This window comes from Pan paniscus, chromosome 1 (genome assembly GCF_029289425.2).
Source record: "Pan paniscus chromosome 1, NHGRI_mPanPan1-v2.0_pri, whole genome shotgun sequence".
NCBI lineage: Eukaryota > Metazoa > Chordata > Mammalia > Primates > Hominidae > Pan > Pan paniscus.
Window position 1 is genome coordinate 203,021,772 of NC_073249.2, and position 139,694 is coordinate 203,161,465.

Genomic DNA, 139,694 nt, shown 5'->3' on the forward strand with positions numbered 1-139,694 from the left:
TTGTTGCTCAGCCAGGCAATGGCAGAGACCACACAAAAACTCCGCTTCCCAGTGTTCCTTCCACTTGAACTTTCAGTAACTTCCTTTCTTTCTTCCTTCGTTCATTCATTCCTTCACTCATTCATGCCTTCCACCTCCAATTACATGCTTTGGGCTGCAATGGAGGACCAGGCGTTTGGGGACAGCCTCACCCTTCTTCCCCATGTGGGGCTTTCTCAAGGCCAGAGGTCTAGGATTCAGGATTGTGGAAGCATCTGCTAGATCTCTTCCAGCTCACCCCTGGGTCTCCAATTCCAGCCCAGATAGGAGTCTGATGTAGGCTGCAGGCGGGCCCCACTCCCCAGCTCCTTCTGGTCTTCTTTTCCTCTTTCTTGGCACCTGGGGCTCTCTGTCCCATTCCTCACCGCCAATGTCTTGCTCTTGGGAGAGATGCAAGGGCTGGAGGCTGTTACTGTTCCATTTCCCAAAGGGATGAGTGATCAAATTAAAGGCCCTTCCCAGCAATGGCTTTGCGCTGAAGGAGCCAGGACTAGGTCCAGACCAGGGTTCACAAGTTAGCATTTTGAGCTGGATAATTCCTTGCTGTAGGGCTGTCCTGTGCATTGTAGAATGGTTAGCAGCATTCCTGGCCTCTCCCTAGCAGATGTCAGTAGAATTCCTCCACCAGGTTGTGACAACCAAAAATGTCTCCAGATATTGCCAAGTGTCCCCTCTGGGTGGTGTTGCCAGATAAGACAGAGAATGCCTGGTTACATTCTTTTTTTTCTTTTTCTTTTTTCTTTTTTTTTTTTTTTTTGAGACAGAGTCTCACTCTGGAGCCCAAGCTGGAGTGCAGTAAGGCGATCTCGGCTCCCTGCAACCTCCGCCTCTGTGGCTCAAGCATTTCTCATGCCTCAGCCTCCTGAGTAGCTGGAACTACAGCTACGCACCACCACACCCAGCTAATTTTTTGTATTTTAGTAGAAATGAGGTTTCACCATGTTGCCCAGGGTGGTCTTGAACTCTTGATCTCAGGCAGTCCATCTGCCTCTGCCTCCCAAAGTGCTGGGATAACAGGCGTGAGCCACCACGCTAGGCTGAGCATTCTAATAGCAGATAAGCAACAAGTAATTTTTAGTGCCTGAATGTCTCAACTATTGTTGCATTACCTCACATACTTATTTTTGTGGTGAGAACACTGAAAATCTACTCTCCATCATTTTCAATAATATAATTCATTGGGCCAGGTGGGGTGGCTCATGCCTGTAACATTTTTTACTTGAAGAATCTTGCAACTCTACCTCAGGGGCAAAATCTTTCTTCATTGGCCCAGATCAGGGTCTGGGGTGTGGGGAGCAGTTAGTGAGAGGATCTGATGAGATAATCATAGGCCATGAGTTTACAAGGGCAAAAACTTTGCCATAATCATCTCTGTATCCTTAGAATATAATGGCGTCTCATTAAATATTTTATCTGAGAGTGGGTGTGAGGACACTTGGAACTATATCAGATACCATACCTGAGTACATCCAGCCCAGGACTGGACATTAGGGACATACTCCCTAATAAATATAAACTGAAGATAATGTTTAGTTTGACTCACATAGCATTTTTTAAAGGTGTGACTTTGGGCTTTACATTCTAAAATTGGCAACTGGCTGAGCATGGTGGCTCATGCCTGTAATCCCAACACTTTTGGAGACTGAGGTGGGAGGATCGCTTGAGCCCAGGAGTTCAAAACCAGGCTAGGCAACATAGTGAGACCCCCATCTATACAAAAAAATTAAAAAAAAAAATAGCCAGGTGTGGTGGCACATGCCTGTTCTGCCAGCTAGTTGGAAGGCTGAGATGGGAGGATCACTGGAACCCAGGAATTTGAGGCTGCAGTGAACTATGATCGTGCCACTGTACTCCAGCCTGGGCAACAGAGCGAGACCCTGCCTCAAAAAATTAAAATAAAATAAAATAAAATAAACAGGAAGTGGCTGGACGTGGTGACTCACCCTGTAATCCTAGGGAGATTACACTTTGGGAGGACAAGGTGGGTGGATCACTTGAGGTCAGGAGTTCAAGACCAGCATGGTCAACATGGCAAAACCCTGTCTCTACTAAAACTACAAATTAGCTGGAGGTGGTTGTGTGCACCTGTAGTCCCAGCTACTCAGGAGGCTGAGGCAGGAGAGTTGCTTGAACCCAGGAGGCGGAGGTTGCAGTGAGCCGAGATCGCACCATTGCACTCCAGCCTGGGCAACAGAGCGAGACTTGGTCTCAAAACAAAAACAAACAAACAAAAAACAAAACACACACACACACACACACACACACACAGGAAGCTATCACGTAAGTCAAGATTTCTGGTATCTCTTGAAAAATACAGCACAACTTCCAAATGCTTGGAATATCTGACAATTTGCCTATACTCCCAAGCAGAAAAGCTTGGCTGGAACTAAGAGGTGCCTGCCCCTCTCTACTGGCCCAGATCAGGGTCTGGGGTGTGGGGCAGATACCTCTCAGCTGGGCCAGTAGAGAGGGTCAGGTACCTCTCAGCTCCAGCCAAGCTTTTCCACTTGGGTCCTGTGTTCCCCCTATTACCCACAGTCCCTACCACTCCCTATTGCCCCACACCAGGATCCATCACCCATTATGTTAATCTGCCTGTAGGCATTTGCATTTCAAAGCTCTGGCCTAGTGCTGAAGAGGCATTGGAATGGCATGTCCTTTTAGGTGATCTACTGTAATGTTGGTGCATTATCCCCATTTTACAGATAAACTTGCTTTTGGGGAAGTTAAGTGAATCAACATTTTAACGAGGCTGTATTAGAACCCAAGTCCCTTGACTCCAGGGTCTAGGCCCATGCCCCACCCTGGCCAGAGTTCGTTGTGAGAGATAACTCAACCGCAGGGGCAAGAGCATTGTGGCACCAGGGACCTGGAGGGGAAGTGGTAACAGGCACGGAAGGCCAGACCTCCTCACACTCACTCATCTGTGAGAAAGTACAAAAGCAAGAGAAAGCTGGCTTGGGGTGGCACTCAACAGGTGCTCTGAGTGGCACCCACGGCCAGGTCCTGGGAGAGGACAGAAAACAACTGGGACTCCTCAGCCCCCGGCAGCTCCTGGTGCCCAGCCACCCACAACACAACCGTGAGTAGCTTTTTTTGTTGTTTATTTTAGGCTTCTTCCTCATTCCCCAACACCTGTATTCTTTTTTGTTTGTTTGTTTGTTTTTGAGACGGAGTTTTGCTCTGTTGACCAGGCTAAAGTACAGTGGCACAATCTTGGCTCAGTGCAACCTCCGCCTCACAGGTTCAAGCGATTCTCCTGCCTCAGCCTCCCGTGTAGTTGGGATTACAGGTGCGCACTACTGCGTCTGGCTAATTTTTGTATTTTTAGTAGAGGCAGGATTTCACCATGTTGGCCAGGCTGGTCTCGAACTCCCGACTTCAGGTGATCTGCCCACCTTGGCCTCCCAAAGTGCTGGGATTACAGGCATGAGCCACTGCACCTGGCCAAAACCTGTATTCTTACCTTATCCCTTCCCTCCAGGGACACAAGAAGCCAGGTGGGCCTGTCTGGGGCAGGGGATAGATGTCATTTCAGGACACCTGGGGTTGTGGAGGACCAGTCGCAGGAATGTTCAGGGCTGGCATCCCCCTCCTAGGACCAAGAATCAGGACTTTGGCTTTCATTTCATTACAGAGACAAGAATCACACACACAGAGATGGCCTTACTGTGTGCCAGGCGCTGCCCTAAGAGCCTTTAGTGGTTGGATTTATTTAATCCTCACAACAGCCGTATGCAGTAGGCGCTATCACTGTTGTCCACTTGATAGGTGGGGGCTAGGTGACCCACCTGAAATCATGCGGGCATTGAATGAGAGCATTGGCTTGAGCCTAGGCACTCCAGCTTCGCGGCCCACCCTTCAGCCACCAGGCTATCCTGCCTTACGAGGTGTGGACTGCAACAATAGATGGGGGCCAGGAAATGACAGGGGCTGGCAGAGGCCTTTGAGATGACCAGGTGAGTCCTGCGCTCTCATTTTATAGATGGGGAGACCACAAGGTAGTGTTAGGGGCACACTGGACTCAGGAGGCCAGGGGTCTGCTTTGGTGTAAGTTCCACTCAGCGGAGGGAAGAGCAGTATTTTCCAGTGTGCCCTGGGGTCAGCGTCCAGGTCTGAATCCCAGCTCTGCCACTGGTAGCTCGATGGCCTCAGGCAAATCACTCCATTTCTTTCCTGCTCAGCTTCCTCTTCTGAGAAATATGGGCCTGAGAAGGTCACTCACAGGCTTGTTGCGAGGGTCGACTGTCTGATGCGGGCACAGGGCGGGCAGCAGCACAGGGCTCGGGAATGGCTGTGGTGGAGAGTTTGATCTTCACCCCATCTGCTCTTGCTGTGGATTTGAGATGAGGATAAAATGAGGCCTGGCTGCTTTTCCCTGGAATGAGTGGCAAGTAGACACGTTGGCAGCATGAAAACCAGGATGGAGGCTGGGGGGAAGTTCAGGGAGACCTCAGGAGGTGGAGTCCCAATAATCCTGGCCCCAGCTCTGTAACCACCTTGTGGCTTACCAGAGTGACCCCCTAACCTGCGCTGGGCAGGTGAAGCATATCCTTTACCCTTTGGCCGGCTAAGGCCAGGATAAGGCAGTGAAGACGGGAAAATGGCAGCCTGGCTCAGCCAAGCAGAGCCCTCCAGCGCCAGCCCCCTCTCTTCCCACCTCATTTTACAGTACCAGTCACTCTTACTGCACACCCTCAGGTGTGCATAAAATGATCTTTTCTTTATTCAGTTGAAGTCACATTCAATAGGACCCTGAGCCTCATCCTACTGGGCTAGGAGGAAATTTAATCTCCAAGTGCACTGAGCTTCCCTCACTCCCATCCCCACCCATGCACATTGACCCAGAGGACACACAGAACATAAGCGTGAGGGAGGCTCCTGGGTCCTCCTACGATGGATGCCCATTGCCCAAATGGACTTGATTGTCTGAAGTCCAGCCTTGCCCACTTCTCTGGCATGCCTGGAGTCCAGATTCTTTGTAAGACCTGAAACCACTGTGTCTCATTTTGACATCCAGGATATATCACCCAGTGACTTCCCCCAGAGGTCCTGCCATCTTCCCAGAAAGCAAATTCTAGGTGCCCATGACCTCTGGTCCCCTCCCAGCCAAGGACAATCTCTCCTCTCCCCTTGGCTGTGGATGGCAGATGGACACTCTTCTCTCCCCACCCCCCACCCACGTGACCTAACCTTCTCACTGCGCTCAGGTTCTCAGGAAAGGACAGGAAGAAGGGTTGTCTTCAAATAGCTTCTGCTTCCTACTCTCACCCCTGAAAAAAGTCCCCGAGCCACGAGACACAAAGGGCACTCTGAAAAGAGACAGGCAGCCCTATCTTACAGATGAGAAAAACCAAGACTCAGCAGCAGTGTTGACTTGCTCAGTGTCACACAGCCAAGGAATAGCGGAGCCAGTGTGAGCAGAGAGTCCTGCACTGTGGGTTCAGAGCTTGTGCTATCAATCACATGGAATCACATGGAAACCCAAGTCTCCCTCATCAATTACTCAGGCAACCTGGGGCAAGTTACATCACCTTTCTGAACCTCAGTTTCTTCAACTCTAAAAATGACGCTATCATAGCATTCCCAACCTGCCTCAAAGGGGCTCTTGTTTTTTGTTTTTTGTTTTTTTGTTTTGTTTTCTTTTCTTTCTTTTCTTTTTTTTTTTTTTTTTGAGACAGCGTTTTGCTCTTGTTGCCCAGGCTGGAGTATAATGGCGTAATCTCAGCTCATTGCAACCTCTGCCTCCTGGGTTCAAGCGATTCTCCTGCCTCGGCCTCCCAAGTAGCTGGGATTACAGGCATGCACCACCACGCCCGGCTAATTTTGTATTTTTAGTAGGGATGGGGTTTCTGCATGTTGGCCAGGCTGGTCTCGAGCTCCCGATCTCAGGTGATCCGCTCTTGTTTTTTTCTTAAGCGAAGATTGATGAAGCATTTACTACACATTTGAGCTCTGTGACGGTTCCTCATTAAGTCCTCACCACAGCCTAGGAGGGGGCTGCTATCACTAACCACATTTGCAAGGTGAGAAACTGAAGCTCACACAAGCTTAAGACTTGTCCAAGGGGCCGGGCATGGTGGCTCATACCTGTAAGCTTGGCACTTTGGGAGGCCCAGGCAGGAGGATAGCTTGAGCTCAGCACTTCAAGACCAGTCTAGGAAACATAGTGAGACCCTATCTCTACAAAAAAAAAAAAAAAATTAAAAATTAGCCAGGCATGGTGGCACATGCCTGTGGTCCCAGCTACTCAGGAGGCTGAGGTGGAAGGATTGTTTAAGCCTGGGGGATTGAGGCTGCAGTGAGCTATTATTGCCTGGGTAACTGAGCAAGATACTGTTTCAAAAAAAAAAAAAGAAGGAGAGAGACTTGTCCACAGTCCCATAACTGGTGGTAATGGCAAAGCTGAGACTCAAGTCCAGGTCAATCTGGATCCAGAACCAAGCCATATTGTGGTGGGAATCAAAATAGGTGAACGGGAGTGGAAATGCCTCTAGGTATGGAGATGCAGGGCAGGCTCGGGGACTCATCATCAGGGTTGTCTTTACTGTGTCGCTCGCCAGGCTGCGTTTCAGATGCCATCACATGGACAACCCGAGAACCTGCGCTGGGGAGGAAATTGGAGGGATATCATATGAATATGGCCGGCTTCTCTCCTCCCACCCCAACTGAGCAGTCCAATCCAGTCTTGTGAGGTGTCCACTCTGTGCCAAGACCCTGAGGCTCTAGCCCTTGGCCCAGGTGACTTCCTGTTTCCATGATGATCTCTGACAGACCTTCCCTGACTGTGCTTAGGCATTATCTTATGTAATCCTCACCTCGGTCCTGTAAAGGCAATTCTCTTTCTCTCCCCAAGCTATAAATGAGGACACTGAAGTCTCGGGAGAGGGCAGAGTGGGAACCCACGCACAGCCAAGGCTCTCGGTCCCCAGCTATGCTGCAGGGACCACCAGAAGAGTAAGATCAGGTCTCAGCCTTCTTCCAGCAGAACCCAGAACAGTGGAAAACTGTTCTCTTTTCCCTCCATCTCCTGGGGAGAGAAAGGATGTACTCAGTCCTCACGCCATGCAGCAAAGACCTCAAATGCCAAGGAGAGAAAATGACAGACAAGGCCAGATTAATGGGGAAGGAACTGCATAGTGGAGTTAGGGCCAAGCAGGGAGGGAAGGATTCCCCAGCAGGCGAGGGAGTGAAGGCTGCTGGGGCCCCATCCAGTCGGGGAGGATGTGGGTGAGCCCATGAGCAGAGGGGACTTCGTGGTTCGGTGTCCAGTGAGCTTCACGGCTTCTCCTCCCCTCCCCCACCTGCTCCCACTGCCCAGAGAGGAGGTCTCTGATCTCCTGCTCATACAGTGAGTCAAAGGCAGCTTTTCCCACTCCCTCACCCCCACCACCCCACCTGTCTCTCAGAGGCTCCCTTGCCTCCCTAGAGGTTGAGGCAACCCCTAAGTTCCTCTTTGAGAGCCACAGCTGCGTTCACAGTGTTGCCTCAGCCCAAATTCATTGAGTTCGTCCTCTGTGTCTCTCCCTGGGTCTGTTTGGGTCCTGGAAAATCTGATGGAGCTGGAAGCTGGGGAATAGAGCCCACTGAGAGCAAGGAAGGAGCCAGAGGGTGCTTCACTGAACTTCTGTAGCCCTCCCTCCCTTCCAATGGGCCCATTTGACAGATGAAGCCACTAAGGCTGAGACACAACAGGCAGAGACAGGAGTCAAACCCAAGTCTGTCTTCCCACTACTTTCTACCAGCTTTTCCCACTAGGGAGGGAGATGTTCCAGAAGGTTCACATCATTAGAAGGTCTTGATGCCTGTTTCCATTTTTTAAAAATTAGTGAATAATTATTGTAATATTTAAAACATTTTTTCTCAATGTGAGATCTTCCTAGGATAAGTGGAAGAATCAAATCTGGCAGGTATAGCCAGGCATCGCTTGAGCCCAGGAATTCAAGGCTGCAGTGAGCCGAGATTGTGCTACTGCACTCTAGCCTGGGTGACAGAGCAAGATCCCTATCTCAAAAATAAAATAAATATTTAAAAAGCGATAGTTGGCCAGGCACGGTGGCTCATGCCTGTAATCCCAGCACTTTGGGAGGCCCAGGTGGGCAGATCATGAGGTCAGGATATCAAGACCATGCTGGCCAACATGGTGAAACCCCGTCTCTACTAAAAATACAAAAATTAGCTGGGCATAGTGGCATGTGCCTGTAATCCCAGCTACTCAGGAGGCTGAGGCAGGAGAATTGCTTGAACCAGAGAGCCGGAGGTTGCAGTGAGCCAAGATCACGCCACTGCAGCCTGGTAACAGAGGGACACTCCATCTCAAAAAAAAAAAAAAAAAAAAAAGCAGTAGTTAGTGGTGATAGAACAAACTAGCTCATGACTCACAACCAGGCAATTAATCATTCAGCTACAGCTTTGGCTGATATATGGCTTTACATCGTTTTTGCTCTTAATCTGATATCATTTAATTTATACCCTTACTGAGCCAATGATTAAAGACAGTATAAGAAACTGATATCAAAAATACAAGGAAGCTGGGTACAGTAGCTCACGCCTGTAATCTCAGAACTTTGGGAGGCTGAGGTGGGTGGATCACTTGAGGCCAGGAGTTTGAGACCAGCCTGGCCAACATGGTGAAACCCCATCTCTACTTAAAAAATACAAAAATTAGCCAGGTGTGGTGGCACACGCCTGTAATCCCAGCTACTTGGGAGTCTGAGGCTGGAGAACTGCTTGAACCCGGGCGGCAGAGGTTGCAGTGAGCCGAGATCACACCACTGCACTTCAGCCCGGGCAACAAAGCAAGACTCCACCTCAAAAAAAAGAAAAGAAAATACAAGGAAATGATGGTGTTAACTCCTCTGCAGATTTGCTTCAAGATTCTTCTTTTTTCTCTTTTTTTTTTTTTTTTTTTTTTTGAGACAAGGTCTCCCTCTGTCACCAGGCTGGAGCATAGTGGCGCGATCTCGGCTCACTGCAACCTCCACGTCCCAACCTCCACCTCCCAGGTTCAAGCGATTATCCTGCCTCAGCCTCCCATGTAGCTGGGATTACAGGTGCATGCCACACGCCCAGCTAATTTTTTTGTATTTTTAGTAGAGATAGGGTTTCACCATGTTGGCCAGGCTGGTCCCGAATTCCTGACCTCAGGTGATCCGCCCACCTTGCTCTCCTAAAGTGCTGGGATTACAGGAGTGTGCCACCATGCCCGGCCTGCTTCAAGATTCATAAATTACATTTATCTGATCAACTTTCTTATATGGCATATTAGAGAAATCCTACTACTTCACAACATTTCAAAGGTTGGTAAGAAGAGAGAAAGATGTATTCTGTCTTTTCCTGTACTGGGTATAAAAGAGATCTACACCTGCAAGGCATATACAGAGAGGCATGCAAATAGGGGCCTGAGACATATTTTTTCTTTTTTTTTTTTTGACACAGAGTCTCACTTTGTCACCCAGGCTGGAGTGCAGTGGTGCAATCATGGCTCACTGCAGCCTTGACCTCCTAGATTCAAGCCATCCTCTCATCTCAGTCTCTCAAGTAGCTGAGACTACAGGCACATGCCACCACTCCCAGCTAAATGAGACCTATTTTATCTTATCATATAGCAAACATAAAATTACTTTTAAGAAGTATGAATTGGCCAGGTGTGGTGGCTCACACCTGTAATCCCAGCACTTTGGGAAGTGCTAAAGCTCAAGGTGGATCACTTGAGCTCAGGAGTTCAAGACCAACGTGGGCAACATGGCAAAACTCCATCTCTAAAAAAAAAAAAAAAAGAAAGAAAGATAGGAAAACAAAAAAAAAGTTAGAGAAAAATTTTAAACAATACACTTATTGTAAATAGTACATTTTATTTAAAATCACTTCCTTTTTCATGGGCCATAGAAAATTATGAAATGGCTCGAGTAGTTTCCACTGGGGTTTGTAAAATTAAGTTTTCTATGTCCCATACATACTGTTTAATCCTCACAACAGTCCTTAGTGGAGGTATTTTCATTATTCCCATTTTACAGACAAGGACAGTGAGGCTCAAGGAGACGACGTAATTTGCACGAGAGACCACAGCTTTAATAAGGGGCAGGAGGCGGGTACAGTGGTGTGGGCCTGGAGTCCCACTGCTAGAGAGTCTGAGTGGGGGAGACAGCTTAAGCCTAGTTCTCCAAAAAACATCAGAGTGGGAGCAGAATCAGAACTCACAACTATGACTCAGGCTGCCTCTGTCTACCTATTTCCTCCTTATTCTCAGTTGGTTCCGAGGGTAAGTTCAGGACCAACTGAGAATCTGTGTTCAGAACCAACTGAGAATCTCTTTTACACAGAACAGGAACAGGAACTAGAAATCCAGGCCACCTTGCAAGTTTGGCTCCCGAGGCCTGAGATTGGCTTGATAGAGTGTCCCGTGATCCCGCTAGATCCCAAATCCCAGGCCAGAGATTGCAACATGTGTTCTTTGTTATGGTCCCAGGGACCAAAAGCCAACAGATGCACAAATGCACCTTAATTAATTCTATTATAGAGAGGTAGAAGGAACTTACAGGAGGATCAGCTCCCCAGATGTCTGGCCTATCCCTGGCTGTTCCTCGTCTCTCCGTGGCCTGAGTCCTCATGCCAGGTTTAATTCATCCATCAGCCTCTGCCCAGCTTGTCCCTTTGTCCCCTCCAGCCCCTTTGCCACCACTCACAGATCTTATCAGCCCCATGAGTCAAGCCTCTCTGCTGATGCTGGTTTCCCCAACTACAGAACAGGAGTGATACTAGTCCCCCATCATGGATTTGTTGTGTAGAATATATAAATTAATATATAAATATATATAATATATAAAGTGCAAAGATGGCTGGGTGCGGTGGCTCATGCCTGTAATCCCAGAACTTTGGGAGGCCAAGGCAGGTGGATCACCTGAGGTCAGGAGTTTGAGACAAGCCTGGCCAACATGGTGAAACCCCATCTCTACTAAAAATACAAAAGCTAGCTGGCGTGGTGTCGGGTACCTGTAATCCCAGCTACTTGGGAAGCTGAGGCAAGAGAATCGATTGAACCCGGGAGGCGGAGGTTGCAGTGAGCCGAGATGCACTACACTCCAGCCTGGGCAACAGGGCCAGACTCATCTCAAAAAAAAAAAAAGAAAGAAAAGAAAAGAAAAGTTAAATGCAGAGAATAGTGCCTGACACACGGTATACAGTAGGTGCAATTTCAGTATTAGTTGCTACTATTGTCATAATCACCAGAGTGTTTCAAGAGCTGAGCCTCCATGGCTCTCCACATCGCTTCACAAACTCCCCTGTTCTGGGAACCAGCCTGAATTGCAACCTCAACCCCCGACTGATGCAACCCTATAAGCAAACCAGAATCATGGCTGGGGCAGGGGCTCTACCCTTTGGGATCTGGCCAAACCAGGAAGAGGTAGAGTGGCCTGGAGGCAAACCACAGGTGATTCAGAATGTTCACCACGTGGTTAACCCTGTCTTACTCCTGCTTTAGAGAGAAGCCACCATGAAAAGTCCTCATCATCAGGGGACAGACCTCTCTGTTCCCTGGTTATAATGCCTTACTTTGTATGAAAGTTTCCTTTCCTACAGAGAGCACTTCATGGACAGAATGGGTGACTGGCCACTTCCAGGTGTGATTTTAACAATGCTCCTCCCACCCCTAGACAAATGCATACTTCCCGATGGCTGACAGATTTCACAGTAACAGGCTACCCTCAGGGTGAAAGAGATCCACACATGCTTATCAGTCATTTACGCTGTAATATCACAGAGCATCAAATAATTTTCTGTAGTAGACTTTCTTTGAAAGAGGGAGATAGGCCTTTTAGTTCTTGTTATAAAAATGAAGATTAGCCAGGTGCAGTGGCTCACACTTGTAATCCCAGCACTTGGAAGCAGCACCAGGTAGATCATCTGAGGTCAGGAGTTCGAGACCAGCCTGGCCAACATGGTGAAGCCTTGTCTCTAATAAAAATACAAAAAAATTGGCTGGGCATGGTGGCAGGCGCCCGTAATCCCAAGCTACTCGGGAGGCTGAGCCGGAAGAATCACTTGAACCCGGGAAGCAGAGGTTGTAGTGAGCCGAGATCGCACCACTGCCCTCCAGCCTGGGTGACAGAGCGAGACTCCAAAAAAAAAAAAAAAACAACCAAACGAACAAAAAAACCAGAGGTTCTGAGTGACATCACCTGGATCACAGAGGAGCTCCCTAGTGGGGCAAAGCTAAGATTCCTGTCTTCAGGCAGTGTGAACTCTGGAATCTAGTAAAGCAGAAAATCGGGAGCCCAAATGCAATTTTTTAACATTTCAAAGGGCCCCCCAGAAAGATTAGAGAGAAGTCCCCGGGAGAAAGCCGCAGGAGCCAGCTGAGCAACTAGGAGGCAGGCTCCTGTGACAGTTGCAGACCTGGGCACAGGTTTGGGTTCACATCGGGCTCTGCCCTTTTGTGCAACCTCAGACAAGTCACTGCATCTTTGCGCCTCCGTCTCCTTGTCTGCAAAACAGAGATGATGATAATAGGACCACCCTTCCTGACTTACTGTGAGGATTAATTGCATTTTACGCAACTAGCTATTGTTAAAGTGAAGCTCCCCACAATCCCATTTTCACCCTTGCATTTATGGCCTGGCAGGTTAGGTTCTGCAAGGCTGTTTCACAGATACTATGAGGAGCACTTTTGATATGTTAACCTAGGCATGCCCTTCTTACTGACGCACGTTAAAAAGAAATGCCTTTTTTTTTTTTTTTTGACAAAGCCTGGGGTCTCACTCTGTCACCCAGGCCGGAGTGCAGTGGCACATCACGGCTAGCTGTAGCTTCAACCACCTGGGCTCAAGTGGTCCTCCCACCTCAGCCTCCCAAGTGCCTGGGACCACAGGCATGAACCACTACCCCTGGCTAATTTTTTTTATTTGTAGAGGCGGGGTCTTCCTATGTTGCCCAGGCTTGTCTTGAACTCCTGGGCCCAAGGGCTCCTCCCACCTCAGCCTCCCAAATTGCTGGGATTACAGGTGTGAATCACTGCACCCGGCCTCACTTTGAAAATTAGAAAGCAGGTTACCCTCCTTGAGGATGCTGGCATGTGTCAGAGAGAATACCTCCAACCAATCCATTAAAAAGCAGTTATTGCTGCGGCCAGGCCTGGCCCGGCTGCGCTAGGCTAGGCTCTGGCAGGATCGCAGGGGCGGGGGTGGTAGGGGCACGGGTGGCAGCCCCGCGGGTCGCAGCGCCGCCGCCGCCGCCGCCCATGAATGGTGCTGCCCCTGGCCTGCCATCACCGCCGCGTCGCTCAGCGCCCGACCTCCCTGCTTTTGCTTGCAGAGCCGCTCCCGAGGCCCCGGCGCGGCGCGAGGGCGCAGGGCGGGGGTCCACAGGCTCCGAGGCTGCCCCCGACGCCCCGCCCTCGAGGATGGCGGCGGAGCTCTACGTCCCCGCCAGCGCCGCGGCCGCGGTCCTAGCCCACAGCAACGCCGGCGCCGCCGTGGGCAGGAAGGCCGGGCAGCGCAGCCTGCACCGCGCCCCCGCGCCCGCGCCCGCGCAGCCCACACTTGGCAACAACCACCCGGAGAGCCCCAAATGGCGCGGTCCCCCACGCCGCGCGAGAGGAACGCGCTCATGTTCAACAACGAGCTCGTGGCCGACGTGCACTTTGTCGTGGGACCCCCGGGGGCGACCAGGACGGTGCCCGCCCACAAGTACGTCCTGGCTGTCTGCAGCTCCGTCTTCTGTGCCATGTTCTACCGGGACCTGGCGGAAGTCAAATCTGAAATTCACATTCCAGACGTGGAGCCCGCAGCCTTTCCGATCCTATTAAAGTACGTGTACAGTGATGAGATCCATCTGGAAGCGGATACGGTGCTGGCCACTCTGTAGGCTGCTAAGAAGTACATCGTCCCAGCATTGGCAAAAGCCTGCGTCAACTTTCTGGGGACAAGTCTGAAAGCCAAGGACGCCTGCGTCCTGCTGTCCCAGAGCCGGCTGTTTGAGGAGCCCGACCTGACCCAGCGCTGCTGGGAGGTCATCGACGCACAGGCCGAGATGGCCCTGCGGTCCGAAGGCTTCTGTGAGATGGACCGGCAGACGTTGGAGATCATTGTCACTCGGGAGGCCCTCAACACCAGGAGGCGGTGGTCTTCAAGGCCGTCCTGAACTGGGCCAAGGCAGAGTGCAAGAGGCAGGGGCTGCCAGTCACCCCACGAAACAAGAGGCATGTTTTGGGGCGAGCCCTGTATCTGATCCGAATTCCAACCATGACCCTAGAGGAGTTTGCCAACGGCGCTGCCCAGTCAGACATCCAGACATCCTGACTCTGGAGGAGACCCACACCATCTTCCTGTGGTACACGGCCACCAACAAGCCCCGCCTGGACTTTCCCCTGATCAAGAGGAAGGGCCTCGCCCCGCAGAGGTGCCACCGATTCCAGTCTTCTGCCTACCACAGCAACCAATGCCAGTACCGCGGGCGCTGCGACAGCATCCAGTTTGCAGTGGACAGAAGGGTATTTATTGCGGGGCTGCGCCTGTGTGGGTCCAGCTCTGGGAAGGCTGAGTACAGCGTGAAGATTGAGCTCAAGAGGCTTGGGGTAGTTCTGGCTCAGAATCTGACCAAATTCATGTTGGACAGATCCAGTAACACCTTCCCGGTCTGGTTTGAACACCCGGTCCAGGTTGAACAAGACACCTTCTACATGGCCAGTGCTGTCCTGGACGGCAGCAACCTCAGCTACTTTGGGCAGGAGGGGATGACGGAAGTGCAGTGCAGAAAGGTGGCCTTCCAGTTCCAGTGCTCCTCGGACAGCACCAACGGGACTGGGGTCCAGGGTGGGCAGATCCCTGAGCTCATCTTCTATGCTTGAGGTGCCCGGGGAGGCTGCAGCAGGTCGGCGAGTGGATGGAGGGGAAATCAGAACACTAACTGCTTCTTGACACCATGAAAGGCCACACTTAACCTTGTCTCTCTTTGGCATGTAGTCAACTGAAGCTTGATTCTGTGAAGTAGGCACCTTTTCCACACAGCCAGAGCTGGGGGATTGGAGTCTGAGGCATCTCTGGTACACTGGGGTGCACGTCTCAGGTGGAGGAAGATTTAGGGCACAAGACAGGCCCCAGATCCCCTCCCAATGGCACCCATGCCACCTGCTTTGAGGGGTTGCATGTTCCTGCCACCCTCTTGGATACTAAGTGGTTCCAAGCTCAACTGTAGACCTTCCCTTCAAATCTAAAATCGGCAAAAAGTCACTTAAAATAAGGGACTTCTGTAATAAAGTTGCCTACAATTTAAAAAAGAAAGAGTTACTGAGCAGTGACCATGGGTGAGGCAGGTGCACTTAAGATACGGGAGTGAACAAAACAAATAATAAGCTTTAACTCCCTTGGAGCGACCATTCTAGTGTCCTATTACTCAAATCAGTCTCCCCCAGCATTCGAGGATCAGAGATTTTAAGGACAATTTGGTTGGTTGCTGGAAACATGGCTCGGTAAAATGGTCCAAGGTGGGAAGGATAAAAATGAGATCAGGGAGGCCAGGCGCGGTGGCACATGCCTGTAATCTCAGCACTTTGGGAGGCCAAGGCGGGCAGTTCACCTGAGGTTGGGAGTTCAAGACCAGCTTGATCAACATGGAGAAACCCCATTTCTACTAAAAATACAAACTTGGCCAGGCGTGGTGGCACATGCCTGTAATCCCAGCTACTTGGGTGGCTGAGGCAAGAGAATTGCTTGAACCTAGGAGGTGGAGGTTTCAGTGAGCCGAGATTGCACCATTGCACCCTAGCCTGGGCAACAAGAGTGAAACTCTGTCTCAAAAAAAAAAAAAAAAAAAAAAGATCAGGGAAGAGATGGTTGCCCAGAAGTATAAGAGAGACCCCATGCCCTGCCGTCTATAAGCCTCTAGGGGTTCACTTTGCCTGCCACCTAGACCTAGCCGATTCATCAAGACAGGAGAATTGCAATAGAGAAAGAGTAATTTATGCAGAGCTGGCTGTGCGGGAGACCGGAATTTTATTATTACTCAAATCAGTCTCCCCCAGCATTGAAGGATCAGAGTTTTTAAGGACAATTTGTTTGGTTGCGGGGAGCCAGTGAGCCAGGAGTGCTGATTGGCCAGGGATGAAATCACAGGGAGTCGAAGCTGTCCTCTTGCGCTGAGTCAGTTCCTGGGTGGGGGCCATAAGATCACATGAGCCAGTTTATGGATTTGGGTGGTGCCAGCTGATCCATCAAGTGCAGGGTCTGCAAAATATCTCAAGCACTGATCGCAGGAGCAGTTTAGGGAGGGTCAGAATCTTGTAGCCTCCAGCTGCATGACTCCTAAACCTTCCTTCCTTTCTTTCTTTCCTTTCTTTCTTTCTCTTTCTTTCTTTCTCTTTCTTTCTTTCTTTCTTTCTTTCTTTCTTTCTTTCTTTCTTTCTTTCTTTCTCTCTCTCTCTTTCCTTCCTTCCTTCCCCCTTTCTTTCTTTTTTTTCTTTTCTTTCTTTCTTTCTTTCTGACGGAGACCCCTCTGTCGCCCAGGCTGGAGTGCAGTGACGCAATCTCAGCTCACTGCACCCTCCACCTCCCAGGTTCAAGTGATTCTTCTGCCTACCCCTCTCGAGTAGCTGGTATTACAGCATGCACCACCACACCTGGCTAACTTTTGTATTTTTAGTGGAGGCGGAGTTTCAGCATGTTGGCCAGGCTGGTCTTACCTCCTGACCTCAAGTGATCCACCCGCCTCAGCCTCCCAAAGTGCTGGGATTACAGGCGTGAACTACCACACCAGACCCTAAACCATGATTTCTAATCTTGTGCCTAATATTAGTCCTACAAAGGCAATCTAGTCCCCAGCCAAGAAGGTGTACTTTGGGAAAGGGCTGTTATCGTCTTAAACTAAGTTTCTCCCAAAGTTAGTTCAGCCTATGCCCAGGAATGAACAAGGACAGCTTGGAGGTTAGAAGCAAGATGGAGTCAGTTAAGTTAGATCTCTTTCACAGTCTCAGTCATAATTTTGCAAAGGTGGTTTCACATCTAGGCTGCCCAACTTCTGTGGTCAGAGTCCGGCACCAGATATATGAGTCTGAATTCTGACTCTGCCATTTACAAACTTTGTGACCTCGGCAAATCCAGTCTAGCTGAGCCTCTGGTTCCTCATAGATAAGATCGTGAAAATGAGACAATCTATCTCCAAGGGCAGTTTGGAGGATAAAGGAGACAGCGCATTTCTTTGTGGTAACATTTAAAATCTACTCTTTTAGCAATTTTGATACGTGTATCATAATATCACATTGTATTCCATAAATATATACAATTATTATTTGTCCATCAAAAATAGAATGAAAACATTTAAAAATAATATATAGTACGGGCCAGGTGTGGTGGCTCACGCCTGTTATCCCAGCACTTTGGTAGGTAGAGGCGGTTGGATCACCTGAGGTCAGGACTTGGAGACCAGCCTGGCCAACATGGCGAAACCCCGTCTCTACTAAAAATACAAAAATTAGCTGGGCATGGTGGTGCACATCTGTAATCCCAGCTACTCAGGAGGCTGAGGCAGGAAAATCACTTGAACCCGGGAGGCGGAGCTTGCAGTGAGCCAAGATCGTGCCACTGCACTCCAGCCTGGGCAGCAGAGTGAGACTTTGTCTCAAAAAAAAAAAAAAAAAAAATTTGGCCAGGCCCGGTGGCTCAAGCCTGTAATCCCAGCACTTTGGGAGGCCGAGGCAGGCGGATCACAAGGTCAGGAGATCGAGACCATCCTGGCTAACTCGGTGAAACCCCGTCTCTACTAAAAATGCAAAAAATTAGCCAGGCGTGGTGGTGGGCACCTGTAGTCCCAGCTGCTTGGGAGGCTGAGGCAGGAGAATGGCGTGAACCTGGGAGGCGGAGCTTGCAGTGAGCTGAGATCATACCACTGCACTCCAGCCTGGGCGAAAGAGCAAGACTCCATCTCAAAAAAAGAAAAAAAAAGGCCGGGCCGGGTGGCTCACGCCTGTAATCCCTGCACTTTGGGAGGCTGAGGCGGGCAGATCACAAGGTCAGGAGATCAAGACCATCCTGGCTAACATGGTGAAACCCTGTCTCTACTAAAAATACAAAAAAATATATATATATATAGCTAGGTGTGGTGGCGGGTGCCTGTAGTCCCAGCTACTTGGGAGGCTGAGGCAGGAGAATGGCGTGAACTCGGGAGGCAGAGCTTGCAATGAGCCAAGATCGCACCACTGCACTCCAGCCTGGGTGACAGAGTGAGACTCCATCTCAAAAACAAACAAACACACAAAAATAAAAAAAGATATAATATGGATTTGAACAACAACAGAAAAGGACACAGTGCTTGTAAAAGGCCTTTCACAGTGCCTGCCACAAAGGAAGCACTCAGGAGAGAGTGGCAAATTTATTTTCTTCACATAGTTAAACCACAACAACATATTGCAACAGTTTGCATGCTGAAGCAGAGATAAGAATCCAGCTGCCTTCTCATAAACCAGACAATTAAAGAGATTTGCCACAAAAAGTTATTTTCATTTAAAAATATGTTACTTCAGGGCGGGCGTGGTGGCTCATGCCTGTAATCCCAGCACTTTGGGAGGCTAAGGCGGGTGGATCACAAGGTCAGGAGTTCAAGACCAGCCTGGCCAACATAGTGAAACCCTGTCTCTACTAAAAACACAAAAATTAGCCAGGTGTGGTGGTCCCAGCTACTCAGGAGGCTGAGGTGGAAGAATTGCTTGAAACTGGGAGGCAGAGTTTGCCTTGAACCGAGATCGCACCACTGCACTCCAGCTTGGGTGACAGAGTGAGACTCGGTCTCAAAAAAAAAAAAAAATTCTATTAACATGCAATAGGATTATTAATTTTTTTTAAGTTCTCAGTTTTAGTCTCTAATACAGCAAGTACTAATAGGTGTAACCTACATCAACAAAAGCTCTTTATTGCCAAGGTAACTTTTAAGACGGTAAAGGGTCGCTGAGACCACGAAGTTTGAGAACTTCTGCCCCAGGCTTTCGTGATCTGCCTTTCTCACGCCAGCTCTTTTGCAATCTGACAACACCCGTTTTCTGCCCCATGTGATTAATTGCATAACTGCCATGTTTGAAGGACCTTTTGAGAGCTCATCAAAAAACCACTCCTGGCAGGGTGCAGTGGCTCACACCTGTAATTCCAGCACTTTGGGAGGCTGAGGCGGGTGGATCACCTGAGGTCAGGAGTTCAAAACCAGCCTGGCCAAAATAGTGAAACCCCATCTCTACTAAAAATAGAAAAATGGTGGCAGGCACCTGTCATCCCAGCTATTTGGGAGGCTGAGGCAGGAAAATTGCTTGAAGCTGGAAGGAGGCAGCTGCAGTGAGCTGAGATCTCGCCACTGTATTCCAGCCTCCAGCCTAGGTGACAGAGCAAGACTCTGGAAGAAAAAAAAAAAAAAACACTCCTGGTGCAGATGGACCTACTGAGAAGGAGGCTATTGTGCCTGAGGTTACACAGCCATCAGTTCCACCTGGGACTGGAACCAGCATCCTTCCTATCTCCTTAATCCAGGGCTCTCGTCATGACGGCAAGCTAGCAGGTGCTCCCTGGCACAATCTCAGCTTCCTGTTCTTTCATCTCTAAAAGTCTTGAGTGGAGACAGGGTCTTCCCCCTCTGCTTTCCTGTCCCACCCTTCCCTCCTGCCTCTCATCTCCCTCTTTGACACTCCTCCTACCAGCCCAAGGGCACAATAGAGATGACATCGTCACTCTCATTGGTTACCAACTAGCAAAGAACTTGAGAAAGTGAGGAGAAAGCTCTAATGTGTTCACATATATAGCATCTATATAAGCTGCCATTCGTGGAGGGCTTAGTGTGTGGCAGGCACTGTATTAGGCCTGAGCTAACTCAATTAGTCTTCATGCCTCCCACCACTGATGAGACAAGTACTACTTGTTACTTCTGTTTTATGGATGAGGAAACTGAATGAAAGAGATGAATGAAGTGAGTGTCTTTACTTGAGAACAAAAAGCTAATAGTACTTGGCAGAGCCAAGATTGGAACTCAGTGCTATCTGACTCCAAAGCCCAACAGCCTGATGGGTAAATCCTTGTCGGTGAGAAGGTCCAGACTCCACCAGTAAGGTGGGGAAAGGACTAAAGTCTAGGGCCTGGCAGGGTGTGGTGGCTCATGCCTGTAATCTGAGCATGAACTTTGGGAGACCAAGGCGGGAGGATCACTTAAGGCCAGGAGTTTGAGACAAGCCTGGGTGATATAGTGAGACCCCATCTCTACAAAAAGTAAATAATAATAACAATAACTCAAGGCCAGCTAATGGTAGCAATGAAGGCATTACTGAGAAAAAATGGTCAGAAAAATAAAAGTCAAAAAGAGAGAGAAAATAGATGGGATTTGCCCCTGGAAATAAAGACAAAAGATTGTGCGTGGTATCAGGGCCCCTCACCCTATGCAGAGTCATGCATTCAATCCTGCCTCTTTACCAATCTGACCTTGTCATGACACAAGGACTCAAGTCCTGGCCGGGCACGGTGGCTCACGCTGTAATCCCAGCACTTTGGGAGGCCGAGGAGGGCGGATCAAGAGGTCAAGAGATCAAGACCATCCTGGCCAACATGAAACCCCATCTCCACTAAAAATACAAAAAATTAGTTGAGTGTGGTGGCGCGCACCTGTACTCCCAGCTACTCGGGAGGCTGAGGCAGGAGAATCTCTTGAACCCGGGATTTGGAGGTTGCAGTGAGCTGAGATCACGCCACTGCACTCCAGCCTGGTGATAGAGCGAGACTCTGTCTCAAAAAAAGAGAGAGAAAAAAAAGGACTCAGGTCCTGGCTTTGTCCGCCACTTGCTATGGGTTTTTGGGCAAAGGACTTGCCCCCTCTGAATCTATTTGCTCATGGAATAGTTGAGCAAAACCTGCCTCACATAATAGCCATGAGCCTTCCCAGGCTGTGTAAATTGTCAAGTATGTTATGAATGTAAGCATTATTAGTCCATTCTCTAAAAGAGAAGTTGCTGAATTATAAAATAATTGAAAGAGGAAGAAGATATTTGGAAAGACTCAACAAAACTGTCCTGTTGGCAGATTTCTTTTCTTTTTTTTTCTGAGTTTTGCTCTGTCACCCAGGCTGGAGCACAGTGGCGTGACCTTGGATCACTGCAACCTCCACCTCCTGTGTTCAAGCGATTCTCCTGCCTCAGCCTCCAAGTAGCTGGGATTATAGGCACATGCCACCATGCCTGGTTAACTTTTTTATATTTTTAGTAGAGATAGGGTTTTGCCATGTTGGCCAGGCTGGTCTCAAACTCCTGACCTCAGGTGATCCGCCCGCCTCAGCCTCCCAAAGTGCTAGGATTAGAGGTGTGAGCCACCATGCCCGGCAGTGTTGCAGATTTCTAATTAGTCAGTTAATTTACCAAGTATTTGTTTGGAGATGGGAGGGGAGAATGCAAAGCAACTGGATGGGATCCTAGTTTTCAAATAAATGGACAACAGAGTGGATTCCCAATGTCCCCAACAAGTTTCTTTTTCTTTTTTTTTTTTTTGAGACAAAATTTCACTCTGTTGCCCAGGGTGGAGTACAGTGGCAGGATCATGGCTCACTGCAGCCTCTGTTTCCCAGGTTCAAGTGATTCTCCTGCCTGGCTGATTTTTTTTTTTTTTTTTTTTTTTATAATACAGATGGGGTTTCACGGTGTTGGCCAGGCTGGTCTCGAACTCCTGACCTCAAGTGCTCCACCATCTTGGCCTCCCAAAGTGCTGGGATTACAGGTGTGAGCCACTGTGCCTGGCCAACTTTCTTTCCCTCCCTTCCTTCCTTCCTTCCTAGCTTCCTTCCTTCCTTTTATTAAAAAAAAATTTTTTTTTTGAGACAGAGTTTCACTTTTGTTGCCCAGGCTGCAGTGCAATGGCATGATCTCAGCTCAGTGCAACCTCCACCTCCCAAGTTCAAGTGATTCTCCTGCCTCAGCCACCCGAGTAGTTAGGATTACAGGCGAGCCACAACGCCCAGTTACTTTTGCATTTTTTACTGTAGAGATGAAGTTTCACCATGTTGGTCAGGCTGGTCTTGAACTCCTGACCTCTGGTGATCCACCCACCTCGACCTCCCAAAGTACTGGGATTACAGGCGTGAGCCACTGTGCCCAGTCTCTCTTTTTTTTTTTTTTTTAATTTGAGACAGGGTCTGCTCTGTCACTCAGGCTAGAGTGCAGTGGTGTGATCACGGCTCGCTGCAGCTTCACTCTCCTGGGCTCCAGCAATCCACCACCTCAGCTTCCTGAGTGGCTGGGACTACAGGCACACAACACCATGCCCAGCTAATTTTTGTATTTTTTGTAGAGATGGAGTTTCATGTTACCCGGGCTGGTCTCTAAGTCCTGGGCTCAAGTGATCTGCCCACCTCAGCCTCCCAAAGTGCTGGGACTACAGGTATGAGCCACGGTACCCAGCCCCCAGAAAGTTTCTTAACATTCCTGAGCCCCAATTTCTTCATCTATAAAATACGGAAAATAATAAGATTCTTGAAGGGTTGTTTTGAGATTTAAATGAGATAATGTGTAGAAAGTGCTAGCACAGTGCCAAGCACTCATCGTTATCCCCCAATCTTCTTTACAAATGGCAATACTGGGACAAGAGAGAGTAGGTGGCTTCTGGATAGATCCAGCTGGTGCCAGAGCCAGGGCTCAAACCCTGATCACCTGAGATTCCGAACTCAGGACCGTTTTCTTTCCACCACATCCAACACTCTTGATAGTTCAATCAGGCAACAAATCTCCTGCTTAATTAGTTTTAAATAATTATTTAATCTGCACATACAGAACATAGGGATTAGTTTCCCCATTCACAGAGGAAGAAACTGAAGCTCAGAGAGTTTGAGTAACTTTCCCCAAGGTCACACAGCCTATCAGTGGCCGACCTGAGATTTGAACTCAGTGATGTTTCCTTCTAAAGCCTTGGCACTTAACCTTGACTAAAGTGGAAAGAGGCCTCAGACATCATTTAGCTCTGCTCTGCCCAGGAGAGAGGCTGGAGATGATGACACAGAAGGAAGGTCCAGGAAAGGTCTGGGGAGAATGAGTGAATCTAGACAGCCTGGGTGGGGGTGATGAATGGTGAGTGGACAGCAGGCTGGGGATGGAATCCTTCAGCCCCACAGGGAAGACTGAGTTTCTCTGATAACCCGTAGACATTTGAGAAAGGAACTATAGATAGAAGACCTTAATAACAATCCTTTGCTCTTAACCTATACATTACACATTCTTTCCTTTTATTTTTTTTGAGACAGAGTCTCGCTCTGTCGCCCAGGCTGAAGTGCAGTGGTGCGATCTCTGCTCGCTGCAACCTCCACCTCACAGGCTCAAGTGATTCTCCTGCCTCAGCCTCCCAAGTAGCTGGGATTACAGGCACCCGCCTCTACTCCTGGCTAATTTTTGTAGTTTTAGTAGAGACAGGGTTTCACCATGTTGGCCAGGCTGGTTTCTAACTCCTGACCTCAAATGATCCGCCTGCCTCGGCCTCCCAAAGTGCTGGGATTACAGCATGAGCCACCGCCCCCAGCCTACACATTCTTTCCTTAAAAAGACTAGAGGTGGCTACGTTATCAATTGGGGCAGTTAAAATAAAAGCAAAGCATTAGAAACCACTAAAAGGAGCAATAAATAAATCAAGAACCGACCTTGAATGGCCCTGTGACTGCACTTCCACACTGCATTGAGCTCTGGGCTTGCTGGCAGCCAAGGGAAAAAAAAGCACAGAAGTGGATCTGAAGAAGGCTGCTTTTCTCCTAATAGACATTCATTGATTCTATAAATCCATTTTAAATATTTAGATGCTTACTTTGTGCCAGGCTTCATGCCAGTTGAGGTGCTGGAAACCCCAGGAGGAATTTATTAAAGGAATTGACTCAGGAAACAACTCCTTTGCCAGCCCTTTTCATCTCTCCTCTAGGAAAGCTTCCATATTTTGCCTTATATCAATAAACCTCCCCTGGGACTTATATCACTAGAGAGATTTTAAGTTCCTTCCCTGCCCAGTGCTGTCCCACCTCCCCTGCCAAACCCATTTTAGGAGTGACTGTCCTGGTGGCCTGTTCACAAGGTCAAGAGCCTGGGCAGGCACCATCCTTCTAGTTCACACTCTGCTTCAGGGCTGCTGCTTGTGGTTCCAACCTCTTTCTGCAAGTCTGGTTCTCCGGGCCAGGAACACTAGGGTGAGAAATACGGTCAGGCTCAGGAGGCACAAGGACTTGGAGTGGTGAGAAGTGTCTGTCATGGGCTTGGGATTGAGGAGTGGGAGCTTGAGGCCATCAAATTGCCTTGCCTGGCTGGGCTGAGTTCCATCTCCCCAAGACTGTTTTGCTCAGCTCTGGCTGCTATCAAAAGACCTCCACCAAGAGTCTACTGTGGGGATACCATTGTGCTAGGAGACACTTTTTTGAGCAAGTGAGATACAAAGATGACTCCACTCCCAGACCCAGATATTACTCACAAGACAAGGAGCTCACAATCCAGGAAGCAAGATGTGGAATGGACACATATAATACAAGGTAGACAGTGGTCTGTGCAGTAAGACTCAATAAAGGGAGACCAGAGAATGCTTCTTGGAGGAGGTGGGTTTTGCTATCAAAGTAGTTATAAAAAGAGGTAAGATTTGGGCTTTTTTTTTTTTTTTTTTTTTGAGATGGAGTTTTGCTCTTGTTGCCCAGGCTGGAGTGCAATGGCACGATCTCGGCTCACTGCAACCTCTGCCTCCCAGATTCAAGCAATTCTCCTGCCTCAGCCTCCCAAGTAGCTGGGATTACAGGCGCCCACCACCACACTTGGCCAATTTTTGTATTTTTAGTAGAGGTGGGGTTTCACCATGTTGGCCAGGCTGGTCTCGAACTCCTGACCTCAGGTGATCTGCCTGCCTTAGCCTCCCAAAGTGCTGGGATTATAGGTGTGAGCCACTGTGCCTGGCCTGATTTGGATTTTCAGTATAATTCATAGGCGCACACACACACACAAGATTTGGTCAAAAAACCCCACAGTCTACAGTCCCAAATCCCAGAAAACTTTATTACAACTGCAATCAAGGGCTACAAAGAACAGAGGGAGGTCAGCCAGGAGCAGTGGCTCACGCCTGTAATCTCAACACTTTGGGAGGCTGAGGTGGGCAGATCACTTGAAGTCAGGAGTTCGAGAACAGGCTGGCCAACATGGTGAAACCATGTGTCCACTAAAAATACAAAAAATTATCCAGGTGTGGTGGCTCACGCCTATAATCCCAGCTACTTGGGTGGCTGAGGCACAAGAATTGCTTGAACCTGGGAAGTTGAGGTTGCAGTGAGCTGAGATCACACCACTGCGCTCCAGCCTGGGCAACAGAACAACAATCTGTATTCAAAAAAAAAAAAAAAAAAGAAGACCAGAGGGGGACTAAGAGAAGAAATGTGGAAGGAAAGCCCCATGGCTGAACACAGCAGCAGGGGCCCAGCCAGCTGGGCAGCAGGTCAAGAGGGTCACTTTGATCTATTTCTTTTTTTTTTTTTGAGACAGAGTCTCACTCTTGTTGCCCAGGCTGGAGTGCAGTGGCGCGATCTCGGCTCACTGCAAACTTCGCCTCCTGGATTCAAGCAATTCTCTTGCCTCAGCCTCCCGAGTAGCTGGGATTACAAGAGTGCACCACCACGCCCGGCTAATTTTGTATTTTTAGTAGAGATGGGGTTTCACCATGTTGGCCAGTCTGGTCTCAAACTCCGGACCTCAGGTGATCTGCCTGCCTCGGCCTCCCAAAGTGCTGGGATTATAAGCGTGAGCCACCTCACCCAGCGGGTCTGTTTCTGATGGGTCATTCTTGCAGGTTGAACAAGTTTTCCAAAATATGGTGGTTTGTCCTCAGTGGTAGCAAAGTGTCAGCTGAGAGTAAGTAGGGATTGTTCTATCTGCCTTGGCTCTCAGGCGAAGGTCAGGCATGGCTGGAGGACAGAATCCTTTTCTTCTTCTTTTCTTTTCTTTCTTTTTTTTTTTTTTTTTTTTTTTTTGAGACAAGGTCTCGCTCTGTAGCCCAGGCTAGAGCACAGTGGAACAATCACTACTTACTGCAGCCGTGACTTCCTGGGCTCAAGTGATTCTCACGCCTCAGTCTCCCCAGTAGCTGGGACTACATACATGCACTACTGTGCCCAGCTAATTTTTGTATTTTTTGTAGAGATGGGGTTTTACCATGTTGGCCAGGCTACTCCTGGGCTCAAGTGATCCACCTGTCTCTGCCTCCTAAAGTGCTGGGATTACAGGCAGAGACCCCATGCCTGGCACAGAATCCTGTAAGAATCCTATAAACTAACTCTGTTAAGCATCTCCTGCCTTTGATTAGATACCTACTGTAAACCAGGTACAGTGCCATGAATTTGGTAAACTTGGATCATTAATCTGTATAATCATGTGATATGGATAGTATTTCTCCCAGTTTACAAGTGAATGAAACAGAGGCTCAGAGAGGTGCAGTAAGGTGCCCAAGGTCACACATCCTGAAAGTTGCAGAGCTGAATTTTAATCCAGGAAGGTCTGGTTCCCAAACCTGTGACACTGTGATCCAACATGCTAAGTTTCCTGGAGGAGACCTTGGGAATCACCTCCATCAATCCAACTGCTTTGAACATGAGAAAAGAAAGGCCCGGATGGTCAGGCAAGGTGGCTCATGTCTATAATCCCAACATTTTGGGAGGCTGAGGTGGAAGGACTGCTTGAGGCCAGGAGTTTGAGACCAGCCTGAGCAATATAGCAAGACACTATCTATATTTTTTTAATAGAAATCAAAGAAAGAAAAGAAAGGCCTTAGATAGGAAAAGGGACCTGCCTGAAGTCACTCAGTAGCAGGACAAGGACTAGAACCTAGGCTTCCCTACTCCCAGTTGGGGATAAAAACGGTGAGGCTTGTGGCATCAAATCTCAGCTTCCCACTGTAGGTGTGGTAGCCACAGGCAGGGTATCATTCTCCTCCTTACCTCCAGCTCTGAGAGATTTAAACCAGCAGCAACGTGGGGCCAGCCGCTACTGTGGCTTCTTTCACTTCACGCTTTCACTTCAGGTTAGAAAAACCCCCAGGCACACCTTTTCTGAGCAGTTTCTCAGGTCCCAAGGTTCCCTTCCCAGATGCTCAGTATGAACCAGGCTCTAGGCTGCAGCCCCTAACACCAACCCCACCATGGACGCTCCCTGTGTGAAGTGCCATATGGTTTCTGAACAGTGGTATTTTTGTTAGGTGAAGAAAGCACTTGGTCATGGTGGTTCACTTTTTTCTTTTTCTTCTTCTTTCTTTCTTTATTTATTTTTGAAACTGAATCTAGCTTTATTGCCCAGGCTGGAGTGCAGTGGCGCAATCTCAGCTCACTGCAACCTCTGCCTCCTAGGTTCAAGTGATTCTCGTACTTCAGCCTCCCGAATAGCTGGGATTACAGGCACCTGCCCCCACTCCTGGCTAATTTTTGTATTTTTAGTAGACAGGGTTTCACCGTGTTGGCCAGGCTGGTCTCAAACTCCTGACCTCAAGTGATCTGCCCTCCTCGGCCTCCCAAAGTGCTGGGATTACAGGCGGGAGCCACCGCGCCTGGCCTTTTTTCTTTTTTAATCAGGCAGCCCAGAATAGGTTCAGAAAGACTCCCGCTTCTCTTTTACTCTTACATCTGTACAGCATCAGGTCACAAAATGTTTTTGCATGCATCAGTGATTCTTAATATTCAGAACTCTGCTGGCACACTGATAAAAAGTGTGACTCCTTCTACCCCAACCAAAACATGCACAGACATAAAGTCTTAAATATGCCTCGAAAGGACCGATACTCCCATCCAAGCCTACCCATGGACCCAGGGTAAGAAGCTATGATGGAGGTCATCAGCCCATTTGGCATCTCAAGGAGAATGGCACAGGTATTGTTACTGTCATTTTACAAATGAGAAAAGAAAAGGGGCTCAAAATGTTGAAGGGACTTGCCCAAAGTCACCTGATGAGCCATGGTGGAGGTGGAACTAGAACACTCTTCACTGTGGCAAACACTAAGTCTGTCTCTGTTGCGGGAAATTAAGGAAACAGAGAGACCGAACGGAGTGCAGGAAAGTGTCTATTTAAGGTGTACACTGGCTCAGTGGACATGTGTCCTGAAAGTCTGAGCCCAGGACAAAGAAAACGAGTCCCCTTTAAGCATTTTGAGGCGGGCATTATGTGAAGCAGGAAGCAGGCTTACAGGAGCAAGAATAAAGGCTGTTGTGACACTTTTGCAACATGTCTTACATCTCTGGGCAAACTTGGTTTGCAGCTTATGCTTATTTGTCTTGTGACCTTGCAGCTGTGCAGGGGAGAAAGAAACAGGAGTTTAAGGAGCCTACAAAATATGTGGAGGGTAGATATGGTTAATGTTTCTTGGGACAGACGGTTAATTTTTTTTTTTTAACTTTAACTTCGGGGGGCTACTTAAATTTTTTTTTTAGCCTTGGTTAATATAGCAATTCATTTTATGAGCTTTTTAAACTATTACTATAATTTTTACTATTATTACTTATACCATTATTCTGTTATTTTCTTAATTTCCTACTTCATCTCTGTGCTGGATGTTCAGACACAGTCTTCACCCTGGAAAAAGGCCCTGTCTAGAAGCCAGAGATTCTGACTCCAAAAGGGATTTATATCTGTCCAAAGGGAAGACAGTGAGCTGGGTTTCCCGTTGCTCTGTGTGTCCCATTGTCAGATGCTGGCTTATTAAGACCTGCATCCAAATGCCTGAATTTCTTTCCCTTATCTACTTTGGATAATAACCACACATGTTGGTGGCCATGCCAGGCCTAGATGAGACCTGAAGCCAGCCTCCATCAGCCCCAGCATCCCTCTTCTAGGCTGAATTCTACATGGGGTAAGCCATTTCCTGACTGGAAGGGGTTGTTTTCCGAGGGAAACAAGGGAAGAGAGTCCCTGGGTGGCAGGTGATGGGGCAGGGGGTTCCTAGCAGGGTTGCAGGGATCCTCTTAGCCCCCTGAGCTGGAAACTTTCAGAAGTAGCCAAGTGGGGATGTGGGAGCTGAGAAAGGCTTGCGCTGTCTGTCACTCACTAGTGACCAGGGTGGAGAGGTGAGCTGGCACCTTTTTCTGTCTGAGCTCAGGTGTGACCTTGACAACACTCAACAAAGGTTACCAGCCTGGCCAACATGGCAAAACCCTGTCTCAATTAAAAATACAAAAATTAACCAGGCATGGTGGCGTGCACCTGTAATTCCAGCTACTTGGGAGGCTGAGGCAGGAGAATCGCTTGAACCCGGGAGGCACAAGTTGTAGTGAGCCGAGATTGTGCCACTGCACTCTAGCCTGGGCAACAGAGCAAGACTCTGCCTCAAAAACAAAAATAAAAAACAAAAAAACAAAAAAACCGCAAAGGGTGTCTGTCTCCAACTTCTCTGCATAGGGCCATCTCTATGCCTATTGCACTGGAGTTTTGCCTTGTGACTCGGGATATGTGGATAATTGCAGCTCTGCTGCTCATATGTTGGGTGACCTTAGGCAAATTATATCCCCATTCTTGGACTGTTTTCTGGATGGCAAAATGATGGCGTTGGATTAGAAGAGAGGTTTTTCAATCTGTTCCTAGAGGAACCTGGGCTGCCTTAAAGAAAGGACATAGTGATATGAATCCCCCTGCAGTCAAGATATGGCTTACTCCATGTAGAATCCACCCTAGAAGAGGGATGTTGGGGGTGGCGGTGGCTGGCTTTGGGCCTCACCTAGCCCTGGCATGGCCACCAACATGCGTGGTTATTATCCAGAGTAGGTAAGGGCAGGAAATATGGGCATTTGGATGCAGGTCTTAACAAGCCAACGTCAGGACGCACAGAGCAACAGGAAACCCAGCTCCCTGTCTTCCCTTTGGACAGGTAGAAATCCCTTTTGGAGTCAGAGCCCCTGGCTTCTAGACAGGGCCATATCTACCTGTTTTATAAACAGGGGTTATGCAGATTGCAAGAAGCACCTATCCTCTTAAAAATTTTAAAGTCGTTGGGTTGTAATAAGAACTGACATTTATTGAGCTCTTATAATGCACCAGGCATATTATTCTTTTTTTTTTTTTTTTTTTTTTTGAAATAGAGTCTCGCCCTGTCACCCAGGCTGGAGTGCAGTGGTGCAATCTTGGCTCACTGCAATCTCTGCCTCCCAGGTTCAAGTGATTCTCCTGCCTCAGCTTCCTGAGTTAGCTGGGATTACAGGTATGCGCCACCACACCCAGCTAATTTTTGTATTTTTAGTAGAGACGGGGTTTCACCATGTTGGCCAGGTTGGTCTCAAACTCCTGACCTCGTGATCCGCCTGCCTCAGTCTCCCAGAGTGCTGGGATTACAGGTGTGAGCCACCGCGCCTGGTCACCCGCCACCCCCCACCCGTTTTCTTTCCTAGGACAGATTCTCACTATGTCGCCCAGGCTGGAGTACAGTGGCGCAATCTCAGCTCACTGCAACCTCTGCCTCCTGGGTTCAAGTGATTCTCCTGCCTCAGCTTCCTGAGTAGCTGGGATTACAGGCGCACGCCACCACGCCTGGTCAATTTTTGTAGTTTTAGTAGAGACAGTGTTTCACCATGTTGGCCAAGCTGGTCTCAAACTCCTGATCTCGTGATCCACCTGCTTCAGCCTCCCAAAGTGCTGGGATTACAGGTGTGAGCCACTGCGCCCGGCCCAGGCATATTATTCTTAGCAACCTCACAGAGTAGGTGAACTAACCCCATTTGAAGATGTGCCTAAGAATAATAATAATAACAATAATGGCAACAATGAACACTTCCATGTATGATAGTAATTTATTTAAATACTCAGAAAACCCCATTTTACAGATGAGAAATGAGAAGACCAAGGCATTAGGTATTTTGAAAGAGGTCACTGGGTAGGATTTAAACCTACATGGTTTGTTCCCATCTCCCTCACACTCATACTTGGGGTCTACAGTATTCAAGACAGCCCCTTTCCATCCAAGTGCATTTCATTAATTAATAGCTTTTTTTTTTTTTAAAGAGATGGTGGTCTTTCTCTGTCAACCAGGCTGGAGTGCAGTGGCATGACCATAGCTCACTGCAGCCTCCAACTCCCGGGCTCAAGGGATCCTCCCATTTCAACCTCCCAGAACTCCGTGATTACTGGTGTGAGCCGCTGTACCCAGCCTCAGTTAATAGTTTTTGAGGCCGGGCATGGTGGCTCACACCTGTAACCCCAGCATTTTGGGAGGCCGAGGCGGGTGGATCACGAGGTCAGGAGTTCAAGACCAGCATGGCCAAGATGGTGAAACCCCACCTCTACTAAAAACACAAAAAATTAGCCAGGCACAGTGGCAGACGCCTGTAATCCCAGCTACTCGGGAGGCTGAGGCCGGAGAACCGCTTGAACTCGGAGGGTGGAGGTTGCAGTGAGTTGAGATCATGCCACTGCGCTCCAGCCTGGGCGACAGAGTGAGACTCTATCTCAAAAAAAAAAAAAATTGTTTTTGAGCACCTGCTATGCAGCAAGCATTGTGCTGAGCCACTAAAGGTCCAGAAATAACAAAGCCTTAGTTCTGACCTCGACCAGCCGTGTGGCCTCAGCCCAATGCTTTAACATTGCCGACCTTTAATTATCTGTGAAATAGCAATAAGCATAATTCTAATCTCATAGAGTTGCGGGGATTAAACTAGATGGTCAGCTGGGCACGGTGGCTCACACTTGTAATCCCAGCACTTTGGGAGGCTGAATCGGGTGGATCCTTTGAGGTCAGGAGTTCGATAACAGCCTGGCCAACATGGTGAAACCCCGTCTCTGCTAAACATACAAAAATTAGCTAGGTGTGGTGGTGTGTGCCTGTAATCCCAGCTACTTGGGAGGCTGAGGCATGAGAATCGGTTGAACCCAGGAGGCAGAGGTTGCAGTGAGCCGAGATCGCGCCACTACACTCCAGCCTGGATGACAGAGGGAGACCCTATCTCAAAACAACAACAACAACAAAACTAGATGGTGGCTGTGAAAAATATTTTGTGGAATTTAAATTCCATTCAAATGATGGTCAGCGTGGTTAGTGATCTAGTCGAGGGGAAAGGCCAGTGCAGCACCAGTTACCACACACGCAGAGCGGCCCAGGTGCTTCAGATGTGACTGCAGGATCAGGGAAGCCTTCACTGGGCAGGAGATGAGCCCAGAGGAAAGGTCAGGAGGGAAGTGCTCCAGGGAAAGGACCCCTGGTGCAAAGGCGTGGAGGCAAGAAAACAGGACTGTTTGGGAACTGTGAGGCATCCAGCTGAGCCAGGCTGGGGAATGAGTTCTGATAGGCAGGCAGCTCTCCTGGGATCTACAGATGTCCCGCAAAGCTATGAGACACGTGGATAATTTAAAAAATTTCCAGCCAGCGCGGTGGCTCACGCCTATAATCCCAGCACTTTGGGAGGCTGAGGTGGGTGGATCACGAGGTCAGGAGATCGAGACCATCCTGGCTAACACAGTGAAACCCTGTCTCTACTAAAAATACAAACAAACAAACAAAAAATTAGCCGGGCGTGGTGGCGGGCACATGTAGTCCCAGCTACTTGGGAGGCTGAGGCAGGAGAATGGCGTGAACCCGGGAAGCGGAGCTTGTAGTGAGCTGAGATCAGGCCACTGCACTCCAGCCCGGGTGACAGAGCAAGACTCTGTCTCAAAAATAAATAAATAAATAAAATAAAATAAAATAAAAATTTCCATAGACACATCTAAACATTTTAAAATAGGCTGGGCATGGTGGCTCACCCCTGTAATCCCAGCACTTTGGGAGGCTGAGGTGGGCGGATCACCTGAGGTCAAGAGTCCGAGACCAGCCTGACCAACATGGTGAAACCCCGTCTCTACTAAAAATACAAAAATTAGCCGGGCATGGTGGTACATGCCTGCAATCCCAGCTACTCAGGAGGCTGAGGCAGGAGAATCACTTAAACCCAGGAGGCGGAGGTTACAGCGAGCCGAGATAGTGCCACTGTACTCCAGCCTGGCCAACAAGAGCGAGACTCCATCTCAAAAAAATAAAATAAAAATAAAAAGAAACTGGTGAAACAAATTTTTATTTAACCCAATATATTCCAAAATATTGTCATCTCAACTTGTCATCGATATAAAAAATTGAGATATTTTATATTCTTCTGCTCATGTAACCTTTGAAATTCAGTGTGTATTTTCTACCTATAGCCCATCTCAATTCAGAGAAGCCACATTTACAGCACAGCCCAGTTCTCATGCTTAAAAAACTAGATCAGACCAGGTGCAAGTGGTTCATACTTGTAATCCCAGAGCTTTGGGATGGTGAGGAAGGAGGATCACTTGAGGCCAGGAGTTCGAGGCTGCAGTGAGCTATGATTGCACCACTGCACTCCAGCCTAGGCGACAGCCACACCCTGTCTTCAAAAGAAAAAATCTATTTGTATATATATTCTTAATTTTTATTTTAAAAGAAGTTTTAAAAATACTTATATCTTTATACTTTATAAAATAATATTGTGGGCCAGGCATGGTGGCTCATGCCTGTAATACTAGCAATTTCAGAGACTGAGGAGGGAGGACTGCTTGAGGCCAGCCTTCTGGGCAACAAACAAGCAAGACTCTGTCTCTATTTTAAATGTCAGTTTTTTGTTTGTTTGTTTGTTTGTTTGTTTTTGAGACAGTTTTTGTCGCCCAGGCTGGAGTGCAGTGGCTCGATCTTGGCTCACTGCAACCTCCCCCTTCCACATTCCAGTGATTCTCGTGCCTCAGACTCTGGAATAGCTGGGAATACAGACATGAGCCACCATTCTCAGCTAATTGTTTTTTCTTTTTTTGTACTTTTAGTAGAGACTGGGTTTCACCATGTTGGCCAGGCTGATCTCAAACTCCTGACCTCAAGTGATCTGCCAGCGTTGGCCTCCCAAAGTGCTGGGATTATAGGTGTGAGCCACCATATCCGGCCTCTATTTTAAATAATAATAGTAAAGTAATATTTTAAGTTTTAATACACTTAACTTTCAATTTTTCAATTGTAACTACTTTAGTGTTTTAATATTTAATGTTTGGAGGAAAAATAATCACTAAAGTATACATAGCCAGGTGTAGTGGCTCACGCCTCTAATCCCAGCACTTTGGGAGGCCAAGGCGCGCAGATCACTTGAAGCCAGGAGTTCGAGACCAGCCTGACCAACAACCCCGTCTCTATTAAAAATACAAAAATTAGCCAGGCATGGTGGCAGGTGCCTGTAATCCCAGCTACTCAGGAGGCTGAGGCACAAGAATTGCTTTAACTCGGGAGGCAGAGTTTGCAGTGAGCCGAGATTGTGCCACTGCACTCCAGCCTGGGCGACAGAGTGAGACTCTGTCTCAAAAAAAACAAAAACAAAAACAAAAAAGACATAAAGATGTCTACAGAGAGGCACAGATTTTTCCTTTTGCCTCAGGCAAGGCTCGGTTTTCAACTCCAGTCTGGGGAAAATCCCTCCAGATTCTCTAAAATGTTATATTGCTGCCTGCAAGTTCTCTTCACTTTTATCTACTCATAAATCCTCTAAACTCTCCTTAAGGATTAGGCTTTACAAGGGATTGGCCCAACACTGTGGGGGGTTTTTTTGTTTTTGTTTTTTTGTTGTTTGTTTGTTTTTTGGAGATGGAGTCTTGCTCTGTCACCCAGACTGGAGTGCAGTGGTGCAATCTCAGCTCACTGCAACCTCCGCCTCCCGGGTTCAAGCGATTCTCCTGCCTCAGCCTCCCGAGTAGGTGGGACTACAGGGGCACACCACCATGCCTGGCTAGTTTTTTGTATTTTAGTAGAGACGGGGTTTCACCGTGTTGCCCAGGCTGGTCTTGAGCTCCTGAGCTCAGGCAATTCGCCTGTTTCGGCCTCCCAAAGTACTAGGATTACAAGCATGAGCTACCACGCCCGGCCTAACACTGTGTTTTTAAGATTCATCATTGTTGGCACGTTTTCACCACTTTGTGGTATTCCTTCGTATGGCTGTATTACAACTTATTTATCCATTTTCCAGTTGATGGACATTTAGAATTGTTCTTCTATTTCAAAAATGCCAAAGAGAACATTCTTGTACATGCCTCCCTGGACGCACCTGCAGGAGTTCCTCCAGAACGTATTCCCGGGACTGCAATTGATGTATCGTCAACTTCACCAGATTTTGCCAAGCTGCTCTTCAAAGTGTCTGTGTCAACTTACACCCCCATCGTAATGAGAGTTCTTTTGGCTCCACGCCTTCTCCAGCACTCAGTATTGTCAGCCTTACTTTTTTACCGATCTGATGGGAGTGAAACACATTTCTCTGTCTACTATTGAGGTTACGCATCTTTTCAAAGGATTATTGACCATTTCTCTCTCATGCCCTGTATTTTTCTTCATTGTGGTTGCTCTCCTTTTTCCTTTAGTAATCTTGCCTGTGGTCATCTATTTTATAATCTTTTCAAACAGCCAGCTTTGACTTTGTCAGTTCTTTCTCTTCCCTATAGTTTTGCCATGTCATTAATTTCTGCTCTTATTATTTCTGTCTTCTGCTTTCTTTGAATGTATGCCATGGCCCTTCTTCTAATTTCATGAGTTGCATGATGAGCTCATGAGGCTTTTTTATCTTGTAGTATGAGCGTTTATTATTAATTTATTTATTGAGAACAGAGTCTCGCTCTGTTGTCCAGGCTGGAGTGCAGTGGCACAATCTTGGTTCACTGAAACCTCCGCCTCCCAGGTTCAAGCGATTCTCCTGCCTCTGCCTCCCAAGTAGCTGGGATTATAGGCACCAGCCATCATGAGGGCTAATTTTTTTTTTTTTTTTTTTGTATTTTTAGTAGAGGTGGGGTTTCACCATATTGGCTAGGCTAGTCTGAAACTCCTGACCTCAGGTGATCCACCCGCCTTGGCCTCCCAAAGTGCTGGGATTACAGGCGTAAGCCACCGCGCCTGATAGTATCAGCATTTAGAGCTGTAAATTTCCCTTTGCATACGACTCAGATGAATCTCACACATTTTAATGTCTCACAATTTCATAGTCATTCAATGCCAAGTATCTTCTAATCGCCTTTATGAATTTTTGACCCAGGAATTATTCAAAAGTGTGTCTTTTTTTCTTTTTTCACACGTCAGACTGGTAACGTGACAATGTCATCATAGGTTTGAGGGAGGAACATCTCACACATGAGCGTGAAAACCAGTCATCACGCTTATGAACTACGAAGGGATCCCGAAGTGTGTTTTTAAAGATCCATACCTGAGGCCAGGCACGGTAGCTCATGCCTATAATCCCAGCACTTTGGAAGGCCAAGGTGGGCAGATAACCTGAGGTCAAGAGTTCGAGACCAGCCTGGCCAGTATGGTGAAACCCCATCTCTACTAAAAATACAAAAAATTAGCTGGTCGTGGTGGCAGGCACCTGTAATCCCAGCTACTTGGGAGGCTGAGGCAGGAGAATCGCTTGAACCTGGGAGGTGGAGGTTGCAGTGAGCCAAGACCGCTCCACTGCACTCCAGCCTGGGCACAACAGTGAGACTCCATCTCAAGAAAAAGATCCATACCTATGAACTTTGTTAGTAATTTTTTTTTTTTAAGACAAAGTTTCGCTCTCGTTGCCCAGGCTGGAGTGCAATGGCACGATCTTGGCTCACCACAACCTCCGCCTTCCCAAGTTCAAGCGATTCTCCTGCCTCAGCCTCCCGACTAGCTGGAATCACAGGCAGGCACCACCATGCCTGGCTAATTTTTTGTATTTTTAGTAGAGACGAGGTTTCTTCACGTTGGTCAGGCTGATCTCGAACTCCCTACCTCAGGTGATCCGCCCGCCTCGGCCTCCAAAGGGCTGGGATTACAGGTGTGAGCCACCATGCCCAGCCTAGCAATTTTTTTTTTCTTTTTTTGAGACAGGGTTTCACTCTGTCGCCCAGGCTGGAGTGTAGTGATGCTCATTGCAGCCTCCGCCTCCTAGGTTCAAACGATTCTCCTGCCTCAGCCACCTCAGTAGCTGGGATTACAGGTGTGCACCACCAGGCCTGGTTAATTTTTGTATTTTTAGTAGAGATGGGGTTTATTAGAGACAGGCTGGTCTCAAACTCCTGGCCTCATGTGATCTGCCCGCCTCAGCCTCTCAAAGTGTTGGGATTATAGGCATGAGCCACCATGCCCAACCAGTAATTTTTTAAAATTATTATTATTATATATATTTTTTGAGATGGAGTCTCACTCTGTCACCCAGGCTGGAGTGCAATGGTGTGATTTTGGCTCACTGCAAACTCCGCCTCCTGGGTTCAAGCGATTCTCCTGCCTCAGCCTCCCGAGTAGCTGGGATTACAGGTGCCTGCCACCATGCCCAGCTGATTTTTGTATTTTTAGTAGAGATGGAGTTTCACCATGTTGGCCAGGCTGGTCTCTAACTCTTGACCTCAGGTGATCCGCCCGCCTTGGTCTCCCAAAGTGCTGGGATTACAGGCGTAAGCCACCACGCCCAGCCTTAATTATTAATTTCTAAATAAATTTTATGTGGTCAGAATACAATTTTATACAACAGATCATTTTATATTAATTTATATTTATAATTATATTTAAATTATATGTAATATGTTAATTTATATTTAAATTACATATATAAACTATAGGCTGGGTGTGGTGGCTCACATCTGTGATCCCAGCACTTTACATGAGGTCAGGAGTTTGAGACCAGCCTGGCCAACGTGGTGAAACGCCATCTCTACTAAAAATATATATATTTAAAAAAGCCATGCCTGGTGGCAGGCACCTGTAATCCCAGCTACTCAGGAAGCTGAAGCAGGAGAATCGCTTGAACCCTGGAGGCGGAGGTTGCAATGAGCCAAGATCGCGCCATTGCACTCCAGCCTGGGTGACAAGAGTGAAACTCCATCTCAAAAAAATAAAAACTAAAAATAATACCTTTTATATATTAGAAGGTGATAGTGGTATGGAAAAAATAAAGACGAGGTCTGTGTAAAGAGAAGCAAAAGAGCTGGAGGTTGGGCTAGGTGCAGTGGCTCATGCCTGTAATCCCAGCACTTTGGGAGGCTAAGGCAGGCAGATCACGAGGTCAGGAGATCGAGACCAGCCTGACTAACATGGTGAAACCTCGTCTCTACTAAAAATATGAAAACTTAGCCGGGCATGGTAGTATGCGCCTGTAGTCCCAGCTACTCGAGAGGCTGAGGCAAGAGAAAGGCTTCAACCTGGGAGGCGGAGGTTGCAGTGAGCCGAGATTGTGCCACTGCACTCCAGCCTAGGTGACAGAGTGAGACTCCGTCTCAAAAAAAAAAAAAAAAAAGAGTTGGAAGTTGGGATGAGTTAGGGTATTACATGGGGTAGTCAGGGTAGGTGTCATTGAAAAAGTAAGATCTGGGCAAAGACTTAAACAAGGTGAGAGCAAGCCAAGTAAATGTTGAGGGAAAGGTGATCCAGGAAAAGGGAACAGCCAGTGCAAAGGACCTGCGGCTGAAGAGAAGACTGATTAAGAAGCCAATGTGGCTAAAGCTGGGTCACCAAGGGAATCATGGTAGAAGGGACCATAACACTAAGGACTTTGGCTTTTACATAGTGGACTAGGGAGCTATGCAGGGTTTGGGACAGAGAAATGACAAGATCCTATATTTTTAAAGGATCACCCTGACTGCTATGTTGAAACTAGATTAGAAATGGGCCTGATTAAAAGCAGGGGGCCCAGTTAGGAAGCTATTGCAATAAACCAGATAAGAGATGATGCCTGGTTTTTTTTTTAAGCCTAAAATTAATCAATGTTTTTACCCACTTCCTAGATAAAGCTTTAACTCTATTCATCTCTTTCTTGTCTTGCATTTTTGTCATTCACAATTTTATTTCTACTTTGTTTTTGTTTTTGTTTGAAACAAGGTCTCATTCTGTCACCCACACTGGAGTGTGGTGGCACAATCGTAGATCACTGCACACTGGACCACCTTGGCTCAAGTAATCCTTTGACCTCAGCCTCCCAGGTAAATGGGAATACAGGCATATGTCACCATGCCTGGCTAAATTTTTATTTCTTGTAGAGATGGGTTTCACCATGTTGCTTAGGCTGGTTGAACTCCTGGGCTCAAGCAATCCTCCTGCCTTGGACTCCCAAAGTGCCAGGATTTCAGGCATGAGCCACTGTGCCCAGTCTCCACTTTGGTTTTGTTTGTTTGGTTTTGTTTTTTGAAACAGAGTCTCACTCTATCACCCAGGCTGGAGTGCAGTGGCATGATCTCGGCTCACTGCAACCTCTGCCTCCCAGGTTCAAGCAATTCTCCTGCCTCAGTCTCCTGAGTAGCTGGGACTACAGGTGCACACCACCACGCCTGGCTAATTTTTGTGTTTTTAGTAAAGACGGGCGTAAATTACTCACTATTATCATTGTTGTTTTATAAAGCCATTTGCTTTTCTTTACTCATATTTGTCAACTTACTTGCTCACTATTCTTTCTTGCCGTTCTTTTCTTCCCTTTGGGTTGAATTTCCTTCTAAAATGCACATTCTTTAGATGTTCCTTCAGTGAAAGTCTGTTAGTGAACAATTTTCTTTGAATTTTTTAGACCTCATTCTTGAATGATAGTTTAGCTGGGTATAAAATTCTAGACTGACAGTTTTTTCTTTATTTTTTGGCTTCTATTGTTGCTGATCAGAAATCTGCTCTTAAAATTAATTATAGTTCTCTTACAGGTAATTTGTCTTTTCATTCTTACTGCCTTATATTTTTCTTTGTCTTTGGTATTCTGATATGTATGCTATATGATATACATGAACATGGAATGTGTTTTGGTTTTTTTTGTTTTTGTTTTTGTTTTTTTTTTGAGACGGAGTCTCACTGTGTCTCCCAGGTTGGAGTGCAGTGGCGCGATCTCGGCTCACTGCAAGCTCCGCCTCCCAGGTTCATGCCATTCTCCTGCCTCAGCCTCCCAAGTAGCTGGGACTACAGGCGCCTGCCAACACGCCCGGCTAATTTTTTGTATTTTTAGTAGAAACGGGGTTTCACCGTGTTAGCCAAGATGGTCTCGATCTCCTGACCTCGTGATCCGCCTGTCTCGGCCTCCCAAAGTGCTAGGATTACAGGCGTGAGCCACCGCGCCCGGCCGGAATGTGTTTTTAAAAATTCTACTTGGGGCTGGGTGTGGTGGTTCACGCCTATAATCCCAGCACTTTGGGAGGCCGAGGTGGGCATATCACCTGAGGCCAGGAGTTCAAGCCCAGCCTGGCCAACATGGGAAACCCCTTTTCTACTAAAAATACAAAAATTAGCTGGGCATGGTGGTGCACACCTGTAGTCTCAGCTATGTCAGGAGGCTGAAGCTGGAGAATCACTTGAACCTGGGAACTCTGTCTCAAAAAAAAAAAAATTCTGCTTTGGGTTCCCTGTGATTTCCAAATCTGAATAGTCTTATTTTTCATGGATCCTGAATAATTCTTTTTTGTTGTTGAGGCAGGGTCTCATTCTGTTGCCCAGGCTGCAGTGCAATGGCATGATCATGGCTCACTGAAGCCTTGGCCTCCCTGGGCTCAAGTGATCCTCCCACCTCAGCCTCCCAAGTAGCTGAGACAATAGGCATGCACCACCATCCAGCTAATTTTTGTATTTTTTTGTAGAGATGGGGTTTTTCCATGTTGCCCAGGCTGGATGGATAATTCTTTACTACTACCTCTTTGACTATTGCCCACCACCAATTTTCTCTGTTTATCCTCTCTAACACTCCTCTGAGATATAAACATTTTTACTCAATCCTTCATAACTCTTAACTTCTCTTTCTTGTTTTCCATCACTTTATCTCTTTGTTCTGCATTGTGAGAAATTTCTTCAGAGCTACATTCTTTTTTTTTTTCTGAGATGGAGTTTCACTCTTATCGCCCAGGCTGCTGTGCAGTGGTGCGATCTCAGCTCACTGCAATCTTTGCATCCGGGGTTCAAGCGATTCTCCTGCCTCAGCCTCCTGAGTAGCTGGCATTACAGGTGTCCACCATCGTGCCCGGCTAATTTTTGTATTTTTAGTAGAGACAGGGTTTCATCATGTTAGCCAGGCTAGTCTTGAAATCCTGACCTCAGGTGATCCATCACTTCAGCCTCCCAAAATGTTGGGATTACAGGCGTGAGCCACTGTGCCCAGCCCCAGATCTACTTTCTTTTTTTTTTCTTTTTATTTTTTTTGAGATGGAGTCTTGCTCTGTTGCCCAGGCTGGAGTGCAGTGGCGCCATCTCGGCTCTCGGCTCACTGCAAGCTCCGCCTCCCGGGTTCACGCCATTCTCCTGCCTCAGCCTCCTGAGTAGCTGGGACTACAGGCACCTGCCACCACGCCCAGCTAATTTTTTGTATTTTTAGTAGAGACGAGGTTTCACCGTGTTAGCCAGGATGGTCTCAATCTCCTGACCTCATGATCCACCCACCTCGACCTCCCAAAGTGCTGGGATTACAGGCGTGAGCCACCGCGCCCGGCCACCAGATCTACGTTCTAGATCAATGCTTTTCAGTTGTTCTGTTTTGCTCTTTAACTCATCCCTTAAGGATCTCTTTTTTCAATATTTTATTTTTGACTTCCAGAAATTCTACTTTAATCTTTTTCAGATCTACCCAGAAACAATCTCTCATTCTGTACTCATGTTTTTAATTCTTTATTGTTTTTATATCAGACTTTTTTTAAGGTATACCCAAGAATTATATGAAGTTATTGAAAGTGGAATTCTACTGTCTGATGTTTCTGCTGACTCTTGCTCATGTTTCCTTATGCATTTTGCATTGTGAACTCAAATTTCACGGGCCTTTATATGTGGTATTCCTATACAACCTGTTTAGAAAGTGAATTGCTCCAAATAAATGTTTAGTTTGCTTTCTAATAATGTCTAATAATAAACCATACAATATCTAGGTTCCTGAGGGTTTTTTCTTCAATATTTGTGACATATACTAAAAAGTTACTTCTTATTGACATTCTTTTTTTTTTTTTTTTTTTGAGACAGAGTCTTGCTCTGTCGCCCAGGCTGGAGTGCAATGGCACAGTCTTGGCTCACTGCAACCTCTGCCTCCTGGGTTCAAGCAATTCTCCTGCCTCAGCATCCCAAGTAGCTGGGACTACAGGCACGTGCCATCACACCCAGCTAATTTTTTGTATTTTTAGTAGAGACGGGGTTTCACCATGTTAACCAGGATGTTCTCGATCTCCTGACCTCATGATCCGCCTTCCTTAGCCTCCCCAAGTGTTGGGATTACAGGCGTGAACCACCGTGCCCAGCCAACATTCAAATTTAACTGGACTCCTATATTTTATCTAGTATAAAATGTTTTGGCCAGGCGCAGTGGCTCATGCCTGTAATTCCAGCACTTTAGGAGGCTGAGGTGGGTGGATCACCTCAGATCAGGAGTTCGAGACCAGCTGGCCAACATGGTGAAACCCGGTCTCTACTAAAAGTACAAAAATTAGCCAGGTGTGGTGGGCACCTGTAGTCCCAGCTACTTGGGAGGCTGAGGCAGGAGAATCTCTTGTGCCTGGGAGGCAGAGGTTACAGTGAGCTGAGATCACACCACTGCACTCCAGCCTGGGCAACAGAGCAAGACTTTGTCTCAAAAATAAATAAATAAATAAATAAATAAATAAAAATTAAAATAAAATAAATTGTTTAATCTTCTGTACTTTCTCTTCCCATCACTTGATGTTAAGCCAAATTCATAAATCCCATCCCCAAATAGTTGTTAAAACTTCAGTACTTTACTTGCCAAAATTGGCAAATTAACAAAACAAAATGTAAAACAACCAAAAAAACCCTCAACCTTATCACTCTAGATTCCATTTCTTCTTGGTTTTGATTTCCTCTTGGTTTTGACCTTTTGGGATTTCCCTTGCTTCAAAAGGAAGTCTTAGGATTAGTCTCTTGGAAAATGGAAGGCCAAAAATCTCACAGGTCACTTCTGCTTGTTGCATTCCCACGTACCTCCCCTGAGGCAGCCAGGACAGATCTGGCTTCCCACTTGGATGGAGAAAGGGCAAAATACAGGCAAACAAAACAGAAACTGATTTTCCCACATAGAATCCATCCATACAGGTAGCAGTTTTGGCTACAGTCAGTTATCAGGTGAGGTCATTCTTGTGCTTACTGAAAAAGATTATTTTCTTCTTCTCATTGTACTGCAGCAAAGCCTTCTAGACAAGCTCAGTGGAATCTGAAGGGCCCACCCCATGGAGGAATGCTGGGTGACAGAGATAGCCAATGGCTCCAAGGATGGCTTGGATTCCAACCCTATGAAGGATTACATGATCCTGAGTGGCCCCCAGAAGACAGCTGTTGCTGTGTTGTGCACTCTTCTGGGTCTGCTAAGTGCCCTGGAGAACGTGGCTGTGCTCTATCTGATCCTGTCCTCCCACCGGCTCCGCCGGAAGCCCTCATACCTGTTCATTGGCAGCTTGGCTGGGGCTGACTTCCTGGCCAGTGTGGTCTTTGCATGCAGCTTTGTGAATTTCCATGTTTTCCATGGTGTGGATTCCAAGGCTGTCTTCCTGATGAAGATTGGCAGCGTGACTATGACCTTCACAGCCTCTGTGGGTAGCCTCCTGCTGACCGCCATTGACCGATACCTCTGCCTGCGCTATCCACCTTCCTACAAAGCTCTGCTCACCCGTGGAAGGGCACTGGTGACCCTGGGCATCATGTGGGTCCTCTCAGCACTAGTCTCCTACCTGCCCCTCATGGGATGGACTTGCTGTCCCAGGCCCTGCTCTGAGCTTTTCCCACTGATCCCCAATGACTACCTGCTGAGCTGGCTCCTGTTCATCACCTTCCTCTTTTCCGGAATCATCTACACCTATGGGCATGTTCTCTGGAAGGCCCATCAGCATGTAGCCAGCTTGTCTGGCCACCAGGACAGGCAGGTGCCAGGAATGGCCCGAATGAGGCTGGATGTGAGGTTGGCCAAGACCCTGGGGCTAGTGCTGGCTGTGCTCCTCATCTGTTGGTTCCCAGTGCTGGCCCTCATGGCCCACAGCCTGGCCACTACGCTCAGTGACCAGGTCAAGAAGGCCTTTGCCTTCTGCTCCATGCTGTGCCTCATCAACTCCATGGTCAACCCTGTCATCTATGCTCTACGGAGTGGAGAGATCCGCTCCTCTGCCCATCACTGCCTGGCTCACTGGAAGAAGTGTGTGAGGGGCCTTGGGTCAGAGGCAAAAGAAGAAGCCCCAAGGTCCTCAGTCACCGAGACAGAGGCTGATGGGAAAATCACTCCGTGGCCAGATTCCAGAGATCTAGACCTCTCTGATTGCTGATGAGGCCTCTTCCCAATTTAAACAACTCAAGTCAGAAATCAATTCACTCCCTGGAGGAGAGACAGGGGTCTTGGCACTCTCTTCTTACTTAAACCAGTCCCAGGCACCTAGACACGGACCCCTTTTTGCTGATGAGTGTTGGGACTGACTCCTGGAAGACAGCCTGGCCTTGCCCACCTGCACACAGTCTGTTGGATAGGTAGGGCCACGAGGAGTAGCCAGGTGGGCGAGACACAAAAGGCCTGGGACAGGCTCAGTACAAGTCAGGTCAGGCTTCATGCCTGCATCCTCCAGAGACCACAGGAGCCAAAGCGAGCCTCCAGGCCCAGCAATGAGGGACTTGGGAGAAATCTGAGAAGAATGGGTTGTTCTCTTGGGAAGTCAGGGTATCAGATGGGATGGACATCCGGGTCTTCTCCCTGCCTAATTGTCAAGGCCTCCTTGGCTCTGGAGCTATGAAAGGCCCCACTTTCAAGTCACCCTTGCCACTGAGGACCGAGAACGATGCTATGATGAGGATTAAGGTGTTGACTTGCCTCTTTCAGAGATAAATGACAAGCCTTCAGTTTGGGGCATCCTGTTGTTTGGGCGAGGACCCTCTCTGATATTCTGATAATCCCCACCTGTAACCTCAGGTCCCTGGAAATACAGAGGAGGCTGGGATCGCCTGAGACACAAAAATCTTTGGAGAATTTTCTTGACCCTCTGAAGTCCTTCCAGCAGCAGTCCTGGTGGTGCTGCTGGAAGCAGGCAATGTCCTAGTCTAACCTAACTCGAAGAAAAAAGGAAGATATTCACAAAGATTGTATAAATCCCCAAACTGTTCCCCTATCTGCCCCCAATTCAGCTCCCTTGCCTCCTCCACACCCCTATTACATATAATAAGCAGAGCAAGTGGGAGGAGGGGAAATGTCCTTCCTATATGCCAGGTATGGGGCTGACATTTCAGTCTATTGACCCCAGCTGGAATATAGCTCCATGATTTTAAAGATCTCAGGGGCCAGGCATGGTAGCTCATGCCTGTAATCCCAGCACTTTGGGAGGCCAAGGCAGGTGGATCACCTGAGGTCAGGAGTTTGAGACCAGCCTGACCAATATGGTGAAACCCTGTCTCTACTAAAAATACAAAAATTAGCAGGGCATGGTGGCAGGCACCTGTAGTCCCAGCTACTCGGGAGGCTGAGATAGGAGAATTGCTTGAACCCTGGAGGCAGAGGTTGCAGTGAGCCGAGATTGCACCACTGCACTCCAGCCTGGGTGACAGAGCAAGACTCTGTCTCAAAAAAATAAAATAAAATAGATCCCAGGGTACTCATTTTTCATATGAGGGAGGCTGGGTTCCTCCCAGAGGAGCCTAAAACAGCCAACAAGAGAAATTGTTGGCGGCAGGAAGATTGCAGAGGAATTCTAATGCAATTATTTGGGACCTCAAATGGAATAAAATGAAAGATATTGGTTAAACATGTCTTCGTTTAATACTTTCAAGACAAAATATCCACTAGCTATTCACTTATTCATTCATCTCATAAACATGAGCCAGGCTCTGTGCAGGGTCCTGAGTACCCAGCCATAAATGAGACTGTGCCCGTGTCTCATGGGGCTTACAGTCTATATCCTGCTTGCAAGACAGCCAATAAGTCAATAAAGAAGATAATTACAGGTGGTACAACAAAGGAAATATGCAGGGTAATGTCATGTAATAGGGATTAATTGAGTTAACTCAGTAAACGGTAGGGTAGACCTACCATGTGCCAGCTCACTTTTATTGAGCCTTTACTATGTGCCAGGCAGGGGGCTAAGTGTTTTTAAATGCCTTATTTCACTTCATGTTTCCCAACAGCCTAATAAGAAGGTCTTAGTTATCTTCATTTTACAGATGTGGCAACCTCAAAGATGCAAAGTCACTTGTCTAAGGTCACCCTGCTAAGTACCAGAGCTGAGGTCTCCAACCTAGTTCTGTTTGACTTCAAAGCCTGCCCTCTTAACCACTAACCTTTTGGCCTAGTTCAGTCAAATTCTGCTTGATTATTGCTCATTAGGGATAATATTAGCTACCTGTAGCATCAGATTGCTGCAAAGTTAACTCATCGTAGATTCTCAATATACTCCATTTTATTAAATGGCCCCGTATTAATCTCCTGTAATAAATTTCACAAATCCAGTGGCTTATCAACAGAAATTTACTCTCTCATAATTCTGGAGGCCAGAAGTCAAAATCAAGGTGTGGTAGGGCCCTGCTCCCTCCAAAAGTTTAAGGGGAGAATTATTCCTTGACTCTTTCAACTTCTGGCAGTCCCTGTCATTCCTTGGCTTGTGGAAACATCACTCCTACCTCTGACTCTGTCTTCATATGGCATTTCCTCTGTGTCTCTTGGTGTCTTTTTTTTTTTTTTTTGAGACGGAATCTCATTCTGTTGTCCAGGCAGGAGTGCAGTGACATGATCTTGGCTCACTGCAACCTCCACCTCTCAGGTTCAAGTGATTCTCCTGCCTCAGCCTCCCAAATAGCTGGGACTACAGGCACCCGCCACCACACTCGGCTAATTTTTGTATTTTTAGTAGAGATGGGGTTTCACTATCTTGCCCAGGCTGGTCTTGAACTCCTGACCTCAAGTGATCCGCCCACCTTGGCCTCCTAAATTGCTGGGATTACAGACGTGAGCCACCATACCCGGCCTGGTGTCTTTTTTTAAGAACACCAGTCACTGGATTTGGGCCCACCCTAATCCTAATAGTATGACTTCCTCTTAATTTAACCAATTATATCTGTAGAGACCCTGTTTCCAAATAAGGTCACATTCACAGATTCCAGGTGGACAAGAAGTTTAGGCGGACACTATTCAACTCAGTACAGACCCAGGAACAAAGTCCACCCACTGGGCTGCGTTGAGTGGCAGTCACTAGTTTATCCTCCCTCAACAAGATGAGCTCCAGGTTGACCTCTGCATCCCCAGTGCTCAGTCAGGACCCAGCAGAGCATCTGAAGGGATCTGGTCAATATGTGTGGAACTGAACTGTTTCTGAAAAGCTCTGATGTATGTTTTGGAAAATCAAATCTTGTTTTAATCCAGACACCAATCTTTTTGTAAGGCAAACAAGTGGCATAAATGTTTAAAAGTGAATTTGCATGTTTATATACTGTCATTCCTTAAAGTTGAAGCATGCCTTTCTTTATTCATCGGTGGAATCCTTTCTCATTTTGGCAAAGAAAATGCCCAAGTGCCTGGCACAAACAAGCACTGAGTAAATACTTCTTGAATGAATAAAACTAGATTCTAAAAATCATTTGATCAAACGCAACTCCACACTTTCTACTTCTCTCCTTTTACAACCACACTGTATTTCTGCTTTTTTTTTTTTTTTGACATAGAATCTCACTCTGTCACCCAGGTTGGAGTGCAGTGGCATGCAATCTTGGCTCACTGCAACCTCTGCTTCCTGGGTTCAAGCAGTTCTCCTGCCTTAGCCTCCCATGTAGCTGGGATTACAGGTACCTGCCACCATGCCCAGCTAATTTTTGTATTGTTAGTAGAGATGGAATTTCACCATATTGGCCAGGCTGGTCTTGAACTCCTGACTTCAAGTGATCCACCCACCTTGGCCTCCCAAAGTGCTAGGATTACAGGTGTGAGCCACCACTCCCAGCCCCTATGTCTGCTTTAAGTGGAGAAGCAGAGCTTATGAGGGAGGAGAACAAGGGTGCAAAAGGGACCTAGATATCACTGAGAACTGCCCTTGTTGTTTGGTTGAGGAAATGGGCCCAGACAGTGGACAAGACTTGCTCAGGGAGACAAACGAGATGGTGTCCAGTGCAACAAACCTAGGTTTCCTAACTTTCAGTTCTGTCCACTCTACATCAGTGCCTCTCACCTGTCCCTGCAGGTTCACATTTTGGTTATGTGGATAAGGAGAAATAAATTGAAGATCACAATGTCCCATTTTATCTTCCCCAAGACAAGCTCTGTAACATTAAAGACCACTATGCAAACCGATTACTAGAAAATGTGTGTGGATGGGTTCGGTTTTTTTCCTAAGGTGTTCATGCTTACTGTTTTGGGCAATATTTCAACATAATCTGGCAGAAAAAGAAACAGAAGATAAAGAAAATAGCTGTAGGCCGGGTGCAGTGGCTCATGCCTGTAATCCCAGCACTTTGGAAGGCTGAGGCTGGCGGATCACTTGAGGTCAGGAGTTCGAGACCAGCCTGGCCAACACGGCGAAACCCCATCTGTATTAAAAATACAAAAATTAGCCAGGCGTGGTGGCGTACCTGTAAACCCAGCTACTCGGGAGGCTGAGGCAGGAGAATGGCTTGAACCCAGGAGGTGGAGGTTGCAGTGAGCTGAGATTGCAGCACTGCATTCCAGCCTGGGCGACAGAGCAAGACTGCATCTCAAAAGAAAAGAAAAGAAAAGAAAACAGCTGTGATTCAGCAATAGTCATTGTCTCTCCTTGTCACTGCCAGAGTGAGGAAGTGCTGGGTTCTGTCAACATAGGCTCTGACTTCTCATGAGGGGCAAGAAAGAAGCAGCATGAACAAAGGCATAGATTTTGCACCTGGAGACACGTATTCTAGTCCCACCTCTGACCCAAACTAGCTGCATGATCTTGGGCAGCCCCCCAGCCCTCTCTGGGCTTCAGTTCCCTCCTCGGTACAATGGGAAGGGTAGGGAAGAGGATGGTGCCTAGGATCTACAAAGTCCCAACTCTGATGTGCTGCCATTCTCTCACTGGCATGTGGGAACTGAGTGTGCTACGTGGAGTCATGAGACTTCTTCTTTTTCTTTTTCTTTTTCTTTTTTTTTTTTTTTTTTTTTTTGAGACCGAGTCTCACTCTGTCGCCCAGGCTGGAATGCAGTGGTGCGATCTCGGCTCACTGTAACCTCCACCTCCCGAGTTCAAGCAATTCTCCTGCCTCAGCCTCCTGAGTAGCTGGGATTATAGGCGCACCCCATGCCCGGCTAATTTTTGTATTTTTAGTAGAGATGGGGTTTCACCATGTTGGCCAGGCTGGTCTCAAACTCCCGACCTCAGGTGATCTGCCCACCTCGGCCTCCCAAAGTGCTGGGATTACAGGCGTGAGCCACCTTGTCTGTTCAGAGACTTCTGACTTCCGTATTTCCCTCGCTAATGGCCTCACCTCCCGTTTGAGTATGTGCAGCATGTACAAATTGCAGAGGAACTGGGGAACTTCCCTGCCAGGCAATCCTGGGTCCTCTTGGCTCTCCACTTTCTCCTTCCTTCCTTCCTTCCTTCCTCCTTCCTTCCTTCCTTCCTTCCTTCCTTCCTTCCTTCCTTCCTTCCTTCCTTCCTTTCTTCTTTGGTCTGGCTCTGTCGCCCAGGGGCTGGAATGCAGTGGCGCTATCTCGGTACAAACTAAGCTATTTGAAATGCCTCGGAATTCCCAAAGAAAGCTCAGTAAATACCAGACAGATGAAACGGTCCTGCCCGCTCCCCCTCTTTCAGTACCCAGTTTTCTCTTTCCTCTCCTTTCATAACGTTTCCTCCCATCATCCCTCTACCTCCTTATTTCTGTCAGGGCTGTTAGATACCCTTCCAGTCTGTTATCTCCTCCTCCAGCCTTGTGCTACAGGACAACTCAAAAGCCCCCTATGGCTCCCAAGTGATCACTAAATAAAACTCGTGATCTGACTTCAGCCTACCTCTGCAGGATTGCTGCGGCAAAATGGACTACTCCCAGAGGCGTGATCACGGTTCGGTTCACTGCAGCCCAAACTTCCCGGGCTCAAGTGATCCCGAACCTCCCCCCTCAGCCTCCCGAGTAGCTGGGACTCCAGACGTGCACCACTACGCCAGGCTCATTTTGTTTATTTTTTATAGAGACAGGCTAGTCTCCAACTTGTGGGCTCAGAGCGATCCTCCCGCCTCGACTTCCCAAAGTGTTAGGATTACAGGCGTGAGCCACTGCGTCCGGCTCAATGGACTCCTTCTTAAATGTGAGTTCTCCGCACACACTGGGCCTTGCTCACCTCCACGATTTAACCTCGCAGTTAAGTCCCTTTTCAAGGTTTTTATTCGTCCTTCAGCGAAGCGCTGTCAACGCCTCCCTGCGTCTTTCCCTTCTTGAGCACCAGAGGGCGCTCCTCCGACCCGAGGAGGAAGCGACTCGGGCCAACCTGTCCAGGTTGTCCCACCCCTCTTTCCTTCCGGGCCAATCGTTAGTCAGAGTGGGCGGAGCCGCCCGCCGGCACCTGCGCGTTAAGAGTGGGCCGCGTCGCCGAGTGGTAGCGATGCGGGCTCCGGGGATGAGGTCGCGGCCGGCGGGTCCCGCGCTGTTGCTGCTGCTGCTCTTCCTCGGAGCGGCCGAGTCGGTGCGTCGCGCCCAGCCTCGGCGCCGCTACACCCCAGACTGGCCGAGCCTGGATTCTCGGCCGCTGCCGGCCTGGTTCGACGAAGCCAAGTTCGGGGTGTTCATCCACTGGGGCGTGTTCTCGGTGCCCGCCTGGGGCAGCGAGTGGTTCTGGTGGCACTGGCAGGGCGAGGGGCGGCCGCAGTACCAGCGCTTCATGCGCGACAACTACCCGCCCGGCTTCAGCTACGCCGACTTCGGACCGCAGTTCACTGCGCGCTTCTTCCACCCGGAGGAGTGGGCCGACCTCTTCCAGGCCGCGGGCGCCAAGTGAGTGTGGTCCCGGGGAGCGGCGCCCCTTCCCGGCTCGGGCGGCAAACAGGAGGTGGGGCTGGGCGGCCAGCTGGGGCGCGCAGCTGCCGGTCGCCCCCATGACCCCGGGGCCCGCGTGTGGCCTCCTGCGGCCATAGGAGTGAGCCTGGCACACCTGAGGAGGAGGAAGAGGTGCGTTTGACTGGGGACTGATAAATGAAGGTTCAGGGAGATGGCAGGCTGGGAAGCCCTGGGTATCTGCACCTGTGCACCGAGAGGGCTGAGTTAGGCCATACCTGATGTCCCTTCCAGATTGACAGCACTATCAGGACTCCAGGGTTTCAAATCAGTGGTGTGGAGCCTGGTTCTAATTCAACTGTGAACCTGGACAAGTCACTTCAGCCTCCCTGCAGCCTCTTCTATGGTTATAGAAAGGGGTTGTATAAGGATACAACCCTTTGAGCCCTAATGTCTCTAAGAGGGAAAGAGAGGGGAGTTCTGGTGTGCAGTATATTTGGGCAACAGTACAGATAGTCATTCGTTTGCTCCTCTCAATCCCTTTTACGTAGGAAGTGTCCAAGAAGGGTCTGACTCTCTCTGAGAACTGTTGGAACTTGGGGGTGGCTGGTTCAGAGAACAGAGTAGAGAGCGCTGGGGTGGGGATAAGGGGAGACCACGACCCATGAAGTTGTCAAGGCAGGGGCTTGTCCTGAAGGAGTGAGCCTTGAGAGCCCTGTATTGACAGATGTTAAGTCAGGGAGTGGTTACTATCAGCTTCTAGAAAGATTCATTCGGCTGCTGGGAGAGAAGTGGGTTGGAGAAGAGTAAAAATGGAGGCGGGGAGGTTTCCCCAGCCCCTGGCTTAGAGCAGTCTTCCATCCTTACCTTGGTTCCTCAGCCATCTTCCGGGTTTTCGTTTCTCTTGAACTTTGAATTCACTTGTACTGAAGAGAAATTACAACTGGCATTTAGTGTTTGCCATTAAATGTATGGGAGTATAAGACTTGATTAAGCAGAGGAAGTGTTTGTCTCCTAGGGGCCTTAGGGATCCATAACTTACAAGTGAGAAAAATTAAAATCTGGGAGATAACCTCTTTCCATGCCTTTTATTTCATGGATGAGATGACTGGCCCAAAGAGAGGAAGGAATATAATGACCTAGACTCCAGGTCTCATGACGTCAAGGTTGTTTCCACTGCACCAGGGTCTGCAAACTGGCCAGAGGGATTGGTCCTCTGCCAGTTTTTTAAGGCCCATGAGGTGAGAATGGTTTTTACATTTTTAAAGGGTTGTAAAATGTTTTAAAGAAGAATACACTACAGAGAGGAATGTGCTCCCACAGAGCCTAAAATACTATCTGGCCCTTCAAATCCTGGAGTTCCCTACTCTGGCCAGTGATTGAACCATAAAGTGCATTACCTATTTTTCTGCCATAAAAGCAAATTAAATATTGAGTGATTTGGTTGTTATTTCAACACTTGCCTTTTCTCCCAGTTATTGGGTCTTTTGTCACCTCTATAATAAATGAGAGGCAATTTATGTAGGCTTGGTAAACCAAACAGCTTAGTTTTCTAGAAAGTTTTCTATTTTGTTGTTGTTGTTGTTTTGAAACAGTTTTGCTCTGTAGCCCAGGCTGGAGTACAGTTGCATGATCTCGGCTCACTGCAACCTCTGTCTCCCAGGCTCAAGTGATTCTTATGCCCCAGCTTCTCAAATACCTGGGACTACAGGTACACACCACCATGCTCGGCTAATTTTTGTATTTTTAGTTGAGATGGGTTTTCGCCTCATTGGCCAGGTTGGTCTTGAACCCCTGACCTCAGGTAATCCGCCCACCTTGGCCTCCCAAAGTGCTGGGTTTACAGGTGTGAGCCACCATGCCTGGCCAGCAAATGGCTTAGTTTTCTATTATCTGCCATTTCCAGTAGAGATCTTTCTCCTTCAGGGCAAAGAGTGAAAGAAAGTTAATCATTCCTACCAGAAGTGTTGAAGAATCAGAGAGCTAAGGTGCACTTCTTTTCCCTTACCCACTCCTTCCTTCCCTCTGGGCCTCCTCCTTTGCTGGGGACTGAGGGTTGGGACTTCCTCAAATCTGCTTCCATTCTTGGAGCAATGCCCAAGGGGAATTGTGACTGCAGCAGCTTCCTGGATATCACTAATATAGTCACTGGTACAAGTACATTTGTTGTGGTCAAGTTCTTTCAGCCATTTAAAAAGCCTCAGGCATGCTGGGCAAGTTCATGCAAGTTCACTGCCCACTTCCTTTGCTCATGTGGTTTTGCTGTCCACAGGTATGTAGTTTTGACGACAAAGCATCATGAAGGCTTCACAAACTGGCCGAGTCCTGTGTCTTGGAACTGGAACTCCAAAGACGTGGGGCCTCATCGGGATTTGGTTGGTGAATTGGGAACAGCTCTCCAGAAGAGGTGGGTGTCTAGGGATGGTTACTCTGTTATCTCTTTGGATCTGGCTGTCAAGAGTTCTGTACCTCCTCTACTCGCGTGTGTTTTCTAGGTTTGCATATAGCAAGTAGCCTGAAGGGCTTTTGGCCTTCTACTCCTGTGTGTTTTCTAGGTTTGCATTTAGCAAGTAGCCGGAAGGGCTTCTGGCCTTTGAATTGGCAGTGTCTGATGCTTCACAGTTTTCACGTGACCAAAGGGGACACTATTAGAGAAGTTCATGGCCATGTCTGGTTAGATGAAGGATACCCAACGTAGACTACGATGCTACTTGATGTCCTGTTTGAGGAGTAGGCTGAGTGTCTGTATAAATCATAAAGTTTGATTGGAACACAGCCATGCCTATTCATTTATGCACTGTCTGTGACTGCTTTCAAGCTACAATTTGAGAGCTGAGATAGAGACCAAATGGCCTGCAAAACCTAAAACACTGTCTGGATCTTTAAGAGTTCACTGGTCGGGTGCGTTGACTCACACCTGTAATCCCAGGACTTTGGGAGGCAGAGGCAAGCAGATCATAAGGTCAGGAGTTCAAGACCAACCTGACCAATATGGTGAAACCCTGTCTCTACTAAAAATACAAAAATTAGCCGGGCGTGGTGGCGTTTGCCTGTAGTCCCAGCAACTCGGGAGGCTGAGGTAGGAGAATCACTTGAACCCAGGAGGCGGAGGTTGCAGTGAGCCAAGATCGCACCACTGCCCTCCAGCGTGGGTGACACAGCGAGACTCTGTCTCAAAAAAAAAAAAAGAAAAAAGACAAAAAGTTTGCTGACTCCTGTCACCTGCTCAGTTTGTTTCTCAGCACTGTGCTTTGCTTATAGTCCTGCTGTAAACTCTGAGATGTTGATTAGATACGGACTTTAGGAGTCATGATTTTTACCATCTTTATTTAGTCCCTGGGTCATATGATGAAATACGTCAGTTGTTTTTTATCTGTGTAATTGCTTCTTGCATTATAAGGTTTTTGTAACACTCACCATTCTTAACCCAAAGCAAGCTTTATTCAATATGAAAATAGGTCATCAACCACATTTCATTTTGTGTATGTTAAGAACTATTAGTTTGGCCGGGCGTGGTGACTTACGCCTGTAATCCCAGCACTTTGGGAGGCCGAGGTGGGTGGATCATGAGGTCAGGAGATCAAGACCATCCTGGCTAACACAGTGAAACCCCGTCTCTAGTAAAAATAAAAAATAAAAAATAAAAAATAAATTAGCTGGGTGTGGTGGTGGGCACCTGTAGTCTCAGCTACTCGGGAGGCTGAGGTAGGAGAATGGCGTGAACCCGGGAGGTAGAGCTTGCAGTGAGCTGAGATTGCGCCACTGCACTCCAGCCTGGGCGACAGAGCGAGACTCCATCTCAAAAAAAAAAAAAAAAGAAAAAAAGAGAAAGAACTATTAGTAAATCTTAGATAAATAAAACGATAAACCTATATTCATTTCAACTGTGTGGAAAATGTTACTAATGATTATTTCTGAGTAAGAGTACTTTGCATATTTGATTTTCTATTTTCCAGTTTCTTTAAATATGAAATTTTATGATTGACAGGGAAGACATTTTTTAAAAATAAGGCTATATGGTTTTTTGTTTTGTTTTGTTTTGTTTTTGTTTTGAGACAGGGTCTCACTCTGTCGCCTTTGCTAGACTCCAGTGGCACAATCTTAGCTCACTGCAATCTCTTACCTCCTGGGCTCAAGCCATCCTCCCACTTTAGCCTCCCAAGTAGCTGGGACTACAGGCTCGCACCACCACACTCAGCTAATTTTTACAGTTTTTGTGGAGACAAGGTCTCACTATGTTGCCCAGGCTGGTCTCAAACTCATGGACTCAAGGGATCCTCCCACCTCAGCCTCCCAAAGTGCTGGGATTACAGGCATGAGCCACTGCGCCCAGCAGGACTATACTCTGTTGGGATAATTGGCTTAAAAGATAAAAGATGGTTTAAATAATATTTTGGTGTTAAGATATTTATGTATAAAAGGTAGTTATGTGTATAATCAAAAACACAGTAAACCTCATTTTGCTTAAGTGAATAGTGAATAATTTAAGGAAATGGTTTTGGATCCCATCCCTCTCTATATGCTCTTATGAGTGAGTGCCACTGAAATGAAAAAATGCTAGAACTGATTTTCCTTAAAATAAATTATTTGTTCTATGCTTAATGACAGTTGCTGTTCTGTTTTTCTGTTTAAGGAACATCCGCTATGGACTATACCACTCACTCTTAGAGTGGTTCCATCCACTCTATCTACTTGATAAGAAAAATGGCTTCAAAACACAGCATTTTGTCAGTGCAAAAACAATGCCAGAGCTGTACGACCTTGTTAACAGGTAAGACACTGAAATATTTTGGCCCTATGACTTTTATCAATGAAATCAGAGCTTCCTATAGGGTACCATTAAAGTGGAGGAGGGATAGGTATGAAAAACACCTAAAAGACATCAAAATAATAAAAAGTGGTGGTTGTATTAAGACAAAATATGTTCTTTCCTCCTGCCTTTCAGAACTTCTGTCATGTGGCCATATTGCCTTCTACATTGAAACAATCACACAAAACCCAGGATGGCAGAAAGTCAAAATTTTAGTTCTCTTCTTACATGCCGTTTTCCCTATGTCAGGACCCTGGAGAGGGGGTGGTTTGGCATCGGGCAGATTTGTGTTTGAATTCTGGCTCCTGTTACTTACACGCCTTAAACAGAACACTCTCCTGAGCTTGATTCTCACTCTGTAAAGTGAGGATAATAATGCCTTCTTTGTAGGGCTCAGAATAGTATGTGAAATGTATCTGTCACGGTGCCTGGTACAAAGTAAGGCTGTTGTTATTACCATTATTCTTTAAATGATCACTTTCACTTAGGGATTTGTCACTAGTTCTTCACAATGTTTTATCCCCATTTGCCTTTCTCGAGCCTGGGGACTCATAGAGGACGGTAGACCCTTAAAGCTTCAGAGGCAGCTGCCTGGACCCTCACTTTAGAGCAAAGGAAAATCACCTTTAGCCAGGCGCAGTGGCTTACGCCTGTAATCCCAGCATTTTGGGAGGCCGAGGCAGGCAGATCACTTGAAGTCAGGAGTTCGAGACCAGCCTGGCCAACACGGTGAAATCTCGTCTCTACTAAAAAATACAAAAATTGGCCAGGCATGCTGGTGCATACCTGTAGTCCCAGCTACTCCGGAGGCTGAGGCAGGAGAATCTCTTGAACTAGGGAGGCAGTTGCAGTGAGCCGAGATCCTGCTACTGTACTTCAGCCTGGGCTACAGAGGAAAACTTTGTCTCAAGAAAAGAAAAATTACCTTGTATTCAGATTCTATCCAGATGACTTCTCTTAAGAAAATAGTAACAATTGTAAGAGACCATCAGAGACATGGACAGATTTAGAATTACTGAATCTTAGATCCCCACTCTTTTATCGTACTTGGCTATGTTGCCTTGAACAAACTACTTATCTTTCAAGATCTTGGTTTCTCTATCTGTGAAATGGGATAATAATATATCCTAGAATCATGAGAACTAATGAGGTAATGAGTTTAAATTGCCTAGTACAATTTTTTATACACAGTAAATCACAGACCATCTGTTATATCTTGCCACTTAGTGATCTTCCTAGAGTTTACCTGCCTAATTATGGAGTACAGTGGACAAATGGGCAGATTTGTATTTGAGTTCCACCTCCTGTTACTTACAAGCCTTGTCACATGAAACAAATTGCCCTACTGAGCATCAAAGTTTTGCTGCTCAAATGAGAATAATAATGCTTACCATATAGGTATATACATATGTATTTATGTATATACACACAACATACATGCCTTATAGGGCTCAGAGTAATAATATGCTAAAGTACAAATGGGGCTCCAGTGGATTCCATAAATCCTCTACAGTACAGACTTTGGTAATTATCCACAAAAATGCATTTTATGAATAGTTCCAACTCTTAAAACATCTTCAAAGCAAATCTTAGTCTTATAGTCCTGAAGCACCATTTTGTTTCCTTTGCTTCCTTGAAACACCATTCTTTTTTTATTATTATTATACTTTAAGTTTTAGGGTACATGTGCACAATGTGCAGGTTAATTACATATGTATACATGTGCCATGCTGGTGTGCTGCACCCATTCTTTTTTTTTTTTTTTTTTTTTTTTTTTTTTTTTTTTTTTTTTTGAGACGGAGTCTCGCTCTGTCGCCCAGGCTGGAGTACAGCGGCACAATCTCGGCTCACTGCAAGCTCCGCCTCCCGGGTTCACGCCATTCTCCTGCCTCAGCCTCCCAAGTAGCTGGGACTACAGGCGCCCGCCACCATGCCCGGCTAATTTTTTGTATTTTTAGTAGAGACAGGGTTTCACGGTGTTAGCTAGGATGGTCTCGATCTCCCGACCTCGTGATCCGCCCGCCTCGGCCTCCCAAAGTGCTGGGATTACAGGCGTGAGCCACTGCGCCCGGCCAGCTGCACCCATTCTTAATTGGAATTAGTTGCTGAAAGGAAACCAAATTGTTTGTATGCTGATTACACCTCCATTTCCTAAAAGGCATAAAGAAAAAGATTAGGGCAGGCACAGTGGCTCATGCCTGAAATCCCAGCACTTTGCGAAGCCGAGGCAGGTGGATCACTTGCTGCCGAGAGTTCAAGACCAGCCTGGCCAAGATGGCAAAACACTGTCTGTACTGAAAATACGAAAATTAGTCAGGCATGGTGGTGCACACCTGTAATCCCAGCTACTTGGGTGGCTGAAGTGCAAGAATCACTTGAATCCAGCAGGTGAAGGTTGCAGTGAGCCGAGATCACAGCACTGCACTCCAGCCTGGGAGACAAAGCAAAACAGTCTCAAAAAAAAAAAGGAAGAGAGGAAAAGATCAGGAGGAAATATACCAAAATGCTGTGTGGGTTTTTTTTTTTTTTTTTTTTTTTTTGAGACGGAGTTTCACTCTGTCGCCCAGGCTGGAGTGCAGTGGCGCAATCTCGGCTCACTGCAAGCTCCGCCTCCCAGGTTCACGCCATTCTCCTGCCTCAGCCTCCCGAGTAGCTGGGAATACAGGCGCCCACCACCATGCCTGGCTAATTTTTTTGTATTTTTAGTAGAGACGGGGTTTCACCGTGTTACCCAGGATGGTCTCAATCTCCTGACCTCGTGATCCGCCCATCTCGGCCTCCCAAAGTGCTAGGATTACAGGTGTGAGCCACTGTGCCCAGCCTGCTGTGTTTGTTTTAAATGGTGGTTTTATTAGCAAACTGGTTTTATTAGCAAATGTTTTCAGTTTTCCACATCCTCTGCACTGTGATAATTTTTATGCCACATACTTTCAAAATGAAGGAAAATTAATTTTAAAATATTTGTTGCAAAAATCAGTCCACAAGTCAAATGCAGTGATGTGCACCTGTAGTCCCAACTACTCAGGAGGCTGAGGCAAGAGGATCGCTTGAACCCAGGAATTCGAGACTATAGTGCATTGTGATCATACATGTTGATAGCTGCTGGACTCAAGCCTAGGCAACATAGCGAAACCCCATCTCTAAAAAAAAAAATGGTCCATAAGATTTTACTGTGAACATGTTCAGATAATAAGCTCTGTCCTGATCACATGTCTTCCAGCTATAAACCTGATCTGATCTGGTCTGATGGGGAGTGGGAATGTCCTGATACTTACTGGAACTCCACAAATTTTCTTTCATGGCTCTACAATGACAGCCCTGTCAAGGTATGTGATTATATGACTTCTTATTTATCTCCTATGAAGAAAGAAAGTGCAAGGAGCCAAACTCTGGAGTAGACAACCACAGCAGCAGCAATAATAAACAGGAATATCAACATGGGGGCAGTAGGGACTGGGGCACTTAATGGATGTTAAAGGTTTCTCTTTTAATCTTCCCTGGCTCCCTTAGAGTATAAGTTTTCTTCTCCTTTAGTTTTTTTTTTTTTTTTTTTTAATTGAGACAGAGTCTCACTCTGTCACCCAGGCTGGAGTACAGTGGCACGATCTCCGCTCACTGCAACCTCTGTCTCCCGAGTTCAAGTGATTCTCCTGCCTCAGCCTTCCGAGCAGCTGAGATTACAGGGGCCCGCCACCTGGCCGGCTGATTTTTGTGTTTTTAGTAGAGACAGGGTTTCACCATGTTGGGCAGGCTGCTCTCGAACCCCTGACCTCTGGTGATCCGCTCACCTTGGCCTCCCAAAGTTCTGGGATTACAGGCGTGAGCCACCGCACCTGGCAATCTCCTTTAGTTCTTAACTTTGACAATATAGGTTTAAACAGTGGTAAATTTACATAATAGACTAAAAATAGTCATTACAATTCCCAGACCACTACAGAAAAAATAAACTCTATTAAGCAAACAAATGTTATAAATGAGAAAACCACCAAAAAGATATTAAAACATAAAATATAAAGAAAACATATAAAAGACATACAGGCCAAGCACAGCAGCTCATGCCTGTAATCCCAGCACTTTGGGAGGCCAAGGCAAGCAGATGACTTGAGTCCAGGAGTTCAAGACCAGCCTGGGCAACGTAGTGAGACCTCATCTCTACAAAAAATAAACAAAATTAGCTGGGTGTGGTGGCACGGACCTGTAGTCCCAGCTACTCGGGAGGTAGTCCCAGCTACTCAGGAGGCTGATGTAGGGGGAGGCTGACGTGGGAGGATCACTTGAGCCCAAGAGGTCAAAGCTGTAATGAACCTAGATCACGCCATTGTACTCCAGCCTGGGTGACAGTGAAACCCTGTCTCCAAAAAATAAAAATAAAGAAAACATATAAGATATACAAAACCTACAAAATTAAATGGTAGGAATAAAATGCAGATGCCTACAATCCCACCTACTCTATGTTGATTTTATAGTTTAACTCTCAAGGGACACACTTACTTCCCTTATATCCAAATCCTTGGGGGAATGTTGCCTACCCAGTACGCCTCCCTATAGTCAACACTATGAGGCAGTGCATAATGGCTGCCCATTTACAGTTTGTATTTTAGCGTACTTGCAAAGTAGCGGAAACCCTAATCTTCACTGTAGCAAATTTCACGATTGTACATGTTCTAGATTTGTTGTGGATTTAAAAGGAAAATCTTAAGTGTAAAAGCAGTTTGTACTGAGGTACCTTGGTAGTTCATAAATCTCTAAGGGTCTTGGCCAGGTGCAGTGGCTCACGCCTGTAATCCCAGCACTTTGGGAGGCCAAGGCAGGCAGATCACGAGGTCAGGAGATCGAGACCATCCTGGCTAGCACAGTGAAACCCCGTCTCTACTAAAAATACAAAAAGAAATTAGCCAGGCGTGGTAGTGGGTGCCTGTAGTCCCAGCTGCTCAGGAGGCTGAGGCAGGAGAATGGTGTGAACCTGGGAGGCAGAGCTTTCAGTGAGCCGAGATCGCGCCACTGCACTCCAGCCTGGGCGACAGAGTGAGACTCCTTCTCAAAAAAAAAAGTCTAAGGGTCTCATTGGGTCTCTATTACTAAGCTCAGAAAATGGGAAGAAAGAAAAAAACAGATTCTATATGATGCACAGAGACAGATTAAGAGTGGTTTTCTAAGGCCGGGCGTGGTGGCTCACGCCTGTAATCCCAGCACTTTGGGAGGCTGAGGCTGGTGGATCACGAGGTCAGGAGTTCAGGACCAGCCTGGCTAACACGGTGAAACCCCGTCTCTACTGAAAATACAAAAATTAGGCCGGGCCTAATTTTTACATGCCTGTAGTCCCAGCTACTTGGGAGGCTGAGGCAGGAGAATGGCGTGAACCCGGGAGGCGGAGCTTGCAGTGAGCCAAGATGGTGCCACTGCACTCCAGCCTGGGCAACAGAGCGAGACTCTGTCTCAAAAAAAAAGAAAATACAAAAATTAGTCGGGCGTGGTGGTGGGCACCTCTAATCCCAGCTACTCGGGAGGCTGAGGCAGAGAATTGCTTAAACCCGGGAGGCGGAGGTTGCAGTGAGCAGAGATCGTGCCACTGTACTCCAGCCTGGGCGACAGAGCGAGACTCTGTCTCAAAAAAAAAAAAAAGAGTGGTTTTCTGGAACTTGATGAATGTTTGTGACCTCCCAGATGTGCAGTTCATCCCTGGGTGATGAACTCTGATGTGATGTCATATCGTAATTGTCTGCATATCTGTCTCTGCTAGTCTCTGCTGGATCGTTGAGGGCAAGAACTCTGTTTTATTCACCTTGGAAACTCAGTGTCTGCCACAGTGTGAGCCTCATGGTAGTTGCTGAATAAATAGGAAAAGTAGGTGGGTGTTGAACCAAGAATTCAGATTGTTAATATCCCATTTGTCTCTGAAATGGCGTCTATGTATATATGTTCAGGGTGTATACCCCTCGAGCTAGGTCGCTTGCTACGTGAGGTTACAGTCTAGTGTTTGTGCTTAAGGAGTATCACAGAAGGAAAAATGACTAGCCAAAGATGCAGGATTGGGAAAGGGAAGAAAATATCAACCCCAGTGCCATTTAAAAAGCATGACTAGCTAGACAGCCTGAACTTTTTTGGCTTTTTTTTTTTTTTTTTTTTTGAGAGGGGGTCTCGCACTGTCGCCCAGGCTGGAGTACAATGGCACGATCTCGGCTCACTGCAACCTCCGCCTCCTGGGTTCACACAATTCTCCTGCCTCAGCCTCCTGAGTAGCTGGGAGTACAGGCGCACACCATCACACCTGGCTAATTTTTTATATTTTTAGTAGAGACGGGGTTTCACCATGTTGGCCAGACTGGTCTTGAAACTCTTGACCTTGTGATCCACCCGCCTCAGCCTCCCAAAGTGCTGGGATTACAGGCGTGAGCCACCGCTCCCGGCCGGCCTCTCTTAAACAATAATTCCTAAGCAACCAGGACCTTCTGTGTGGGTGTGTCTCAACCCATCTTCACAGTAGCTTCGCAGACATATGGGGACTGTAGATTCTCCTTCATTTCTACCAGGATTTATTGAGAGCCGGTGCTGTAGCATGCCGCATGCTAAGCCTTGGAAATGCTGAATGAATGGTTTCTGCTCTTAGGGAACTACAGTCTGAAGAGAAAGACAGACATACAAACAAAGTACATTGTAGGGTGACCAGTATGATAGTAGAAGTATGTCCTGAGGTCTCCACAATCCATAGACACTGGTTCGAATGCCAAAGTGGAGGGTACTGCATTAGCTTCTGTGGGATGAAGGAGTGCATGGTTGTGTCTGTCCTTGACAGGCTGAGTGTACAGGGAGCGTTCACATCACCTGAGGACTCTGAGAAAGAGGAGGTGTGGCAAGGAGACACCTTTATTCACTCTGAGCCAGAGTCTGGGCACACTGTCACTTTTATCCCTCCCTCTCAAACCCCTGTGAGGTGGGTGATATTTGCCTTTGGATTTTGTTTGTTTGGTTGGTTTTGTTTGTTTGTTTTTATAGATAAGTAACTAACTTAAAAGGTAAAGTTACCTGCCTAAGACCCCTTGACTACTAGGTGGTGGAGCCAGCTATGAACGTCAAAGCCCTTGGTAATCTTGTAACCAGGTATAAACTCTGATATGATGTCATATTGTAATTGTCCACATATCTGTCTCCTCTGCTAGTCTCTGCTGGATGGTTGAGGGCAAGACCTCTGTTTTATTCACCTTGGAGACCCAGTATCTGCCCACAGTGTGAGCCCCATGGTAGTTGTTGAGTAAATACTTATTGAATAAGCGGATGGGTAGGTGTTGAATGAAGAATTAGGATTGTTAATACCCCATTTTTCTCTGAAATGGCTTTTACATACCTGTTCTTGAATTGATCTTGAGTTGTCCTTTTCAATTCTGTGACCCATGATGCCCAGACATTGATAATCAAGTACCAGACGTTGGATTGAACTAGTTACAAATAATGACTATTCTTCTATTTCTCTTTGGCACTTAACTAGCTTCCATAGGAGAAACTTCATACCAATGTGAATGACTCTAAAACAGGCAAGAAATGGGAATTTTAAACTTTTAATAAATCTCCTTTTGCCGTGATGAATTGAACATGGTTTCAGTTTTGGTTTTGTTTTTGTTTTTGAGACAGAGTCTCGCTCTGCTGTCACCTAGGCTGGAGTGCAGTGGCACGATCTCGGCTCACTGCTACCTCCGCCTCCCAGGTTCAAGCGATTCTCCTGCCTCAGCCTCCCAAGTAGCTGGGACTACAGGCATGTGCCACCATGCCCAGCTAATTTTTTGTATTTTTGGTAGAGACGGAGCTTCACCATGTTAGCCAGGATGGTCTCTATCTCCTGACCTCATGATCTGCCTGCCTTGGCCTCCCAAATGGTTTCAGTTTTTATCTTGTATTGGCCACTCTGTTATAAAATATGCTGCATTTAACATTTACATTAAGATATTCCATGTATGATTTATCATTCTTCAGCTAAACCTTGAAGTAAGAAAAAGAATTTGCTTTTTTTTTTTTTTTTTTTTTTTTTGAGTGGGATTGCCTTAAGACTTTTTTTTACCTAAGTAAGGTTGGGATTATATAGTTGGAAAACAGCCTGCCATGGGTTCAGATACCTGATTTGTAGTTCCAGCTTTTGAAACTGCCTAGGGGCATGGCCCCAGGCAGGTCCTCTCCTGTTCATTTCTCCTCTTATAGAATAAGTGATTTACCAGATGATCTTTAAAGCAAGCTCTCCCAGCCCTGACGTGTATCTCTGCAGCAGGGTTTCTCTACCTCAGTACTGTTGACATTTAGGGCTGAATATTTCTTTGCTGTGGGGGCTGTCCTGTGCATTGTAGGACGTTTAGTAACATCCCTGGTCTCTACCCACTAGATGGCATACCACCCCCGTTGTGACAATCAAAAATGTCTCTAGACTTTACCAAATGTCCCCTCCAGAGCAAAATTGCCCCCAGTTGAGAGCCACTGCTCTAGACTAAGTTTCTTGCTTCCAAATAGAGCCTTACCAAAGTGCATTACATAAAGAAGTCAAGTGGTTTTACTCCTCGTGACCAAATATTCTTTCCCTTCTTAGGATGAGGTGGTAGTAAATGACCGATGGGGTCAGAACTGTTCCTGTCACCATGGAGGATACTATAACTGTGAAGATAAATTCAAGCCACAGAGCTTGCCAGATCACAAGTGGGAGATGTGCACCAGCATTGACAAGTTTTCCTGGGGCTATCGTCGTGACATGGCAATGTCTGATGTTACAGAAGAATCTGAAATCATTTCGGTAAGAGCACCTTTGAGTTTTTTGTTTTTTTAATGAAATGGGGTCTTGCTCTGTCATGCAGGCAATAGCGCAGTGGCACGATCATACCTCACTGTAACCTCAAACTCCTGGGGCTCAAGTGGTCCTCCCACCTCAGCCTCCTGAGTAGCTAGAACTACAGGTGTGCACCTCTACAACCAGCTAATGTTTAAATTTTTTGTAGAGACAGGGTCTTGCTATGTTGCCCAGGCTGGTCTCAAACTCCTGGCCTCAAGAGATCTAGCCTCAGCCTCCCAAAGCACTGGATTACAAGCATGAGCCATGGCAGCTGGCCTGAGTTCACTATTTTTTAACTATGGATCTCAAACCACTTTTTATTATTATTATTATTATTATTACCTTCTAACATACTATATGATTGATTTTAATTATTTTTTTCCTCTTTTTTTAAATTTTACTTTAAATTCTGGGATACAAGTGCAGAGTGTGCAGGTTTGTTTCATAGGTATACATGTGCCATGATGGTTTGTTGCAAACTATCAACCCGTTATCTAGGTTTTAAGCCCCACATGCATTAGGTATTTGTCCTAATGCTCTCCCTCCCCTAGCCCCCACATTCCAACAGGCCCTGGTGTGTGATGTTCCTCTCCCTGTGTCCATGTGTTCTCATTGTTCAACTCCCACTTATGAGTGAGAACATGTGGTGTTTGGTTTTCTGTTCCTGTGTTAGTTTGCTAAGAATGATGGTTTCCAGCTTCATCCATGTCCCTGCAAAGGACATGAACTCATTCTTTTTTATGGCTGCAAAACCAGCTTTTTTATGCAAGAGTGATGTCCAGCTTCATCCATGTCCCTGCAAAGGACACATTCTCTTTTATAGCTGCAAAACCAGCTTTTTTATGTAAGAGTGATGGAAGTACTCTAGATAGAAGTGCAGGTCAATAGAACCCTTTTAAGGACATTGAATAGACTAACAGAAACCTGTCCTAAGGAAATAATTAGAGTTACACAAGAAAGTTGTGCAGAGGTCCTTCCCAGGATTATTTGTATGTATGTATGTATGTATGTATGTATGTATGTATGTACGTATGTATGTGTGTGTATATTTATTTATTTATGAACGAACTTCACTCTGTCACCCAGGCTAGAGTGCAGTGGTGCGATCTCGGCCTGCTGCAACCTCCGTCTCCCAGGTTCAAGCAATTCTCCTGCCTCAGCCTCCCGAATAGCTGGGAATACAGGCACGTGCCACCATGCCCAGCTTATTTTTGTGTTTTTAGTAGAGACAGGGTTTCTTCATGTTGGCCAGGCTTGTCTCGAACTCCTGGTAACCATAAAAATGTTGACAAATTTAATATGGGTTAATGTTTAGAGCACTGAATGAAAAAACAGTTACATATTGGCTGGGCACAGTGGCTCATACCTGTAATGCCAACACTTTAGGAGGCCAAGGTGGGAGGATCCTTTGAGGCCAGGAGTTCAAGACCAGCCTGGCCAAAATAGAAAGACCCCATCTCTATTATTATTATTATTTTTAATAAAGTTACATATTGGCTGGGCATGGTGGTGGCTCACACTTGTAACTCCAACACTTTGGGAGACCAAGACAAGAGGATTGCTTGAGGGCAGGAGTTTAAGACCAGCCTAACCAACATAGTGAGACCCCATCTCTATTTTAAAAAATAAAAATAAGTGGCCAGGCACGGTGGCTGACACCTGTAATCCCAGCATTTTGGGAGGCCAAGGAGGGTGGATCACAAAGTCAGGAATTCGAGACCAGCCTGGCCAATGTGGTGAAACCCCGTCTCTACTAAAAAATACAAAAAAAATTAGCCGAGCGTGGTGGCACACGCCTATAATCCCAGCTACTCAGGAGGCTGAGGCAGGAGAATTGCTTGAACCCAGGAGGCAGAGGTTGCAGTGAGCTGAGATTGCGCCACTGCACTCCAGCCTGGGTGACAGAGCTAGACTCCGTCTGAAACAAAAATTTTTTTTAAATAATAATAAATAAATAAAATAAGTTACATATTATTACAACTATATAAAATTAACTACATAGGAAAAAGACTAGAAGAAGACATCAAAAGTTAATGGTGTGGTGTCACTTGGAGTACTGTAATGAATTCTTATAATGAATTCTTTAATTCTTTTTTTTTTTTTTTGAGATGGATTTTCGCTCTTGTTGCCCAGGCTGGAGTGCAATGGCACGATCTCAGCTTGCTGCAACCTCCACCTCCCGGGTTCAAGTGATTCTCTTGCCTCAGCCTCCCGCATAGCTGGGACTACAGGTGCCTACCACTGCGCCCAGCTAATTTTTGTATTTTTAGTAGAGACGGGGCCTTCACCACGTTGGCCAGGCTGGTCTCAAACTCCTGACCTCAGGTAATACACCTGTCCTGGCTTCCCAAAGTGCTGGGATTACAGGTGTGATCCACCATGCCTGGCTGAATTCTTCAAATTCTGTAATGAATTTAAAATTTTCTCTATATAACCTTAGTTTTTCTGAGCTGCCTGGATATGTATAATACCTGTTCAAGGTCACAGTAAAAACACACACACCCAAATCCCACTCCAGAAGCCTTAAAGAATGTATCTCTTGGCTGAGCATGGTGGCTCACACCTGTAATACCAGCACTTTGGGAGGCTGAGATAGGTGGATCACAAAGTCAGGAGTTCAAGACCAGCCTGGCCAACATAGTGAAACCCCATCTCTACTAAAAATACAAAAATTAACTGGGCATGGTGGTGCGCACCTGTAGTCCCAGCTACTCAGGAGCCTGAGGCAGGAGAATCACTTGAACCCGGGAGGCGGAGGTTGCAGTGAGCCGAGATTGTGCCACTGCACTCCAGCCTGGGAGACAGAGCAAGACTCCGTCTCAAAAAAAAAAAAAAGAACGTATCTCTTTATAGCAGTTTTCCCAAAGGGGCAGCATGTTCATTTATATAGCCCAATGCGTAAGGAATGTCCTGAAATTCTCAGCTTCCCTGCCCACACCTCATGTTTCTGGGGCATGACCCTTCCCACTGCACTCAGCACCATGAGAAGTACAGTGTCACAGGAAGTGCTCCATGGCCACTCCCTGAAATTCAAGTTAATATAATATAGCATGATTTTTCATTTACTCACATGAGCCTAACCTGCTTTTATAGTGACAAAAATATATATAGAGAGAGAATTTTTAGCTCAGGTGCGGTGACTCATGCTTGTGATCCCAGCACTTCGGGAGGCCAAGGCAGGCAGATCACCTGAGGTCAGGAGTTTTGAGACTGGCCTGGCCAACGTGGTGAAACCCTGTCTCTACTAAAAATAGAATGATATTAGCTGGATGTGGTGGCGCATGCCTGTAATTCCAGCTACTCAGGAGACTGAGGCAGGAGAATCGCTTGAACAGGGAGGTGGAGGTTGCAGTGAGCCGAGATGCAGTTGAGCCAAGATCACGCCATTGCACTCTAGCCTGGGCGACAAGAGTGAAACTCCGGCTCAAAAAAAAAAAAAAAAAATTTAAAACAGCAGAGTATATTTAAAAAACAGAGTGTGCCCTAGATTCTTTTTCTTCTCTGTCTATTTTAAGCATGATGCCAGGCTTGGCATTCATAGCTAGACTTTCATTGTTTCTGTTCTCTCCAGGAACTGGTTCAGACAGTAAGTTTGGGAGGCAACTATCTTCTGAACATTGGACCAACTAAAGATGGACTGATTGTTCCCATCTTCCAAGAAAGGCTTCTTGCTGTTGGGAAATGGCTGAGCATCAATGGGGAGGCTATCTATGCCTCCAAACCATGGCGGGTGCAATGGGAAAAGAACACAACATCTGTATGGTGAGTCTTGTCTTCTGTTGTGTGTAAGAACAGAACAGTGCCCCATCCGGAACTGGTATCTCCTTGGGTCCACAATGTCACAAGCCAGGCTGGAAGTTGCCTTGAGAAAATCCAGAAGGTTATTTTCCTATAAAATTTGTACCCCATTTGAGTTATGTCTCAGGCTACTTGGTTATCTTTGACTAGTGAAGGGAGAGAGTGGGTTTGGTGAAAAGGGAAGGAGCAACAAAGCATCAGTCAATTTATTGAGATTATTACCCTGCCCCCTAAAAATAGTAATAATGAATGCTTGGATTGTACGGAGCCCCATCCAACATTCTTTCCATTCATACTTGGACTTCTGGATCTAGTTATTTGATCTTGGGCCCCATTTTTTCCACTGCAGAATGGAGTGATGATACTTTATAGTGTTGTGAGGATTAAATGAGATAAGTGCCAGGCACAAACTCAGTGTTCAATTAAAGGGAACTGCTTTTATTATACCAGAGAGCTTAGGTCTCTGGATCTAATCCCTCTATTAATCCCTCTGTTTTGGATGAGTTTCTGTTTAGTGGTTGTCTTAGTCTATTTTCTGTTGCTATAACTGAATCCCACAGGCTGGATTTTTATTTTATTTTATTATTATTTTTTAGACAGTCTCACTCTGTCGCCCAGGTTGGAGTACAGTGGCAGAATCTCAGCTCACTGCAACCTCTGCCTCCAAGGTTCAAGCAATTCTCCTGCCTCAGCCTCCCAAGCAGCTGGGATTATAGGCACCCGCCACCACGCCCAGCTAATTTTTGCATTTTTAGTAGAGATGGGGTTTCACCATGTTGGCCAGGCTGGTCTCAAACTCCTGGCCTCAAGTGATCCACCTGCCTCTGCCTCTCAAAGTGCTGGGATTACAGGCATGAGCCACTGCACCTGGCTTAGACTGGATAATTTTTAAAGAATAGAGGTTTATTTAGCTCACAGTTCTGGAGGCTGGGAAGTTCAAGAGCATAGCACCAGCATCTGGTGAGGGCCTTCCTGCTACATCATGACATGGTTGGGGATGAGAGTGGGCATGTCCACTCAGGTCTTTCTTCCTTTTATAAAGCCATCAGTCCCATCATGGGGCCCTACCCTGATTACCTTATATGATCCTAATTACTTCCCAAAGGCCTCACCTCTAAATACTATACCATCGACATATGAATTTGGGGATTAAGTTTCCATCATGAGATTTGGGAGATGCATTCAAACCATAGTAGTGATTTTCATCCTCTTCTCTAAACATAGTGAAATTTCAGAACAGGCTGGGTGCAGTCTCAGAAAAAAAAAAAAAAAAAAAGAAACTGAACAACAAATTTGTCTTCATTGCATGTCTTGTCCTTGTTATAGTCTCTGCTATTTTCACATGGATTTGGAATAGAAAAGAGATTTGAATAATAAGGTAAATGGCTCTATTTATTTGCAGTAACTGATGTAGGAGATAATTTTTAAAGACAACTTAACCCAATTGGTAGGGAAAATAGACAGTATCACCAGATAGAGTTTTATAGACTGCCTCCTTCCTGCATACCTTCATTGGTATTGAGTTATTGGTGCTCCCTAGTAACAGTGACAGACTCGAGGACTGGGATTTGGTAGATAATTGAAAGGGGAATGAGTGGCCTTGTGCAGTGCTTCATGCCTGTAATCCCAGCACTTTCGAAGGCCAAGGTGGGAGGATCACTTGAGCCCAGCACAACACAGCAAGTTGTGTTGGGCAACACAGCAAGACTCCATCACTTAAAAAAAAAAGAAATTAGGCCCAGCACGGTGACTCACGCCTGTAATCCGAACACTTTGGGAGGCCGAGGCGGGTGGATCACCTGAGGTCAGGAGTTCGAGACCAGTCTGGCCAACATGGCGAAACCCCGTCTTTACTAAAAATACAAAAATTAGCAGGGTATGGTGGCAGGCACCTGTAATCCCAGTTACTCAGGAGCCTGAGGCAGGAGAATTGCTTGAACCTGGGAAGTGGAGGTTGTAGTGAGCCAAGATCACGCCACTGCACTCCACCCTGGACAACAAGAGCCTGGACAACAAGGCTTCATCTCAAAAAATAAATAAATAAGGAGCTGAGTGCAATGGCTCATACTTGTAATCCCAGCACTTTGGGAGGCCAATGCAGGTGGATCACTTGAGGCCAGGAGTTCAAGACCAGCCTGGTCAACATAGCAAAATGCCATCTCTACTAAAAATACAAAAGTTAGCCAGGCGTGGTGGTGCACACCTGTAATCCAGTGACTCAGGAGGCTGAACCACAAGAATTGCTTGAACCCAGGAGGCGGAGGTTACAGTGAACCAACATCACACCATTGCACTCCAGCCTGGGCAACAGAGGGAGACTCTGTCTCAAAAAAAAAAAAAAAGAAAAGAAAAGAAAATTAACATTAAAAAGGGGGAAATGTATAAAGTTGTATATCAGGATAACAAGTCAGGTATCTTTGACAGTGTTGTTTCTGTTTTCCCAGGTATACCTCAAAGGGATCGGCTGTTTATGCCATTTTTCTGCACTGGCCAGAAAATGGAGTCTTAAACCTTGAATCCCCCATAACTACCTCAACTACAAAGGTAAAGAGGCTTAGTCAGTCCTAAGATGTAACTTTCTGTAAAGGAATTGGCAGATCCTTCCTTTCTTCCTTCCCTGCCAGGTTTCTCCCATATTCACACCTCTTTTAGACTGGCTTTCCTGCCCTGGCCCAGCGTGGCTGTTTCCCACCATAGTCAGCCTGTATTCTATACTCATTAGTGCATTACCAGTTTGTTTCATTCCCTTTTGTTTTCTGCAGATAACAATGCTGGGAATTCAAGGAGATCTGAAGTGGTCCACAGATCCAGATAAAGGTCTCCTCATCTCTCTGCCCCAGTTGCCACCCTCTGCTGTCCCCGCAGAGTTTGCTTGGACTATAAAGCTGACAGGAGTGAAGTAATCATTTGAGTGCAAGAAGAAAAAGGCACTGCTCACTGTTTTCCTGCTTCAGTTTTCCTCTTATAGTACCATCACTATAATCAACGAATTTCTCTTCTCCACCCAGAGATGGCTTTTCCAACACATTTTAATTAAAGGAACTGAGTACATTACCCTGATGTCTAAATGGACCAAAGATCTGAGATCCATTGTGATTATATCTGTATCAGGTCAGCAGAAGAAGGAACTGAGCAGTTGAACTCTGAGTTCATCAATTGTAATATTTGGAAATTATCTACAATGGAATCTTCCCTCTGTTCTCTGATAACCTACTTGCTTACTCAATGCCTTTAAGCCAAGTCACCCTGTTGCCTATGGGAGGAGGTGGAAGGATTTGGCAAGCTCAACCACATGCTATTTAGTTAGCATCATTTGTCACCAACAGTCTTTCTGCAAAGGGCAGGAGAGCTTTGGGGGAAAGGAAAAGGCTTACCAGGCTGCTATGGTCAACTCTTCAGAAATTTTCAGAGCAATCTAAAAGCGCCAAAATTCGCTATGTTTACAGTGATACTATTAAGAAAATGAATGTGATTCTGCTCTGTCTTTTTAAATATGATCAAATAAAAAATTTGTACATCACAATCATTTCTACCAAAAAAACATGGTATAGCTTTCTTTTCCTAGTTTCAACTTATACTGCTTATAGCTTTAAGATCAGTTTCTGGTTTGTGTGTGTGTTTTTTTTTAAGGAGATGTGCAAAATCTCCTTAACGCTGAACAAAAAATGTAATTCCTGTGTTTTTTCTGCTTCTCACTTCTAATACCATTCTTCTGAATTGACTACCAGTTCAGCCTCTTTGTTAGAGATCTAATCAAGTTTTCTATTTTATTTTTCCTTAATAGATATATTTAGAAATCTTGTTTTGTTTTGAGGCAGAGTCTTGCTCTGTTGCCCAGGCTGGAGTACAGTGGTGTGATCTCGGCTCACTGCAACCTTCACCTCCCAGGTTCAAGTGATCCTTCCTCCTCAGCCTCCCAAGTAGCTGGGACTATAGGCACACCACGATGCCCAGCTAATTTTTTTTTTTTTTTTTTTTGTAGAGACGGGGTTTCACCATGTTGCCCAGGCTAGTCTCGAACTCCTGGGCTCAAGTGATCCACCTACCTCACAGCCTTCCAGAGTGCTGGGATTACAGGTGTGAGCCACCACACCCAGCCAAGTAGATATATTTAGAAATCTTTATCCAACATTTAAGGAATATGTGTTTTTCTCAAGCACATATGGAACATTTGCAAATCTCAAATACCAAAGAAGCAGCATCATATAAGCTATTTAGTGTGTCTACAATATAATTAAAGAACAATAACAAAAACTTGGAGAAGAAAAAACTGTGTGTGTAAAAGTTAAAATACACTAACTCATTATGTTACTGATTCATAAATTTATGGATTGTGCCATGAGATATAAAGAATTCCAAATATGTAGTTCTGGTGAGGCAAATGAAACCTGGTTGTGGAAGAAAAAAGTAACACTTACACTAGTGTAAGTAGATTAGCACAGCCAATTTTAATTAGATCACTTTCTGCCCAGAGTTAGAGAGCAAGCTGATGATGATAATATTGCTTATATGGTTCTTCACAGTCTTAAAGCAACTTCATGCACACTTCTAAAAAAAAAGAAAAGAAAATACTTGGAATGATAGTAACACTATATATTGAACCTTATAAGATGGAGCTTTAAAAATAAAAGTACTTCAGGAAAATACAGCGTTAAATGTTTATGTTAAAAAGAAGGCTGGAAAGAAGTAATGAAGGCCAGGTACAGTGGCTCACGCCTGTAATCCTAACACTTTGGGAAGGAGAGGCGGGTGGATTTCTTGAGTCCAGGAGTTCCAGACCAGCCTGGGCAACATAGCAAGACCCCATCTCTACAGAAAATACAAAAAGTAACCAGGCGTGGTGGTGCACACCTGTAGTCTCAGCTATTTGGAAGGCTTAGGTGGGAGGATTGCTTGAGCCTGGGAGGTCGAGGCTGCAGTGAGCTGAGATGGATCACACCACTAGACTCCAGCCTGGGTGACAGATCAAAACCCCGTCTCTAAATAATAAAATTTAAAAAGCAAAGGAAGTAAAGGGATGTAAGGAGCAGCAAGGATTAAACCAAACTGTCATTGTTCTCAGGTGATGAAACTGTCCACATAGAAAACCTCAAATAATATACAAATGAATTATTAGAATTAATGATAAGTTGTTGGATCAGAGACAAAAATCAATTACATTTCTACAGTCCAGAAACTAGAATACAATGAAAATATTCCATTTATCATAACCAAAGATATAAAGTAACTAAAATGAAACTAGCAAGAGTTGTGCAAGAAGCACCAAACCATTGCAGCTCCAATGGCCCCAAGTTTCCAGCTTGCATTTCCCAAAGGAAGGGGATGCAAGGGTGACAAGATGGTGCCAGGCAGCCTCTCTCAGACCTTTTGGAGTTTTCTTGACCCAGCCTTGCTGACTTTGTAGAATGTGTTGAGCAAATCCTGTTGGGTGAATCCATGAAAAATTCCAACTCCTGGTGGCAAAATCGCAAAATTCCGGCCCTAGAAATGTTCTCAGATTTTTTTTTTTAAGACAGAGTCATGCAGTGGCATGATCTTGACTTACTGCAACCTCCACCTCCCAGGTTCAAGGGATTCACCTGCCACAGCCTCCCGAGTAGCTGGGATTACAGGCACGTGTATTTTTAGTAGAGACGGGGTTTCACCACGTTGCCAGGCTGATCTCGAACTCCTGACCTCAAGTGATCTGCCCGCCTCAGCCTCCCAAAGTGCTAGGATTACAGGTGTGAGCCACTGCGCCTGGCCAAAATGTTCTCAGCTCTTAAATCTTCTAGAAGACACCAAATGTCTGGAGTGGTTTACGGCATGAATCCAGGATCATTTTTATAAAGAGGAGTAGAAGAACCAAGTCCTCAAAAATTTAATTCCAAAGTATGGCCCCAACACTATGTCTTCAATACGTCCAGTGTTTCAAGTGTACCCGTGCTCTTGGGCATTATTCAGTGATGGCAGCTAAGAAAACTGACAGCCCAACTCCTTTCAAAATCAAGCCCCCAATGTGTCCCCAACAATAATTCAATATTGTATCCAATGTCATTTTTTTTTTTTTGAGATGGAGTTTCACTCTTGTTGCCCAGGCTGGATTGCAATGGTTTGATCTTGGCTCACTGCAGCCTCTGCCTCCTGGGTTCAAGTGATTTTCCTGCCTCAGCCTCCCGAGTAGCTGGGATTACAGGCACCCGCCACCACACCCGGCTAATTTTTTTGTGTTTTTAGACAAGACAGGGTTTCGCCATGTTGACCAGGCTGGTCTTGAACTCCTATTCTCAAGTGATCCGCCCGCCTCAGCCTCCCAAAGTGCTGGGATTACAAGCGTGAGCCACCATGCCCGGCCGTATCCAATGTCTTGAGTAAATCAGCTTTGTTGAGTGTTATTCAAGAACGGCTGCTATGAAAACTTGGAGAAACTCCCTTCAAAATTGAGTCCCAAATGTGTCCCTAATCCTTAAATCTTCAATGTTGCATCCAATGTCTGAAGTAAATCCACGCTATTGGATTTGATTGCAGGCTAGTTCCAACAGAGACAGGTAGATCCAACTCCTTGTAAAATCAAATCTCAAACTGTGTTCCCATCTCTGAGACCCAGACTGCATCTAGTATCTGGAGTAAATCTGTGCTGTTGGACGTGATTTCAGATTCCAGGATAGTTATGATAGAGATAAGTAATTTCAGCTTCTTAGAAATCAAGGTCCAAGGTGTGTTGTTTCCTTTCCCTGAGCAGGTGGAATAGGTCTGTGGAGAGTGACGGGTGCAGATGGTTTGCTGTGAAGATGTGGATGGAACCCCTTACAAAATGGAGGTCCAAGGTGTGTCCTGGTTCTTAAACTTGAACTCCTGGCCTCAAGCCATCCTCCCACCTCCACCTTCCAAAGTGCTGGGATTATAGGCGTGAGCTACCACGCCTGACCTCAATTCTTAAGTTTTCCAGACTGTATCAGATCTTGCTACTAAATCTGTATCCAGTAAATCCATGTTGCAGGATCTTCCACAATGCAGATAATAAATTGAATGCCTTAAAAGATTTGACCTGAACTCAAATGTCTAAAGTCATTCAGTGTTGAAATGACCAGGCAAGGTCAGGATGGATTGCAATGAAGAGTGGGTTGAACGCCTTATAAAGGCCCATAGTGTGTCTCAACTCTTCAGCTAGGGACCTTGGGAGGCCACTCACTCTCATTTGCCACAAAATCCTAGCGTGACAAACTATTTTTGCACTGTGCTTATCTTAGGAAACTCCGTCTCAAAAAAAATCTTATTTTGCACTGTGCTTATCTTCCCAGGCACCAGAACAGAAGGGAAAACTTGTACATAGTTGCAAATAACTTCACACTACTCCATCCCCTCTACTGCCACAGGATCTACTTTGAGGCACTAAGGGAAAAAAAAGACATCAGTTTGAAAAGTGCCCCTATCAGAGCAATATGAATTCTGCTAAAATTGAAGCAAGAACAAACATCAACATTTTTTTTTTTTTTTGAGGCAGTGTCTTGCTCTGTCATCCAGGCTTGAGGGCAGTGGCGCAATCACGGCTCACTGCAACCTTTGCCTCCCAGGTTGAAGAGATTCTCCTGCCTCAGCCTCCCAAGTAGCTGGGATGACAGGCACCTGCCACCACGCCCAGCCAACTTTTTGTATTTTTAGTAGAGACGGGGTTTCACCAGGTTGGCCAGGCTGGTCTCGAACGCCTGACCTCAGGTGATCTGCCTGCCTCGGCCACCCAAAGTGCTGGAATTACAGGTGTGAGCCACCACACCCAGACAAACATCAGATTTATGATGAAGCTTCAGTGGACGAAGGTGAAATCACTGATGCTTTATGAAAAGTTTATGAGAACAATGCCTCAAATAAATCAGCAGTTTACAAATGGATAACTTATTTTAAGAAAGGGTAAGACAATGTTGAAGGTGAGGCCTGCAGCAGCAGATCATCTATATCAATTTTTGAGGAAAAAATTCACTTTGTGTCCCAACTGAAGAGAACTGGCGATTAACAGCCCAAACAACAGCCAACATCATAGACATCTAATTGGTTCAGCTTACACAATTCTGACTGAAAAAGTTCAGCAAACTTTCCACTGAATGGGTGCTAAAAGTATTGCACCCAGATAGGCCAGGTGCGGTGGCCCATGCCTGTAATCCCAGCACTTTGGGAGGCCAAGGTGGATGGATCACAAGGTCAGGGATTCGAGACCAGTCTGGCCATTATGGTGAAACCCTGTCTCTACTAAAAATACAAAAATTAGCCTAGTGGTGCGTGCCTGTAGTCCCAGCTACTCAGGAGGCTGAGGCAGAAGAATTGCTTGAACTCAGGAGGTGGAAGTTGCAGTGAGCCAAGATCGAGCCACTGCACTCTAGCCTGGGCAACAAGAGCGAAACATCGTCTCAAAAAATAATAATAATAATAAAATAATTTTTTAAACTCACCACCTCAGCTTTATAAAGCAGAACTTTTATTTATTTATTTATTTATTTATTTATTTATTTATTTTTTTTTTTTTTTTTTTTGAGGTGGAGTCTTGCTCTTGTCGCCTAGGCTGGAGTGCAGTGGTACAATCTCGGCTCACTTCAACTCTGCTTCCCAGGTTCAAGCAATTCTGCCTCAGCCTCCTGAGTGGCTGCGCCACCATAAGCGACTAATTTTTGTATTTTTAGTAGAGACGGGGTTTCACCATGTTGGTCAGTCTGGTCTCGAACTCCTGACCTAGTGATCTGCCCGCCTTGGCCTCCCAATCACTTGAACCTGGGAGGAGGAGGTTTCAGTGAGCCGAGATTGTGCCACTGCACTCCAGCCTGGGCAACAGAGTGAGACTCTGTCTCAAAAACAAACAAACAAACAAAAAGGCCAGGGAAAGCTTCACCAAAGAGTACTTCCCCACTTCACGACAACGCTCCTGACTTCTTATTGTTTTGTAATCTTAAAAAAATATTTAAAGGGGCCGGGCGCGGTGGCTCATGCCTGTAATCCCAGCACTTTGGGAGGTCGAGGCGGGCGGATCACGAGGTCAGGAGATCAAGACCATCCTGGCGAACACAGTGAAACCCCGTCTCTACTAAAAATACAAAAATTAGCCCGGTGTGGTGGCGGGCGCCTGTAATCTCAGCTACTCAGGAGGCTGAGGCACGAGAATTGCTTGAACCCGAGAAGCAGAGGTTGCAGTGAGCCGAGATTGCGCCACTGCACTCAAGCCTGGGCGACAAAGCGAGACTCCAAAAGAAAAAAAAAAAAAAAAGCTGGAGGCCGGTGGATCACGAGGTCAGGAGATCGAGACCATCCTGGCTAGCACGGTGAAACCCCGTCTCTACTAAAAATACAAAAAATTAGCCGGGCGTGGTAGCGGGCGCCTGTAGTCCCAGCTACTCGGGAGGCTGAGGCAGGAGAATGGCGTGAACCCGGAAGGCGGAGCTTGCAGTGAGCCGAGATTGTGCCACTGCACTCCAGCCTGGGCGACAGAGAGACTCCGTCTCAAAAAAAAAAAAAAAAAAAAAAAAAAAAAATCTTTAAAAGGCACCCATTTTTCTTCAGTTAATAATGCAAAAAAGACTGCATTGACGTGGTTTAATTCCCAGGACCCTCTGCCCTTTAAAGGTAAATTAAATGCATATCATAGCTTTACAAAAATGTCTTGCCCTTGATAGAGCTTATGCTGAGAAATGAGGTTTATATTTTTTATTTTAATATTTTGATTCCATTTTCCAATAAGTTTTTAAAGTCCCCTCATATACCTAGAAACGAAATTACTGGGTCATATGGTAACTGTATGTTTAACCCCTTTTATTGTGATAAAATATATGTAACATAAAACTTGTCACTTTAAACATTTTTAAGTGTACAATTCAGTGGCATTATTTTCACAATGTTGTGCAACTGAAACGGGTAAAGTTCCTTTTCCCCCTCTCAGGGCGTGCGAGGGGGGTGTGGCGTGCGAGGGGGGTGTGGCGTGCGAGGGGGGTGTGGCGTGCGAGGGGGGTGTGGCGTGCGACGGGGGTGTGGCGTGCGACGGGGGTGTAGCGTGCGAGGGGAGGGTGGCGTGCGAGGGCGGTGTGGCTCGCTTCTTCAGTGCCAGGCTGCTCAAACCTCTAGGGGGGCATACAGACAGGCAGAGGCTGTGGGCCTCCAAGCCCACGGCAGCATGTAGGGGTGGATGTTTACAGCTCCTGAAGCCCCAGTGGGCGTGTGTTACAAGGTGCTCTTTTAGTTTGGCTGTCTATAGGCGACTTGTGTTAGTTAACCAGCTCGAGTGGGCTCTCAACCTTGTCATAGGACAGAGGGCTTTCTATATCCCGGGTTCTTGCCTTGGTGTACCAGAAGAATTGGATCACACCTGGGCTTAGAGAATGGGTGCAAGGTTTTATTGAGTAGAGGTAGCTCTTAGCAGATGTTGGAAGCCAGAAGAGAATGGAGTAGGAAGGTTTTCCCCTGGAGTGGGGCCACTCAGCAGCCCGGGACCCCCTTCCACAGTCCCAGCCAAACTCCGCGTCGTTCTGCTGGTCAGCGGCCTGCTGGCGTGCCAGTGCCTGCTGATGTGCTCCTCTGGACGTCCAGCCGCCTGTGTGTTCCTCCACTGATGTGCTCCTCTCCATGTCCGGCTACCTGTGTGTCTGCCTGCTAAGGTCTTGGGGGTTTTTATAGGCACAGGATGGGGGCGGGGCAGGCCGGGTGGTCTTGGGAAACGCAACATTTGGACAGGAAAACAAAAATGCCTGTCCTCACCTAGGTCTGTGGGGGTGGAACTGTAGCCAAGGACCACGTTCTCACGTCGTCCTCTACCCAGCACTTCCTTCCCACCTTTCCATGTCATTTATAGGGACCATGCTCTTCTTCCCTTCCCAGCACTTCCTTCCCACCTTTCCATATCATTTATAGGGACCATGCTCTTCCCTTCCCAGCACTTCCTTCCCTCCTTTCCTTATCATTTATAGGAACCACGCTCTTCCCTTCCCAGCACTTCCTTCCCTCCTTTTTATGTCATTTATAGGGACCATGCTCTTCCCTTCCCAGCACTTCCTTCCCTCCTTTCCTTACCATTTATAGGGACCATGCTCTTCCCTTCCCAGCACTTCCTTCCCTCCTTTTTATGTCATTTATAGGGACCATGCTCTTCCCTTCCCAGCACTTCCTTCCCTCCTTTCCTTACCATTTATAGGGACCATGCTCTTCCCTTCCCAGCACTTCCTTCCCTCCTTTCCTTATCATTTATAGGGACCATGCTCTTCCCTTCCCAGCACTTCCTTCCCTCCTTTTTATGTCATTTATAGGGACCATGCTCTTCCCTTCCCAGCACTTCCTTCCCTCCTTTCCTTATCATTTATAGGGACCATGCTCTTCCCTTCCCAGCACTTCCTTCCCTCCTTTTTATGTCATTTATAGGGACCATGCTCTTCCCTTCCCAGCACTTCCTTCCCCCCTTTCCTTATCATTTATAGGGACCATGCTCTTCCCTTCCCAGCACTTCCTTCCCTCCTTTCCTTATCATTTATAGGGACCATGCTCTTCCCTTCCCAGCACCTCCTTTCGGTGTCACAACCGTTACTGCTACGTATTTCTAAAATTTTTCATTACCCCAAACAGAAATTATACGACCATTAAGCAATAACTCACCATTCCTCTCCCCACACCACCCCAGCCCCTGGGAACCTCTAATCTACTTTCTGTCTTTATAAATTTGCCATTCTAGATATTTTATATAAGTGGAATCGTACAATATTTGTCATCTTGTGTCTGGCTTATTATAGCATAACATTTAACATATAATATTATAGCATAATATTTCAAGGTTCACCCATGTTGTAGCAGGTATCAAAATTTTACTCTTTTTTTAAGGTTGAATAATACTTCATTGCATGTTTATCCGTTCATCAGTTGATGGACATTTCAATTGTTTATGCCTTTTGGCTTTTGTGAATAATGCTGCAATAAACATTGGTGTATAAGTATGTGTTTGAGTTCCTGACTTTCAGTTCTTTGGGGTATATACCTAGGAGTGGAATTGCTAAGTCATATGGTGAGTCCGTGGGTAGCGTTTTGAGGAACCACCAAACTGTTTTCCACAACAGCTGTACCACTTTACATTCCCACTAGCAATGTATGAAGGTTCCAATTTCTCCACATCTTTGTCAACACTTGTTATTTTCTATTTTTTTTATTACAGCCATCCTAGTGTATGCAAAGATTCTTTTATTTTTAGGCCACTTCTTTTCAGTTATGATTTTCTAGGAAATATCCATTTCAACAGAGTTTTCAGATTTATTGTCCATAAATTTGTACACTAAACATTTCAGTGTGGTGGTGGTTTTTTTTTTTTTTTTTTCTGAGACAGGGTCTCGCTCTGTTGCCCAGGCTGGAGTGCAGTGGCATGATCTCGGCTCACTGTAACCTCCACCTCCCGGGTTCAAGCAATTTCCTGTCTCAGCCTCCAGAGTAGCTGGGATCACAGGCGCCTGCCACCACCCCCGGCTAATTTTTTTTTTTTTTTTTTTTTTAGTAGAGACGGGGTTTCACCATGTTGGGCCAGGCTGGTCTTGAACTCCTGACCTCGTGATCCACCTGCTTCAGCCTCCCAAAGTGGTGGGATTACAGGTGTGAGCCACTGCGCCCCACCTTCAGTGTTCTTTTAAAGGGCAATAAATGGGCCGGGTGCGGTGGCTCACGCCTGTAATCCCAGCACTTTGGGAGGCCGAGGCGGGCGGATCACGAGGTCAGGAGATCGAGACCATCCTGGCTAACACGGTGAAACCCCGCCTCTACTAAAAATACAAAAAAAAAAAATTAGCTGGGCGTGGTGGCGGGCGCCTGTAGTCCCAGCTACTCGGGAGGCTGACAGGAGAATGGAGTGAACCCGGGAGGCGGAGCTTGCAGTGAGCTGAGATAGCGCCATTGCACTCCAGCCTGGGCAACAGAGCGATACTCCGCCTCAAAAAATAAATAAAAAATAAAAAAATAAAGGGCAATAAACGGCCGGGCACGGTGGCCCAGGCCCATAATCCCAGCACTTTGGGCGGCCAAAGCAGGTGGATCACCTGAGGTCAGGAGTTGAAGACCATCCTGGCCAACATGGTGAAACCTCATCTCCATTAAAAATACAAAAATTAGCTTGGTACGGTGGCACGTGCCTGTGATCCCAGCTACTCAGGAGGCTGAGGCAGGAGAATCATTTGAACCTGGAGGCACAAGTTGCAGTGAGCTGAGATCGCTCCACTGCACTCCAGCCTGGGTGACAAAGCAAGCCTCTGTCTCAGAAATAAAAAATAAATTTAAAAAGGCAGTAAACATTTATGCCTTTTTTGTGATCTGTTGTGAAGCTTGTCAATTTTATTAGACTCAAAGAACCAAGTTTCTTTTTTGTTGTTGTTGTTGTTGTTGGATGATCCTCTTTGTTGTAATATTTTCTTATTTTATTCAAATTTCTACCTTTTCAGGCCAGGTGGGGTGGTTCATGCCTGAAATCCCAGCACTTCAGGAAGTTGAGGCAGGCAAATCGCTTGAGCCCAGGAGTTCATGGCGAAACCCCCTCCACAAAAAGTACAAAAATTAGCTGGGTATGATGGTGTATGCCTGTAGTCCCAGCTACTCGAGAGGTTGAGACAGGAGGATCACTTGAGTCCATGAGGTTGAGGCTTCAGTGAGCTGTGATCACACCACCACATTTTACTCTGGGCAACAGAGCAAGATGCTGTCTCAAAAAACAAACAAATTTCTATCTTTTATTTTGTCTTTTATTTTACTTACTTTTTGTCTGTTGTTTTTCTCACACCTTTTTCTTTTCTTTTCTTTTTATTTATTTATTTATTTTTGAGATGGAGTCTTGCTCTGTCACCCAGGCTGGAGTGTAGCAGCATGATCTCGGCTCACTGCAACCTCTGCCTCCCAGGTTCAAACGATTCTCCTGCCTCAGACTCCCGAGTAGCTGTGACTACAGGTGTGTGCCAACATGCCCGGTTAATTTTTGTATTTTTAGTAGAGATAGGGTTTCACCATGTTGGCCAGGCCAGTCTCAAACTCCTGACCTCAGGTGATCTGTCTGCCTCGGCCTCCTAAAATGCTGGGATTACAGGCATGAGCCACTGCACCTGGCCTCACATCTTGAGTTAGAAACTTCATTCACTTATCTTCAACTACCTTTTCCAATACAAGCATTTGTCTTTTAATATATTTCCATTATCATTTAATTCTAAGTATATTGTAATTTCTTTTTTTTTTTTTTTTTTTTTCCTTTGGAGATGGACTCTTGCTCTGTCACCCAGGCTGGAGTGCAGTGGTGTGATCTCGGCTCACCGCAACCTCCGCCTCCTGGGTTCAATTAATTCTCCTGCCTCAGCCTCTGTAGTAGCTGGGATTATGGACATCAGCCACCATGCCCAACTAATTTTTGTATTTTTAATAGAGACAGGGTTTTGCATGTTGGTCAGGCTGGTCTTGAATTCCTGACCTCAAGTGATCCACCCTTCTCAGCCTCCCAAAGTGCTGGGATTACAGGCAGGAGCCGCCACACCCGGCCTATTATAATTTCTTTCTTTTCTTTTCTTTTTTCTTTTTTTTTTTTTTAGACCGAGTCTTGCTCTTCTTGCCCAGGCTGGAGTGCAATGGCACAATCTTGGCTCACTGCAACCTCTGCCTCCCAGGTTGAAGCTATTCTCCTGCCTCAGCCTCCCAAATAGCTGGGATTACAGGCACCTGCCACCACGCCCAGCCAATTTTTTGTATTTTTAGTAGAGACAGGGTTTCACCATGTTGGCCAGGCTGGTCTCAAACTCCTGACTTCAGGAGATCCACCTGCCTCAGCCTCCCAAAGTGCTGAGATTACAGGTGTGAGCCACTGTGCCCGGCCTATAATTTCTATTTTGATTTTTTCTTTGACCCATGAGTTAGGGTTTTTTCCCCCATACTTTCCAAGCATAAAGTTATGTCTAACTTAATTGCTCTAACTTGAGTTTTCCATCAGAATTGTGTAAACTGAACCAATTGAGATGTCTATGGTGTTGGCTACTGTTTGTGCTGTTAATTGTCGGTCCTCTTCAGTTAAGGCACAAACAAGATGAGTTTTTTCCCCAAAAATTGATGTGTATGACCTGCTGCTGTGGGCTTCATTTTCAACATAATCTCATCTCTTCTTAAAATGAGTTATCCAGTTGGGTATGGTGGCTCATGCCTGCAATCCCAGCATTTTGGGATGCCAAGGTGAGAGGATCACTTGAGCCCAGGAGTTCAAGACCAGCCTTGGCAACATAGTAAGACCCTCATCTCTACAAAAAATACAAAACAAAAAATTTAGCTGGGCATGGTGGCATGTGCCTGTCATCCCAGCTACTTGGGAGGCTGAGGTGGGAGGATCACTTGAACCCAAAGGCTCAAGGCTGCAGTGAGCTATGATTGTGCCACTGCACTCCAGCCTGGGTGACAGAGAAAGACCCTGTCTCAAACACACACACACACACACACACACACACACATTTATCCATTTGTCATTAATTATGGTTAATTAATAGGATATACATGTCACCAATTTTTTGAAATTTGCTTTATGGACCAGAATATCATAAACATTCATAAAAGTTGACACTGACTAAGTTCCACTACTGTAAAAAGTCTGCTATTGCTCTCACAGGATTTGCAGAAAGGCAGATGTTGGATTTAAACATTATTATTCCCACTTGCAGAAGAGATGTCATCTGCTTTTAAGGAAAAGCTATAAACAGAAATTTGCTGTTGTGCATTAGAAATGCAATCTGAGGCCAGGCGTGGTGGCTCATGCCTGTAATTTCAGCACTTTGGGAGGCCGAGGCAGGTGGATCACCTGAGGTCAGGAGTTTGAGACCAGCCTGACCAATATGGTGAAACCCCGTCTCTACAAAAATTAGCCAGGTGTGGTGGTGGGCACCTGTAGTCCCAGCTATTGGGGAGGCTGAGACAGGAGAATTTCTTGAACCCAGGAGGTGGAGGTTGCAGTGAGCCAAGATCACGCCACTGCATTCCTGCCTGGCGACAGAGCAAGACTCCGTCTCATTAAAAAAAAAAAAATTAAAAAGAAAAAAAAAAGTCCTGGGAAAAAAACCTATTACCATAAAATCTGAAGGTCTGAGAAAGGTGCACAGAATTGTGGTGAATCTTATTTACTACTGCGGTCTTCGCACCTAGCACCAACTTGTGCCTTAATCACAGCAGCCATCTCTTTTAGTAATTTGGAGAGAAAGGAAGAGGAAAGAGGGAATAGTGTTATCATGTAGCAAAGAAAGCATTCTCTAGAGTCAGATTTGGGTCTGAACTTACCTACCATACATGATCTTAGAAAAGTTATTTAATGTCTCTTAAGCCTCCGTTTCCTCATTTCTCAGATGGAAAGAGTAACATTTATGTTGCAGAGTTTGATTACTCATGAAAAGTTACTATATATCACAACCAATACAGAAAAGATACTTAATAAATGGTAGGGGCTATTGTTAATAATTATTGTAAGCTTTGTAATTGAGGGTGGGTTACAATGCAAAAAAGGAAACATCTTGGTTAAAATAAGATTCCAACTAAGGGTGACCCTGAGCAAAGTCTGTAACAGTTGCTAGTGTTACTCTTTCAGTATTTACTTCATGCCACCAAATGTGCCTGGTATTGGAGACACCACATTCAACAACCAGTTAAAGTCTCTGCCCTTTAGTTTAGACATTTGCCTCAGAGCTGTGCTTGTGAGTTATTTACTTTTGAGAATTTGCCAACAAGGGCTTTTAGGGGGGCAAACAGAGGAAGGAGAGAAGCCTCGTGTCTGTGACAATTAGGAGTAGTAGGGACTGGGGAGCTGGCAAGGGTATGCCTTGCCTAAGTCTTTTTTTCTTGTGCAGTTACTTATTTTTTTATTGTTTAAAATATATATAGCATAAAGTTTACCATTTTAATTCAGTGCCATTAAGTACATTCACATTGTTATACAACCATCTCCGCTATCCAGAACTCCTTCATATCCCAAACTGAAATTCTGTACCCATTAAACAATAACTCCCAATTTCTTTCCACTCCCAGCCCCCAATAACTACTATTCAACTTTCTTTCTCTATGAATTTGACTATAATAAAGTCCTCATTGTAATAGTTAGGATTCTCCAGAGAAACAAAACCAATAAAAGATGATATATAGGCCGGACCCAGTGGCTCACACCTGTAATCCCAACACTTTTGGAGGCTGCTGGAGCACCTGAGGTTAGGAGTTCAAGACCAGCCTGGCCAACATGGTGAAACCCCGTCTCTATTAAAAAAAAATGCAAAAATTAGCCAGGCGTGGTGTTGGGTGCCTGTAGTCCCAGCTACTCGGGAGGCTGAGGCGGGAGAATCGCTTGACCCGTGGAGGTTGCAGTGAGCCAAGATCGCGCCCCTGCACTCCAGCCTGGGCAACAAGAGCAAAACTCTATCTTAAAAAAAAAAAAAAAAAAAAAGATATGTATATGTATGAAATATGATCTGCTGTCAGCAAGCTGGAGACCAAAAAAAGCCAGTGAGGTGTAGCTCCAGTTGAAGCCTAGGGGCCTGAGAATGAGAGGAACCAATGGTGTAGTGTAAGTCCCAGTCTGAATGTAGAAGAGAGAATTCTTCCTTCCCCACCTTTTTGTTCTATTCAGGCCTTCGAAGAATTGGATGATGCCCCCCACATTGAGGGAGTAATCTGCTTTACTCCCTCTACTGATTCAAATGCTAACCTCATTCAGAAATGCCCTCACAGACACACCCGGAAATAATGTGTAGTCAAATATTTGGATACCCTGTGGCCTAGTCAAGTTGACACATAAAATTAACCATCACACCCACATAAGTGGAATCATGAAATTTGCCCTTTTGTGTCTGGCTTAGCAGAATATTTTTAAGGTTTATCCATGTTGCAACATGTGTCAGAATTGTATATCTTTTTAAGAATGAGTAACTATTGTAGGTATACAATATAGCACATTTTGTTCATCCATTTATCTGTTAATGCACATGTGCGTTCTGTACACCTTTTGGCCATCACAGATAATGTTACTATGAGCAACATTATTGCTCATTGTGTTAGACAGGGTTCTCCAGAGAAACAGAACCAATAGGAGAGTATATATATATATATATATATATATATATACACACACACATGCATATATAATAAGTATATTATATATAAATATACTATATAAAAATATATAATTATAAATAAAATAAATATATATTTATTATATAATTTGTTGTATAATAATTTATAAATATATAATATATTAATATATTTAAAATTATATATGTAAATTTATATATACATAAAAGCTACTCAGGAGGCTGAGGTGGGAGGGTCACCTGAGCCCAGGGAGGTGGAGGCTGCAGTGAGCTGTGATTGCACCACTGCACTCCAGCCTAGGTGACACAGTAAGACCCTGTCTCAAAAAAAAAAAAAAAATAGGCTGGGCGCGGTGGCTCACACCTGTAATCCCAGCACTTTGGGAGGCCAAGGTGGACGGATCACTTGAGGTCAGCAGTTCGAGACCACCCTGACCAACATGGTGAAACCCCATCTCTACTAAAAATACAAAAATTAGCCAGGTGTGGTGGTGTATGCCTGTAATCCCAGCTTCTCGGGAGGCTGAAGCATGAAAATTGCTTGAACCCAGGAGGCGGAGGTTGCAGCGAGCTGAGATTGCACCACTGCACTGCAGCCAGGGTGATAGAGTGAGACTCAGTCTCAAAAAAATAAATAAATAAAACAAAAATAAAAACAAACATTACCATATGATCCAGGAATTTCACTTCTAGAAATATACTGAAAATAATTGCAAACAAGGAATTAAACAGATATTCACATACCAATAATGTTGCTATGTTGCTCATAAATATATATTCTTGTATATACAGAATATAAATAAATATGTATATTTATAAATAAATTTATATTCTATACATTCTATATATAAATATATAAATAAATATATTTATATTCTGTATATACAAGAATATGTATTTATGAGGAACATAGCAACACTATTGGTATATGTACATATGTTTAAGTCCCTGTTTTCAATTATTTTGGGTATATTCCTAGAAGTGAAATTCCTGGATCATATGGTAATTTTTATTTTTATTTTTTATACTTTTTCAGACAGGGTCTCACTGTCACCTAGGTTGTAGTGCAGTGGTGCAATCACAGCTCACTGCAGCCTCCACCTCCCTGGGCTCAGGTGATCCTCCCACCTCAGCCTCCTGAGTAGCTTGGACTACAGACATGTGCCACCACACTGGGGTAATTTTTTTTTTTTTTTTTTTTTTTTTTTTGAAACAGAGCCTTGCTCTGTCGCCCAGGCTGGAGTGCAGTGGCGTGATCTCGGCTCACTGCAAGCTCCGCCTCTGGGTTCACGCCATTCTCCTGCCTTAGCCTCCCAAGTAGCTGGGACTACAGGTGCCTGCCACCACGCCTGGCTAATTTTTTGTATTTTTTAGTAGAGACAGGGTTTCACCGTGTTAGCCAGGATGGTCTCCATCTCCTGACCTCGTGATCCGCCCATCTCGGCCCCCCAAAGTGCTGGGATTACAGGCGTGAGCCACCGCGCCCGGCCCACACTGGGGTAATTTTTGTATTTTTTGTAGAGACGAGGTTTACTATGTTACCCAGGCTGGTCTTGAACTCCTAACCTGAAGCGATCCACCTACTTTGGCCTCCCAAAATGGTAGAATTACAGGTGTGAGCCCCTGCACCTGGCTGTTGATTCTATGTTCAATTTTGTGAGGTATACTGTTTTTCACAGTGGTGGCCCCATTTTACATTTTCATCAGCAATGCACAAGTGTTCTAATTTCTCTACATCCTTGCTAACAATTGTTATTTTTCAGGGTTTTGTTTTAAAAAGTGTTATAGCCATTGTAGCTGCTATGAAGTGGTATCCCTTTCTAGCTTTGATTTGCATTTCCCTAATGATTAGTGATGTTGAGCAGCTTATGTGCTTATCAGCCATTTTTATATCTTCTTTGGAGAAATCTCTGTGCAAAGTCCTTGCCCATTTTGGGGTTGGCTTTTTGTTGTTGTTGAGCTTTAAGAGTTCTTTATATATTCTGGATATGAAGCCCTTATCAGAGACCTGATTTGCAAATATTTTCTCCCACTCTGTGGGTTGCCTTTTCACTCTGTGTGTAGTGTCCTTTGATGCACAAAACTTTTTAATTTTGATGAAGTCTCATTTATTAATTTTTTTCTTTTCTTTCTTTCTTTTTTTTTTTTTTGAGACAAAGTCTTGCTCTGTTGCCCAGACTGGAGTGCAGTGGCGTGACCTTGGCTCACTGCAACCTCCCCGTCCAGGCTTAAGAGATCCTCACACTTCAGCCTCTGGAGTATCCAGGACTACAGGTGTGCATGCCACCATGCCCAGCTAATTTTTTTGCAGAGATCAGGTTTCATCATACTGCCCAGGCTGGTCTTAACTCGTGTGCTCAAGTGATCCTCTCACCTCAGCCTCCCAAAGTGCTGGGATTACAGGCATAAGCCACGAAGCCTGGCCAATTTTTATTCTTTTGTTGCCTGTGTTTTTGGTGTCATGTCTAAGAAATTATTGCCAGATCCAATGCTATGAAGCTCTTTCCCCTACATATTTTTTCTTTAAAAAAATCAACTTTTATTTTGGATACAGGGGGTACCTGTGCAGGTTTGTTACATGGGTCTCTTGCATCCAGGTAGAGAGTACAGTACCCAATAGGTAGTTTCTGAAGCCATTCCCCCTCCCTCCCCCACTCCCAGTAGTCTGCAATGACTATTGTTCCCCCTTTTTTTTTTTTTTTTTTTTTGAGATGGAGTCTTCATCTGTCACCAGGCTGGAGTGCAGTGGCGCAATCTTGGCTCACTGCAACCTCCATGTCCAGGGTTCAAGCGATTCTCCTGCCTCAGCCTCCTGAGTAGCTGGGACTACAGGCATGCGTCACCACGCCCAGCTAATTTTTGTATTTTTAGTAGAGACGGGGTTTCACCATGTTGACCAGGATGGTCTCAATCTCTTGACATCGTGATCCGCCCACCTCAGCTTCCCAAAATGCTGGGATTACAGGCATAAGCCACTGCACCTGGCCTTGTTTTGTTTTTTGAGACAGAATCTCACTCTGTTGCCCAGGTTGGAGTACAGTGGCACGATCTCAGGTCACTGCAGCCTCCACCTCCTGGGTTCAAGCTATTCTCCTGCCTCAGCCACCCAATTAGCTGGGATTACAGGTGCCTGCTACCACACCCAGCTTATTTTTGTATTATTAGTAGAGATGGGGTTTCACCATGTTGGCCAGGCTGGTCTCAAACTCGTGAGCTCAACTGATCCACCCATCTCAGCCTCCCAAAATGCTGGGGTTACATGCGTGAGCCACCATGCCTGGCCTATTGTTCCCACGTTTATGTCTATCTGTGCTCAATGTTTAGCTCCCACTTACAAGTGAGAACATGTGGTATTTGGTTTTCTGTTCCTGAGTTAATTCACTTAGGATTATAGCCTCCAGCTCCATCCTTGTTGCTGCAAAGAACATGATTTCATTCTTTTTTATGGCTGTGCTTTCTCCCCTACATTTTCTTCCAAGAGTCTTATAGTTTTTGTTCTTATGTTTAGGCCTTTTTCCCATTTCGAGTTAGGTTTTGTATATGGTACCAGGTAAGAGTCCAACTTTATTCTTTCACGTGTGGATATCGAGTTTTCCCAGCATAATTTGTTAAAAAAAGGCTGTCTTTTCTCCATGGAATGATTTTGGCACCTTTGTCAAAAATCATTTGACCATATATACAAGAGTTTGTATCTGGGCTCTCTGTTCTACTTCATTGGTCTACGTCTGTCTTTATTTCAGTACCACACTCTTTTGCTGACTATGGTAAGGTTTGAAATCAGGAAGTTTGAGTCCTCCAACTGTCCTTTTTCAAGATTGTTTTGGCTATTCAAGGACCCTTGAGATTCCATGTGAATTTTAGGATGAATTTTTGTATTTCTGCAAAAAAAATCCTTGGGAATTTAATAGGGAATGCATTCAACCTGTAGATCATTTTGGATAGTACTGACATTTTAACAATATTAAGTCTTCTTGGCTGGGTGCTGGGACTCACATCTTTAATCTCAACACTTTGGGGCACCAAAACAAGAAAGATCACTTGAGCCCAGGAGTTCAAGACCAGCCTGGGCAACATGGCAAGACCATTGTCGACCAAAAAATTTAAAACTTAGCTGGTTGTGATGGTGCATGCACCAGTGGTCCCAGCTACTCGGGAGGCTGAGGTGGGAGGATGGCTTGAATGCAGGAAGTTGAGGCTACAGTGAGCTATGATTGCACTATTACACTCCAGCCTGGGCAAGAGAATGAGTGAGACCCCATCTAAAAAAAAAAAAAAAAAAAAAAAAGCTGGGTGTGGTGGCTCACGCCTGTAATTCCAGCACTTTGGGAGGCCGAGGAGAGCGGATGACTTGAGGTCAGGAGTTTGAGACCAGCCTGGCCAACATGGTGAAACCCCGTCTGTACTAAAAATACAAAAATTAGCTGGGCGTAGTGGCAGGTGCCTGTAATCCCAGCTACTCGGGAGCCTGAGGCAGGAGAATCGCTTGAACCCGGGAGGCGGAGGTTGCAGTGAGTCGAGATTGTGCCTCTGCACTCCAGCCTGGGTGACAGAGTGAGACTCTGTCGCAAAAATAAATAAATAAGTAAACAAACAATAAAATAAATAACACTAAAAATAAATTAAAAATTAAAAAATTAAAAGCAAAAGCAAACAAACTAAAAAACAGTATTAAGTCTTCCAATTCATGAACATGGGATGTCCTACCACTATGTCTTCTTTAATTTTTTTCACCAGTGGTTTATAATTTTCAGTGTAGAAGTCTTGAAAGACATATTTTAAATAATACCATGCCAGTATGTTTGGGCCGAGTGCAGCCCTCTAACACAGGTTTGAGAATTCTGTGAGTAATGCTCCCAGTGTCATGATAGAGAAAATTTCCAGTGCTGCTGAAGCCTAACAGAATATTTATCATGTCTTGTTTTTTCCCTAGATAAAATCTGAGCTCCTTAAAGTCAAGGAAAGTGCCTTCACTGCCTTCCCTGAGAATACCAGACACACCAATTAACATCCAACCAGTAGCCCCTGTGACTATTTAAAAATGCAAATGTAATCAGATTTCCCTACTCTAAATCATTCAAAATCACTGCTATTAGGACAGCTGGTATTAGTGTGTTCACCAAAGCCCTGTGACAGTTCCTGCCAAACTCTCCAATCTTAGTAGGAAGTCCCCTTCCTACTCCCTCCCCGCTCTCCAATCATTCCAGCCTTCTTTTCATCTTGCTAAAAAGATGTTTTCAAACAATTCCAAGTGCAGCCCACAGTAAGAAATTTATTTTACATTGCAATCTTGTTGATATATATAATGAACAAAAGTTTTGCAAAGCAGTACTTGGCTTTACTACTTTTATACATTGTATTCTAATATTTTTCTTATTTATTATTATTATTTATTTATTTTTTAGACGGAGACTTGTTCTGTCACTCAGGCTGAAGTGCAGTGGCGTGATCTCGGCTCACTGCAACCTCCGCCTCCCAGGTTCAAGTGATTCTCCTGCCTCAGCCTCCTGAGTAGCTGGGATTACAGGCACGCACCACCATGCCCAGCTAATTTTTGTATTTTTAGTAGAGACGGGGTTTCACCATGTTGGTCAGGCTGGTCTCGAACTCCTGACCTCAAGTGATCCGCCCACCTCGGCCTCCCAAAGTGTTGGGATTACAGGCGTGAGCCACCACACCTGGCTATTTTTCTTATTTATTGAATAGACTTGGGGTCTCACTTTATTGGCCGGAGTGGTCTTCAAGTTCTGACCTCAAGTGATCCTCCCACCTCGACCTCCCAAAGTGCTGGAATTACCGGTGTAAGCCACCGCACCCAGCCTTTTCTCTTTTATTATTATTTTTATTTTTTTAGATCACTCTTTTATTATTTTATAGAGCAATATTTTATATTTCGGGCCTGGCACAGTGGCTCACGCCTGTAATCCCAGCACTTTGGGAGGCCGAGGAGGGTGGATTGCTTCAGCCCAGGCCAACATGGTGAAATCCCCCATCTCTACTAAAAATACAAACATTATCTGGCCACGGTGATGGGCACTTGTAATCCCAGCTACTCCGGAGGCTGAGGCAGGAGAATCGCTTGAACCCCGGGGTCAGAGGTTGCAGTGAGCCGAGATCACGCCACCGCACTCCAGCCTGGGCAACACAGTGAGACTTCGTCTTAATAAATAAATATAGATGGATAGATAGATAGATAGATAGATAGATAGATAGATAGATAGATATATGATAGATAGATGATAGATAAAATTCTAGTTCTTTGTTTTAAATAAAGTTTGTACCCACTAAATTGATACTGTGACCAATTAGTGGGGTACAACATACAGTTTGAAAAACAGTGCTCTGGCCGGGGGCGGTGGCTCTCGCCTGTAATCCCAGCATTTTGGGAGGCCAAGGCGGGCGGATTACCTGAGGTCAGGAATTTGAGACCAGCCTGGCCAACACGGTGAAACCTCGTTTCTACTAAAAACACTAAAATTAGCCAGGTGTGGTGGTGCACACCTATAATCCCAGCTACTCGGGAGACTGAGGCACGAGACTCTCTTGAACTCGGGAGGCGGAGATTGAAGTGAGCCGAAATCGCGCCACTGCACTCCAACCTGGGTGACAGAGTGAGACTCCATCTCAAACAAACAAAACAAAACAAAACAAACCAACAAAACAAAAAAGAGAAAAACAGTGTTCTAAGCATTTTCTTTGCCTCAGGGCCATTGCGAATGCTACACCGTCTGAAAAGTTTTTCTTGTATCCTCTTCACCTGGATAGATTTTTTTTTTTCAGCCCTTCAGAAAGTACACCTAGATAAATCTTAATCATTTTTTTAAGGTATGAAATCTAAGGATGCCCCCTCTCTGGAGCTGCCTGCCTGTGTTTGAATCCTGAAGATCGTGATGCGTGAGTTAATCCGTGCTAAGAATTCGGAACAGTGAGTAGCAAATCGTTGCTTCTTATAGTGCAAGTTAGAAATGACACAACTGTTTGTGTAACTATTAATATGTGTCTCCTCACACCTCCCACACTCTAAACACAAGAAGCCACAGAATTTGGTTAATTTCTTTTCATGTTTTTGTTTGTTTGGTTTTGGGTTTTTTGTTTTGTTTTGTTTTTGACAGGCTCTCACTGTGTCGCCCAGGCTGGAGTGCAGTGGCACGATCTCCGCTCGCTGCAACCTCGCCTCCAGGGTTCAAACAATTCTCCTGCCTCAGCCTCCCAAGTAGCTGGGATTACAGGCGCCCACCGCCACGCCCGGCTTTTTTTTTTTTTTTTTTTTTTTTTTTTGTATTTTTTGTAGAGACGGGGGTTTCGCCATGTTAGCCAGGCTGGTCTCGAATTCCTGACCTCAGGTGATCTACCCGCCTCGGTCTCCCAAAGTGCTAGGATTACATGGTGTCCAGGCTGATTCTGTTCATCTTTATATTCCTAGCGTCTCACTTGGCCTGGCATGGAAGAGGCGCTCGGAATCAAAACCGAGAGAGGCTGGGAGTGGAGCCAGCTTCGGAAGTCACTGCGGAGGGGCGGGGGCGGGGCCGCGCCCACCAGACGAGCCATCGGTCACGCGGGGCCCAGCTGGACTGCCGCGGGGGATTCTGGGCCAAGATGGCAGCAATGAGGAAGGCGCTTCCGCGGCGACTGGTGGGCTTGGCGTCCCTCCGGGCTGTAAGTGCCCCGAGCCGCCGAGGCGGCGGCGGACCTGCAGGCACTCTGACTGTCAGGGTCGGGGGCTTGGCCCGTGGTGGCTGCTCTCTTAGAGGCGAGGCCGGACAGCTCTCAGGCCAGAGTCGGGAGGGCGTTGGAGTCCTGGACCCTCCCTTTTCCCCTCAAATCCTTTGAAGGGGATGGGAAAACTGAGGTCCGGAGAGGTGGAGTGACTTGCCTGGGTCATGGAGACCTAGGACGCCATCCTAGGCGCCCTGATTCCCCGCCCAGGGCCCTTTCCGATGACCCTGGCCCCTTTCTCCCTCTAATTGAATTGAACTTCAGACCTCTCCAACTCTTCATTAGTGAAAATCAAGAACACCCTTCCATTTCCTTCGTCTCCATTTCCAACTCTTGTTGCTTTTAGAGATGCTTGGGGAACTATCCCAGCCTACCGAGCGGGACTTGCGTTGATTGGAGCCAAGCTGTGATTCCCTTGGAATTGCACTTTGATCCTGTTCGATCCTGATGTTTTCCCCTCTCCCATTCTCAGCGCAGAAAAAGTGTGGGAGACGTAGCTGTGTGGAGCAGAAAAAATAAAAGCTGAAGCTAGGGTGTCCCAATAGTTCTGCCACTTTCTAGACTTAATGACATAGTTATTTACTTTCTCTAAACCTCAGCTCTTTCGTCTGTAAAACGGACAACATTCCCTTGGGGTTGTTTTGGAAATTAGAGAAAATGTAAGTAACACATTTGGCAGTGTTCTGGCTCCTAATAAGTGATCAGTTGGTGGTGGTATTTTTACCTTAGAGAGTTGAGAAGGAGTTATAGCTGTATAGAGGGAAAAATACACTCCTGGCACTGGGTCCCTCTCAGAAAGCCACGTTAATATATTTACTTGGCCATTCACCTGCACCACCTGCTCATGTGTAAAATGAAGATGGCAATTCCAACTTGGAAAGTTAAACGCAATAGTAGATATTAATAAGCTTTTAAGAAATATTTGGTGTAATGAGATGGCCCTCCATGGGGTTCCAAGCATAGGAACCAGTATTAGTATTAGGACCAGATATGGGTTCAAGTCCAAGCTCTGTCACTTTCTAATTGTGATTTTTGGGTAACCTTTCTGAGGCTTAGTTTCTTCACCTACGGAGTTGGGATAATAATAGTCCCTGGCCTGTAGTTTAACACTGGGTTTAGTCAGTATTCGCTGTTGGTGTTGATGCAGGTACACCATACCTCAGGACACTGTGGCACAGTACTTGTGTGGTTAGGGGGACCCTCTCTGAGCAGAGCTTTACAGAGGAGGAATGGGATGTTTAACCAGGAGAAGACTGTGGACCCAACGAACGGTGGTAAAGAGGCAACGGTGGCCCAGAGGTTAGGAGCTTGTGCTCTAGAGCCACACTGCCAGGTTTAGATATTGCCTCAGTGAGTAACTCCCCATGTCACCTTGGGAAGATTACTTAATCTCTTTGGGTCTCAGATTTCTTTTCTTTTTTTTTTTTTCCTGAGACGGTGTCTTGCTCTGTCATCTGTCACCCAGACTGGAGTGCAGTGGCTCAATCTCAGCTCACTGCAACCTCTGCCTCCCAGGTTCAAGCGATTCTTCTGCCTCAGGCTCCCAAGTGGGGCCTTAGATTTCTTACAGTAAAATGGGGATGATGATAGTTCCTACCTGATAAGATTGTTGAGAGGACAGTATGGGTTAATATGTAAATGGCTCACCAGGCGCGGTGGCTCATGCCTATAATCCTAGCACTTTGGGAGGCTGAGGTGGGTGGATCACTTGAGGTCAGGAGTTCGAGACCAGCCTGGCCAACCTGGTGAAATCCCGTCTCTACTAAAATACAAAAAATTAGCCAGGTGTGGTGGTGTGCACCTGTAGTCCCAGCTACTCGGGAAGCTGAGGCAGGGGAATCACTTGAACCTGGGAGGTGGAGTTTGCAGTGAGCCAAGATCGCGCCACTGCTCTCCAGCCTGGAGACAGAATGAGACTGTATCTCAAATAAATAAATAAATAAATATGTAAATGGCTCTTGTATGTGCCTGGCAAATATTAAGTGTTTAAAAACTGAATTATTATGTGAAGAGCTGTTACGGGGAAGGAAGTGGAATTGAGTTTATAATGTTCTAATAAAAGCAGCTTGGAAGCAGGTTTTAGAAGCTTTTTTTTTTTTTTTTTTGAGATGAAGAAGTCTCGCTCTTGTCCCCCAGGCTGGAGTACAATGGCACAATCTCGGCTCACTGCAACCTCCTCCTCCTGGGTTCAAGCAATTCTCCTGCCTCAGCCTCCCGAGTAGCTGGGATTGCAGGCACCTGCTGCCATGCCTAGCTAATTTATGTGTTTTTAGTAGAGACAGGGCTTCACCATGTTGGCTAGGCTGGTCTCGAACTTCTGACCTCAGGTGATCTGCCCACCTCGGCCTCCCAAAGTGCTGGGATTACAGGCGTGAGCCACCACGCTTGGCCTGAAGCAGGTTTTAGATTATTTCAGCAACACTCAACTGTTATTTATCGAGCCCCTATTATGTCCCAGGGCCTTAGAAATACAGCATTGAATAAAACAAAGTCCCTGTCTCATGAAACTTATGTTCCAATGAGATAGTTTTAGGGTGATATACTAGCAGAGGCTGAACATCCCTGTTAGAGGGAGATTCAAGTTGCAGGGACCTTCCAACTTAGCCTGTTGACGTCATGAAATTCAATGGCTCATCGCCTTAGTCTCTAAGAAGGCTTGTTGGCTAAAACAAGGCCAGTCAGGTGAGTTGTACATGTTCCAGCTGCTTCCTAGCAGGGAATTCCTGGGGGACTTCAGGGGGTTGAGATCCTTAGCAGATCACACAGTGTGCCTTCCGCTTTGCCTCGTTGTAGTATATTTATCCAGATTAAATCTGTAAAACAAAGTTGATTTGAAAAGTTACAGTATCAAGACAGGTAGAGGAAAGAGGAAAAAAAAGTATTGTGTTACTTGATAGGGAAGACTAAGATTTTGAGCTGACTTTATGTAGAGGAGACTCAGGGCATTTTGTAAAAACTGTCTTCAGCTACTGGGGGTGTCACCTCCCCTTAGACCCATGCTTGTCATCACCCAGCCTATGACTGTAACAGAAGAGAGCCCTCCTGCATCTCGCCCATACCCCGAAAAGTCCAGGACTGACTACTCCTCCCCACACTCAGTAATTGCTCTCTTCTGGGACAGCTATGTCCTTCATGGTTTATGTGTTATTTTAATAACTTTAAAGAGTGGCTACTTTGTACCAAACACGGTGCCAAACACTAGGGATGAAGTGGAGTTGAGACAGACAAGGTCCCTCAAAGAGCTTATGTTCTACTGGAAGAGACATTGAGTAGGCATTCTTTATTGTGCTTTGAAGGAAATAATTATAGCTCTGCAATAGCGAAAATAATGGGGGTGGGAGGAATGGCAGCTTTGCAAAGGGTGGTCAGAGGAAGCCTCTCTGCAACTGAAAGATGAGAGAGAGATGTGAGAACAGCCAGTTTTTTTTAAAAAAGCCAGATGAGGAACCCTGGGGCAGAGGGAAGAGAAAGTAGGGAGCTTAGCAACCTGTTGGGTGGAGGTTGGGAGTGGACAGTAGGGGCAAGTGATGATTCCAGGTGGTCAGAGGAGGCAACTCATACAGTCTTCTCTTTTCTTTTCTTAATTGGAAAGCATCAAGTGACATATAGAGTCATTTATTTATTTTTTTTTTTGAGACAGGGTCTCGCTCTGTTGCCCAGGCTGGAGTGTAGTGGCACAGTCATAGCTCACTGCAGGCTCAACCTTCTGGGCTCAAGCGATTTTCCCACCTCAGCCTCTTGAGTAGCTGGGACTACAGGTCCATTCCACCACACCTGGCTAATTTTTCTATTTTTAGTAGAGACGGGGTTTCTTCATCTTGTTGGCCAGGCTGATCTCGAACCTCTGGCCTCAAGTGATCTGCCTGCCTTGGCCTCCCAAAGTGCTGGGATTACAGGCATGAGCCACTGTGCCTGGCCTTTTTAAATTTTTTTTGGAAATGGAGTCTTCCTCTGTCGCCCAAGGTGGAGTACAGTGGCACGATCTTGGCTCATTGCAACTTCCACCTCCCTGGTTCAAGCAATTCTCCTGCCTCAGCCTCTTGAGTAGCTGGAATTACGGGCGTGCACCACCACACCTGGCTATTTTTTGTGTATTTTTAGTAGAGATGGGGTTTCACCATGTTGGTGAGGCTGGTCTCAAACTCCCGACCTCAAGTGATCGTCCGCCTCGGCCTCCCAAAGTACTGGGATTACAGGCATGAGCCACTGCCCCCCGCAATACCCGGCCTTTTAAAACTACTTCTAACATACATACAGCAGCCTACAGAGTCCTATAGGCCGTGGTGAATAGGTGAAATGGATCAATGAACTTCTGGCTTATGCAGTAGGGTACATGCGATGCCTTTGACAGAGATGGAAAGGATGGAGTCAGATGGGCTTTAGGAGAAATTAGAGTTCTGTTTCGGGACTGCTATATGAAGAGATGCGAATAGAGCTGTCAGGTAGGCAGTGGAAAAGGAGTCTGGACTTCAGGGGAGAACCGGTACTGGAAGGATGAATCTCTTGCTTGTTCCTGTTACTAAGTGAAATATTCTTTTTGTTCTTAATTCTAAAATAGACCAAATGTGAATTAAATGGTGAGAAATATTTCTTCTTGTCTCATTATTAGTGAAGATAGATCCATTCTTTCATATTGGTCTCCCTGGGAATTGTGGCAATCTCTTCCTCATACTTTTTGTTTCCTCTTTTAAACCAAAGGTCAGCACCTCGTCTATGGGCACTTTACCAAAGCGGGTGAAAATTGTGGAAGTTGGTCCCCGAGATGGACTACAAAATGAAAAGGTAAAGTTGGAAATGAGCCAAAAAAACAGTTTTTTCAAGCATCTGCTTTGAGTATTACGTGTGATAGGTGCAATGGCAGTTGACAGAGCTATGCAAGATATGATTCCTCTGCACAAGTTAGGGGAGAGTAGAGGAGGCCAAACAGGGACAGACACCTGTGACAGTTAAATGATCTAAAATGGTGGGGCGAGCTGGGTGGGTGGCTCATGCCTGTCATCCCTAATTACTTGGGAGGCTGAGGTGGGAGGATGGTTTGAGCCCAGGAGTTTGAGACCCGTCTGGGCAATATAGCAAGACTCTATCTTATTAAAAAATATATGTATATATATAAACTGAATGGTGGTGCAACAGGTTTGGTGTCCCCAGGTCCACAGCCCAGTGGGGTGGGGTAGACCCAGCAATTCCATGTAAGGGGATTTATCCAAAGCAAGTCACGAAGGCCAAATGTAGAGATTCAGCCTTGGGGGTGTTCCTTACAAACCTGTTTGGTAAGCACAGAACAGTTGGAAACAACTTAAATATTTAGTATGAGGAAAGTTGGGTCAGATACACTATGGACTTTTTATAAAATGAAATATTATGAAGCCATTAATAACATAGGTTTTTATAAAGTGACTCAAGCAGGTTATAAAATAGTACATGTGACTGGGCATGGTGGTGGCTCATGCCTGTAATCCCAGCACTTCAGGAGGCTGAGGCAGAGCATGATTCTGTCTCCAAACAAAAACAAATAGTGCATGTGCGCCTACGCATGCGTGCGTGTGTGTGTGTGTGTGTGTGTGTGTTTTTGGGAGATGGCATCTCACTCTGTCACCCAGGCTGGAGTGCAATGGCGCAATCTCGGCTCACCTCAACCTCCTCCTCCCGGGTTCAAGTGATTCTCCTGCCTCAGCCTCCCGAATAGCTAGGATTACAGGCCCCTGCCACCATGCCCAGCTAATTTTTGTATTTTTAGTAGAGATGGGGTTTCACCAGGTTGGCCGGGCTGGTCTTGAACTCCCGACCTGTCTCAGCCTCCCAAAGTGCTGGGATTACAGGCATGAGCCAATGCGCCTGGCCATGTATTTTTTAATCTTACACTTTTATGTAAGAAAAAAGTTTATATATGTATGGGAGCATTTATCTAGACTAGGACCTAGACCAGCACTTTCTGTGAAGATGGAAATATTCTGGACCTGAGCTTTTCCATGTGGTGGCCACTACACCCATGTGGCCCTTGAGAACTTGAGATGTGACTAGTGTGGCCAAGGAATTGTATTTTTATTTTTATACAATTTTTATTAAATTTAAATAACCACATGTGACTAGTGACATATTGGGCTGCACAGATCTAGAAAGTTACACACCAGGGTGTTAATAGTGTTATCACTGGGAGGTTCTAAGGGTAGTTTACTTTTGTTTTTGGCATGTTTTTCTGAAAGAATCATATATTGATTATTTTTTCAATAAGAAAAGCTTTTTTCTTTTTATTTTTTATTTTTTAGCACGTCCATCCTAGCTTTAATAGTGAGTGCTTGTTGGAAACAATAGTGTGTAAGTTCCCGACGGGCAGAATCCTGTCTGTTCTGCTTCTGCTTACTGCTATATCCCCGGCACCTAGCACAATGCCTGCAACATGGAGGGCTTTCAAAAATTATTTGACAGGCTGGGCATGATGGCTCATGCCTGTAATACTGGCACTTTGGGAGGCTGAGGCAGGCAGATCACCTGAGGTCAGGAGTTTGAGACCAGCCTGGCCAACATGGTGAAACCCCATCTCTACTAAAATAAATGAGCCGGGGTGGTGGCATGCTCATGTAATCCCATCTACTCTGGAGGCTGAGGCAGGAGAATCGCTTGAACCCGGGAGGCGGAGGTCGCAGTGAGCTGAGATTGTGCCACTGCACTCCACTCTGGGCAATACAGTGAGACTCCATCTCAAAAAAAAAAATTTTGTGGAAAGATTAAGTTAGAGCAGTGGGAGAGAAACTGGAGAAGGCAGGCGAGGGGAAGACCTAGCGAGAAGGACCTGGAGTATTTTTGTGTGTTCTTTTTGTTTGAGACAGGGTCTTGCTCTGTGTCACTCAGTGCAGTGGCACAATCATTGCTCACTACAGCCTCGACTTCCCGGGCTCCAGTGATCCACCTCAGCCTCCTGAGTAGCTGGATCACAGACACGTGCCACCACGCCTGGCTAATTTTTGTATTTTTTGTAGAGAGGGGGTTTCGCCATGTTGCCCAGGCTGGTCTCAAACTCCTAAGCTTAAACGATCTGCCTGCCTCAGCCTCCCAAAGTGCTGGGATTACAGGCGTGAGCCAATGTGTTTGCCTGGACCTGGAGTTCTTAGAATTTTTTGCGTAATCCTGTAAATATTAGGGAGCCATAGAAAGCTTTTGATGCAAGAGAATGGAAGATTGGAAGCTGCATTTTAGGAGGATTCCTGTGTAAGATGAATTAGTGGCTTGAGACTATGCCATGTTATATACAGGATAATAATGGTAGATTTGGAAAGAGGAATCCATGGAATCTGTTGAGCTACTGGACATGGTGGGGAGGAAGATAAAGAAGCTATATGCTGAACACATGAGGCTGAAGTCCTATGCCAATTGGGAGACAGAAGCGAGGAGGGTGTGATACTTTGGGGGCCCCATCCCATACTCCCCAGAGGGTTAGTCATCTCTGCCCTTTCAGGCCATCACACATTGCTCTCAGTTTGTTTATGATGGGATTATAAATTAACACACATTTACTTACGGGAAAGCCTGCATGGCAGAATAATGTTTCCTTGTAAATAACTCCTTTTCAGGTGAGAAGCTGCATCCACTGCAAAAAATTATCTATAGTACTTGAACTAACAGGTACTGCATTTTGAGGCTGTTTTGTTACTAACTTTGCTGCCTTGGTGTTTCTTTCTCCACTATAGAATATCGTATCTACTCCAGTGAAAATCAAGCTGATAGACATGCTTTCTGAAGCAGGACTCTCTGTTATAGAAACCACCAGCTTTGTGTCTCCTAAGTGGGTTCCCCAGGTGAGCCCTAGCCCTCAATGAGAGGCCTTTCTCCAGGGATGAAAAGTTTTGCATTTGCCTTTGAAGCAAGTAGAAGTTGAGAACATAGGTTTCCAAGCCCCTGGCTTTGAGAGGTCTCAGGTGATTCATAGCACTGTGTTGCAGCAAAAGAACACGACCCAGGATTCAGGGCCTTGGGTTCAGTCTTGGCTCTGCTCTGACTTGCTCAGTGACATTGCTAAGGCCTTTCCCCTCCTCAATGTTAGAGATGACCTCTTCTAGCCCTAAAGTCTAAAACCCTCTATGCCTGTCTGTGGTTTCTTTGTTTGTAAAAGAGGAAGACTGACAACTCCTGCTTCACAAAGATAGTTAAGTGAAGAAGAAACATCCTGTTACAAAGGAGTGCTTAACACAGAGCTGAGCTCAGTGCCTGGCCCAGAGTACATTCTCAATAAATGGCTGGTAGTAGTATTCCTGCTGTTTCTGCATATGTAAAGCTGGTAGTATGGGCCATATGGAGAAATTGGGATCTCAGCCAAACCAAGGGCCCTTCTGAACCATCAGCAGTCAAACAAACAGTAAAAGTATTGGAGAGACTCAGCTCTGCAGAAAGAATTACTCGCTAAGAGTTCTGGAGAACAGAGGTTTTGTGATGAAAAGGTTTTCTCTAACTGAACTTTCTGTCTGCTCTTGGTGATGACTTGGCAATGTCTCCCTTGGTTCCTAGATGGGTGACCACACTGAAGTCTTGAAGGGCATTCAGAAGTTTCCTGGCATCAACTACCCAGTCCTGACCCCAAATTTGAAAGGCTTCGAGGCAGCGGTAAGAGGATAGCTTGTTGGTGGGGACTCCTGAAATGAGATTGATGGCATTGGTCCCTGCCTTGTCTTGGGGCCTCAGTCCCCTGTCCTGGGATGTCCATCTGAATAGCTTGTCTGTCAGCCAGACCCTGGGGCAAACCTGGCCCTGCCACTCACTGCTCTGTGATCTTGACAAGTTGACACGCCTGTAAAATAGGGCTAAATGATAGTACCTGAACTTGTGAGCATTTCAGAAGATAGGATGCATGTACATTGCTTAGCAAGAGCCAGATAAAAGGTAACTGCTTAATAAATGTTAGCTCTTTTGATTATCCACTTCTTTAGAGAAATGTAACCAAACTCTCCACAAGAGTTTCAACAGTAGTTGCTGGCATCTGCCAACTTTCTTACAATTTTAGACAAGAACATCTTTGGAGACGTTGGTTCTGTATTTAGGCAAAAACCTTTTTTTGGCTGGGCACAGTGGCTCACACCTATAATCCCAGCACTTTGGGAGGCTGAGGCAGGAGAACAGCTTGAGGCCAGAAGCTTGAGACCAGCCTGAGCAACATAAGGAGACCTTGTCTCTACAAAAAAAAAAAAATCAATTAGCTGGCTGTGATGGCATGCACCTGTAGTCCTAGCTACTCGGGAGACTGAGGCACAGGATGGCTTGAGACTAGGAGTTCAAGGCTGCAGTGAGCCATGATAATACCCCTGCACTCTTCCAGCCTGGGTGACAGAGCAAGAAAAAAAAAAAAGCTTTTTCTCAAGAGTGACTTCCAGGGTGGTGATGGCAGTGGTGGTGGTTTCCTTGGGGAAAATCAAAGTTTTTTTTTTTTAATTAAGAGAAATTACTGTGTTTGTTTCCTAGTGCTACTGTAAGAAAGCACTACAGGCCGGGCGCGGTGGCTCACGCCTGTAATCCCAGCACTTTGGGAGACCAGGGCAGGCAGATCATGAGGTCAGGAGATCGAGACCATCCTGGCTAACACGATGAAACCCCGTCTCTACTAAAAATACAAAAAATTAGCCGGGCTTGGTGGCAGGTGCCTGTAATCCTAGTTACTTGGGAGGCTGAGGCAGGAGAATCACTTGAACCCGGAAGGCAGAGGTTGCAGTGAGCCAAGATCATGCCACTGCATTCCAGCCTGGGTGACAGAGCAAGACTTTGTCTCAAAAAAAAAAAAAAGAAAAAAGAAAAAAAAAAGAAAGCACTACAAATGGGGTGGCTTAAAAACAACAGAAATTTATTCTCTCACAGTCTGAAGGCCAGAAGTCCCAAATCAAGGTGTCAGCAGGATTGGTTCCTTCTGAGGCCTCTGGGAGAATCTGTCCTATGCCTCTCTGCTGGGGTCTGGTGGTGGCCAGCAGTCCTTGGCATTGCCTGGCTTGTAGATGCATCTCTCCAGTCTCTGCCTCCATTTTCCCAGGGCCACCTTTTCTGTGTCTCTGTGTCTTCACTTGGCCATCTTTTGTTTTTGTTTTTTTTAGACAGAGTCTTGCTCTGTCACCCAGGCTGGAGTACAGTGGCATGATCTCGGCTCACTGCAAGCTCCACCTCCTAGGTTCAAGTGATTCTCCCACCTCAGCCTCCCGAGTAGCTGGGACTACAGGCGTGTGCCACCACGACCGGCTAATTTTTTGTATTTTTAGTAGAGATGGGGTTTCACTGTGTTAGCCAGGATGGTCTCGATCTCCTGACCTCATGATCTGCCCGTCTCGGCCTCCCAAAGTGCTGAGATTACAAGCGTGAACCACCGCGCCCGGCTGGCCATCTTTTTTTAAGGTCACCAGTCGTATGGGATTAGGGGCCCACCCTATTCCAGTATGGCTTCATCTTAACTAATGATATCTGCAATGACGCTGTTTCCAAATAAGGTCACATTCTGAGGTGCTGGGTTTTAATCCTTCAACATATATTTTTAGGAGGACACAATTCAACCCATAACATTCACATAACATAAAATTTACCTTAAGAGAAATTTTTTGCTACTCTGTGTCAGTGTTCTTTAAAGAGAAAAGTGCTGGCCGGGCATGATGGCTGACACCTGTAATCTCAGCACTTTGGGAGGCTGAGGTGGGTGGATCACAAGGTCAGGAGTTCGAAACCAGCCTGACCAACATGGTGAAACGCTGTCTCTACTAAAAATACAAAAATTAGCCGGGCGTGGTGGTGGGCTCCTGTAATCCCAGCTACTCAGGAGGCTGAGGCAGGAGAATCGCTTGAACCTAGGAGGTGGAGGTTGCAGTGAGCCGAGATCATGCCACTGCACTCCAGCCTGGGCGACAAAGCAAGACTCCATCTCAAACAAAAAAAGAGAAAAGTGCTGAAAGGAGTTCACCTGGATGTTGGCAGGTTGCTGCTGGAGCCAAGGAAGTAGTCATCTTTGGAGCTGCCTCAGAGCTCTTCACCAAGAAGAACATCAATTGTTCCATAGAGGAGAGTTTTCAGAGGTTTGACGCAATCCTGAAGGCAGCACAGTCAGCCAATATTTCTGTGCGGGGGTGAGTCAGAGCACATTGGTATCCTTTCCTCTGTACCGTTCTGGAATGGGGCTAGACTCTTGACTCAAGTGGTCCTCCTGCCACAAACTTCTTATCCTGGGTTGGGGCAGCCTGAGCTCCACACCTAGACATCTTTTCCCAAATAAGTGTGGTCAGAAGAAATCCTAGGAAGTACTTTCTCTCAAACCTGAATTTTGGGTCAGTTTACCAGCTAGCCATGATAGCATGCGCCTGTAGTCCTAGCAACTTGGGAGACTGAGGCAGAGGATGGCTTGAGACCAGGAGTTCGAGGCTGCAGTGAGCCATGATAGCACCACTGCTATCATGCTAAAGGAATCTAGCAGGACAGGACACTAACAGGTTTGTGGAGGTCAGCTGAGTCCTGGCTTTATCACTAGCTCTTCACACATCCCTGGAGAATTACCTAGGCTTCTATGTTTCCAACATCACATCTCTAATATCAGTGGTTCCAGGCATTGTGTGTGTATTATCTATAATAATTGAAACCTCACGATAGCCCAGCAGGAAGTAGGTTATCCCCACTTTATAAATTACAAAACCGAGGCCCAGGAAGGGCGAATAGTCTACTGTAAGGTCACACTGCTGTGCAAATTGCAGCCAGAGGCCGGGCATGGTGGCTCACACCTGTAATCCCAGCACTTTGGGAGGACAAGGCAGGTGGATCACCTGAGGTCAAGAGTTCAAGACCAGCCTGGCCAACATGGTGAAACCCCATCTCTACTAAAAATACAAAAATTAGCTGGGTGTGGTAGTGGATAGAAACCCTGTCTTTACTAAAAATACAAAAATTAGCTGTAATTCCAGCTACTTGGGAGGCTGAGGCAGGAGAATCACTTGAATCTGGGAGGCGGAGGTTGTGGTGAGCCGAGATCACACCACTATACTCCGGCCTGGGTGACAGAGCAAAACTCCATCTCAAAAAAAAAAAAAAAAAAAACATTGCAGCCAGAATGATCGTTGAAAAGTGCACATCTGGGCTGAACATGGTGGCTCATGCCTGTAATCCCAGCACTTTGGGAGGCCGAGGTGGGCAGATCACCTGAGGTAAGGAGTTCGATACCAGCCTGGCCAACATGGGGAAACCCCATCTCTACTAAAAATACAAAAATTAGCCGGGCGTGGTGGCATGCACCTGTAATCCCAGCTACTCAGGAGGCTGAGGCAGGAGAATTACTTGAACCCAGGAGGCAGAGGTTGCAGTGAGCCAAGATCACGCCACTGCATTCCAGCCTAAGTGACAGAGTGAGACTCTGTCTCAAAAACAAAAACCAAAAAAACCCCACAAAAGTGCACATCTGATCACATCCCTCCTGGTTAAAAAGCTTTCAGTGACTAATCAAGTGCAGACTTTTTAATGAGGTTTACAAACCCTGCATGATTTGGTCCCGGCTCTTTTCTGTAGCCGTACTGTTCAAGTTCCCTTCTGGCCCCTGCTTCCTCTTCATGGTACACTCCAGCCCAACTGGAACTTCTTTCTGTTTGTCACATGCCTCCACTCTTGCCTCTGGGCCTTTGCACGTGCTTTCTGTAGACTCAGAACAACCTTCCTTGGGAGGCCAAGGTGGGCAGGTTGCTTCAGCCCAGGAGTTTGTGACTGGCTTGGGCCTGGGCAACATGGTGAAACCCCAGCTCTACAAAAAAAAGCCAGGTGTGGTTGCATGTGCCTGTAGTCCCAGCTACTCAGGAGGCTAAGGTGGGAAGATCACCTGAGCCTGGGAGGTCCAAGCTGAAGTGAGCCAAAATCATGCCACTGCACACCAGCATGGGTGAAAGAGTAAGACTCTGTCTCCAAAAAATAAAGAACACTTCCTCCACATCATGCTTCTCAGGGATAACTCCTGCTCATCCTTCAGGTCTTCTTGTGGGAGTCAGTTCCTCTGAGAAGCTGCTCCAGTCCTTCAGCTGGAGTTAGTGCCCTTCTCTGGGACCCCATGGTGTCGGGACATCCTCTAAATGTAGCACTTAGCTGCTTGTTAAATTCCCTCCCTGCCCCACCCCACTAGACCGTGCACTCCATGAGGGCAAAGCCCACATCTCTCCCAGTCCCTGGGGTGCTCCACTCTCCCAGCTTGGGGCCTAGCCACAGTGGGCACTCAGTCACTGACGGGCAGGTGGATGAATGGGGAAGCAGGTGCTCCAGTAACATCGGCCCGACTCCCAGATCTGTGTCTTTCTAAGCATCTCTCTTACCTTTTTCTTGCTCAGCAGTGGTTGGAGAATAAGTGGGAGCATCAAAATGGAAAAGTACACTGAGATCTTTGAGTCTGAAATTATTTATCTGTTGAACATTTATTATGCCTCTTAATATGCAGAATTTACTTGACTCTAAAGGGTTTTAAAGACAGCTCCCAAAAGGGCAGGTGGGAATAGAAGTCACCTACATCCCAAATCCACCCTCCTTACCATAGCCCTAAGACCCATGATCAGACCTGTGCCCACCTTGCTGACCTCCTCATCTCATACTTCCTTTCCCCTTGCTCTGTCTGCCTCAGCTATCCTTTGTTCTGTCTGGAGCATGCCTGGCTCTTCTGTCTCAGGGCTTTGCCCAGGTCTTCCCTCTGCCTGGAATGCTCTTCTCACAGACCACCCCCGGCTCCTCTCGGCTCCAGCATCCTGTCCTCAGAGGGATCTTTCCTGGACCCTCACTAGTTGGCCTCCTCCACTTGTTCCTATCATTTCCTATCTTTCCTCTGTAGCACATCACTTCTGAGATTTTCTCCATTACTTACTTGGTTGCTTTTTTATTGGCCATCTCCCTAACTTGAGATAAGCTCTGAGAGGGCAGGAACCTTATCAGTCTTGCCCACTGCTCTGTGCCAGTGCCTGGCACATAGCAGGCAACTCAGTAAACATCAGGTGAATAAATGAATGAATGAATCCTCTAGCATCTCACTGGGGCAGCTCATCCCTTGGTCCTCAGGCCAGCCCAGCCTGTTACTGACTCATATCCAACTCAGCTCTTGTTCTGAGTTTGGTTTTACCCAGTCTTTGGTCTCCTTTTGGAGTACTGGCCCCAGCTCCCCTGGCACGTAGTTTTGCTCCATCTCCCCACCTTACAACCCAGCTGCTTACTCTCCTTGCCCTCTCTAGCTCCTCCTCCGCTTATTGTAAATCCTTGGCTGCCTCTCCTGAGGCCTGTGCAACTTCTGCCTCCTCAATTGTAGGTCCATTGTCCCCCAGTTCCCTGCAATTGCTCTCTACTGCCTCCTCCTGGCACTGAATTGTACCATCCCTGCCCTTACTCCGCCCAGCTGCAGGTGTTGATTGCACACTGATCAGAAATGTGTGTTAAACAGCCCTGCCTCAGTTCTGCTAGCCAAAAAGCTCAGGACACTGACCTCATTCCTCCCCTGTCTTCCCACAGGTACGTCTCCTGTGCTCTTGGCTGCCCTTATGAAGGGAAGATCTCCCCAGCTAAAGTAGCTGAGGTGTGTGCATGTGTCAGGGCGGGGGGTTTGGTGAGGGTTGGCCACCTTGTCTGCCCCTGAGCACATAGGTTCCTCTCCCCACCCTTTCTGGCAGGTTCCTGACTTCATTCATTCACCCAGCTCCTTCATTAAGCTCCCTGCTGTGAGCACAGCCCTGCACTTGCTCCCTAGAGGCCCCCCTCCTAGCTGAACATGTAGTCCTTGAAGCCCCTGGCCTCTATCCAGCCTGAAAACCTCCAATTCAGTTTCCAGTCTGGTCGTTGAGGTGATTCTCTGAGGAGGGGCTCCTTACCCAGGAGTTCCCATAGTTCCTTGTAGTGATTGAAAGGCCACAACCCTGATGTCCTCTGAACAGTCACCAGGTCAACACTGAGAAGAACATGGCATGGGAATTGAGTCTGACCAGCCCAAGAACTTATGTCATTTAGTCCTCAAAACCACTGTGCAAATTTGGTATTATTATTCCCTTTTACAGTTGAGAAAACTGACACTAAATAACTTGCCACACAGGTTACAAATGGTGAAATCAGGTATCAAACCCCATTTTTTCTCTCTCCAAAGCCCACTTCTTCCCAGGATACTTTGTGGCATCCAGATAGGTGGAATGGTAACAGTAGCAACTGTTTCTTGAGAGCAGCTGCCCTGCTCCAGGTCTTAGCCTCAGTTGCCACAATCCTTGCCATATGACCAAAGGGTCATCACCATTTTTCAGAAGCAGAAATTGAAGCTCAGAAAAGTGAAGTTGCTTGCCAAGGCCCACAGCTAGTGAACAGCAGAACTAGGACTTTAACCCAGCATCTCGTGACTTCAAAGGCCTGCTCCTTCCCCTGCACCCTGCTGCCCCCTAAAGGCCAGCCACTGCCGCCCCACACTCTGTGCAGGGCCACTGGGGAAGCGACGTCACCATTTCATTTATTTAGCAGATCACTGGTGTCTTCTGGTCCCCTTTCCCTGCCACATCCCTCTGCACCTTGTCCAGCAGCCCCGTGTGGGCAGCAGCTCCTTGGGTGAGGCCATCTTTTTTTAAGTTCACCAGTCGTATGGGATTAGGGGCCCACCCTATTCCAGTATGGCTTATTCCAATTGGACCCATATTGGACCTATTCCAATATGGGCCCATTTTGCAGTGGTTTTAGAGATGTGCAAATGGGCTTCCAAAAATTTAAATAGTGATGTACCTCTATTAAAAAATATAACCATTGGCCGGGCACGGTGGCTCACGCCTGTAATCCCAGCACTTTGGGAGGCTGAGATGGGTGGATCACAAGGTCAGGAGATCGAGACCATCCTGGCTAACATGGTGAAACCCCGTCTCTACTAAAAATACAAAAAATTAGCCGGGCGTGGTGGTGGGCGCCTGTAGTCCCAGCTACTCGGGAGGCTGAGGCAGGAGAATGGCGTGAACCCGGGAGGCGGTGCTTGCAGTGACCTGAGATTGTGCCACCACACTCCAGCCTGGGCAACAGAGGGAGACTCCATCTCAAAAAAAAAAAAAAAAAAAAAAAAAAAAAAAAATATATATATATATATATATATAGACTATTGATTGGCCGGGTACGGTGGCTCACGACTGTAATCCCAGCACTTTGGGAGGCCGAAGCAGGTGGATCACCTGAGGTCAGGAGTTCAAGACCAGCCTGGCCAACATGGTGAAACTCCGTCTCTACTAAAAATACAAAAAATAGTGGGGCGTGGTGGTAGGTGCCTATGATCCCAGCTACTTGGGAGACTGAGACAGGAGAATCACTTGAACCCAGGAGGCAGAGCTTGCAGTGAGCCGAGATTGTGCCACTGCACTCCAGCCTGGGCGACAGAGTGAGACTCTGTCTCAAAAAATATATATATGTAAAATATATATATTTTTATACATATGGTCCAAGCTACTTGGGAGGCTGAGGTGGGAGGATTGCTTGAGTCTGAGAGGCCAAGGTTGCAGTGAGCCGAGATCACACCACTGCACTCCAGCCTGAATGACAGAGTGAGACCCGGTCTCAAAAAAAAAAAAAAAAGAAAAAAAATATAACTAGCATCTCAGACCCATGATTTCATGGATTTTATTGCTGAGGATAAAACGACATGGAAGGAATCAACTTCACTGATTCCAGCACCTGGGTCTGACAGTATGATGTGACAGTGGTAAGTGAGACTGAAGTCTGAGGGGCACAGGTAGGGAGGAAAGCACGGGGGTTGGAGCTTCAGGACTGTGGGCTGGCTCCAGCGGCTGGCTCTGCCCCTTACGCCTCAGCCTCCTGATCATAGATTGAGGATCATCATTCCCAGTTGGAGTGGTGAGGAGCATGTAATCCAGTAGGAACTGAGTGCGTCATACCCAGAAGTGTTCTGCCCAGGCAAAGGCCCCCTGCTTCTGAGTGCATGGATCCCCTGGCTGGTGGATTCTGTATCCTCCAAGTGCCTGCTTGCTTCCTTAGGTCACCAAGAAGTTCTACTCAATGGGCTGCTACGAGATCTCCCTGGGGGACACCATTGGTGTGGGCACCCCAGGGATCATGAAAGACATGCTGTCTGCTGTCATGCAGGAAGTGCCTCTGGCTGCCCTGGCTGTCCACTGCCATGACACCTATGGCCAAGCCCTGGCCAACACCTTGATGGCCCTGCAGGTAATCAAAAGTATATGCCCATTCTCCCAAAGGTCACGGTGGGCAGGACAGCTTGTTATCATTTATTCTTTCAGCAAACATTTACTGATGCCAGTATGCCAGGTTCCGAGCTGGCAATGGTGGACACAGTCATGGTGACCCTGCCCAGATGTGAAGTGTACACCTCTGTGTTGGGGAGACAGTCAAGGGAGTTACATGGCAATCCCACTGCATTATGATAGATGCCATGAAGGGAGGAAGCATGGGGCTCAGGAAGCCTAGAGGGGCCCCATCCCAGCTGAGGAGATCTGGGAGGATTTGCAAAAGAGGCCTCAGTGAAGCTTGAAGAACATAAAGTAAGCTGCTGTTGAAGGAAGAGGAAAGATGACTAGGCAGAATTGCACCTCAGGACTGATGTGGGGTTCAGGGAGGACTCATACAATATACAGGGTTTTCAGTGTGCGGGTGTGTAGCAGAAGCAGGTGAGGAAGCAGGAGGTAGAGAAGCTAGCAGAGGTCACTCAGAGGGAGAGGCTTTAATGCCGTTCCCCACAGATTGAGCTAAGACCTCAGATTAGTTTTCTTTGAGGTTTGCTTCTCGTGGGCTGGTCCAGAATGGAGATCCATTGGCTGGCAGCCGGATAGAAGGAGCATTCTTAGTGTCTGACCACAGCTACCTTGCTGTAGCATTGGCCTAACCTTCCATCTCTAGGACAGTGATGGCAGTTCCAGCCACTTTTTTTTTTCCTCTCAATTATCCCCTAGAGGTTCGTGTCTAAGCCAGGTGAGTCTGTTACGTTCTGGGTCGGTTTCCTCAGAGTTGTGGCTGTCAAGGTTAAGGTTCATAGTTCTGTGGTCTCCTCATTTCTCAGCTTACTGTGATACCCTGCCCTGGTTCCTGGGCTTTCCTTCAGCTCATGCGTTTCCCAGCCAGGCAGACAGGAAGAGTGACTTCCTCTCCTATGCCTTGCCAGGCAGGTAAAGGGGAATTCTGCACAGCTGAGGTGAGTCTGAGGCAAAACTTCATCCTGATCACGCTCAGGACACTCCTGCTCCTCTGTGCTTCTCTGTTTCATGGCAGTGATATCTCAGAATCCCCTTTTTGAAAATTTATCAGGGAACAGGTTGAGCTGTGTGACGTCTGGCAGTAGCTTCCTCTGACCTCCCTCTTCCATCAGTTATTTCGGAAATATGGATCGATGTGCCAGGTTAAGTGCTGACTTAGACAATAGTAACAAGACCCAATCCCTGCCCTCTGGGAGCTCATGTTATGGTGGGTGGGGAAGACGGATGGAAGATTACAGGCGTGTAAATAACACATTGTAAGACGATTTATTCACCTATTAAAACCTAACCTAACAGTGCCTAGTGTGCTAGACACTGTTCTCAGCATTAAGAATTCAGCTGTGACGAAAACAGAGTCTCTGCCCTCATGAGGCTGACACTCTAGTATGATGAGACAGATAATAAATAAACATACAGCAGGCCAGGTGTTCATAAACACTGTGGAGAAAAAATGAAGCAGGTTAAGGCAGTGCCAGGCCTTTCTGTAGAGTGGCCTCACTCAGAAGGTAGCATTTGAGAGAGACCTGAGGGAAGCGAGGGAGTGAGCCCTGCGGATCCCTAGCAGGGAGGGGGAGGGAAGGGAGCCCCACCCAGGAAAGCAGGCGCAGAGCCCTGAGGGAGGAGTGTGCTTGCTGTGTTCAGGGATCAGGAGGAGGCATGTGGCGGGAGCAGTGTGACTGAGGAGAGCGGGGCAGAGATGTCAGGGTTAGAGGAAGGCCAGATCGGGGGCCTTGTAGGACTTTGACTCTTTCAGACTGAGCTGGGAAGCTAACAGAGAGTCTTGAGCAGGGGCGGGGAGGGAGATGATCTGAAATATTCCGTTTGAGAGGCTCCTCGGCCAGGCACAGTGGCTCACACCTGTAATCCCAGCACTTTGGGAGGCTGAGGCAGGTGGATCACTTGAGGTCAGGAGTTTTGAGAGCAGCCTGGCCAACATGGTGAAACCCTGTCTCAACTAAAAATATAAAAATTAGCTGGGCGTGGTGGCGTGAGCCTGTAATCCCAGCTATTTGCGAGGCTGAGGCATGAGAATCACTTGAGCCCGGGAGGTGGAGGTTGCAGTGATTTGCCGTGAGCTGAGATGGCGCCAGTGCACTCCAGCCTAGGCAACAGAGTGAGACTTCTTATCAAAAAAAAAAAGAGGCTCCTCTGGGTGCTGTGTAGAGAATACACTGTAGAGAGACAGAAGAACCAGTTTGGAGCCTACAGCAATCCAGGTAAGAGACATGGCAAGGAGGCCGGGAGGGCAGAGGTGCGTGACCGGATCTCAGCAGTTCGTGTTCTGATCTGTGAAGCTCAAGACATCTATAGGCAGGTGTGTTAACCTGGGTGCAGTTAACTGGGAGTGAGTGGAGATAGAGAAGCTGTCTGAGGAATGAGCAGTAAGGGCTCCAACCGAGATCAGGGAGGTGAGGAAGAGCCAGCAAAGACTGGATCGAGGCCTCAGGAGAGGCTAGAGCACTAGGAGGAAAACCAAGGGATGTGGAGCCCTGGAAGCCACATGGAGAAGGTGTCCAAGATGATGCGGCTAGTCAAGTGCAAAGATGGAGACTTGACCTTTGTACTTAGCTACATGGAGGCCACCAGTGGCCTTGACTAGAGCTGTTTCAGTGGAGGAGTTGTGGGGACGCAAACCTGTTTCGAATGGGTTCAGATGAGAATGGTAGATGTTAAATGGGAACAGCTCTTTTGAGGGACTTTGCTTTGAATGGGGGGAAAGAAATTGGAGGTTAGAGGGTTCCAAAAAGGTTTGTAAAAGATGGGAGAGATCGCAGGCTGTGTGAGGATGACCCAGTGGAGGGGAGTAACAGGTTGCAGCGGAGAGGGAGAGACTTACTGGAGCACATCCTGAAGCAGGTGGGAATGGGCCTCACGCCAAGGTGGAGGGGTTGGCCTTGGCTAGGAGCTCGGGGTCCATCTCAGGCAGCATGAGGGACAGTGGGTCTGTAGGCCCAGATGTAGGCAGGTGGGTAGATGTGATGGTGGGAATCAATGGAGACATCTCTTGATTGCATCCATTTCCATAAAGCAGCAGATGAGAATGAGGATGGGGAAGGGGGTGATAGAGGTTTAAGAAGAGAGGAGAAAGTGAAATAGTCATTTGGGATAGTGGGAGGTGACTGACCTGGGAAGATGGGATGTGGCCCTCGTGTGGCAAGGCCCTGACTGAGAGTAGCCTGGAGGTGGTGGGGGGTAAGTGGGGGGGGCGGGTAATAAATGAGTCACAGTAAACAACAGGGGTCTGAAATCTCAGCAGTGGGAGGGGGTTAGGCTGGTGATCAGAAAAGGTCTCCCTGAGCAGGTGGCTTTCAGACTGGAACCTAAAGAATGAGAGTTCACCATGAAAGGAAAGATACTGCTGGCAGAGGAAACAGTTTAACAGAAACTAAAAGGAGAAGCACTGTCTCTTTCTGTGGGATTGTCGTGTCAACAGAATAATAAGCCAAAGCAAAGAATGACTCTAGAATTTCAGGCAACAGACGATTGGGAGGTTTGCAAGGCTCATCTCTGTGGCCTCTTGTCCCCAGCAACAACCGTGTTTCACCATCCTTATGTTTCTAGATGGGAGTGAGTGTCGTGGACTCTTCTGTGGCAGGACTTGGAGGCTGTCCCTACGCACAGGGGGCATCAGGAAACTTGGCCACGGAAGACCTGGTCTACATGCTAGAGGGCTTGGGCATTCACACGGTAAGCCCACCCACCCCCTGGTGGCGACAGCCCCGAACTGACCAGGGGGCCTGAAGCTGAGAACAAAAGTGGATGGGGGTATTTGGGGTTGTTAAGGTGCTGAGGAGTAAAGAGGGAAAGGGTTAGCCAGGCGCAGTGGCTCATGCCTGTAATCTCAGCACTTTGGGAGGCTGAGGCAGGAGGGTCACTTGAGCCCAGGAGTTTGAGGCTGCAGTGAGCTATGATCCTGCCAGTGTACTCCAGCCTGGGTGAAACAGCAAGACCCTATCTCTTCAAAACAAAACAAAAGAGGGGAAGGGTGTTGGGGATTATGGATATTTGATCTAATATTTTAATGTTTGTGAGAGTAGGGTTGAGTGAGGCCACACGCATGGGCACAAGAAGGCTGGAGTGTCAGGGTGACTTTGACAGTTCAGTCCTAGGAGACACCAGGAACATGGAAGGGGCCCTGGGAAGGGTCAGGTTCATGACCTGAAATGAGTCATTTCTCTCTTGGCTTTGTTTTGTTCTCTGTAAAATGAGGACAGTAGCGTTAGACAGCTCACCAGGGATCCGCCAGAGTCCACCAGGGCCCTCAGTGGCGGGACGGAAGCAGAATAGCATCTGTGCTTAAAGATCAGATGGAACTGGGTTTAAAGCCTACTCCTGCCACTCCCAGGCTATGAGACCTCAGACAAATTATTTCATCTCTCTGAACCTAAGAAATGGGAATAATAATGCCATCCATCTCATGGAGCCATTGTGAGGATTAAGTAAGAAAACGTATGTAGAGGGCCAGGCGCACACCTGTAATCCCAGCACTTTGGGAAGCCAAGGCGGGTGGATCACCTGAGGTCAAGAGTTCGAGACCAGCCTGGCCAATATGGTGAAATCCTGTCTCCACTAACAATAGAAAAATTGCTGGGCACGGTGGCTCACGCCCGTAATCCCAGCACTTTGGGAGGCCAGGGTGGGCAGATCACCTGAGGTCAGGAGTTCGAGACCAGCTTGGCCGACATGGTGAAACCCCATCTCTACTAAAAATACAAAAATTAGCTGGGTGTGGTGGCACGCACCTGTAATCCCAGCTACTCGGGAGGCTGAGGCAGGAGAATTGCTTGAACCCAGGAGTCGGAGGTTGCAGTGAGCCAAGATCATGCCACTGTACTCCAGCCTGGCGTCACAGTGAGACTCCCTCTCAAAAAAAAAAAAAGAAAAGAAAAATTAGCTGGGTGTGGTGGCACACACCTGTAACCCCAGCTACTCGGGAGGCTGAGGCAGGAGAATCACTTGAACCCGGGAGGCAGAGGTTGCAGTGAGCTGAGAGCGTGCCATTGCACTCCAGCCTGGGCGACAAGAGCAAACTCTGTCTCCAAAAAAAAAAGAAAGAAAACTTATGTAGAATGCTTATCACAGAGCTGAGCACAGAGTGCACTTCAGCAAATATGAGCTACTGTATGAACAGAGGGTTTCTGTCTGGCCCTTTCAGTTGGTGTTTTTATCCCTCCCTCTCTGCCTCACAATTGTCACTTGAATATCAGTTTTTTACCTCTGTGGGCCAGGCCCTGTGCTGGGCCCTGAAGAGGGAGTACTGAACAAGACTGATAAGATCTCTGCCCTGGTAGTGGCACTACAAACCATGATAGAGATTGAGCATCTTACACGAGGGGAAGTCAGAGGAATAACCCAGGTGCCAGACAGACAGGAGCTCACAGGCAGCTGGTGCCCCGCTGTCAAGGAAAAAGCCTGTTTATCTTCACCTTTACTTTTCAGTATCACAGTTGTCTGTCCATGCTGATGTTTTCCCTGGTGTTGAGGGCATACCATGACTTACCGCATCCTCTAACTTGTTTCTCAAAGGGTGTGAATCTCCAGAAGCTTCTGGAAGCTGGAAACTTTATCTGTCAAGCCCTGAACAGAAAAACTAGCTCCAAAGTGGCTCAGGCTACCTGTAAACTCTGAGCCCCTTGCCCACCTGAAGCCCTGGGGATGATGTGGAAATAGGGGCACACACAGATGATTCATGGATGGGGACATGGAAATGAGAATAGGTTAAATGGTGCAGGTACCTCATAGCCAGGTCTACACAGAGGTCTCTCCTGGCAGAAAGCAGGCGAAGGGCAGGAGGAGCTGCTTGGCAGAAGGACCTCCTGCCCAGACCTGAGTAGGAGTGAGAGGCTTTGAGGGCTGAAGTCTCCCTTTGTTACGGACCCTGGCCCAGGAGTTGAATGCCTGAAGACTTGTGGGAACCCTATTCCCTACTTAGCATGATCCTTGAGTCTCCTCTCTGGATGGAATCCGCGAGCTGGCCACCTGGCCACCCTCTACACGGCTCCACCCTGCCATGGCCTTGGGGCCCTTGCTCTCTGACTTCTCAGGACACAGGTCATGGAGGTTCTTCCCAAGCTGGCAGAGGCCATTTGTGGAAAGTGGAGAGCTTCGTGGTGGCCATCTGCCAACTCCAGCATCTCTGGAAAATCTCCACGCTGAATGTGATTTTTGAAAACAGCTTATGTAATTAAAGGTTGAATGGCACATCATAATTCCAGCATTCGGTTGTGCAGCTGTGTGTATACATGAGCGTGGGGGAGTAAAATACTTTACCATGTTGCACTCTGAGAGGAAAATGGAGACTATGAACTAGTTTATTAATCTTTGGATTTCCTCCCTGTTTCCCCACCTGAGCCCCAAATCCATAGTGACTGGAAATCAGTGGTTTTGGGCTTACTCAGGAGGCTGCTTGCGGCAGTTGCTGGCCAGAACACCCGACGGGGTTGTTTCTGAGCTTTGCCTCTGTGACTGGGGCTATTGCACAAGCTCCCCTGAGGACACACTTGCTGCTTTGGGCCTCGGTGGCCCGGCCTCTCCCTGGCGCTCCCAGGCCCGGGAGCGCTCACCTGTCGGTTCCCCGGGCTCTGCGGGCAGGCGCTGGCTGATTCCCGGCTGCGGGGACACCTGTGCGCTCCTGCATTTAGGGCTCCTTTGCTCTGGTTTCATCACGCAGGATGTCACATTTTGTGCATATTATTCTCTAGCTCTACTACTTTTCATTGTAAACAAACAATCATTTTCTAACCTGCCGTCGTGGCAGGCAGAGTGCAGACCGACCCTTCCCGGCAGGTGGGGGCTGAGAGCCAAGAGCGCTGGAACCGCTAGTGTGGCCTGACAGCTTCCTCCAGCTCCTTGGTTTATTTGCAAACTGGACTTCCAGCACCAGGCCCCCTGCGACCCCCTCCTGCCTTAGTCCCATGGGATAGGGTAGTTCAAGATTTTGAATTCATGGTTTGGCACACACCGGCAAGTCTGAAAACCTGCGGGACAGAGTGGGGCGGAGGCGTGGGCCCCCTACCCTCTGCCCCCTGCCCCCTCGGAAGCGCAGCCCTCTTCCAGGGGTTGGGACGAGCTAGCGCGGGGACCCGGGGCACCGGCAAGGACCCACCCGCTCCTGGGACCTGGCGCCGGCGGCGCCTCTCGCGGGGTGGCACCGCCCACTTCCGCCTTCCGCGGGCGCGCGCTGCGCAGTCTTCGTCACAGCGCGGAGGCCTTTTGTCCTCCCGCCCTCCCCGTAGTGGCCGTAACCCGAGTGACACGTTTCCTTGGGGGCGTGGAGGGGCGGGGTCGGGGTCGGAGTGGGCCGTCAGCACTTAAAGGGCCCGCCGCTCGGGCGTAGGAGGCGGTGCCTCTGGAGCAAGCGTGGGGCGCGGGAACCCGAGCAGGTTCGGGAGACGGAATGAAGGGCCGGGTGGGCTCGCGAGGGGCCGGGGAGTCCGCGGGGAGCGAGGGAGTTTCCGAGGGGCGGGTCGTGTTCCTGGCCCCGTCCCTCCAGGGCAGGCCCGCCCCCTTTGTCCCAGTTCCCCGCTGCCCGGGCTGGGGCGGCCGGGGTTCATTCATTCCCGGCCTGGGGACTCCTAGCTCGGCCTCGCTCCGCGCTACAGCCCAAAGCCCAGCCTGAGACCCAGCCGCCCTCGAGTGCCCACGGCCTAGCTCCCCTTCCCTCCAGCAGACAGACTGGGAAAACCGAGTGGGCGACGGCTGAGCAAGGTCACTCCGCTGTCGGGGGCGCAGCCGGCCTCAGACCAGCTTTCGTGCTTCCCAGGGCCTCTCTGCGACCACTTTCGGGGTCCGCGCCAGGCGCGGGGCGGGGGCGGGGGCGGCTTCGGCGCGGCGGGCAGAGTCCAGCGGGGAGCGGTGGGGGAAGGGCGAGCCGCCTGGGGAGAGGGCCGGGCCGCGAGCCTGGCGATCCAGATTCCAGCCCGCTGTCGCCAGCTGTGGGACCGAAGGGCAACTGTTTCACCTCTCTGGCCCTAGTATCTGTATCTGTAAAGTGCCAGTGATAACACCTGTCTCACCGAGATGCTGGGGGAATTCAGGAAAATCATGCAAAAGTGCCTGGTACAGAGCCTGGCACGCAGAGGGCTCTTGGCCAAGTGGGTTGGAGCTGCGTGAGCCCAGAAGGGGATAGAGGCAGCGTGGAGGAAGGCGGCAGCGGGCCCGGTCGCTGGGAATGAAAGGCCTCAGTGTCTGGGGCTTCCTCCCCGTACTACTACCCGCAGAGTTTGTTCAGGGTGGAGGTGCGCACCTGGCCAAGTCCACGTCTACACGGCCCACCCAGAGTGGCCTAAGTTGGGCGGGATTCCTAACTCTGAGCCAGGAGTGACCGGGCTGGCCCTGGCATGGGCAGAGGCTGAGCGGGGGTTGGGGTGGGGCCCCCTCCAGGACCAACCACGGTGTGGTTGCCCCTGAGCTGGCCTCAGCCTGCCTGGCAAAGGACCTCACCCTTGAGGCCATGTGATCTATTTCCTGCTTCCTCCCAGCTGACCCTTGAGGGAAAGGGGGTGGGGGCCGCCTAGAGCAGGAGGTATTAGTCACTGCGCCCGGGAGCCAGTTTACACCTAGCGAAGGCGGAGGCATTGGACAAGCCTGGGTCTGAGCAGACAGAACCCCTTCCTGGGACCCTGGAGTCCCAATCGTGCTGCCATTTTCCTTCTGCCCAGGACTCTCCAGTCCTCAGTCACCTTGGACAAAGAAGTGTGGATCCTCAGATTCCATCTTTTCCAACTCCAAGGCAAGTGGAACTAGAAAATAAGGTGCCTGTGTGTCAGGTCTCCCCAGCTCTGCTGTGGCGGGCCCTTAAGATCACCTCACTGAACCCTCACGCTGCCTCATGAAGTTTATACAATTATTAGCTCTGTTTTACAGAGATAGAAACTGAGGCCAAGAGGCTAATTAATTTCCAAAGCCTAAGGCCAGAAAGTGATGGTATCCAGACTTGCCCCAGGGCTGACTTCTGAGCCAGTCTGGTACCTAGGGCACACTGCCGCCTCCTTCCAAAGCGAGCTTAGGGGGCAGGATTCCAGTGGGAAGGAAGTTCTGAGCAGGCAGCCTCAGCCACCTCTGAGACTCTGTATCCTGGGCCAGGTGCCATGGCAGAGAAGGTGCTGGTAACAGGTGGGGCTGGCTACATTGGCAGCCACACGGTGCTGGAGCTGCTGGAGGCTGGCTACTTGCCTGTGGTCATCGATAACTTCCATAATGCCTTCCGTGGTGAGCGGGGCAGTGGGGCTGGGGCTACTTGAGGGGATGGCAGAAGCAAAACCCTGGGTTCCACCTCCACCACTGGGCGGGGAATGTGTGTCTGGCTAGTCCCTGGGAACACAGCACCCCATGTCGTGATGATGTGGCCTACATGTACCCTACCAGGAGGGGGCTCCCTGCCTGAGAGCCTGCGGCGGGTCCAGGAGCTGACAGGCCGCTCTGTGGAGTTTGAGGAGATGGACATTTTGGACCAGGGAGCCCTACAGCGTCTCTTCAAAAAGGTGGGTGCAGGCTGGGCACGGTGGCTCACGCCTGTAATTCCAGCACTTTGGAAGGCCGAGGTGAGGAGATCAGTTGAGCCCAGGTGTTCAAGACCAGCCTGCTCAACACGGTGAAACCCCATCTCTACAGAAAAATACAAAAATTAGCTGGGCATGGTAGCGCATACCTGTGGTCCCAGCTACTCGGGAGGCTGGCATGGGAAGATGGCTTGAGCCTGGGAGGTGGAGGTTGCGGTGAGCTGAGATGGCACCACTGCACTCCAGCCTGGACAACAGAGTGAGACTGTCAAAAAAAAAAAAAGGTGGGTGCAGGCAGGCAGGCCGAGGGCATTGCCAAGGACTAAAACCAGTAGAGCAACCTCTGGCCATGTCGCCCCTGCAGCACAGCTTTATGGCGGTCATCCACTTTGCGGGGCTCAAGGCCGTGGGCGAGTCGGTGCAGAAGCCTCTGGATTATTACAGAGTTAACCTGACCGGGACCATCCAGCTTCTGGAGGTGAGAGGCATGGGGCAGGGCACAGACACTAGGAGGGTGTCCAGCTGGACCCCAGCCTGGCAGGCAGTGCCAAACACAGAGCCCAAGCTGTATCATCCTGGACTCATGTCTTTACCTCCCAGTCTCAGTTTCCCCATCTGTAAATGAGAGTGCTCATCACCTCAGCCCCATTCTCCTGTGGAGGAGTAACAGGGTGGGAGTGATGTGTGAGGCAGAGGCCACTGATGCCATCTCTCCACGGCCAGATCATGAAGGCCCACGGGGTGAAGAACCTGGTGTTCAGCAGCTCAGCCACTGTGTACGGGAACCCCCAGTACCTGCCCCTGGACGAGGCCCACCCCACGGGTGGTTGTACCAACCCTTACGGCAAGTCCAAGTTCTTCATCGAGGAAATGATCCGGGACCTGTGCCAGGCAGACAAGGTGAGGGCCCCCTTGACAGTGCCCTGGCTCCACTGATCGATGGACTCCTCAGGGCCCACCCTGAGCCCAAGGGTGGGATTCCGAACACCCCCACTAAGGAGGAAGCTAAGGCTCAGGCAGTTGCAGTGGAGGGCCCCATCCCCTGCTTGTTTCTAAAGATAATAAATAGACAACTGGCCGGGCGCAGTGGCTCATACCTGTAATCTCAGCACTTTGGGAGGCCCAGGTGGGCAGATCACCTGAGGTCAGGAGTTCGAGACCAGCCTGGACAACATGGTAAAACCCCCATCTCTACTAAAAATACAAACATTAGCTGGGCATGGTGGTGTGTGCCTGTGGTCCCAGCTATTCGGGAGGCTGAGGCACAAGAATTGCTTGAACCTGGAAGGCAGAGGTTGAAGTGAGCCAAATCAGGCCACTACACTCCAGCCTGGGCCATAGTGAGACTCCATCTCAAAAAAACAGAATAGGCATTGGGGAGGGCTCTGGGTTCAGCTGGGACACGCTGCCTGTGCCTCTGGCCTCACCACCTGACCCACATCCCACAGACTTGGAACGCAGTGCTGCTGCGCTATTTCAACCCCACAGGTGCCCATGCCTCTGGCTGCATCGGTGAGGATCCCCAGGGCATACCCAACAACCTCATGCCTTATGTCTCCCAGGTAAGGCAAAAGGGAAGGGATAGAGGAGTGGCCCTGGGGTTAAAGCTGGTGCCTGGGATCTGGGACGAACTGACCTGATCTCCACCTCCAGGTGGCGATCGGGCGACGGGAGGCCCTGAATGTCTTTGGCAATGACTATGACACAGAGGATGGCACAGGTGAGCCTAGGACCAGGGGGACCTAGGAGTGGGAGCCAGGAAGGAGAGTCAGGGGGAACAGACTCCCCATCCAACACACTCCCTTCTCTGCAGGTGTCCGGGATTACATCCATGTCGTGGATCTGGCCAAGGGCCACATTGCAGCCTTAAGGAAGCTGAAAGAACAGTGTGGCTGCCGGGTAGGAAGAGAAGGGAGAAGTGAGGGAGGGGAGTGACCAGATCCAGGCAGAGCGGCCCAGAGGGGTGGTCAGTCCAGCCCGCTCCATAAACCCTGTTCTCCGCGGGCCAGATCTACAACCTGGGCACGGGCACAGGCTATTCAGTGCTGCAGATGGTCCAGGCTATGGAGAAGGCCTCTGGGAAGAAGGTAGGCCCCCCCGCCCCACCCACCTCACCCCACCCAGCTCTCAGCAACAGAGCAGCTTTGGCCCTTCCCACTCACCTCTCTGGAGGGTACCTGGCACTGCCCAGTCTCCTCAGCCTGCCTAGCACCCGGTGCCTGCGGGCGAGCCGCTGCTCTGCACTTCCGCTTCTTAAAGACCTGGCCAGCAGCTGGGCCAGGGCCGGCTCAGCTAAGCTCCAACTACCTCCTGTCTTGCAGATCCCGTACAAGGTGGTGGCACGGCGGGAAGGTGATGTGGCAGCCTGTTACGCCAACCCCAGCCTGGCCCAAGAGGAGCTGGGGTGGACAGCAGCCTTAGGGCTGGACAGGATGTGTGAGTGCTGGCCTGACCCCTGCAGTTAGGGGCCAGGGAGGGGCTAAATCAGATCTGGGCATGCCCACCCAGGGCGGGCTGTGGGGTGGGGGAGGCTCTGCATTCCACCGTGGGCCCTGAGCACACACCTCGCCGTGTTGCAGGTGAGGATCTCTGGCGCTGGCAGAAGCAGAATCCTTCAGGCTTTGGCACGCAAGCCTGAGGACCCTCCCCTACCAAGGACCAGGAAAAGCAGCAGCTGCCTGCTCTCCAGCCTCTGGCAGGAACTCAGGGCCCTGGAGCTGCTGGGGCCAAGCCAAGGCCTCCCCTACCTCAAACCCCAGCTGGGCCCGCTCAGCCCACCAGGCATGAGGCCAAGGGCTCCACTGACCAGGAGGCCGAGGTCTCTAACTCTTATCTTCCACAGGGTCCAAGAGTTCATCAGGACCCCCAAGAGTGAGTGAGGGGGCAAGGCTCTGGCACAAAACCTCCTCCTCCCAGGCACTCATTTATATTGCTCTGAAAGAGCTTTCCAAAGTATTTAAAAATAAAAACAAGTTTTCTTACACTGGGGCAGGTTCTCACAGATGGTCACTATCCACCCCTGGAATAGAATCAGCCAGGCCTGAGCGTTGAGGAAGCAATTTCTTTAATTTTATCGGAATCCAGGACACAACAAGAAAAACACCCAAAAACCACATGGAGACAGAAGACGAGACACAACTCCTCCCCCACTGCCTCCCTGCTCTAGAGTGGGGACAAAGTGGGGGTGAGACAGCTGGGGGGAGACCTGAACCTCAGTCCAGCCCTACAGGCTCCAGGCCTGCAGGGAAGGAGGGTAACGGGGAGGCAGGGCCCAGCCCCCCAGTGTGGGGAAACAGCTGAGGGAAGGCCCCCCTCAAAAGGCTCCACCTCCTCACCAGCACTCCTGCCCAGGGACAGGGAGCCCACAGCAGCAAGGGGACCCCGGGGCCATGGCCACATTCATGACTGAGAAGCAGCTGAGTGGAGGCAGCAGACACACGATTATCTGGGCAGAATCAGTTGGGGCAGGGGCCTGGGAGGGCCCCATGGGCCAAACCCTGAGGTCACAGGAGGGGGCCCAAAGCGGGGCTAGTGAGTGAGGTCCTGAGTGAGTGGGTCAGCGGCTGGGCCCCTTTCTCCAGCTGCCTGTAGCCCCTCCAATACTGCTGCCAGGGGGGCCCGCCTCCAGGGAAATGGATAAGAAAGCAGCCTGCCCCTGCTGCAGACAGAGCCAGGTGGCTAAGGCCAGGAAGGAAGGCCTGGCCAGGCCTTGCCACCTGCCCCCAGAGGCCTGTGGGAAAAGGACAGGTCAGGAAGGGTGGGGACAGGGGCTCGACCGGCTCAGATCCAAGATGGTGCCACACTTGCTTGCTGAGTCCCCCATGAGCTGGGGTACTGCACTGGGGCCAGCGACTAGTTAGACAGGAGGCAGCAGCTTCTCAAGAAATTCCTTCACAGCTGCCATCTCCTGAGGGGATTAAGAGGGGATCACGAGAGGCACCTGGCTGGAGGCAGCGAAGTGGGAGTGGGAAATGGTCCCCCCACTGACCTGAGGACAGGAGCTGTGCATGACACCCGGGTATGTCTTGAACTGGACCCTGGCAGGTGTGACAACAGACCGGAGCTTCTCAGCCGTCAGGGCCCCAAACCGTACGGGCACCATGGGGTCCAGCTCCCCATGGCACTGGAGTATGGCCAGGTCCTTGGCACTGCCATTAGCTGCCTGGGGGCCGGACAGGACTCAGGGCAAAGCTAGTGCTGCAGCAGTCCCCAAGCCACGAGGATGCAGACACAAAGGGCGGGGGGGGGTCAGTGGGGACATTCACCTGGGGGAAGGCCCGGTGCAGAGGCAGCCAGCAGCTCAACGCCACGATGCCAGCCAGAGGGTGGGGGCAGGTGAGGGCCGTGTAGAGGGACAGGGCCCCGCCCTGGAGGGAGGAGAGAGAGGGGTCATGAGGGCACAGCTCACTCACCGGCCACCCCTACCCCCTACCCCCCCACCCCTCTCCCCTCACCTGTGAAAAGCCTCCCAGGACGATTCGATTGGCAGGGATCCCGTTCTTCATTTCATGCTCAATCAAGGCCTTGACTGGGGGGAGGGGGCATGAGTGGGTAGAGGGAAGCTGCCAAGGGGCCCAATAAGGGAGCCAGGCTGAGGAACCGCCCAGCGCTTTCCTGGGGGGCAGGGGAAGGAGGATGTGGAGGAGGGGCTGGGGTCTTACTGTTCTCTGCTGCCTTCTTGATGCCAGCCTCGTCCTCTGGGGCATCTGGACTCAGCCCCATCAGGTCAAACCTTGGGAGTAGAGGTACTGGCAGCTATAGAAAACCCCAGCCAGCCCCCTGTGGCTCCCTCAGCCCAAGTGTCCTCGTCCCCCTGCCCACCCCCACTCCCAAACTCACCAGGAGGGCATCACCATCTTCATGTTGAGGGTCACAGGGATCCTAGGCCTGGGGAAAGAGAGCCAGAGGGCCCATCATGCTCAGGAGGAATGAGGAGGCCAGAGCTCAGAGCCCGGAGTGGGGCCGCGCCGCCCCTGGTGGCCCCTCCCAGCAGGCAGGGCCTGTGTTTAAGGTGTTGCCAGGCAACCTGCCACGTGGGGCTGGAGGCTGTGGTTGGGGCAAAGCGCCAGCAATGGAGAAGCAGAGCCCAGCGCTTGGTGTGACGGGGTCCCAGGTAGTCGGTGAGTACTTGGGGAAGGGGCAAAGGGAGGTGTGGGTTCTAGGAGAGCTCAGGTCTAGGAGGCCCTAGGGCTGGGGGCTGGTGCTGGACCCCACTCCTGGGGGCTCCACAGGAGCTAAGGCTGAAAATGCCACTTCTGACTGCCCTGAGCCCAAGCCCCAGGATGCAACTGACAGGAGAGAACAGGCCTGGGATGACAGGACCACCCCCAGATGATCCCCAGCCTCAGCCCCTCCCTTGCTGGGGTGACACTCACGCATGGGGACAGATGTACTTGACGTGAGGGAGCCGGATGGTGGAGAGGGCGTCAGCCCAGCTGTGCCTGTAGGAGGGACAGGAGAAAAGGCTCCGATGTGGTAGGAAGAGAAGGCCTCTCCAGTCCGCTGCTGGGCCAGGACCCCTCCTTAAGGAGCACCCCTCCTCAGTCACTTACCCTGTGTCTCCAAGTCCATGTAAAAAAATAACCTGGAAAAAGATGGGAAATGGGGAGACAGGAAGGCTTCCCCTAGGTCCTCCAACTTCTGCCCACCCCTCCCCAACCCCCAAGGACCTGGGGGAACCCAGGTAGCAGCCAAACAGGTTACTACCCCGAGCCTGCTGGCCTCAGGATACTCCCTGCTCATCACTGCCACCTCCATTTTCCCACACCCCCTCCAGCCGGTCCTCCAGCTGCTCCCACAGTGTCTGGCCGTGGGTGAAAGGGGACCCTTACCGCGGCCGTTTCCCGCTCAGCTCCAGACACAGTGGCAGCATCGGTGAGCAGGGGCACAGACATGGTGTTACCACACATACACCACACGGCTCCACAGCGGGGGCCTGCACACATCGGGGCGGCAGTCAAGAGCAAAACCAGGCACAGGACACACTCCTGGCCCAAGAGGCCACCAGGCCATCAGCCCCACACAGCACCCAGGTTCTGTCCTGGGCACAAAGAATAGTCAAGCAAGAAGTCCCAGGGCACAGGAGAAGGAAGTCTGCCTCAGTTCCAGGGCTGAAAGGCAGAGACAGCCTCCCTAGTGGCCCAGAACATGTGTCTCTGGTTCTGGCCCAACCATAGGACCTGAGCTTGCTGGAGACAGGCAGAGGCAGGGAATAGGGACTGTAGGGCAGGGGGCAGAGGGGACGCGGCGGCACGCCTGCTTCATTCCTCCTCTAACTCCTCGGGGGTGAGTGCCTTCCCCCTCCTCTCCAATCATCCCTGGGTCCCTGCCTCCCCAACTCCGGGCCCTATGGGAAATGGAGAGAAAAATGCCAGGGAAAGGAGCTTCCATCCCCTACTCAGTGCCGCCTCCAACCCCCATCTCAACCTCCCCCCACCCAGCCCCCATCCAGCCTTCACAGCAGTTTCTGGCCCATCCATTCCCAGACCCCCAGGGGGCTGCCCATGTCCCCAGAAAGCGTAAGAACTCCACCCACCCCCAAACTGGTGCTCCACGCCCCCCTAAACGGAGCTACCTGCTGCTGCTGCCACTGACTGCAAACGAGCCCCGGCTTGACCACGCTCTGGGACTCCCAAACACACAAAAGAATGTCAGGCTGGCTGGCCCCTCCCCATCCTCGGCGTCCTCCAAACTCGCCGGAAGCTTCTACTACCTGCCTCAAGTGCCTGCCCACCCCTCCCAACTGGCCTCACCTTCCATCTCTGACCCCTGAGGGCAGCTCCCCACAATGGGATCGTTCACCTGTGACCCGGGGTTCCTCTTCCCATGGGGAATGCACCTCCTGCCCTGAGCTGCGATTCCCTTCCTTCTCCACCGTGGGGACTTGCACCTCCCGCCCAGGCTCCCTCCTCGGAGGGGTGCCTTCCCCCTGACCTGTCTCTCTCTCTACACCTTGAGAACTTCCATCCTGACCCAGGATCTCCCGCTCCCCACAATGGGAACTTCTGTTCTGACCAAAGGTCACCCTACCCAGTGAAATTTTCTACTCTGAACCAGGACTCCCACCTGCCCACAATGAAGCTTTGTACCTTTGACTCTGGGGAAGCCCCCGCCCCACAATGGGCTCTTCTACTTCCGACCCTTAAGTCTGTCTCTTTATACTCAGACACCCCCTTGCCTAGCCCCGCTCCACTCCCGAAGTCCCCAAGACTGGACAGCGCCTTCGCACCTCACTCCCCACCCCCATTCCCCCCATCGCGGTTCCCCCTCCCCGCTCTCCGGGACCCTCCCGAGGCCAACCTCCCCCTACACGCCCATCCTCCGCAGCCGCCGGCTGGGTACCTCCACTCCCTGGGACTTCCGAGGCCGCTTGGGCGATTCTCCTCTTTCTCCCGCAGACACACACTCTTCCCCCTCGGCCGCCCCCGCCGGAACTTCCGTTCGAGTCCCGGGAACCCAGCCATCGCGCTGCCGGAAGTAGCCTGGCCGACAGTACGGAACCCGGAAGCGGGGACCCGGCTTCGCTGGATAGAAGCTGCCATGTTGGAGGCGGCGGGGCTACTCCCTGTCATTCAGCCGCGCAGTCGCTGGGTTCTCACCCGCTCCCACCTTGTAGATTCGAGACAGGGCACCCAAGACTCCCACTTGCTACCACCACCCATGCGCCTCCTGGAGGAGGGCCGACCGGAAGGAGAGGCATCCCTCACACTATTGTTTGCATAAACTTTACCACCTTCCCATCTTCATGGGACACACCTCTTAAGGCCTCGGGTGTCTGCCACTGGCTTTCATGCCCTATTCCAGGATCATGAATGGAATGACACACTCTGAACCGAAGAGACCTTACAGATCATCTAGTTCTCCAGCCTTGAAGATGGGGAAACTGAGGCTCAAGGAAGGCATGTAAACAGCAACCTCGGGATTCCATTTAAATTCTGCCTCTCTGGATCTGCTTCCTGAGATATAAAATGGTAATAACCACCCTGCCTCCTTCACAGCTTTGTTGGTAGGCTTAAATGAGGTTGTGTGAACATGGTTTATACAGTAAAATCACAGTGTGAGGTGTTAACCACGCAAAAAAGGACCTAGGAAAAATACAAAGGCCGTATCAGGAGAGCTGGACAGGCACTGGCGGTGTTAGCGCTGCCCTTCACAAGCAATGTCATGCAGACAGTGCACAAAACGCTGCCATCAAGCTAAAGTGGAAATAGGTATCAGGGACCACAGAAAAGTCAGAAGGCAGGCAAACTGAGTTGAAGGAGCATGTCCCTGAGAATGTGTGGGGATCTGCAAATAGGAAATGAGTCACACTTGCCCCTCAGCCGCTTAGGACTCACTCTCCCAGCCTAACCTATAGTTTTCTTTGAACAGAAAGAAAACAGTACAGCCGGGCGCGGTGGCTCACTCCTGTAATCCTAGCACTTTGGGAGGCTGAGGCGGGCGGATCACGAGGTCAGGAAATCGAGACCATCCTGGCTAACACGGTGAAACCCCGTCTCTACTAAAAATACAAAAAATTAGCCTGGCGCTGTGGCGGGCGCCTGTAGTCCTAGCTACTCGGGAGGCTGAGGCAGGAGAATGGCGTGAACCCGGGAGGCGGAGCTTGCAGTGAGCGAAGATAGTGCCACTACACTCCAGCCTGGGCGACAAAGCGAGACTGTGTCTCAAAAAAAAAAAAAAAAAGAAAAGAAAAGAAAAAGAAAACAGTACAAAGTTGGAAGCTCAACAAAGCACTTTCCCCCAGGCCCAGAGGCACTTTGGTCCTAAGTACTCAACAGGTCAGGGAGCCTACAATACCAGGATTCGGGGCAGGAAAGCTTTGAGCCTATGGGACCACCACAAGCCAAGGACCCAGGACTGAATGTCAAAAGAAAATGGAGGGTAATGTCTCCACTTATGGAAGAATGAACAGTTCCTCCTGCAACCTCAATCACCTGAGACACCATGACACTTAAAACAAATTCTTCAGAGTGAAGCTTCAAATTCAGAGGCTCAGTCCCAGGAGCTGTGATTAATGCTTTAACTAGTGGAATTAGTGAAGGGCTAGTCTGCTCTAAGATTTTTAACTTTATTTTTCCCCCTACTCCAAATTTAAACATAGCCCTTCTTTTAACTCCAAAAAATGATCCAACTGAAATAAAGAGGCTGTGGCTGAGTGAATAGGACCCTTCATGCTTTTCAAGAACAGCATTTGCATTCTGGTTTATTTCAGGCTGCATTTTAGAAATTTTGAGGGCCAACAAGGTTTGGTGGTAGCAGACCTTTCCTAGGACAGGCTGGAGAAACAGTGGCTATATCCTCCAAACAACAGCATGGGCCAATCCCTCAGAGGAATTCTCCCAAAAGGATCAGATTCAACACTAATTCCCTTTATTACCTGTTCCTGTTTTCTGCAAGGGAGAGAATACTGACCATATCAAATCCCCTTTTTAGATACTTACATTCTCTTCAATTGCTAAACTGACTTTCAAACTTTAAGTCCAAAGTCTTTGGTCTACCTGGAGACCACATGAGCTGCTCAATTACTTTCCTCACCCTCATTTCTTCTGATGAGCTCCAAAATCTGTTCTCCCTTATTTTTGTAAATGTCATTCTACAAATCACTTCCTTTTGTGCAAAATGAAATACAGGGTTTTGTTGTTGTTGTTGTTGTTTTGAGACAAGGTCTCACTCTGTTGCCTCAGGCTGGGGTGCAGTGGCGCAATCATGGCTTACTGTAGCCTCGACCTCCTGGGCTCCAGTGATACTCCCACCTCAGCCTCCCAAGTGGCTGGGACTACAGGTGCACGGCACCATGCCCAGTTAATTTCTGTGAAATACAGGTTTTCAACCCCACCTTCTTCTTTACTATATATGGGTGTAGGGGTGTTTTTGGCCTACTGTACAAAATTAAGCTTGACCATTCCTGGAGAAACTGATCCAGTCTTGATTTTTTTTTTTTTTTTTTTTTTTTTTGAGACGGAGTCTCACTCTGTCGCCCAGGCTGGAGTGCAGTGGTACGATCTCAGGTCACTGCAAGCTCCGCTTCCCGGGTTCATGCCATTCTCCTGCCTCAGCCTCCTGAGTAGCTGGAACTACAGGCTCCCGCCACCGCACCCGGCTAATTTTTTGTATTTTTGGTAGAGACAGGGTTTCACCGTGGTCTCGATCTCCTGACCTCATGATCCGCCCACCTCAGCCTCCCAAAGTGCTGGGATTACAGGCGTGAGCCACCGCGTCCGGCTCCAGTCTTGATTTAATTGTGGCACTTCCTATAATCTACCTAGTCCAAAACAACAACAAAAAATTTCAAAGTTCAGTACAGTTCCCCATGAAATGAAAGTTGCATCAGTGGCTATCAAGAACTCAAAAGAAAATACAAACATTAAGTCTGGCAAGGATTTATTAGGAAGCTTATTAGTCACAGTGAATAAAAGCCATGAAAAGAAGAACTCAAATCTCCAAATTCTGGCATCGGACTTACAACACTAGTTAGAAGCTAATAAACATTAAGGAATTTCCAAGGGGAATCTTAACTAAGTCTCAATCTTACTGACCAGATTACCCACACACATAGAAATGATCCCCATGCTCTCCCCAGACTGCTTAGCTAGGCAGTGGAAAAGACCTTCTCCCCAAGCTTAAGCTATCACGCAACAGCAGGAGACTCCTGTCCTTCTAGCTATAACCACAGGACACATGTGCGTAACAGACAACTCCAAGCTGGGCAACTTGACAAGAATGCTGAACAATGAGAGGGGCAAGGAGCAAGCAGGAACAAGTGTTTTAGTTGGAGACCCTCCTGATGGCTACTACTAACACAATCCTGAGGCATCAGAAAGTTTCCTATAGCCCACAAATAGTTTCCATTAAAAAAACAAACAAACAAACAAAAAAACAAGTCACACAACAATCCTGCCACAAAGCAACATGACACTTGGAATCACATGGCCACATTAACTGGAAAAGCAAGCGTTATCCATGACTGCCAGATGCCACCCAGCCCAAGACCCAATTTCCGCAGCGCCCTGGAGAACCACGATGGTCCCCTGGCACCTACACAACCCTCCCAGTGGTGTCGTATCTTCCGTAGGCCAGGTTTCTGCAGCAAGCCCCAAAGACAAAGCTTGGCAGAGGCTGTGGCAGCCAACTCTCTCTGGAGCCTCATCCCTTTGTCCTTCCCAACAGGTAGTCGTACATCTTCACTGACACAGCGCCTCTATGGGAGCCTTGGCCAGCCCTTAGGAAATAAAGTGTGTCTGTGGGGTAACCTGATGGACCCTATGGTCTGCTGGGTTGGCAGATGCTTCGTAATTGCAGATGGTCACCTCGTGTCGGCGAAGCTGCAAGAAAATTGAGGCTGGGTCAGCCAGCCATTAAAAGAACTGTCCTTTCCCACACCACACACATTGCGGTAGTCCTTATTCAGGTTCATTTCTAGGAGTCATCATTTAATATCTCCTTATTTTAATACTTAGATGTCATCATCTAATGTCTCCCAATTTTGATACTTTTTAACTCCAGAAAGCTGCAAAGATCATTATCATTGATTCACCCTGTAACTTTGAAGATTCAGTCTCCCTGCTATAATGGGGGTACCATGAGAACAGGAACTTGTCTATGGTATTATCTTATCCCTGGTTCATGAATAGAAAAGATTATCAAAAATACTCAATGAAAGCATTTGAAAGTAAAAAACTGAGAATTAATATAAATGACAATTTCAGGCTGGGCAAGGTGGCTCACACCTGTAATCGCAACATTTTGGGAGGCTGAGATGGGCAGATCACCTGAGGTCAGGAGTTCGAGACCAGCCTGGCCAACATGGTGAAACCCTGTCTCTACTAAAAATACAAAAAAATTAGCCAGGCGTGGGAGTGGGCACCTGTAATCCCAGCTACTTGGGGGGCTGAGGCAGGAGAATCACTTGAACCTGGGAGGTGGAGGTCGCAGTGAGCTGAGATATATATATATATTATATATATATTACATATATAAAAATAACAGTTTCAACCCCCTTAAAAATACCTGTAGTTTCTCAAATGAGACGAAAAGTTTATACTGATAAAACCAAGAAAAATAATAAACTGGGAGTAATTATGACACTTGCTCTTTTCCCTTCCCTGGAAGCTCCCATCACCACAGTGTGCAGATATGTAGACATGAGGGGAAAACCTTTCCAACCCCATCTTACCTCAGTCCACTCTCCTCTCAGGCCAATATAAAAGACCTTTGTCGTATCTGCTCCGAAGTTTTTTGAAATATGAATTGAGAGATGATAGACATTTGAAAAACGAGAAATTCTAGAGGATGACAGGAATAGGGAAAGAAGGTATGAATTATAGTTCAATGAGTATCTCACCACCATGTGAAACAACAATTCGGCTCCAGCTTGTAAAAGCCAGGCAAAGTCAGAGCTCCTGAGTTCTTCCTTCTCCTTTGGACAGGCAATTAATTCAATGACCATTTACTGAGCACCTGCCAGATCCTGTCCAAGGTAGTAGGGATAAACACTGCTCCTGCCCTCAAGGAACAGGAATGAGAAATGCTGCATAACCCAGCAGGGATTCTAAAGCACATCTAGTGTTAACCTAAACTAATGGGAGACACATCTTTCCTAAAACCACCCTAGGAGTTCATTCAGATCTGTCAATTGCTTGCAAGTTAACAAGTCTGTGGCTTGCACTGAATCTCTGCCAAAAATTGACCAAGCCAAAGATCAAGTCTCCTCCACTGTTTTAACTCATTTCCAATGCTAAGAGAGCAGGAGACTGGCCAAAAATAAATGGCAAGCCCTATAAGAAGCCACAGAGAATGGAAGACAGGCCCAGCGCTTACTTTGTAGCATACTCTAATTCTCCTGTAAGATCCCGGTTCAGACTAAAGGTCTGATCTGGCTCCCTTTCTGTATCATCAAAGGACATCTGTGGAATATTCTTGTACCTGAGAAAGGAAAGGAAAGAAAAGTCAAGAAATGTGCATTATCAAGTTTCAGGTTTTCAAAATTTTCTACTGACTGCTTAAATGGCTTTGGTCTATCAATAGGAGACTGAATTTGGGGGTCATATTTTAGAAATGACATTTTATACAAGTATCTCCAAATATCTTTTTTTTTTTTTTGAGACAGAGTCTCACTGTGTCACCCAGGCTGGAGTGCAATGGTGCAATCTCAGCTCACTGCAACCTCCACCTCCCGGGTTCAAGTGACTCTCATGCCTCAGCCTCCTGAGTAGCTGGGACTACAGGCGTACGCCACCATGCCTGGCAAATTTTGGTACTTTTAGTAAAGACAGGGTTTCGCCATGTTGGCAATGCTGGTCTCTAACTCCCAACCTCAGGTGATCTGCCTACGTCGGTCTCCGAAAGTGCTGGAATTACAGGCATGAGCCACCGCGTCCAGCCTACAAATATCTTTAATCCAACAAAAAAAGAGCTGAGATCTGCAACATAACCCCATGGCATCTTTGAGTGGGTTAATATCACATGAGAAGCAATACACAAAGAGACGGCTCAAACTAGGTCACATGCAGCAAATGCATGGAGAAAATAAACAACTCAGCACATTCAGACCAAACTGAGGATGTTATTAAATAAAACAGCTTACTCATGGGAAAAATACATACTTTGGCAGAAACATATTACACACAGTTAAGAGATAAAAGATCAGGTAACCCAATGCTCAAGCATTTTTTTGTGTCCAAAAACCATGCCATACACTCAGTCACCTTACAGTTCTTAAAACATTTATAACATGAGAATTTCCATTTTGAAAGATCACAAAAGACTGCAATCTCACATCCAAACTGCTAGAGAGGGTGCAATGAGCCAAGATTATGCCACTGTACTCCAGCCTGGGTGACAGAGAGACTCTGTCTCAGAATAAATAAAAAGTAAACTGCTAGAGAAGAAAATGTTTTTCAAAGAGTAATCTAAAAAGCAGCTGTCTCTATAACCCACAAATTCCCAAAGACTAAGCCACATGTCCCCACCAATTCCAGGGTGTTTTATTGACACACCCACACAGAAGAGGCCTCGATATTAGCTGGGGCAAAATGCATGTAATTTAAGAAAGCCGCCCGGCGCAGTGGCTCACACCTGTAATCCCAGCACTTTGGGAGGCCGAAGCGGGCGGATCATGAGGTCAGGAGATGGAGACCATCCTGGCTAACATGGTGAAACCCCGTCTCTACTAAAAATATAAAAAATTAGCCGGGCGTGGTGGCAGGCGCCTGTAGTCCCAGCTACTTGGGAGGCTGAGGCAGGAGAACAGCGTGAACCTGGGAGGTGGAACTTGGAGTGAGCCGAGATGGCGCCACTGCACTCCAGCCTGGGCAACAGAGCGAGACTCCGTCTCAGAAAAAAAAAAAAAAAAAAAAAAAAAAAGAAAGCAAATGTTTACTTCAAAGTGTTTCTAAGAATGATGCACCACAGAATAATAATAGTAAACATTTATGAGCGGCATAATGAGAAGCAGTATAGCGCTGTAGTTAAAATCTAGAGCTAGACTTTCTAGGATTCAAGCCTGGCTCTGTCACTTACCAGCTGAGTAAATTTGGGCACCTGATTTAACCTCTGTTTCCTCATCTGTAAAATGGGAATGGTAATAGTACATATTCCACACAGTTGGTATGGAGATGAAATTGAATCGATTCTAAGTAACGCATATATTGAAAAAACTTTACTATGGAAAAGTTCAAACTTACACAAAAGCAGAGATTACATAATGAATCTCCACATACTTTTCACTCATCTTCGATGATCAACATTTTGTTGATCTTGCCTATCAGCCCGATTTTGTTTAAGCTCAATATTTTAAAGCAATCCCAGACACATCATTTCACCTATAAATATTCCAGTATGGGCCAGGCGTGGTGGCTCACGCCTGTAATCCCAGCACTTTGGGAGGTGGAGGCAGGCGGATCACTTGAGGTCAGGAGTTTGAGAGCTGCCTGGTCAACATGGCGAAACCCTGTCTCTACTAAAAATAAAAAAAAAATTAGCCAGGCCTGGTGGTGTGTGCCTGTAATCCCAGCTACTCAGGAGGCTGAAGCAAGAGAATCGCTTGACCCCAGGAGGCGGAGGTTGCAGTGAGCCAAGATTGGGCCACTGCACTCAAGCCTAGGCAACAGAGCAGAACGCCGTCTTAAAAAAACAAAAAATACACACACACACGTATATATACACATATATATGTGTGTATATATATGCGTATATATGTATATATATGTATATATACACACATGTGCCTGTGATCCCAGCACTTCGGGAGGCTGAGGTGGGCGGATCACGAGGTCAGAAGATCGAGACCATCCTTGCTAACACAGTGAAACTCTATCTCTACTAAAAAATACAAAAAATTAGCCAGACATGGTGGCGGGCACCTGTAGTCCCCACTACTCAGGAGGCTGAGATGGGAGAATGGCGTGAACCCAGGAGGCGGAGCTTGCAGTGAGCCGAGATCGCGCCACTGCACTCCAGCCTGGGCGACACAGTGAGACTCTGTCTCAAAAATAAAATAAAATAAAATAAAATACATATATGTAATACCATTTTACAATAATTGACAGTATCAACAGATAACAAAATTAACAGCAATTCACTTTTTTAAATATTTTTTTGGCTGGGTGCAGTGGCTCACTCCTGTAATCTCAGCACACTGGGAGGCTGAGGTGGGCAGCCTGCTTGATCCCAGGAGTTCAAGACCAGCCTGGGCAACATAGCAAAACCCCATCTCTGCAAAAAAATACATAAATTAGCTGGGCGTGGTGGCACACGTCTGTATTCCCAGCTGCTTGGGAGGCTGCGGTGGGAGGATTGCTTGAACTGAGGAGGTCGAGGCTGCAGTGAGCTATGATCACACCACTGCACTCCAGCCTAGGTGACAAAGTAAGGCCCTGTCTCAAACTATATAAATAATTTTTTTTTAAGCCTTGCTCTGTTGCCCAGGCTGGGGTCCAGTATATGATCTTACGATCTTAATTCACCATAACCTTTAATTCCTAGGCTCAAGTGATCCTTTGGCCTCGGCCTCCCCAAAGTGCTGGGATTGAGGCATGAGCCACTGTGCCCAGCCCAGTGGTAATTCTTTTTTTTTTTTCTTTTGAGACAGAGTCTTGCACTGTCGCACATGTTGGAGTGCAGTGGAGTAATCTTGGCTCACTGCAACCTCCGCCTCCCAGGTTCAAGTGATTCTCCTGCCTCAGCCTCCCGAATAGCTGGGATTACAGGCGACTGCCACCATGACTGGCTAATTCTTGTGTTTTTAGTAGAGACGGGTTTCACCATGTTGGCCAGGCTGGTCTTGAACTCCTGACCTCAGGTAATCTGCCTGCCTCGGCTTCCCAAAGTGCTGGGATTATAGGTGTGAGCCACTGCGCCTGGCTGAATGGTAATTCTTTAGTAACATGTAACACCTCATCTGTGTTCAAACTTCCCTGATTTAATACTCTCAATCTAATTTTTCTGGATGTGTCAATGACATGTCATAGTTCAATAGCATTTTTTCTGTATTAATTGAATATAATGGTACATTTTACAATCAATGACATCTTACATTTGATAAAGTGTAATATATGTAGTGTGCTTAGAACTGAGGGCTATGTATTCGTATCTGTTCACCCAAAATTGGACACTGTGTTCCAGACCTAATCTAAGCTCTTTACATGTTTTATCTCATTTAAGCCTCTCCACAATCTTATGAGGTATGTATGCACTGTTACCATTCCCATGTTAGATATAGAAAATCCAGGCATAGAGAAGATAAGGTCTCAAAGTCATGAAGCTAGCAAGTGGTACAGCCATTATTTGAACCCAGTTTACTCCAGATCCCACACTCTAAATCACAATGCAGCATGGATGCCTAATATTCTCAGGTCAGTCCATCATCTTCCATGTAAATGAGTCTCCAAAAGCATCAAAGGTATTATTTCCTTAAAATGATTAAATACATGGATTTGCTTTCAAATTCATGTTTCTAATACTCAACTATAATATATCTTAAATCTCTGGAAGTCCTTTAATCAATTTTTCAGATGAATTTTTTTTTTTTTTTTTTTGAGACAGAGTCTCACTCTGTTGCCCAGGCTGGAATGCAGTGGTACAATCTTGGCTCACTGCAACCTGCACCTCCGCGGTTCAAGTGATTCTCATGCTTCAGCTTCTCCAGTAGCTAGGATTACAGGCCTGTGCCACCGCACCCAGCTAATTTTTGTATTTTTAGTAGTGACAGGGTTTCGCCATGTTGACCAGGATGATCTTGAACTCCTGGCCTCAAGTGATCCGCCCGCCTCAGCCTCCCAAAGTGCTGGGATTTGAATTATTTTTTTCTTTTGAGATGGAGTCTTGCTCTGTCACCCAGACTGGAGTGCAGTGGCACGATCTTGGCTCACTGCAACCTCTGCCACCCGGGTTCAAGCGATTCTCCTGCCTCAGCCTCCCAAGTAGCTGGCATTACAGGCATGTGCCACCACACCTGGCTAATTTTTGTATTTTTAGTAGAGACAGGGTTTCAGCATCTTGGTCAGGCTGGTCTTGAACTCCTGACCAGTCTCGGCATCCCAAAGTGCTGGGATTACAGGTGTGAACCACCATGCTCGGCCTTTAGGATTTGAATTTTTTATTTATTTGTTTTTATTATTACTTTTGAGATGGGGTCTCATTCTGTCATCCAGGCTGGAGTGCAGTGGCGAGATCTCGGCTCGCTGCAACCTCCGCCTCCCAGGTTCAAGCAATTCTCCTGCCTCACCCTCCCTAGTAGCTGGGATTACAGGCATGCACCACCCGGCCCAGCTAATTTTTGTATTTTTAGTAGAGACGGGGTTTTACCAGGTTGGCCAGGCTGGTCTCGAACCTCAGGTGATCCGCCCGCCTCAGCCTCCCAAAGTGCTAGGATTACAAGTGTAAGCCACCGTGCCCAGCCTATATATCATCTTTTATTGGTTTTGTGAGATAAGCTACTGCACCCGGACTGAATTTTTTAAATGTAAAGTTCTTCTTATGTGTTTCTCCAGCACTCAGAAAGCAGTTTTCCCTTTCTTTTAGGAAGGCTGTTCTGGAATAAGGTAAGTTGTCAAAAAGGGTACTAGCTCTGGTGGCAAAAGATTCAGTGTTGCAAGAGGTATACACAACTTTGCTAACTAAATGCCACGCAAAGTCAGGTGGAGCAGTTCCATGTCAACAAAACACATAAGATCATTACTGTATGAAATAGCAAGGAAAAATGTTGAAGCTAACCCCAAGAAAAGAATCCATAAAGATCATATGAGATCTGCAGCTAGTTATTAAGAAAACTGCAGAGTCATCAACAAGTGACATTTACACAATGCTCTCTGAATGAATCATGTCATAGTAAGCACTTTGAAATATGAGACACGCTGTTGGGCCTAAAGATGCTTAATCTAAAAAAGTCATTAATTCAGGAAGAAATATATGTATTCCAACGCAGAATGAGAACAGGACCAAGATATTTTAAAAGGGGAAATATTAAACCCGGTAAGAAGAAAAATGATACTATTCTGGAATAAAATGTTACCAGAAAAAGAGAATTAGGAGCTCCTTTGAGGGCCTAAGGCTTTGCCACTTACAGTCTCATCTCAGAGGGGTGTGAGTCATCATCCTCTCCCATTATAATGATGCCTTTGAGCTTGACATTGCCCGTAAATCTGCCAGAATGCAAAAGAGAAGGTTGTCAAACCTGGGTTTGAATACCTGTTTAGTTGTGTGACCCTGGGCAAGACCCTTCCCCTGTATGGGCTTCAGTTTACTCATCTGTCAACTTGTACTAGATAATTTCTAAGATCCTGTCTACCTCTAGCATTCTACAATTCTAAGAAATTTACCTCAATTTCTCAGTTATTGTTCTACAAATACATCTGTTTCCAGTCTGCACCAACAAAGCTATGATGCTTTCCTCCTCAAACCCACCAAAGTAATTTATCCCATTTCTAGAAGCAAATGTGTGCTCTTG

General features: G+C 47.5%; 6 protein-coding genes, 1 long non-coding RNA gene, 1 other non-coding gene and 1 pseudogene across 17 annotated transcripts in view; 6 read left to right on the forward strand and 3 right to left on the reverse strand.

The window, feature by feature from the left end:
• Window positions 1-2,894: 2,894 nt before the first annotated feature.
• On the forward strand, window positions 2,895-48,242 carry CNR2 (cannabinoid receptor 2). Its single transcript, XM_057299571.2, has 2 exons — window positions 2,895-3,121; window positions 43,112-48,242. The coding sequence occupies exon 2, from the start codon at window positions 43,157-43,159 to the stop codon at window positions 44,237-44,239; it is 1,083 nt and encodes a 360-aa protein (XP_057155554.1). The 5' UTR covers window positions 2,895-3,121; window positions 43,112-43,156; the 3' UTR covers window positions 44,240-48,242.
• Window positions 13,281-14,971, forward strand: LOC100973014 (BTB/POZ domain-containing protein 6-like; annotated as a pseudogene).
• Window positions 36,090-36,191, reverse strand: LOC112438710 (small nucleolar RNA U13). Its single transcript, XR_003027086.1, has one exon. It is a non-coding gene; the product is annotated as a small nucleolar RNA U13 (small nucleolar RNA).
• A 2,170-nt stretch (window positions 48,243-50,412) lies between the features above and the next one.
• Window positions 50,413-71,888, forward strand: FUCA1 (alpha-L-fucosidase 1). Its single transcript, XM_003810762.5, has 8 exons — window positions 50,413-50,879; window positions 53,152-53,286; window positions 55,513-55,650; window positions 58,910-59,015; window positions 64,256-64,456; window positions 68,064-68,254; window positions 70,735-70,834; window positions 71,053-71,888. Exons 1-8 carry the CDS (start codon window positions 50,491-50,493, stop codon window positions 71,191-71,193), a joined length of 1,401 nt encoding a protein of 466 aa, XP_003810810.4. The 5' UTR covers window positions 50,413-50,490; the 3' UTR covers window positions 71,194-71,888.
• Window positions 71,889-93,220: 21,332 nt separating this feature from the next.
• Window positions 93,221-117,460, forward strand: HMGCL (3-hydroxy-3-methylglutaryl-CoA lyase). Of its 2 annotated transcripts, XM_008963127.4 has the most exons (9): window positions 93,225-93,999; window positions 98,758-98,841; window positions 101,745-101,852; window positions 102,559-102,654; window positions 104,992-105,140; window positions 108,526-108,589; window positions 111,019-111,207; window positions 114,813-114,938; window positions 116,778-117,460. In XM_008963127.4, exons 1-9 carry the CDS (start codon window positions 93,727-93,729, stop codon window positions 116,877-116,879), a joined length of 1,191 nt encoding a protein of 396 aa, XP_008961375.2. In that variant the 5' UTR covers window positions 93,225-93,726; the 3' UTR covers window positions 116,880-117,460. The 2 variants fall into 2 exon arrangements, with proteins under 2 accessions (XP_034813948.1, XP_008961375.2); XM_034958057.3 differs by lacking the exons at window positions 104,992-105,140; window positions 108,526-108,589 and having other exon boundaries at window positions 93,221-93,999.
• A 1,061-nt stretch (window positions 117,461-118,521) lies between these two features.
• On the forward strand, window positions 118,522-123,739 carry GALE (UDP-galactose-4-epimerase). Of its 5 annotated transcripts, none has more exons than XM_008963121.3 (12): window positions 118,522-118,633; window positions 119,912-119,982; window positions 120,336-120,461; window positions 120,618-120,733; window positions 121,116-121,229; window positions 121,475-121,651; window positions 122,200-122,313; window positions 122,405-122,471; window positions 122,565-122,650; window positions 122,761-122,838; window positions 123,073-123,187; window positions 123,331-123,739. In XM_008963121.3, exons 3-12 carry the CDS (start codon window positions 120,341-120,343, stop codon window positions 123,387-123,389), a joined length of 1,047 nt encoding a protein of 348 aa, XP_008961369.1. In that variant the 5' UTR covers window positions 118,522-118,633; window positions 119,912-119,982; window positions 120,336-120,340; the 3' UTR covers window positions 123,390-123,739. The 5 variants fall into 5 exon arrangements, with proteins under 5 accessions (XP_008961369.1, XP_008961373.1, XP_008961374.1 ...); XM_008963122.5 differs by lacking the exon at window positions 118,522-118,633 and adding an exon at window positions 118,643-118,958; XM_008963125.3 differs by lacking the exon at window positions 122,761-122,838 and having other exon boundaries at window positions 118,532-118,633.
• Window positions 123,740-123,798: 59 nt separating this feature from the next.
• LYPLA2 (lysophospholipase 2) lies at window positions 123,799-130,712 on the reverse strand. Of its 5 annotated transcripts, none has more exons than XM_003810759.5 (10): window positions 128,093-130,712; window positions 126,583-126,686; window positions 126,304-126,335; window positions 126,127-126,192; window positions 125,591-125,638; window positions 125,413-125,483; window positions 125,206-125,279; window positions 125,017-125,118; window positions 124,740-124,913; window positions 123,799-124,658 (listed from the first exon to the last, which is right to left on the reverse strand). In XM_003810759.5, the coding sequence occupies exons 2-10, from the start codon at window positions 126,658-126,660 to the stop codon at window positions 124,608-124,610; spliced, it is 696 nt and encodes a 231-aa protein (XP_003810807.1). In that variant the 5' UTR covers window positions 126,661-126,686; window positions 128,093-130,712; the 3' UTR covers window positions 123,799-124,607. The 5 variants fall into 5 exon arrangements, with proteins under 5 accessions (XP_003810807.1, XP_008961367.1, XP_063450100.1 ...); XM_008963119.5 differs by lacking the exon at window positions 128,093-130,712 and adding an exon at window positions 127,326-127,915; XM_063594030.1 differs by having other exon boundaries at window positions 123,799-124,913.
• Window positions 125,787-128,731, forward strand: LOC117979867 (uncharacterized). Its single transcript, XR_004670916.3, has 2 exons — window positions 125,787-125,871; window positions 128,555-128,731. It is a non-coding gene; the product is annotated as an uncharacterized LOC117979867 (long non-coding RNA).
• A 402-nt stretch (window positions 130,713-131,114) lies between the features above and the next one.
• PITHD1 (PITH domain containing 1) overlaps window positions 131,115-139,694 on the reverse strand; it is a 10,927-nt gene continuing 2,347 nt past the window's right edge. The window contains exons 3-6 of the mRNA XM_003810786.5: window positions 139,312-139,389; window positions 133,568-133,672; window positions 132,924-133,032; window positions 131,115-132,072 (exon numbers count right to left, since the gene is read on the reverse strand). Coding sequence (XP_003810834.2) covers window positions 131,971-132,072; window positions 132,924-133,032; window positions 133,568-133,672; window positions 139,312-139,389 — 394 coding nt within the window. The 3' untranslated portion in view covers window positions 131,115-131,970. The remainder of the gene's footprint in view (window positions 132,073-132,923; window positions 133,033-133,567; window positions 133,673-139,311; window positions 139,390-139,694) is intronic.

Excerpts from the sequence above, each read along its gene's own strand:
- FUCA1 (XM_003810762.5), top strand. The coding sequence starts at position 50,491 with ATGCGGGCTCCGGGGATGAGGTCGCGGCCGGCGGGTCCCGCGCTGTTG. Across the intron at positions 50,880-53,151 it reads TTCCAGGCCGCGGGCGCCAA|GTATGTAGTTTTGACGACAA; the intron begins GTGAGTGTGGTC and ends TGCTGTCCACAG. Across the intron at positions 53,287-55,512 it reads GGAACAGCTCTCCAGAAGAG|GAACATCCGCTATGGACTAT; the intron begins GTGGGTGTCTAG and ends TTTCTGTTTAAG.
- CNR2 (XM_057299571.2), top strand. The coding sequence starts at position 43,157 with ATGGAGGAATGCTGGGTGACAGAGATAGCCAATGGCTCCAAGGATGGC.
- HMGCL (XM_008963127.4), top strand. The coding sequence starts at position 93,727 with ATGGTGTCCAGGCTGATTCTGTTCATCTTTATATTCCTAGCGTCTCAC. Across the intron at positions 102,655-104,991 it reads TGAAAGGCTTCGAGGCAGCG|GTTGCTGCTGGAGCCAAGGA; the intron begins GTAAGAGGATAG and ends GGATGTTGGCAG. Across the intron at positions 114,939-116,777 it reads AGGGCTTGGGCATTCACACG|GGTGTGAATCTCCAGAAGCT; the intron begins GTAAGCCCACCC and ends TGTTTCTCAAAG.
- LYPLA2 (XM_063594030.1), bottom strand. The coding sequence starts at position 126,660 with ATGTGTGGTAACACCATGTCTGTGCCCCTGCTCACCGATGCTGCCACT. Across the intron at positions 125,280-125,412 it reads CAAGAAGGCAGCAGAGAACA|TCAAGGCCTTGATTGAGCAT; the intron begins GTAAGACCCCAG and ends CCCTCCCCCCAG. Across the intron at positions 124,914-125,016 it reads TGCACCGGGCCTTCCCCCAG|GCAGCTAATGGCAGTGCCAA; the intron begins GTGAATGTCCCC and ends TCCGGCCCCCAG.
- GALE (XM_008963121.3), top strand. The coding sequence starts at position 120,341 with ATGGCAGAGAAGGTGCTGGTAACAGGTGGGGCTGGCTACATTGGCAGC. Across the intron at positions 121,652-122,199 it reads ACCTGTGCCAGGCAGACAAG|ACTTGGAACGCAGTGCTGCT; the intron begins GTGAGGGCCCCC and ends CACATCCCACAG. Across the intron at positions 122,314-122,404 it reads TCATGCCTTATGTCTCCCAG|GTGGCGATCGGGCGACGGGA; the intron begins GTAAGGCAAAAG and ends CTCCACCTCCAG.